The 140,218-nt window shown below is 47.3% G+C and overlaps 9 protein-coding genes, 1 long non-coding RNA gene and 1 other non-coding gene across 21 annotated transcripts in view; 3 read left to right on the top strand and 8 right to left on the bottom strand.

The window, feature by feature from the left end:
- The window catches only part of kcnq1.2 (potassium voltage-gated channel, KQT-like subfamily, member 1.2), a 104,504-nt gene extending 93,677 nt beyond the window's left edge, over nt 1-10,827 (bottom strand). Inside the window, exons 1-5 of the mRNA XM_062562997.1 lie at nt 10,325-10,827; nt 4,636-4,726; nt 586-712; nt 361-439; nt 173-269 (exon numbers count right to left, since the gene is read on the bottom strand). Coding sequence (XP_062418981.1) covers nt 173-269; nt 361-439; nt 586-712; nt 4,636-4,726; nt 10,325-10,827 — 897 coding nt within the window. The remainder of the gene's footprint in view (nt 1-172; nt 270-360; nt 440-585; nt 713-4,635; nt 4,727-10,324) is intronic.
- Nucleotides 10,828-13,063: 2,236 nt separating this feature from the next.
- Nucleotides 13,064-18,724, top strand: mrps35 (mitochondrial ribosomal protein S35). The gene is made up of 8 exons (XM_037452428.2): nt 13,064-13,220; nt 13,770-13,819; nt 13,960-14,127; nt 14,694-14,754; nt 14,886-15,025; nt 16,636-16,745; nt 16,841-16,910; nt 18,282-18,724. The coding sequence occupies exons 1-8, from the start codon at nt 13,088-13,090 to the stop codon at nt 18,537-18,539; spliced, it is 990 nt and encodes a 329-aa protein (XP_037308325.2). The 5' UTR covers nt 13,064-13,087; the 3' UTR covers nt 18,540-18,724.
- Nucleotides 18,725-19,297: 573 nt separating this feature from the next.
- LOC119195533 (MANSC domain-containing protein 4-like) lies at nt 19,298-22,659 on the bottom strand. 2 transcript variants are annotated; one of them, XM_037450514.2, is made up of 3 exons: nt 21,324-22,659; nt 21,123-21,251; nt 19,298-20,807 (listed from the first exon to the last, which is right to left on the bottom strand). In XM_037450514.2, exons 1-3 carry the CDS (start codon nt 21,541-21,543, stop codon nt 19,984-19,986), a joined length of 1,173 nt encoding a protein of 390 aa, XP_037306411.2. In that variant the 5' UTR covers nt 21,544-22,659; the 3' UTR covers nt 19,298-19,983. The 2 variants fall into 2 exon arrangements, with proteins under 2 accessions (XP_037306411.2, XP_037306409.2); XM_037450512.2 differs by having other exon boundaries at nt 21,123-22,659.
- Nucleotides 22,660-25,188: 2,529 nt separating this feature from the next.
- LOC119196623 (transcriptional enhancer factor TEF-3-like) lies at nt 25,189-54,493 on the bottom strand. 4 transcript variants are annotated; one of them, XM_062563035.1, is made up of 13 exons: nt 54,205-54,493; nt 48,344-48,360; nt 47,901-48,257; nt 38,729-38,793; nt 36,883-36,945; nt 35,404-35,538; nt 35,129-35,172; nt 34,782-34,843; nt 34,449-34,579; nt 33,655-33,828; nt 29,705-29,845; nt 28,241-28,393; nt 25,189-26,658 (listed from the first exon to the last, which is right to left on the bottom strand). In XM_062563035.1, exons 2-13 carry the CDS (start codon nt 48,354-48,356, stop codon nt 26,545-26,547), a joined length of 1,452 nt encoding a protein of 483 aa, XP_062419019.1. In that variant the 5' UTR covers nt 48,357-48,360; nt 54,205-54,493; the 3' UTR covers nt 25,189-26,544. The 4 variants fall into 4 exon arrangements, with proteins under 4 accessions (XP_062419019.1, XP_062419017.1, XP_062419018.1 ...); XM_062563033.1 differs by having other exon boundaries at nt 36,874-36,945; nt 54,205-54,492; XM_062563034.1 differs by lacking the exon at nt 54,205-54,493 and adding an exon at nt 53,139-53,191 and having other exon boundaries at nt 36,874-36,945.
- Nucleotides 54,494-56,102: 1,609 nt separating this feature from the next.
- Nucleotides 56,103-80,071, bottom strand: si:dkey-82f1.1 (DENN domain-containing protein 2A). The gene is given in 22 exon segments (XM_062563029.1): nt 56,103-56,812; nt 56,920-57,006; nt 57,318-57,617; nt 57,723-57,828; nt 57,929-57,970; nt 58,083-58,260; nt 59,978-60,126; nt 60,201-60,341; nt 61,273-61,350; nt 61,459-61,528; nt 62,118-62,227; nt 62,423-62,610; nt 62,807-62,857; nt 63,347-63,440; nt 63,709-63,906; nt 64,001-64,095; nt 65,221-65,348; nt 66,921-67,174; nt 67,176-67,571; nt 67,573-67,955; nt 69,411-69,496; nt 79,930-80,071. Coding segments are annotated over 21 exon segments (3,165 nt in total). The 5' UTR covers nt 69,496; nt 79,930-80,071; the 3' UTR covers nt 56,103-56,780.
- A 471-nt stretch (nt 80,072-80,542) lies between these two features.
- On the bottom strand, nt 80,543-82,303 carry LOC134131249 (uncharacterized). Its single transcript, XR_009956645.1, has 3 exons — nt 81,870-82,303; nt 80,921-80,940; nt 80,543-80,602 (listed from the first exon to the last, which is right to left on the bottom strand). It is a non-coding gene; the product is annotated as an uncharacterized LOC134131249 (long non-coding RNA).
- Nucleotides 82,304-82,740: 437 nt separating this feature from the next.
- Nucleotides 82,741-86,912, top strand: adck2 (aarF domain containing kinase 2). Of its 2 annotated transcripts, XM_037451241.2 has the most exons (9): nt 82,741-82,896; nt 82,981-83,956; nt 84,053-84,199; nt 84,353-84,481; nt 84,572-84,667; nt 84,750-85,010; nt 85,222-85,350; nt 85,547-85,600; nt 85,843-86,912. In XM_037451241.2, the coding sequence occupies exons 2-9, from the start codon at nt 83,102-83,104 to the stop codon at nt 85,981-85,983; spliced, it is 1,812 nt and encodes a 603-aa protein (XP_037307138.2). In that variant the 5' UTR covers nt 82,741-82,896; nt 82,981-83,101; the 3' UTR covers nt 85,984-86,912. The 2 variants fall into 2 exon arrangements, 1 of the variants encoding a protein (XP_037307138.2); XR_005114252.2 differs by lacking the exon at nt 85,843-86,912 and having other exon boundaries at nt 82,741-83,956; nt 85,208-85,350.
- A 117-nt stretch (nt 86,913-87,029) lies between these two features.
- Nucleotides 87,030-129,467, bottom strand: srpk2 (SRSF protein kinase 2). 5 transcript variants are annotated; one of them, XM_062563032.1, is made up of 16 exons: nt 129,334-129,467; nt 129,026-129,092; nt 101,699-101,853; nt 100,414-100,522; nt 98,711-98,798; nt 98,360-98,447; nt 98,152-98,258; nt 97,291-97,456; nt 96,307-96,332; nt 95,110-95,500; nt 93,336-94,328; nt 92,892-92,992; nt 92,547-92,654; nt 92,338-92,407; nt 90,760-90,852; nt 87,030-89,197 (listed from the first exon to the last, which is right to left on the bottom strand). In XM_062563032.1, exons 1-16 carry the CDS (start codon nt 129,347-129,349, stop codon nt 89,013-89,015), a joined length of 2,763 nt encoding a protein of 920 aa, XP_062419016.1. In that variant the 5' UTR covers nt 129,350-129,467; the 3' UTR covers nt 87,030-89,012. The 5 variants fall into 5 exon arrangements, with proteins under 5 accessions (XP_062419016.1, XP_037306808.1, XP_037306809.1 ...); XM_037450911.2 differs by lacking the exon at nt 90,760-90,852 and adding an exon at nt 91,186-91,278 and having other exon boundaries at nt 96,292-96,332; nt 129,334-129,466; XM_037450912.2 differs by having other exon boundaries at nt 96,292-96,332; nt 129,334-129,466.
- A 1,080-nt stretch (nt 129,468-130,547) lies between these two features.
- trnat-agu (transfer RNA threonine (anticodon AGU)) lies at nt 130,548-130,621 on the bottom strand. Its single transcript has one exon. It is a non-coding gene; the product is annotated as a tRNA-Thr (tRNA).
- A 434-nt stretch (nt 130,622-131,055) lies between these two features.
- On the top strand, nt 131,056-137,728 carry pus7 (pseudouridine synthase 7). 2 transcript variants are annotated; one of them, XM_037452209.2, is made up of 18 exons: nt 131,056-131,248; nt 131,431-131,544; nt 132,087-132,383; nt 132,481-132,565; nt 133,069-133,185; nt 133,258-133,402; nt 133,859-133,876; nt 134,156-134,267; nt 134,398-134,475; nt 134,604-134,732; nt 134,907-135,032; nt 135,123-135,184; nt 135,279-135,439; nt 135,601-135,727; nt 136,010-136,111; nt 136,252-136,381; nt 136,527-136,618; nt 136,903-137,728. In XM_037452209.2, the coding sequence occupies exons 3-18, from the start codon at nt 132,097-132,099 to the stop codon at nt 137,037-137,039; spliced, it is 1,908 nt and encodes a 635-aa protein (XP_037308106.2). In that variant the 5' UTR covers nt 131,056-131,248; nt 131,431-131,544; nt 132,087-132,096; the 3' UTR covers nt 137,040-137,728. The 2 variants fall into 2 exon arrangements, with proteins under 2 accessions (XP_037308106.2, XP_037308108.2); XM_037452211.2 differs by lacking the exon at nt 133,859-133,876 and having other exon boundaries at nt 131,059-131,248.
- A 621-nt stretch (nt 137,729-138,349) lies between these two features.
- LOC119196255 (endonuclease domain-containing 1 protein-like) lies at nt 138,350-139,933 on the bottom strand. Its single transcript, XM_037451792.2, has 2 exons — nt 139,601-139,933; nt 138,350-139,047 (listed from the first exon to the last, which is right to left on the bottom strand). Exons 1-2 carry the CDS (start codon nt 139,895-139,897, stop codon nt 138,442-138,444), a joined length of 903 nt encoding a protein of 300 aa, XP_037307689.1. The 5' UTR covers nt 139,898-139,933; the 3' UTR covers nt 138,350-138,441.
- Nucleotides 139,934-140,218: the final 285 nt, after the last annotated feature.

Genomic DNA, 140,218 nt, shown 5'->3' with positions numbered 1-140,218 from the left:
AAGAGAAACGAGTGGTCGGTTTGCATGTAATTCTGACAGCATATTAACCATGATCAGAAGGTGGAGGTCGAAGAAACTAAGGCGATGCGACAGGAGAAATGAGCTACGTTGGTCCTCTCTTGGTCCTCTTCTGAACAGAGTTTTAGCATTAGCCTGAATACATTCAACCTACCTGTCGATGAATGAAGACAACAGATCCCAGGAGCCTCCATGTTCCTCCCTGTCGATCCACATGCAGCATGCGCAGGATTTGGAGGAAGCGGATGCCCCTGCAACACATCGTCTCGTCATCTCCTCATCCATCTTACGGGCTACGCGTGGAAACATTAGGTGAAATACAGAGCTAAAGAGTCCCTCTACCTGATGGCGGACGTGGCAAACACTTGGCCATTGGAGCCTACGCCAAGCACAATGATCGAGGCAATGACCACAATCAGATCTGTGAGGAAAAAATACAAAGGCGGGAACAAAAAATAAATAAAAAATCAGTTCCAGGGACACGTTGCACAAGTTGTTGATCTACATGAAAATGACATGACATCCGTTGTGTTAAATGGGAGCAAAGGGAGATTTTTCCAGGTGCACCTATGATGGATATGGGCTTCCTGATAAAGCACAGGCGTCCCCTGATGCCGGCGTATTTGCTGCGACAGCCTGCCGACCACAGCCGGACCACGTACTCCGTGCCAAAGAACAGCACCAGCACAATCTCCTGTGGAGCACAATGCAGAAAACACAGAGCAAAGGTTACATTGATCCATCCATCGGTGCAGCAGCAGCAACGATCATGCACTACGAGTGGATGGGGGAGCAGATGAGGGCATTGACGAAGCAGCGCGCTGTGCATTGTGTGCACTAATCTTAAAGCACGGCATCACAATCGACCAACCCGGGGTCTACGGTATGGTATCGAGAAGCGCACGCTGCCGGTGGTCTAGTAAATTCTGAGACCACCCGACCGTGTGGGAGGAAAAAGAAGAAGAAAAAAAGAAAAAATCGGAGGTGGATAAGACCGCTGATGACAGCTCACATTGAGAGAGGGTCAATAGAGGAGTGATTGAAGCCTGCTGCCTCACAGATAAGAAGGCAAAACAATTACGATGCATTGCTCGGGGCGATAAGATCTCGTTACAATTGGAAATATTTCTGCAACACTGCAGAGTAACACGGTTATTTGGATCCCTGCTAGGATTTAAAATTATATAATGATAGCCATCCGCAGATCAGTTGAGGTTGGTGCTTTCGAATGGCTGTCCGATATGTACCGTGGTGCATTTATTTTTCTATTATGGGCACCGTGTGACTTAATAACGCCCGTCCGACAGAGATCAGGCCACCGTGCGCGCACAATATTTAGTCACCATACTGTTAAAAACCAGAGGCCGCGTGGGTGGTCACTGGCTGCTCCCTGAACACACCACCCCGTGCATGAAACTTAATAACATGAGCCCTGCTGCAATAACACAGCACCACAGGGCCCACCCCCCCCCCCCTCCTCCCCCACTTCAACAATGACCTGTCAATCACGGCAGAAGCTATTTGGGCCGGCGAAAAGTCTCAGCAGAAAGAGAGCACACGCTGGCGGGCCGGTTTAGCTGCACTTTTGCAACAGTGCACTGAAAAACGACTTGTTTTTTAAATACCAATCAAAAGGCTCCATCAAGGTTACCGTGGCGATGGGGTAACCAGACGGACAGGCTCTTTCTGCTGCTCTGAGAATTTTCCAGTTTAATTATTTGGTCTGGCCCTGGGAATCCTATTCATTCATCCCCATAAATGGCTCATTTTCTGTCACTGTTACAGACAAAAGGAGGAGAATAAAGAGGCAGAAAGTGAAGGCAGATATGGTTCAGTTAATCTGTATAACGGAGCCTGAATATTAGACTGAATCACCATTTGGTTTCACTTTATTCAGGATGTGTGCAGAAATTCAAAGATCTGGGACCAAAATGACTAAAACATCGTGTTAAGTGAGCCATGTAGGAAAGTAACAGACTTCAAGTCTTCAGTAACACTGCATAATCAGCTCTGAGTGAAAGGTGTTCAGATCATGTTCTTATGTATGTATTCACTAAAACTACCTGACAGTGAGAGAAAAGCGCGAAATGGCCACACAATCCCGACTCGTCGAGCTCAGCAATGGTGACATATGGCCGAGTGATACGGGAAAGTCAAAAGAACGCAGGAATTTGGGGAATTTAGGGAATTTGATGGGATTAGTCATAATAATTCCATAAATTGGGTCATCCAGATGTTGGGGAAATTTTGTGTGTGTGTGTGTGTATCAGAAACTGATAGCGACTACGGACTTACTGGAAACAGCTGCCGATACGCACTGCGATAATCCCGTCAAACCAGACCAGGATGCAGCTCGTTCAGAGAGCTGCTCGGTAATCACAATACCAGATGAAAATGTGATTAGATCGAGTGTGTCCCACTTCAAGCGAGGTACACGCATCACTTACTACGTCTCGATTCACCTTTACAAAGCTTGTGCAAGTCACGGAGGATTCGTGAAAGCAGAGTAACACCCTTGGTGTCAATGCTGGATTCGCGATGATAATGTCAATCACATTCAAGAATTTACAAAGCATCACAGTGTTTGCTGCATTTAAATAGTGGTTTTGTTTATTTTAATTTGAAAAATGACAAAAGTTTAGCCTGTTCCTGTTTGCAGAACGTTATGTACATTAAACAGGCTAAAATCTACCAACAGATTTGTATAATTGTATTATTACTTGATCAATTTGCTCCGTCAGGCTGCCAGAGTTACCATGGAAACCGCACTGTCACTACTTGCCCTCGGTGCATGCATACAGGAGTATGCATCGCTGTGCATCCACACGCACACCAGGGGCTCAAAAAAAGGTTTAAATAATAAAAAATAATGAAGAAGAGCTGGTGCAGAAGAGACCCTATAGAAGAAATCAACGTGATGTGCTGGCGTGTACCGTATTAATGCTTCTGTGCTTCCAGTCCAGTCCGGTCAGCTTTAGTTTGGCAGCCGCCCTGAAGGCCGAATATTCTAAAAGCACTTCTGTCCCCTCTGCCATCCAAAACAAGCGGCTAACCCTGAACTTTCTAAGTATAGCCACTGCCACCAGTACACGCCACAATGACACCTTTCACAGGGCCCCGCCCCCGCACCCATAAAACAAAGAACCGTCTCATCTCCAAATGAATATTCTACCGATGGCATCACGAATAGACACGCATACATGCACAGCCTAGATAGGACAAGAGAGAAGTCCAACAGGAGCATTGTGTGAAGGAGTGTCGAATTTCTGGCTCCATCTTTGTGAGGGCGGATCACCGCTTCCCCTTCTGATTAATTAAACAACAGAAAGAAGAAAGAAAGTGGAGGGTGGGTGGAGGAGAGAGAGAGAGAGAGAGAGAGAGAGAGAGAGAAAGAGGCAGACATGAAGTTAGGGATAATGATAGAGAGCATTCTCCTTGGGTAAAAATAAACGAATAACAGTAGGTCTTCAAAAGGGCAAAAGTTTATAGAAACACAGTGTCCCCTCCTGTCTGCTGTCTGCCCCACGGGACCCAGGAGGAGGTGTGCGAGTGTGTGTGTGTGTGTGTGTGTGTGTGTGTGTGTGTTTGCACAGCTTTTGGGTGAACTGTGTGCGAGTACACAGTAGCTACCCGTGTATTTATATCCAGTGTTCTGGCGAGAGACAGATGATGCGAGCTCTTTGTAGAGGATCCAGCAGAAGCCATAATTGTCTCTACCTGGATTTATTGCATCACTTAGCAGTCTTGAAAAGCCCAATGAGCCACAGAGTCAAATGCGTGGTACCATGTGCACACGACTCACTGTCTGGATGAACGCATTACAAGCCGGCAGGTGTTGTGTGACGGAATGTGCAATAGCCCGAAAGAGTCTTTTCAGGCCCGGTAATGTCTTTGGTGCTGAGGAGTAAGATGGCGGGCGGAATGGCTCTCTCCGCGGCGATCTTCTGTCTCCACCTTGTGGACGCGGAAGGGTACTGCAGTGCAGTTGCAACAGCACCAGCCAACTGATCTGGAGCAGCTTTTTGAAAAACGTTCAATAATTGTAAAGAAAATAAATAAACTTACGCAAGAAAATCTGAGGGTGTCAAGGAAGCAGAACTAAATCCCTTCTGTCTATATATATATATATATATATATACACATACTGCTATAGTCTTTGAAGGTTTTATAACTGATCTGGGTATATATATACCCAGATCAGTTATAAAACCTTCAAAAATGGATCAATGTATTATTTTAATAATAACAGCTTTTGGAGGCTGTAAAGTTAGAATTGGTATATATTTTTTAAGAAAAAGAGATTCCCAGGGCCCAGGTGAAATTATAAAAAAAGCTTGTTTTATCCCAATAATGGTTCAAAAACCAACAGAATATAAAAATGTACAGGGGAAAATAAATAGAAACGGGTAGCAAATCCAGGTGATTGTTTGGCAAATTAAACGAATGTTATAAGACGGTAACTGACATATCTATTACAATCATTTCTGTAGAACTATGGTTAATAAGAAGAAACCCGTATAACTGATGCTACTTTTAAGGTACACACCATGTTAAAGGAATTAAGAGGAGGATTCTATATGCGGAGAATGTAGGAGTTTTAGGTTTGGTAAGACTCACCATCCAGAAGAGGGTTCCTGTGGCAAATTCTGCATATTGCTCTATAGTGGACAGGACACTGAAGATTAGACACACCAGGACCATGACGAATCTGCAAGGAAGAGAAAACATCTCTTTAGCAAGTGAAAGTATTATCAAATCATCATTTTACATAATTTACACATTTGTGTAAAATTGTCATGATTAGCATACCATTTATATGCCTCCATTGGCTTTGTAGTCAGATTTGGTAAAAAAAAAAAAACTATATATATATAATTAAACATAATCACTGCATTTGTACAAAAAACAACCAATACTGGCTAAAAACTCTAGAAAGGGGACCAGATATATATGATCTTCTTTTTCTCATAACTTTGCTTGTAATGGCTCCTATTGACAGGTCGGGTCCGCGTCTCCTAGCAACAGCCAAACATTCCGACGAGACGGTCCATCTGTTGGTGCATTGGGCCTATACATAGTCTGCAAATATAGCCCTGTGAGTTGAACATCTACCACGAGTATACAGCTAAAGGAAGGCGGAGGAAGGAGAGCTGGAAAGACGGGATCCAGTGGAGCGTTAAAGGCAGAGAGAAGAAGAGAGGAAGGAAGGTGGTGCTTCTATTAGCAACTCACCTGCTATTTCTGGATTCATTGATTTGTCTTTAATAAAATGTACTCTGCTATCACAAATGTGATATCCACATTACAACAACAAAAAAACCCATCTAATCAATTAATCAACAATAGTTTTTCAGTTCTAGGGGCAATATACAGTATATAAAGAATATATATAGCAATATATATATAGAAGAAGATAGATTACTGGATTTTTTATAGTATATAGTAATAGTAAAAATGCTTAATAACTAAAGAATGTTAATAATTTAACTGCTAAATCAGTGTGAGAAAAACTAGGATTTTCTATCTGGATTTCTTCTAAAACGATACATTAAATGCATTTAATTCAAACATTGGATTTCTTAAGATTCGTTTACGTTGTTAGTGAGACAGTATAACTATTCTCAAAGCACAGCACTGTTCATTTACTTGTTAACTCTAAAAAATGCAGAGAGGCTCATGAAGGGCTTTGCGTGGTGTCTCCTGACCCCCCCCGCGGGATTAAGAGCAGAGTCCGTTGTGCGCAGCATCTCATCCATAATCCTCAGAACACTTCTTTTAAGTGCTTTTTACGGGGACACGCTACACAATGCAAGTGTTTGCGCCACACCATTATTGAGCTCACTTTGAAAACGCACAGCTGCGTCGCGAAGCCGCGATAAAGACGACGTGCCCAATGCTGGACGGGGTTTATGCAAGTGGACGTTCATGAAATGCGACATTTTTAATGGGACCTACAAATATACGGCCGACATTTAATCCCTACCTGCAAATGTTGGCTTCACAGCGGCCACCATCCAGGCAGATGAGATTCTTTTCATTAAAACATAAATGTGTTTCACACCTGTGTATCAGATACCTGTATTCAAACAAAGAGGTATTGAAAGAAAAGGGTGCTTCGCTTCAAAGGACCGGCAGGTGTAGTAGAGCGTAAGGGGTTGATGTGGGGTGGGGGTGGTGTAAGACCCCTGAAGGAGGATTCCCTCTACGCACACAGACTGGTACATTGGCCAGATGGAAGAGTTGGGATTACTGCTTACGACTAAACACACACACACACGCACACTCCTCTTCCCCCCTCAGTTGGATTCACAAACAAGCGGAATGCATTAGGAAATAATATTCACGAGCCGAGATGACCTCATCTGTCCTCTGGTTTTAGCGCCGTGTGGAGAGGAGGCCAATTTGGTCCACATGCATCTACTTTGGCGCAGAGATCAATCCCGCGCTGGCGAAGCTTGGTGCCTCGTCATCGACAAACGGCACCGGAAGATCAGAGGTGTGCACGAGAACCAAAAGCAAAGGCAGCAGTATTATTAGCTAAAAAAAGAAGAAGAAGAAACTCATAAGCTTCTTCCTGTGAGATCATCTTATTGGGGTGAGGCATTTCCCTGATGTCACAGCCCGCACCTCTCTGCGTCGACACCCATAGCCAACTTTATTTAGCCGGGCCAAAACCCCTGGGATCTGATTAAAACAAAAACAGCTGGCGCTTCCAGCGAGTATTATTGACTGCAGATCCGTCCAGCTTGACTAAAATAAAGTAAGGCGGAGAGCCAATGCCAAACCCTCTGCTCAATCAGCTGGGACACCGAGGCTACGCGGGCTTAGGGAACATGGACTGCAGTAGAGTACAGTGGAGGACAATGGCCTTTCAGATTGTTATACAAGTGGGCGCACACACACACACACACACACACACACACACCAATAAACAGCAGCACGCCGATGGTGGACGGAGACGTTCAGCTTTGAGAGCTCTAGAGGGATCGCGGTGAACAATGCAGATGGTGCTATTCGGAGTGAAGGGGGGGGGGGGGGGGGGGCCTGTGCACAAATCCAATCCGAGTGTATCAGGGTGCGTCTCAACCTTAATCTCGTTCAACGAGTGAGCAACATGTTGGGCCGTCATAAGTGGAACCGTCTGATGATAGGTATCGCTACACCCTAAACAAAAAAAAATCAATAGCAGCTTTAGTATTCTACAACTACATGGCTTTGCATAATTCACTTATTTAGTATATTACTATATAGAAAAAGGATGAGGCCGTAATAACCGCGATTAAAAAAAACGGGTCGTCATTTTGACCGTGACGGAAACAAACGTCTCCTGCTTAATTTTCCCTTTATGTCTCACAGTCGAATAAACAAAATAATTTGGTTTTAATGCTTTTAAGCTGGTAGCCGCCAATAAAATCATCGGGAGTCAAAGTATAAACTTCGTACTTGTGCTCCTCTCGTGAAAAACATCATTCTGACCCAACGCCGGTTGGCCTACTTCATTCCCAGAATTCCCAGATAGATGTATACTCAGTGTGCACATTCATTCGGGTCCATCACTGCTAGTGAGCACCGTCAGAGTCAGAGCTGCCCCCCCCCCTCCCATCCCTCCCTGTCCCATCCATGGAGGAGCTTAGGATGGATTACACCACATCCGCCACCAGTCACACACATGGATATTCCAACCTGGCTCAGCTATCAACTGGTCCACCAAATAAATCAGTAGATCTCCTTAGTTCGCAGAAGAGGAAAAGATAATCAGTTGGGAGCAACTTTGGCTAATGTCCCATACAGTTGAAGTCACACATCATTGTATTAATTGATTAGTTACATCTGTATTAAGAGAAAACAGCACTGAGGCTGATGTTCAACGATGTTCAAATATATTTCCCAGGATACAAAATGTACTTCTGAGAAATGGAGGTGACCATTACAGTCCACGTCATTCAGGCAGTAATCTCTTGTAAGCAGATATCCAGCAGGAGGTTTCCTTTCTGCTCTTTCCACGTGGATGGAGGGGATTCACTATATCGCCATTTCAATAATCGGTTCGGATATAAAAACCCACGGCATCACCAAGTATCCCAGACAACATCTGGCCAGCTGCAGGCAGTAGAAATTGCAGACAGTAGAAATGACCTTTATGACATAATGGCAATGAAAATACTGTTGTATGTAGTATAGCTAGACAGATAATACCCCTTGGGTCTTCTTTTCTTTTGACGCGGCCCAAACGTGAAGCCTCCAGGTGGTTCTGACAAGACGTCATGTCGTTGCATAAGAGACTCTTTTTGGGCATCATCTCATCAGATTGCAGAGTCCAAGGGATTTCTACCCACCCTGAATAGCCCGGGTCATGTGCGTGTCTCTCTGTCGGGACGGGATGTGAAATTTCATTCATAACAACATTCATTTGTTAAAAATGTGTGTTGATGATTTATTGTTTTCCAACATTAGGAGGAGACCGAATTGCCCCGAAAATGAAGTTGTTAACTACTTTAACAAATTAAATCATTTTTTATTTTAATTAGTTCCATGCTCAGAATTCTCCAAAGGATAACAATGATTTATGTAAAGCACTGAACTAAATACGAAGTAAACAAAATAGAAGAAATAACCACATTTGTAAAATCTACATGAAATGTTTGTGGTTCCAAATTAGTTTTTCAAAAGGAGCACAACTAAATAAATAAAAGCCACTTTACACAAACTAGTGGGGGATCAATAACCAGCTTTCTGAATCAAAACATAATAGGTCAAATCCACGTTTGGCCACATTGGACGCACACGCGTGTGCGGAGCAGGCATTAATCCGCTCGTTCGACGACCCCGAAAACAGCCAGATGGAGGGCAGACGAGTGCTTTTTTTTTTTTTTTTTTGGTGGCAGATTTATAAGCGCGATGAAAAAAAAGGGGGCAGCTGTTGAACGGAGCGGCCACCTGCGTGCGCACGGTTCACCGGTGTGTTTGTGTGTGTGTCGTCCTAATGCAGAGCGGCCCTATTAGGCCTATCATGAGTGCTGCATATGGCCTTTGATGCCGCGCTCTCCCCCCTCCCTCCCCCCCGCGGCAAAGAGGCCGGCGGTATAGAAGCACACCAGTGACAAGTAAAAGTCATTTGAAGGGGGCGGGAGGGGTCTCAATGAGACACATGTGTGTGTATATATATATATATATACAGTATATATACATTCATATATATATACACACACATCATTTAAAGACTCATCGTTAATACGCAGGTGTAATGTCCACTGGAATGTCAACAGTACGTTATATTGTTCTTAGATGATTTCACTTCCAATGACAGTGTGAACTTGATTAAAAGTAATCTTAAGCGAGTGCGATGGAGTCATTTTCTTTAACCCCCCCCCTCCAACAAAAACATGCTTTGGATGTAATTGAAATCAACTGTGCGATTTATCTGAATGCGAAAGAGGTCCGCAGACAGAACTCCTGTTATTATCATTCATATTTCCATCTAATCTGTTCTAAATCCATTGGCTCGGAGCTTACTACCACATCTGGGACAGAATTGTGAAATACTTCATGGGGATGACATAAGATTCTTTAGTCACATGTTGGGAGGGTGTTTTTGGCCTTGGAAGACTTTTCCTAAAAAAGGTAACCAAAATGATAACATGATCATTATGTAATTTATCTTAAACACTAAACTGGGAAGGTTATTTGGGTAAAACAGTTGATTGAAAGACAGAGGCAGATTCAAAACTTTAGCTTTTCAATATATTACTTAGATATTCCGCACATGCTGTTCATGGAAAATATGTAAGTCGGATACAATTTCTACATTTTTTTGTATTTCCAGTAGTTATTTAAGTAATATATATATCTACATAACATCGAGGATTTATGAATGGGTTAAAACGGAATACGAGGGGTCATATTTAGATGATACCCATCTACAATATAGTTTGTATAATATGTGCAGGACATTAAAACATGTTCCACAACCCAAATTCGGCAGCACGTTCTTTTCCCGTCATCACACGATGCCAAAAAACCCTCCACCTTTCATCCTGGTGTCCGAAGGAACACCAGGCTCACCGGTGCCAAACGCGACGTCGACCAGATCGCCCTGACCTGCTTCTTTAAAACATCTTAAGTCCGTTGGACCTCCAACCACCAGAACCTGACGGTGGAAGGAGCGCCGCGGGACGTAATCAACAGAGGAAAAAGACACCCCAGAGACGAGCGTTTGAAGTGAGGCGTTCCCCCCCGCCCCCCACGAGGAATATGAGGCGTTTCTCTCGTGGCGTTGCGTGGCCAGAACCCGACAGGTACTACTCACACGAGGAAGTGGTAGAGGAAGCATTTCACTCCCGCGGGCCTCTCTAGGAAGTTGTAAACGTCCCCCTGCACGCTGGTCTTGACGTAAGGGCTCTGGAAATCCTTCTGGTGATGACGCAGCCAGCTGGAGCGAGGGAGCGCCACGGGGACCACGGTCACGGAGGGCGGCCCGGGCACGGGCCGGGGCTCGGGGGCCGCCGGCGGACAGCGGGGGAGGCCGGATCCGTTGGTCGACGCCGCGGGGTCGGGCTCCCGGGGGGCGAGGCGGTGGCAGCTCTTGTCGGGCGCCGGGGCCCGGAGGGTGGAGCTGCCAGTCGGGGCGGCGCCCGTGGAGGCCGCGGGGTCGGCGTCCGCCTCCGCCTCCCGGGCCGGGCCGGCGGCGGCCAGGCTGGTGGCGGCGTACCCGTTGGGCCTGCAGCTTATGAAGGAGCTCCCCATCCTGCTGCCGTAGTCGCGCTGCACGTGGCACGTCATGTGGAAGGACTGCGCGCGCCTTTCCCCCATGGTTCCCCCGCTTCTGAGACGCGCCAGGGACGTCCCCGAGGAGGTCACCGGGAGTCAGGTGGCGGATGGGAGGGGGGGTGGGGGGGGTGAGACACCTAGCTAGGCATGGCCGGCTACCCCGCTGCAGACGGGGGGTCCCTCTGCTGCACCGCGCGCGGGTCCATACCTGCAGCGGGGACAGGTGACACACGGGTCACTGAGGCAGCGTGGACATTAGACGCCATTGCCATGTTACACAAACGACAGGGTCAGACTGCAAAATCTTGATGAGGTGATTAATGGCAGCAGTGCATTTCCACAGTATTCACAAGTGTGTGTTCTTAAACACTTTGAAGCTAGGGTTTAGAATAAAAATGCTCTTGGTCAATATTATCGACAGAATAGCATCTGATAAAAACTGAAGGCAGTTTCCAGTGGGATGATACTTCTGAACTGTGGCCCCTCGTGGCTCAGAGACAACCTGTTGTGGCTTTACTCCAAAGACGCCGATTAAAGCTTTTCACTGTGTAACGGGATTTCCGTCTATGAGTAAGAAAACACAGATTGTTATACAAGTGGGCGATTAAACTCAGTCACATCACACATGTCACATCGCGGAGACCTGAACAACCTGCGGGTTGCAGTAAATCAGCCTTTGGACATTTTAATCAAGCAAATAAAATTTTGCGTGGTCATCATTAGCCGAAACTCAACTTAAACCAGTTATAAGGGGAGATACAAAAAAAGTATGAGGAGGGATATGCAGAGGGAGCTGCCTATCAGCATCACATCCTAATGATTGGGTGTAATGTCTATTCCGGCTGTTGCCTAAAAGGTTCAGGGGGAAAAAAGCATCATGAGACAAGTGAGGAGGGCCGATTGGAGGCGGTGTGTCCTCTGGTATCGATGAGCCGATGACAGGAGCCCCACGTGCGTCCGTCTCCTTGGAGATAGAGTTTCTGACACTCAAGATGCATGGACACAATGAGGGGGACGCTACGGTTACAAACTATTGTTTGACTTTTCGTTTCAAACTGAACCCATCATGTCAGGGGGGGGGGGGGGGGACTTTAGAAACAAATGGCACCACGTGAAATAAATGAATAACGATGCCTCAAAACGGTACTTCCCCCCCTTTGCACCTGCTTAGCTGTCCTCCTGGGAGCAGTGACATAAGGAGCAGGCTGCGGGTCTGTTAAATGATGCTGCAAAATCAAGAACATGTTATGTCAATATTTGATTTTCGTCGCCGAACCCTTTAAGAATTAGACTTTAGCAAGTTAGAAAAATACGTCAAACCAGCGTGTCACATCTTACCTTTGGCTCCAGAAACGCACCTCAAGTTGTAACGTTAATCGGCGTGAAATAATGATTTTAAAAAAATGTCTCATTAGCGAGGAAACAAGTTCGCCTTTTTTGTTTTTTTTTCTGGAGGAAAAAGGTGGCGTAAGATCCAGAAAATTAAACAAGTTAAAACGTGTCTTCGAGTGCTGTAAAATTATAAGCTGAAAAAAAGAATAGACTGAAAGGACAATGCTGCCTGCAGGACGCGTCGTCACTTTGAAGTGCATCTCAGCCTGTGGCTGCACGACCGCTGCGTTCAGGAACAATGGGAAATGTCGCAATCACACCATGAGCGACAAACCACAAGAAAAAAACTGTAGGTTAAAAGTAGGACTAAGTAGAGGGGAAACTACCCGAAAGGTAGAAAACAGCACACGAACTTCTTTGCAAATTTACCCCACGTGCGTGTATGTTTGAGCCAGTTAATCTCGTAATTTACTTTTACTGCTATAAATATTTAAGCACCTTGTACAACATCCCGGGTTCTTCCTGAAATTTAAGTCATGCTAATCCAATCGAAATTTACATAAACCGTTTTAACCAGAAACGTTTCTCCGATGGCATGGCCGTGTTTCACATCATGAATCATTTGAATCATTTCCAGCACTCGGAAACGCAATTTAACAGGAGCACGTGAACGCACCGCATGTGCTGAAAAAGCCGCCACACGCACTTAAGAGATGTTGCACTACCGTCAATGATAATGGAGAAAAACTGTTGTATTTAAATCAGAACAAAATGATGTCCCATGTTTCGATGTTTTTAAAGTATTAAAACCCGCACTAAGTACCTTCATACATCACTCGCTACGCATCCACGCATGCGTTCACCTGTAGGAGGCGCTGAACACCCACGCTGCGCCCTGTTAAACGTTTCGCGACACCTCACAGTTTGTCCCTTGTCAGCTTCCGTAGTCCTCGGAGAAAAAAAAAAAAACATGGCTTCGCACACAAGCAGGTCGCTGCTGTCTCTAGGTCGAATAAGTGCTTCTGGTCTTGGGCTACAGGGGCCGTTGAGCAGAGTCGCCTACGCGACGAATGTGTCTACACGTTATTCTGCGGGAAAAACCGGTAAGATTCTGCTGAAGTAGTTTGAGCTCTTTGTCGCAGTTAGCAAGGCCGAGTCCAGGCGCGTGCGGGATGCGCTTCTCCTGTCACCGTCCGAACTGGGCCGAGGGACGTTCTTAGAGGTCCACCTGGGGGACCCTCCCCTTAATTAAAGTGTTGCTGTTTTTAAATCAATCCGTCGGTTGGTGTAAAAGAAAATGTCAGAATATATTTTTTATAAATACTCATCATCCTAAGATGTTGACATTTGATTCTTGAGACAAATTATCTCAATTAAAAACTTATCTAAAGAGTTGCATGTTATTTGTCTTTACATTAACACATTCATTTATTTTCTGAGTGCAGATTATAATACAGAGTCAAATCAAAAAGTACGGTAGTAAATAGAACATTCAAAATGAGTGTTGGAGTGAACACAGCGTTTATTGTCTTATGAGTAATCACAGTGGGCAAACTAAAATCAAAACACCTTTTGTCATTTGGTCGTGTTCAGAATAATCAATGTTTGTGTGTGTGGTGTGGTTGTTAAACTTGCAACACTACGTATTTCAGGTTTTCCCGATAGAGCCGGTGGTAAATTTGCCAGGAGGCCCAGGAGAGCAGTAAGTGTGCAGCTTTTATCTCCGTTCTCAGGGTTGATTTTTTAAACAACCTGCACACATTTCAAATGGGACAAAATGCTCCACGTGAAATGTGACGACGGTGCAGCCGGCTTCACTTGTCTCCCGTCTCGTCCTTGCAGCCAGGGGAGCCCAGGACAGAAAAGATGCCTGTGGACCAGGACTGGACTGCCGTGTATCCAGCAGCGGCCCCCTTCAGACCGGGCTCCGTCCCCCTGCCCGTGAGGATGGGCTACCCCGTGAAGAGAGGCGTCCCTCCGGAGAAGAAGGGCAACCTGGAGCTGATCAAGGCGAGTCGACGTGGGACCAAACTGCAGACGCTGTTACCGCATGGGGGGGGGGGGGTGTTCGTAGTTTGGTGAATTGAGGCGTAGGGCTGTCTCCACGTGGTCTTATAGCAGGATCATTTCGTCCTTGCTTTGTATCCCGCACGCGTCCCACCTCCATATTACAGCATTTACCTCGGAGTGTCCATCATGAGCAGTTGAGTTAATCGTTGCCAGACGGAGCGTTTTTTATTTATTTATTTACTCTGACTCTGTACCTGGATTAGTGAGCCCCTGTGTCCAGACACCAGCTGCTGCATCTGGACTTGAGCCACCTGCAGATCCCCTACACAGCTGGAACTCTGCCGTGCGTGCTAATGATATTGATTTTATTATTCAGCTCAGCCAGGGGGAAACAAATCTGCTGTTTCATTCTTATGTTTTGTGACTTTAAAAAAAAAACGTTTGCCACACGTACAAGTGGGAGTAGTTATTCCTGTGCCATTCTAGAATATACTAATATCCTTTTTTGTATTCAATGGCTGTAACACCTGTACTGAAACATTTACATATTTCTCAATCTCTTTTAGATACCAAATTTTCTGCATTTGACACCGGCGGCCATCAAGAAGCACTGTGAAGCTCTGAAAGGTTTTTTTTTCCATTTATTTATTTATTTATTTTCAAAACATTGAAGTTCTGAAACTTTCTTGGGGCGGCTTTTGTCATCAGGCTATTTTCTAATTTCCTGTTTGTACACGTGTGTGTCTCCCTCCTGTCAGCGTTCTGCACAGAGTGGCCCTCCGCCTTGGACACGGACGCCAGGTGCGACGAGCACTTCCCCATCAAAGCGGAGAGCACGGACTACGTGTCCGCCGGCCCGTCGGTCCGGAACCCAGCGGCCCGCGCCGTTCACCTCAAAGTGAGCGACCCCCCCGTCCCCCCACCCCCGGCTAAAGGTTTCAAAGTTTTTAACCTGGTGACCTGCTACCCCCACCGGGTTTCATCAACGTATAGAGAGACGTGTGCAGGGAAACGGGATCGGAAATGAGATTAGAGATTTACAGAGATGCGTGATCGCCGGCTGACGTCATGTGACCTCAAACGTAAGAATTTATGCCGCCAAGTCTCCAGTCACCACAGCCCTTTTATTGGATTCATTTTATACTTAAACATGTGCTGAGGCTCTGCGGTTGCTCTTTATTAGTTTAAGAGCCTTGGAAATGTGTGTGTTGCCAATCTATTAATTGAAAAATAGTAACAAAACATTGCATCATTGACATATTTGTTGTGCCGGTTTGATATTCCTCATAATCCCCCCCCCCCCAAAAAAACAACAAGCCGTGAAAAAGAGCACTCGTATGGTGGCAAATCACTGTTAAAATTAGAGAGCGCAAATCCGCTGCTTTCTGCGCGCTCGCTGTTGTCCTTTTTGACAGGGAGGGGGGCGGGGCCAGTCACCATGGTATCACTACATCTAATTGGTTACAACCCCCCCGTCTTTGGATTGGTTGGAGTTACTGCATTCACAGAACTATAGAAGCCCATGAAAGAAAGGGAATAGAAAGTCGAAACAGTGATTTTCCGCCATACACTCGCGCGTAAGGTTTATCAAATACAGAATAAAAGACCTTTTTGTACGAAGCGCTTAAAATTTCAACATTTGGTTTCATTCCGTGTGAATTGTTGGCCTATAGAACTGAGCGACACATTCAAAGAGTGCTGTTCCACTTCATGCTTAACTGCCCCAGTTTGTTTCCATGTGTTGACAATAATAGAAAAAACTTTTTGTTGGACTCATCCACCGGACAACAAAATTTAAACAAATCTGTAATCGTCCCGGGTGAAAATGTCTTTTTTTTTAAAAAATATTTTTATTTTTTACAATTAATCAGCAGCTGTCTGCTTCAGTGACACTTTGCGTTGGATTACATTGGCACGTGGGATTTATTCAGACATTAATCCAGCTGGATTAGGCAGGGGAAAAAAAATAGATTGGAGGGCAAATCTCTCAGTTTCAGTTCATCAAAAACGCAATCCATCTTTTCAATGACGAACGTGTGTCGTGGGTTGCCTTCAGTCATTTTGGCGTTAATTTAGACGTGCTGATAGCCGCGGGGTAGCAAAGTTGTCCGCAGGTCGCGACCGTACGAGCTGAGGTTCACATTCTATTGCTCATGACTGTTGCATTTGTACAAATTATATAAATCAAAAACCAAAGCAGTAATCTGTTTGTTTTTCTCTAAACTATCCGTTGGGCTCAGCGGCTTAGTTTATCTGAGTGATGGCAAGTATACAATTGTATTTTCCACAAAAAGGGGTAGTTTAATCTGTATACAGGTTTTAAAAAAGACACATTGTTTCTAATGTGGATTGCGGTTTTATTGTATCTGAGGACAGAGGGGTTTTGAATCTGCTCCCATGTTTGAGTCTTTTTTTTGCTTCTCTTGACGCTGCAAAGCTTCATGTGGGGGAAAAACAAGGACCTGAACCATGCCGTGCTGTAATCTAATGACGCCATTGCCGTCGCAGGTGAAGTTGTCCAGTTTGAATCTGGATGACCACGCATTGAAGAAAATGCTCAAACTCGTGGGGGAGAGATACTGCAAAGACACCGACACGCTCACCATCACGACTGACAGGTAAACACTGCCCCCCCCGAGGCCTCAGTACCCCGAATGATGAAGTGAGGAAACGAGACGGACGCACTGAATCGCTTCATCTTCGTCTCCACCAGGTGCCCATTGAGACAGCAGAATCAGGACCACGCCATGTACCTGCTCACGGTCCTTTACCACGAGTCCTGGGTGAGTTCAAAGTATTTGTCTTCTCTCTGAACCCCCGCGTTTGTGTCCACGACGGAGTCACAGTGACCCGACACGCACTTCCATCAGAGTTTCACATGCAAGATACCACGACTGTATTGGAGCATGGGTGTGTAGAATTACTAATAAAATAAAGTTCTATGAATTAAGTGGCATAGTGAGATGGGAGACTACGTTTACGTCTCAAAACGTTATTATTGTTGTGCTTTTATTAATATTAATGACCGATTGGCTGTTTCTTTTAAGCTTACAGCCTTGCTTTTAGTCTGGTAATGAAGGTTTTTTTTTCCTGGTGACATTTCCATCCAGCGACACGGCACTGCAGCCTCTACCAGGGGAGTCCATGTCCATCTCGCTGTGCGATCTGAGGCACTAGGCCCATTAGGGAGGTATCAGACTTGAATGGGCAGGAGGACGGCAAACGGCAGCTTTGTCCAGTTGACATTTCTCCACAGATTGGGGGGGGGTGTGTGTGTAACGAGCGACCCTATCGGGTGTTGACCCCGATGCTGTTTATTCGCAGTAAGCCAGCCATGCCGCATCAGAGGAGTCTGCCACCGGGTCATTAGCCCAGCTTCCGTTCACCGGAATTCGCAGCCCCAAAAAAAAAAAAAAAAAAAAAGCAAATGAGTTCCCTTGTGCAACCTTTGCCATTAGGAGCTTTAAAAAAAAAAAAAAAAAAATCTCTCATCTCTCTGTTTGGAGAAGGTGTCCGGGCCAGCGCGCAGAACACTGTCCGCTGCCCTTTTGGTGGCACAATGGGAGGCACAGTGCTCGTCCTGCAGGCCTGTGGAGGCGGCGAGAGTGGCGTGGGCCACGGGGGGGCTGTAACGCTAGCCCACAAAGGGGCCCGTTGTCAGCAGCCACCGAGGAGATTCTATCTTAATTCCAGTCGGTGGCAGCCCAGAATGCTCCGAGCCGCCCCCGACCCACAGAGGGAAGTTCGGCACTAAAAAAAGCTGCTTCCATCCCAGCTCCTGTCCGATCAATAAACTAAAAAAAACGTGATGCGTCACGGAGTGACTAAACTCTCCGGGCCAGTGATCCGCGTGCGGGTGTCTAGCACGCCTCCTCCCGGACCCGCTCTGGGACGTGGCGTAAGATCGGAGAGGCGCTTGGCGGGGTAACGGCGCTCATTAACCTCAAACACCCGCAGGGCAGCCGGGCTGAGGGCCGCCGCACAATGGGGCGCGTTGTTTTCGGGGGGGGAATAAAGAGAAATACTATCTCTGTGAGAGGAGCATCAGAGGTTTACATCTGGTGCCATAATGGGTTCACAGTTCAGAGGGAATGCCACAGACAACCCTGATTGCAGTGCCCACGTGAAGTTGACAACTTGTGCTCCGTCCTCAGAAAACGGAGCCGTGGGAGGCGGAGAAGAGCGCGGCGGACATGGAGGAGTACAGCTGGGAGGGCAGCCCGTCCCAGAGGAACCTCCTGGACACGCTGCTACGCGTCGAGGGAGGAGGCGAGGAGGCGCGGGAGCAGCTGCTGGGCAGGAGGGAGGTGCGGGAGTACAAGGACAGCGTCACGAGGTTGAAGAACGAAGGGGAGAGCGAGGGCGCCGTGATGCGGTACAAGGAGGCCGTGAAGAAAGTGCTCCACCTGTGACACGAATGTGTTTACACAAAGATGGGGGGGGGGAGAGCAGGAGGGTTCACAAAAACGTGAAACACTCTACACCCCGGTGTCAGATCACTTGCATTATTGTTCAATTAGCTCAACGGTTGTGTGGTACTGTCTTGAATACAAAAACCAATAAAAGCCTAATGGATGCTGCTGTTGTTGAAGCTTAACAGCTGCGTGAACCTCGTGTGCCTGACGCTGAAAGCTTTTTGGGTGATGAAAGGCGCCCCAGTGGAGCCCCGGTGAAAGGAGGCTTTCAGCGGCGAGTCGTTCTTCAGGAGAAACCCGATGCGCTGAGACTGATGCGCTGAGACTGAAGGAGGGTTAAACGCCGCCATCCCAGAGTGTAGCCGTCTCTTTTCTTACAGCCCATCAAGTCCCACTTAAGGCCGGCGTAGGAAACGGACTGAATCGACATCGCCTTAAAGTCTCGGAGGTAAATGTGTGCCCGCCCCGAACGGACGTCATATCGTCTTTCTTGAGGCAAATTTGCTGGGGTCAAATGAATCGACTTTGTTTGGCTCTTATGTCACAAGTCATTGCGTCGTTATAGAAAGCTATATCCTAGCTAGTAGTAATTGGGTAATCCCTCAAAGGACACACAGCTGGTTCAGTGGGGACACCACAGGTGAAGAGGGTAAAACGTTCAACAGATATCCCAAAACTTCCCCAGTTAACAAATTAGATTGGAATTGGGAATTAAATTCATCAAATGTGTCCATAGCCAGTTTGAAAGTGATTGAAAGTGATTTCATTTAGTGACATGTTTAAGGTTTTTACCGATGGGATTTCGGATATTCATTTACCATGTTGTTAGTAAAACAATGTTCCCTAAATCAGGCCATGGATGACGTGAACAAACATTTAGTAAAGACCTTTATAGATACCACTGGAAGGTGAAGCATGGATTAGGTATGAATGTGAGAGTATGAGACAAGTTATGTAGACAAAATAATTATGGAAGTTTAAAAGTTTAGAACCCTTTTTTTCTGGGGGTAAAAATAATTTGAAATATGTAAAATGTGTAATTTTGCAATCTTACACTAAGACTTCGTTTTGGTACTAACATTTTTTTGGAATGATATATATATATATATATATATATATATATATATACACACACCTTTTGGTGAGTTAAGGCTAAACAGAGAAGCATAGGAAGCTATTGTGTCTGTTTTCTCTCCTCTAGTCTGGGGGTCTCACCCTAAATATACAGAGCTGTAACCTCAATGCATCAGCTTCAAACAAAGCAAATCCATCCATGTCAGTTCCATTAAATAATCTAAAACTCTTTTACAAAAATATAAATTAATATTCATGTCAATGAAGTGTCTCTTCAGCCTGGATTCCCTCCTTTTAAAACCTTCCTGTAAACAAACGAGAAGCATCAGTCCCATCATCTCTTCTTCCCTCGGGCCCTCCAGGCCCTTCAGGTGTTCTCTCTGACCAGGACGTATTTGATCAGGCGCGTGGAGCCCCTTCTCCCTCGCCACGACGCCCGGTAGCATCCCATCCTCTTCCTCTGACCCCTCCAGCTCACCACCAGCAGGACGGAGCAGCAGCAGCAGCAGCCCACCGCCACTGCGACGCAGACGGCCACCGCCACCAGCAGCGTGTGGGCGGCGGCCGCGGCGTGCCAGCCGGCTCCCGCCTCGCCGACGTCCCCCCCGCCGCTGCCCGCGGTGTGGTTCCCCAACGGACCGGCCCCGGTGTTGTTGGGGCTCTGCTCGCCGCTCTCTGCGCTGGCCACGGGGGCCGGGGAAGTCGGGAGGGGGCCGGAGCTGGTGGCGGGAGCGGAAGGCTGCGAGGCTGCGGCAGAGGAGGCCGCGGAGGTGTGTGCCGTGCTGGGGGGAGGAGGCGCGGCCAGAGAAGTGGTGGAGACGGCCGGGTTTGTGGTGGTGGTGGTGGTTGTTGTTTGTGCATGGTTCCCGGAAGCCAGCGGGGCCTCTGGAGTGGAAGGTACGGGAACTGTAGTCGCGTGGAGGGTCGACGGCCGAGTGGCGCTGTGCTGCGTCGCGGTGGGGCTTGTGGGGGTCGTGGAGGTCGTGGAGGTCGTGGGAGTCGCGGGGCTCGTGGGGGTTTGCACGGTGGCCGCTGAGGTCAGAGGCGGCGCGGGGGGCGGAGGAGGGTGGATGAAGTGGCGTTTGTCAGAGGGCAGCGGCTCCGAGGCGTTTCCCCGGCCGTAGTGGTGGGGTAAGACGCGCACGTTGGAGGTGAAGTGTTTCCCGAACACCAACAGGTCGGGATCCACGCCTAAGAAACAAAGACTCTTGTTGCTGACATACGGAGACGTACTGCATTTAAAAGGTATATGTTCAACATTTTTAATCAGTGAAAATATAAATATAATAATTCCATAAAATGTAAAAATTGGTATAGTATGTATTTGTATTGTAGTAGTAGGAGCAGAGCTATTCACACAAATTAAATAAGAAAACTATATATTGTAAGATTGTTACTAATTATTTAGTTTGAGGTAATTCTGATTGGGTTGGGTTTTACAGAGATGGAGCATTTATGATGACCACGTGTTTCTGCATGCCCAATTAGAATTAAAACAGCTCTTACCCTTTGTGATATTATACAGAACTACGTTTCTTCTGTGGCTGAGAATGCAGCTCTCCAGGGTGGGACAGTGCAGGTGGAAGCAGTTCTCTTGGGTGGTATCGTAGTGAAATACGGCAAGATTACAGGAAACTATGAGAGGAAAGAAAAGAAAATCAGGGAGGAACAAAAAAACAAAACAAAAGCCACACGCGTGGGACTTACAGTTCCTCGTGAGGCAACAGGCGCGGCTGCATTTCAGCGCAGTCTCCTCCTGGTAGAACTTCATGAGCTGCGCTCCTCTCCGCTGGGACTCCTCGATGTCGATGAAAAACCCGGGAAATCGTCGAATCCAGCAGTTCTTATAATACGACGTCGGAGAGCACCGCGACTCGGTGTGGCTCAGCAGGCTCAGAACCGTCAGCAAGCCCCGCGTGACGTTCATTGCGCGTAATGCAGGTCGGACAGCGTCAGATCACCATGTGGACCGGGCACCGACATGGCTGTGGAGCCAATGGGTTGGAGTTTGACGCGCGTGGAGTAGTCTGTTTTTCTCCAGGTGTGTCGCAGCCTCGGACCATGGAGGAGGAGACCCGGCAGTGCGTAAAGTGTGCGTAAAGTGTGCAGCTGTGTCCCCGAATTTGGAATGAAGAATCAAATGGGGAAAGAAAGATGACTAGAAATGTGTACTAATTCAAGTCAGTCATATTCATACAATAATATAGAATATATCAGTTTATAGGGGTGGAACAAAATAAAAAAATTAAAGAGACACATTATTTCACTGCAAGTAATGTAACCTTTAAGTTAATCTCATTTTATGGAAAGCCAATACTCAGTCTTTGTATTTGACTCATCTATGGGGGGATTTCGAAAGTCTCTTATGTGGGTTTTATGTTCACAACTGCGTAACATGGGAGCATTAGATTATTTTCTATTTTAGTCAAGACTTTTGACCTTCTGTGTAACTCAACCGATTTAATTGCATCTCTACATTGCGAGTATTAATGAACCACAAAGAACTCACTATAAGGCTAATCTTGCTCTATTTTTTGCACAATTAAACTAAAGGTATACTCTACTAAAGGTTATTTCTCATATACTCATATAAAGAGGTCAGACATCAGATAATAGATTGCCATAACTGCAGAAATCTGCCTGCCTTCTTTGTTTTGGGATTATCCCAGCGATCCTTTTCCTCCTGGTTTTGTATTTAGTCCACCTGTTTGGTGGTGAGCTTTTCTCTCCTTCACTGTGTGCCATGTGCTCAATTTACACCTGGGAGTTTAAATTACCTTTTGCATAAAGAGCTTATGGGGATCAGGTGGTAAACTGCAATTTAGGGGAAACTTCTATTGAAGAAAACAGACAAAATCCTTTGTTGCTTTAAATCATTGTCATTAAAAGATGGTATGTTAACCTCTTTGAAACGGATTATCCGTCAGTTTATTACCATATAAGTCTTTATAAGCCATTATGTGAAGCTTTAAATTAAAGTGAACAGGAAAAGAGTAAAATCTTGCAACCACCAGGTGGCAGCACCCACTTCCATTTAACAATAGCTAGGTCCACATTTTGCAATATGTCCTAGACATATATATTTTATATATATATATATATATATATATATATATATGTTGACGTTACATATATTTTTTTATAATGTTTTACCTATTATTTAAAAAAAAATCTTTTCTTTTTTGACCCTACATATTTTGACTTTTTTCACAATATTTTTTTTCCCATGACATGACTGGAATGATCTTAGATGGAGCAACCTACACGTCCCTGTCACTAATGCCAAATGCCCCAAATTTCTGTACTTTAAACCTTATCTGGGTTCAACCCTCAAGGGACATGGTGGCTCTTCCTAAATCCTTTTTTAGTTTTGGGTAACTCAACCATGCTATTCATCCTTCCTGCATTGGTAAAGGCACAAGTGAGTTGAATTTGAATGTAACAGAGAATTGGAGGGTGGATGCACTAAAAAGGGTAAATAAATCTACACCCTGTGCCAGACTGTCAGTTTAAGGTTGTCCACAGGATGCCCTGAAGTAGACAAACATGTGATTGTCTTGAAAAGGGCCCTCAGAGGCTGTAATAAGTTTCATGTCAGTGTGACCACTGAATGAGACTCATCTTTACTGACTCATCTGGCCTTCTCTCCCGTCAAAAAGGTGGAACCCTATAGGCTACGTAGCATGGCTAATAAGTGCTAAAAGCAAAGCAATTAACATCAAATTTAGTTACTTCATCATTCAAAAGATTCTTCATCATTCTTGACAATGCCATCATAACCAAGTGAACGCGCCTTGTGTTTCTGCATAACCCCCAGGGTACACTTCTCTGAAACAACCAGTGGGGACAATGCCCCCACAACTACCTTTGTTTGTTGTATTTAACCTTGAGATTGCTACTCAAACCTGAAGTAAAGCCAAAGGCTCAAACCCAAGACTGGGCTTGAACCCACAACTTACAGGGTAAGGACAGTAGCTCCTCTGCTCTTGTGATGCACTACCTCACCATGCACAAATTAAATTTTTGTTTCTCGTATTTAACCTTGAGACTGCTACTCAAACCTCACAACTCTTTCAAAGCAGAAGTGATGTCTGCATGAAGGGGGCATGAACCCACAACCTCAGACAGCAGGTTGGAGCCTGCAGCCCCTCAGTTGTTCCCTTGTGCTATTCAAGCACATGTCTCATTGTGTCCGTTTCTCTTATTAGACCTTGGGATTGTTTACTAAACCTCAAAACTGTTTCAAAGTTTACAGTTTGAAGCCCTGACTGCAACCAAACCCTCCTTCTGAGAGAGCAGGTTTGAACTGAGGATCCTCCACACTTCAGTCTTCCTGCTATCTCCCTGCACTGTTCCACCACACACCTGTTGATGCTTTTGAATCCAACCTCAATTCTCATAGATTCTCAGGCTTGAATCCACAACCGTTCCATACCGTTATAATAGAATTGCAGGTCAAGTAAAGTCATATAATGGCATTTCTAATAAAGCCCTAGTTGATTTCACTACTTTTATGCTGTGATCCTTATTTCACTTTTTTCGACATGTGTGCTGATGCACGCGTGTGAATTGAGAGGATCCATACCGACTCCCCTATGGAGCTAAACCAGTCTGAGGGTCCTCCTCAGCTGAGTGGAGAATAAATCCCGGAAGAAATAAACACGTTTGACACATGGCACCTTGAGGAGAGAGAATCAAATCCCAAAGGTGGATCAGGAAGGTCAGCTTTGATTCCACTAGAGACACCAGAACTCACGATGATTCACAGTGTAACTGTAATTTAAAATTAGGGCCGGGACTTTAGCGCGTTAATTACGATTAATTACTATGTGAATTAAGATTAATTAATTACACAAATAATAACACATTAAACATTTTTTACGCATTTTTACACTTATTTTTTGCACCGCGGAACGTTTCTCACTGGATGAGTTTCGGAGGACCGATTATACTGGAGCACCAACTAGCGTTCATGACTTCAGACAACAACAAACCACAGTGAACATGAACGAAGAAGCTAACGAGACCGTGTCGGTTGGCCCCGTGAATGGGAAATCTTATTATAATAAACACACGGATGGAAGCGTCGATAAGAGCATGGTTGTGTGCAAGCTGTGCAACAAGGAATTCGCATCGAGCCTCAAGTATCACCTCAACGCAAAACAATTAGCAGCTAGCGTGGACGTTAGCCCGACCAGAGTACAAGGACCCACACCCAACCCACACTGCACCAGATGACTGGTTTAAGGACCAAGGTAACTAAGTCCACGTCTGAAAAAATATCCAATGTTCTGAATGTACTTGAAAGTATTGGTCTACTTAAAAAAATATAGTTTACAGAAGGTCTACTTACCTATAGGCTACCTGAATTTCTGAAAGTACTATATTTCTAAATATGCTATTTCTACACTTGTCTGCTGGAATTGGTTGAACAAAAATAAAAATCCATGTGAAAAAAATTACTTCTCACAATTCTCAGGTCAAATATTTATGCAATTAAAATGCGATTAATTTCGATTAATTAATTACAAAGCCTCTAATTAATTAGATTCATATTTTTAATCGAGTCCCGGCCCTATATAATATGTTTTCATTTACTATACAAATTAGATAGTGTACCTACATTAAAAAATAATAATAGGGTGACTTTGGAACAACTGCCAATTTAAATACTCAACGGATGAATTAGTACTGGAAATGATTGTTGAAGCTATTTAGCCTTTTGAATTCTGATGTCTTCTATAACTTGTCTCCCCAACATCTGTTATTAATGTTTTTCAGCTGCAAGCAGCGCCTCCATTACATTTGTGCGTTGCATTGTGGGACTTTAGGTGGGATTAACAGAACATTCGAAAATGAAGTGGATTGCATGTGTGGCGAGAAATCTCTGCATAAAGTTACATTCATGATCCCTGCAGCCCAACTATAGTATACTTCACTATAGAAACAGGGCAGACGTAAAAATAAAAAAAACACATTATGGGTTGTTATGAGTATGTCACATATTGCAGAATATTGAATGCAGAAAGAAATACGGCAACAGATGGGTTACGTATGTAAGAAACACCTGTATTTTCATCCGTCACTTCAGGGCAACGTGCAGTTACAGTAAACCTCTGTAATCAGCTCACAGACCTCAGTCTGCTTCAAGTTAGCAGTGTTACTATGTGCCTTTTGTGGTAGTCAGATCATTTTAATCAAAAACAGTAAGACAATACAAGACACATTTAACATTAAACGTCAAACAAAGTAAACGCAGTAGCACTTTTAAATCATTTTAGCCTCTTATCTTCAGAACTGTGGTGAGAGGAGATGGATGTGGCACTGTACGCCTCTTCTAAAATAACACAAACTATTGGCACAAAAACAGTGATATTTCATGGATGTGCAAAGGAGGGATTTTCAGTGTACTCCTACTATTTCGCCCCATTGTTATTTATATTTAAGTCACTAGGTGGCACCCTGAGGCAGCCAAACTCATCCGCGGCAGACGTCCCCCCCTGCACATGCACGTCTTTAAAATAATTTAAATCCCAAAAAACAAGCACTAGTAAAACGAGATGAAAAACACCAACAATGACAACTTTCTCATCCAGGTCTTGTTCGGGGCTCCTTTGGTTTAGAGAACACGGCGCATCGTGGTCCTCTTCTCTCTCTCTTTATTTTTATTTTTTTTCACCTGCCACTTTTCCACACAAATGCCTTTTCTCAGCTTCCACGATCCCAAATCCACCTGTTCTACCCCCCCCCCCCCCGGCGGTCCTCGCGCTCCTGCCGACAGAGCCCGTGTTTCTCTGGGCTTCTGATGGAGTTGCAGGCTCTCAGCTCATAGGCTTACGGAGGGGAGTAGTCCATTGTTTAGTGTTGCTGCTCACTGAGGTGCTACGAGTGGTCTGGAGCAGGTCAAGTCCCAGCTGTGAGGCCCGGCTCAGTCTTTGACGAGCCTGTAGATGTGATGCTGGGCGCCGTGCTCACTGGTGGACACCTCAAAGACGTAGGCTATGCACAGGAGGGTTTCCAGTGTGTCCCTGTTGGTCACCACCTGTGGACAAAGAAGACACACAAGGTACTGCTCGGTCAATCATTGGGGGCTGGGGTTAAAACTCTTGTAACCTTGGTTACTTGTATTTGAATGTGTTCTTCTTCTAGTTAGCAGAGAAGCATGTAATTCGTTGTGCGTTTGAGAAACATCTCAATGATAATTTATTTTGTTTTATATATTTTGTATACTTATATATAAAAAAAAACGTACAAAATGAAAAACATAAATTGGTCAAATATTTCAAATGCTGCTTTTCGATAGCTTTTTGTCAAGGACTCACCCTAATGGAGAGTTAAATGATTTAATTTAACTTAAATTATTTAATTTAATATCTATGATAGCATTAATATTAAATAATAGTGAATTATAAATGATGCATGATGTCTGTTTGAAAAGTCCTGCCGTTCTATGTGCTAATGTGCGTCCACACACACATCAGGAGGGAGTGGGCCGATGCATCTGCATCCGCTCGGTGCACGTTGCACTGAACACAGGGCGGAGTCTGCGAATGCACCGGTGCGTCGTCTCTCCCGCGTGTCTGAGGCCAGTGGGCCCATGTGTTTGTGTGCCGTAAATCGGCCCATTCAGAGACATGCTGCCGTCAGCGTGGGCTCAATATGCTCCTTGTCTCCCCCCCCCCCCCCCCGTCCTGAAGGAATGCAGCCCTCCGACGGAAGGAACACCCATTTCTTTGAACCCTGGTGCTCGGGGGACCACTTTGTTACTATGGCGATAGGCTCTGGTCTATTCGCTTCCCTCTGTCCTCTGTTCGCTTTACTAAGGACTACTCATTCAGAAAAAGAAAAAAAAAACTCCAAACTTACAGTAGAATGGATGAAATATTTAAACTCTGCAAGAAACTCCATCTGAAATATCACGGCGTCACTATATTCCTTCTGAGAGCAGGATTAAAGGCACTTTCCCTGTTTCCCTCTTTACAAATGTCCCTGTGGCCCTATGTGCCTCATCTCCTTAGTCATATTAGAATAGAACTATATGAACGATGTTTTCAAGGCACGAATGAGCTGCAGACAATGACTCACATCCTAAAAACATTTTAAGTCAGCGGGTTTATGCCTCTTTACGCCTCAGGAGCAGAGCAAATACATTCTACGAACAGAAGACGTGATTACTCGTTGACGTTCCTCAATCACTACGCTGGTATCGTATTCAAGTTTCTAAAAGCAATTGCTGATAATTGATTCCACTCTCGTGTCCCTAGTCCCAGATTTAAGCTTAGCTTAGCATAAATACAAACAAATACAGAATTGTGTGGGCAGGAAATGGGGGGGGGGGGGGGGGGGGAACGAGAAATCTCGGAATGTTGGATGTTACCGGCAACTTTAATCTTCTACAGTATCATCGCTGTCAGAAATGACGTCTGATACCTCAGACGTGACATTTATCGTCATGTCTCTATTGGTGACAATATCAACACATTGCTCCTATAAAACCAGTTTTAGTTAAGTTTAGTATTTAACAGCATAACTGAAAATGTTTTTATAAGACCAGAAGAGCAGTCCTCAGCACCAATACACACTTTTAAGGTACAGTATGTCCCTGGTGGCTGTTGTCAGGATACCTGTAGGATAGTGAAGTTCTCCAGTACGCTGTTCATCATGTACTTCTCCGGCAGGTGTTTAAGCTTGTGGATAAAGTTGATCATGTATTCACACAAAGGGGAGCGATGGATCCGAAACACGTAGCGTCCGTTCTCAAAGTGCGCATACTCCGTCTAGAAAAAACAAAACAAAGACACGATAAAAGCATGCCGCCCAATTCATGAGGACATATACCATGCGCTAAGAGAATTTAAAACACTTCTGTAAAAGAAGAAGGAACACATATTCCACCGAAACGCAATTTGATTCATTGGATGCGAACATGGATGCGATAAACTGTGATCTAATATAATGAATGCAGCATATGGCATGCCGGTTATGGCAATAAACATTTCTTTGTGACAACAGTGATCAAATCACGGAGCCATTAAATATCATCAGATGGCTCTACCTAGCCACGTGTGTGTGTGTTTATATTGTGCAATCCATCAGACGCAGCTGCAGTGGGGGAGGCGGGAGAGGGGGGGGGGGGGGGGGGCACTTTTTCGTCCAGTTAACGTAACGAGCGTAGCGGTTAGTCATGCCGGGGAGATGTGTTAGTCCCGTCTGCTTCCTGACTACAGATCAGTGGGTAATTGAGTGGAATCCATCCGCAGTAGGAGCAGCCATTCACCCCTCTGAGTGATAATGGTTGTAGCGACAATTTACCATCTTGTCACTAGTAGAGGTGTTTTGTAGGGCTATCTGACGCGTGGTTCCAAATGAATCCAGTTCCAGTCCAATACTGCATTTTATCTTCTTTATTTTTTGCTCAGTTCTGATGCTCAAACATGTTACAATCCATAGTTCTGATGCACCATGACTCTTGATCCTCACCCTTGATCCTCACGGTCAAAAACTGTTTGCTTCCCCAACACCCCCATTCCCTTGCTCTCTGATTATCTATATACACCGTAAAACCCAACACCTGGCTTCCCTTGCTCCCTGATTATCTACATACACCTTAAACCCATACTCCACCCAGTGTTCTCCAGGGGAACTACAACAGTCAAAAAGAGAGCATAATGGCTCTTACAATGGTGTTTGGACTTGGTCGTGACCTCTTGGTGCTGAAATATCCCAAAGTGATTGAGCAATCAGCAATGCAAACCGTCTTTGACGTGTAGGGCTTCCGGTCTTTCTGAACGTTCAGGTTCACCAATAAACAAGAAACAAATATTTAAAAGATGAATTAGACTTCATGACATTGAAGCTGCAACTCAGGACTCAGAAATAATAACTCTCTTTGTAAGAGTCTCTTTGTACGACTCTTTCCAGTATAAAACAATCAATAGATAAGCACGACTTCCTCCCATCTGGATTATGATGGTGAAGTAATTTGGGTAATTTTAGCTTTATAATGTTTCATGATAAACACAGAGTCATTTGCTGACATAGAGGCACACACCCGACTAGTTTAAATGAGAACCCCCCCATTGTCTTACCTCCACTTTCTCCACCACTTGCTTGCCGAAAGAGCAGACTTTGGTGGATGAGGTGATGATCATGTTCTCAGAGCTCTCATACTGACTGGAAACCCCGTAGAAGAAGCTGCTGTCATCCTGCAGGTTGATACTGAGGTCCGCCTGGAGGGACGAAAAACAAACCCCGCGTCAGGATCAACTAATACCAACACGCGCCCATCGGTCCGACCCGACAAAGGAGCCACTGTCGCAGCCTGCTGGTGCACGGGGGCATGCATGAGGATCCACGGCCCCGATTTACCCGCCTACTTCACAAGATGCTGTGCATTTCTTTTCGCGAATAATCAAGAAAATCAAGAAAATTTACCGTTTTAAACACAACAAAATCTACAGTCACACTTTGCACCTATTTATCAATATATGCAACGAAAAAAAGTTAGCTATAGCATCAATCAATTTCCACCAACAGTACCAGGACATCCATCCATAAGTCGATCTGCTAGTGAGGTGTGTGAGGAGCATCCGGAGGTGTAACCTCATGACCCATGAAGTCATAAACATCAAGAAACATCCACATGAGAAGCAGAGCACACGGATGCAAACTTTTATAAATGAAAGTAAAAGTTTATATTGTATATATGTGTGTGTGTGTTATATATTATTATACGTTTCTTAGCTGTTGAAAGCGGGTCTTCATATTTAATTCAGCTAGGTTGTATCTTCAAAAAAAGAAACAAGGCCTGTTTTGTTGCATGATGCTTAGCAACGACTGAAACTGATCCAATGACACTTCCTACTTCAAACACATGACCTCACTAGTTGAATTTGCGCGGAGTCAAGTATCTTCATCCTCACGTGGGTCGAGATTCACCCGCCGCTGATCCTTACACCGGGTTGAGTTTGAATCAAGGCAAGTAGCATATAATCTGATTTTGGATCATACTGAGGCGTCCGTGTCCTCCGTCAGACAGCTGGGCTGTCTTACCTTTCCCCCCCCCCCCCCCCCCCCCCCCTGTCGGGCTCTTGTCTCCTAATGGGCCATTGAGACACCGCTCAGCCTCCTCTCAATGCCCTCACGACGCCGTTCATCTTCATCCCCGGCCTGTGTAATTCCTCTATTTGTCTTCATCCCTCGGGCCTGGTGACCCTCCCCAAACCGCCATTCCCTGCTTCCCTAACAGCCCTGCGAGGGAATTCATCCAATTACAATCAAGCAGCGTGCAATTGGCTGATTAGATCACGGCGGGCAGGCTGTGCTGTGTAACAATTTAGCAGGGCCCGGCTCAAATCGGATTCCCCCCCGCACTTCAAAGGCGCGAGACGATCCGTTAGGACAGGCCCACGGGGCGCTGCGAGGGGGGGGGGGGGGTGGGAGGCGGGGGAGGCGGGGGCGCGGGGCGGGCCGACAGCCCGGGGGGGTCTGGCTGGAAATTCAATCTGCGAGGCCATAGCTTTGGAGGCGGGCCGGGGCCCGCCTGTCACCGTCACCATGGCGACCTGCGCCTCAGCGACGCCCCCCAGGCCACTCAACCTACCATGTGGTTGTCCCGCCGCGGCCGCGTCAAAAGCAGGCGCCATTTAAATGGCGTAATGCGGTTATCGCATTTACAGATGTGTTGAGGATTTCATTTGGTTTATTTCATACGGCCGTGTTTTTTTTTGTGCTTTTTTTTTCCCAGTATTGAAATGCCCGGCGGTTTTGTAGCATTTTTTTCTGTGTTTTGTCACGGATGCCTTGAGAATTGGAGCAGTGGAAATGAACAAACAGAGAGGGGACAGTGTGTCAGAAAGGCCTTTGGCATCACCGAGTATTTTCATCGACGGATGACCTGTTGCTGTCCCTCCCCCTCCCGCCACATATCTGCGACCCCCCCTACGTCCCTCGTTGTGTCCCTTGCCCTCTCGCTCCCTTTTTTTTTTCTTGGTGATATATGGCCACTCATCCCCTCTAGCGGCTCACCCCTGGATCAAATGCCACGGCTTGACCAGCTGCTTTTTCAAAGGACGGGAGAAGACTTCTTTCACGGTGGTGTCACTCACCAATGGCTTTTTTATCTCCATACAATAAATAATGTGGCGGTCAAAACATGTGAGAGGAAAGGGGGGGAAGGGGGGGGGGGGGGGGGGGCGTGTACATGCCTACAAAGCAGCCACCTGGTGGTGTGAGACTGCGGGGCAACGAGTTGAACTTGACATTCAGCGTCTTTGGCACTCGGAACCGCAGCCGTAAACGCCGCGTGAGACCATCCACCGGATCTGATGGCCCTCGAACGCAACCCGTTCAGAGGACGAAGCAGCAGTGAAGGTGATGCCATGGCATTCTTTCCCCTCCACCCTCAACATCTCAGAACAGCATTATCCAAAAGGATCCACAACCCCTTCAGAAGGCTGCTGAGATCTACAAGGACCTCCTCTACGGAGCGCTATTTAAAGATAGACCTGCAGAATACTGCTGTACCATCACGTGGCCTCAACATGGTGTCAGATCTGTGCTCTGGTGAGGCTGGAGCACGTTGACGTGATCGATGGACACCATGGTAGGACTAACATCGTTCATGGTGGTGTTCTCTGGGGTGGCCGTCTGGGTCAGTGCTTTAGGTGCTACTGAAACGGGGGCCTGCCAGTAAGCCAGTATTTTCCCAGGGGGGGGAGGTCACAGCAGGCAGAGAGCACGCTAGGCACGACGCCTATAGCCTCGGACAACCTCTCAAGGCTCAGTCAGAGCACGCAGACCCCCCCCCCCGCGTCCCCCATAGTAAAGATGAAAATACATGCAGAGTGCATGGTACTGCTAGGCCCCATTGACATTGACATTGATTGTGCTCGGTAGCTTGTTCAATGGAAGGAGGATATTTATGCAGCAGTGAGATCTGTTTGGGTTTTTATTTGCTTTCATATACGTGGGTCAATGAAATAATACATTGCTGAACTAAATGAGTTTCCAACCACAAGTAAAGGTCGTCCACAGGTTATAAAGGGTCATTAATCCAATGCACCTGCTAATTAAAATAGTCTGACAACCAAGATGATGTTTGTCATCTTGTACTTTCAATTGATTATGATTTGATTTCTTCTTTCGTTGATCCAATCTTTGTTTGAAGTAATCGACGCTAATCACGCACTTTTAGCTCTAAATCTACAGTTTCTTGATACTTCAGTCAGTGATAAACAGAAATGGGACTGATTTCACCTTCACTCTCCTCCTGTGTCCGTCTCTCGCTCTCCTCTTCAACGCCCCATTTACAGTTTGAATATTTATTCTATATTCAGGAATATATGTCTTCAGTTCTTAGTCTGTATGTGTATGTATGTGTGGTTTTATTTGGGGGGGGGGGGGGGCATATCTATAAATAAGTTAAGGAGGGGGGGGGTGGTCTAATAGCGCTGAGACAGGTGCTTGGTTTCACGTTTCCTCTGGTGAAAGATCAGACTTGCCACTCTCCCCAAGGCTGCTGTCACACACACGCTCACACACACACACACACACACACACACACACACACACACACACACACACACACCCACACACACCTGACAGTCACACACAAATACACCCACGTCGGAGCTGCATTGCCCTCTTTGCCGGCAAATGAACCAAGCGATCAGGTCATGGGAGCGTTTGGCTTTCTGTTGAATCTGGCTTTAAATCACACTTGAGTTCCTTTAGCTCCAAGGCTTAAACTATCCCAACAAAGTTGACACCGCCGGTGCCATTATCAGCCGACAGGTGCTACAAAACATTAACAAGAGCATTCGCTGTTGACTCACTTCAGCGCCGTGACTCTGGGAGGATTATGTGCTCTTATGATACAGGACTGAGCTTTGCACAAATGAAACGGCTTTTCATTTGACATTGAAACAATTTATCCAACGTAATAATTTTAAAAAAAAGGAAATCAAGGGAGCTAACAGAATGGGATTGGGCTGATCAGGACTGGATTTCTCTCAAAAATAAAGATGATTTATTTTACCCAGAACTTGACGAGAAAAAACGCGTTGTGTGGCCCTTTGTCGAACAGGTCCTTCAGGCCTCCTTTCTTCTCGGGGAACTTGTCGTAGATCTGCCGGATGTCCACAGACTCCAGATAGGCATCGCTGTAGCTCGGGTTGGACTGGCCAATGTGCACAAACAGGTGCTTGTTGAACTGGGGAGACCAAAGTGCACGGCAGGAGATGAACAAATGTCCGCTTTGCTAAACGCACTTTGGGACATCTGTTACTTTGGGCCCTGCTGTTCCATTGAAACACGTTTAATGTAACATCCCATCACCTGTCTCCACTTGCTTGGCCCATGAACAGTTGATTTTATTTGTGTGTTAATAGCTACTATCTTGAAATCTTTTAGTTTTAAGCAACAATATTCAGTCTTTTCATAGACATCCGTGACGTCTTTTTGTTAATAATTTCAATCTATCAAACTAGTCAATCTATCGGTTTCATTTCAAACGGCTCTGTGCTGAGGTCTGAGTATTTGTGTTACTATTGTTGCTATTCTAATACATTTTCTTACATGGCAACACACACAATATAATATACAAAATATGAAAATGTCATTTATTATATTATATAAGCCATGTGTATGAAAATAGTTTCTTGCAGATTATTTTTAGCAAAATCACAATTAATAAAGAAAATAGAGTAAATAGTTTTTGCTGTCAGACACCTGATGGGCAAGAACCATCGTGACAGTAAATACAAAGAATAAATGAATAAAGTCCTGTGTCAAGAGAAATAAAGTAACGTCCCCTCCTCCTCGTCCACTCACATTCTCCAGGTCCTGCGGCTGCTCCAGGAAGGCCGAGAACTCCAGCATTCGCAGCTTGGAGCCGGCAATACTTCTGCCCAGCCAGGGGGGGGCACCAGGGGACATTGACAGCCCTGCTGTGCTCTCATAACCTGCAGACAGGGGGGGGGGGGGGTGCTTAAATGTGCGGCTTGAGTGTGACAATGTTACAAAAAAAAAACTTAAAAATGAGACGCTGCGATACTTGCAGCTATTCCACCCCCCCCCCCCCGGAGCTCCGTGCGAGCTCTTTACCGCCCCGCCGGGCTGTCAGCCGTCCGTCAACACTGCCGGGTGGGGAGAAAGAGCACCCACCTGTTATTGGGGTCGGGCCGGACGCTTGCATGGCGTAACTCTGCTGGGAGAAGGGCTTAATGCTGGGGAGACGGGGACAGACAAGAGAGGGAGAGGCGCGTTATGCAGCGGCTCGGCCTCACGACCCCCCCCCCCTCCTTCCCGTCTCGTGTACTAATTGGACCGCGTGGCCTCTAAAGACGCGGGCCGGGGGGGGGGGCTGAATGTCAGACAGCTGAAGACTCTCCTGTATAATTGTACTGATGTGGTTCATTCTGAAATTCATCTGATGGTTAATGAGCTGATCTGCGTGAGAGACGGCCGATGGACACTATGGCGCTTCATGGCGGACAGATTTGGCTACTCACTCTTCGTGGCCCCCCGGCTGTCCTGGAAGGGCCCCGTGCCAAAACTGGGATGAAAAAAAAAATAAAAACATTTATATTACACAGTTCCACCTACTAGCAGTTTTCATAATAAGTAATAAATGAAATACTGTAAACACTGAATGTGTCTCCAGTTCATTGAAGGTTCATGAATCTAAAATGTGTGAAATTTCAAGATCATCCAACGAAAATGGATGGACATATCGCAAGTGATGGGGTTTGAGGTTGAAATGAGATGTTTGGTGCGGGGGACTCACCCCCCCCGCAGCGGGATAAGCCGGCCTCGACAGGCCCTGCAGGGCCATCTTGTTCTGGAAAGCCGTGGGCGAGATGATCTGGGCCGAGGACATGGTGGCCATGCTCTGCAGGGCCTTGTCTTTGGCGACCTGGTCCTAACGGGGTAGGGGTAGGGGGGGGGGGGGGGGCAGAGAGCGAAAGACAGACGGACGGGACGTTAACAGACACACGCGCTGCGGGGAGCGCGCTCACCCGACCGCCATTCGTGCAGCGCGAGCAGAGCCCTAAAAAGGGAGAAAGGAGGCATCGAGGCCAGCTTGCATCATCGGCGAGTCGGTGCCAGGCGGCGAAACCGAAGAGAAGGTGATATTACCGTCAAGGGCCTTTGGTTCAAGAGTTAAGTTTATTGCTTTTGGCAGGCGCAACGCGGCGATGACAACCGGCTTCTGTTGGAGGTCACAGCGGCATACGGGACGGGGAAATATGGCTAATATGCTTATATGCTAATGATTGCATCGAAACCGCTCCACGGGCACTGGGTTTAAAAAAAAAAAAAAAAGGAGACAGCTCCAAAACGATCCTTCCCGTGTAACCCTGTAAAGTGACACTGTACACCTCTTGGTTTTTTTGGATCCGAACCAGCGACGACTACAAGCACCCGCCGCCCAGCCCCAACGGGCGAGGCCACCTGGTGCATTCTTCTTCCCAGAACTTGCGAACACAAGGGCATTGCTGAAATATGGGGTGGGGGGGGGGGGGGGGGGGGTGTATGCATGCGGTCGAGATCTCAGTTACACCAAAGACTTATTTTAAAAAAAGGCCCGTCACGGAGTCCAACCCTGTGACCAGAGGAGGGCTCTGCCAGCTGAACCCTGGCCGCGAGGGAGAGTCCGGAGGCCCGCTGCCCGCTGCCATGCGGACGAGTAATGTAAACTGAGAAAGTACTTGGGGGGGGGCGCAGGGGATGTGTGAGAGCCCTCAGGGTACCAACACTTTTATTGAGGTACTTGCAATGCGGGGATTCATTTGCGCTTCTTTGCGCAATTGCCTTTGGTTTGTCTGGTCCGTGAGTCCCAGGCCTCCTGAAATGTGTTCACACATCAGCATGCCGTTAAAAAGCCGTATCAATTAGAGGGTCCAATTAAATCGCCCAACCTTGCTTTAATGGGATGTGAATACATGGCAGCGCGCAGGGGCCACACCGTGGACAAAACATTAAATTGTATTATAAGAGGGAATAATACCGAGTAATAACATTATCATCCTCATTCTGCTTGCTGCGGCTCAAAGTGAATTAAATATAATTTAAAAAAAGTAAAACATTACACACTAATCGCAGCCATGAGCTTTATTGTGTGCTCTGCCTGTGAGCATCGGCCAATCTGAACTGTCCAGGCACAGGTTTAAATAAGGGATTTAATCCAATTGAACGGACCAATGTTTAATCTTCCAGTTAGTTGATATAAAATGGCAAAAAGAAGTTGACTCACGTAGCGTACCTTCAGCTTCACCTGGATCTCTCTGGCCTTCCGCCGGGCCAAAACCTGGATGTGACTCGAAACCTGAAGGGCCGACAAGGAAAGCAGGGCGGATGAGCGTCGCGTACGTCCATGTGACGTGTTTCAAGCCCAAAAAAAATGAGTTACGTGGTTCAAGCGCATCACAGCGTGTGCCTGAGCTTCAGCCCAGAATCCAAAACCTTCTGAATACACAAAGATTTAGATCTAACAATTGTGCTGACTTTCTGACTATTTCAAACATCTAAAATAATTTAAAATTGATACAAAAAAAAATAACTCAATATTACTGTTTGTATTTCTGCAGTTACGTTGTGTTATTTTTAGGGGTGTCAAATGATTAAAAATTTTAATCAAATTAATCAGAATTTTCAGTGGATTAATCATGATTAATCACACCTGAATCCTAACCATTTTTTCTTTCTGAAATGCATACTAAAGATAAATAACAGGACACAGATACATAATTATCATTATTATTATCATAATTATTATTTTTTACATAAATATATGTTATTGATATTTGATTTTTTAATTCATTCCAGAAAATAATCAAATCAATGTTATTTGATAAGTTACAGACTGATTTCCCTGCATGGCTCTAGAAGGGTCTCGAGCCTCTGCAGTTTATCCCACTCTGCTGTGAGTTTGTGCTCCTGCGATGACCAGACATGACCAGACATGTCAACCCTCCCGATGTTTCAAAGCCCCCCCCCGAAAATCTCCCGGACCGACCTTTCTCCCGATTTCCACCCGAACAACAATATTGCTGCACCACCCGTCACTGGGCGCGCCGTTTCAGACCGAACAATAATAAAGGTTACACCTTGAAGTCGAGCGCGGCGATTAGAACGACTGGCGCTGCAAAGAAATCCGCTACCACCCCCATTTCAGTGTGAAATATTCCCATACCTGGGAGGATTTAGATCGCATTGGCTTCTCTTCCTCCGCATGATTCAGAACAGCGCTGCTCTTGCTCTGCTGGGCGGAGCTTTTCTTCTTCTCTGTTCTGCTGCGCGAGAACGGGGGGGGGGGGGGGGGGGGGGGGAGCGGGTCTCTGGCGCAAACAACTTGCTGAACCTGACGGCCTGACATATGCCTGCAGGTGGCAGTAATGTGTTGTATAGGATGAAGTGCATTCCCTAGAAGAAGAGGTTCTTTCCGGACCTGAATAATTTGTCACACTGCGCATGCGTGAAATGCGTCAAAAAAATTGACGTAATTAACAACAAACAGCTAATTAACGCCGTTAACGCGCTATTTTTGACAGCCCTAGTTATTTTATATTACAGGCTTCATTCATCATATTTTACACAAAATAATTCTGTTGCTGCATTGCAACCTTTGCTGCTTTATATTTTTTGAACTTTTTAAAGTTGCTGTTGGACCAGCAGGTGTCTCTCTATCCCCCGCCCTCCCAACCTGTCGCACCTTCCATCTATAATCCTTCCCTTAGCCGGAAACCCCCCCCCCCCCCCCCCCTGCACACTCCCCACATCCATCACTGCCCATAGATCAGTCCGTCCATATCGGATGCCGCAGGGAGGGTAAAGTTCCAAATCCCTCGTCCAGCCCCGTCTCGGCCTCCCGTCGCGATCCCCGTGCCCCCCCCCCATCCCGGCTTCTTTACCCTTCTAACAAGCACCAGATCCAGGAGGTGGTGAAGAACCAACACTGACACATGATCAGCATCTACGTGTGTGTATAAGAAGGGAGGGAGGTGGGGGTGGGGGGGTACCCAGGGTGTCGAGGCATCACTCAGCAGCGGATTCCTTTTTTTTTTTTCCTTGAGGAGTTCAAAAATAGGGGGGTTGTTACCTTAACTTACCTGCTTTCTGGTCCGTGTCTTCCCCGTGCGGAGTTTGATGTACCGCGCGATCAACTCATTTCGTCCTGCAAGGGGCAGGAAGAACAACAGCCTTTTAGTACACAGTAGTAAGATCCAGTCCTCAAACAAATACAAGTCGTATCTCCTCTGGTTACACCAAAAAAATAAATAAGGAAATGACAAAACAAATGGCGTGTTGTACTTAAACTGAAACCGAAGAAATGAAGCTGTGTTTGATGAAGCTAAACATCAACTCATCCTCAGTGAGTCTGCCTGAGGGAGTAATGAGGACGTGCATATGGGGCCGCCATTTTTCTGTAAAACATAGTTATTAGCAGTCATTGAAGTCACCGCATAATTAGGTAAATTCGCTGCCTAAACACGTTCCTAATCCGTGTCCGCGCCGAGCACATATTTGCAAGGGTTTGCATACGTGCACGCCCACATGACATGCACACACACACACACACGCACACACACGGCGGCCACGCTGCAGAGGACGTGCATCTATCTGCCTGTGCAGCGAGCCGCTCTGACGGCTGACGGACAGGTCACATTGGCACAGCAGGTGGAGGCCGGACGCGGGACGGACAAGCCTGCAGGCCGCGGCCGGCCAGGCAGCTGGTGTGTGTGTCAATGTTTATGGAATATTATGCCTTTACGCCTGCAGTAAATCTTGAGCTTGTTCCCCACGTACCCCCCCATTTCAACCTCTAAAACTAAACCACACAAAAAGACGGTTCATAATTATACAAGGGTTTGGGGGTGTAATTCACGCGTAAGAATAAGGGCCATTTTAGATGTATATAAAAAAACCACATACCTCTTTAAAAAGGTTATTTAGGTGAATTTATTGGGAATAATGGAATATGCGACACACACACACACACACAGACAGACACACACACACACCATGATTTACGGAGGTCATCACACATGCTCTCACACCCGGGTCCACACACACCTCTTAAACACCGTCACTTTTCCCGTGGCGCCACGTCTCCGTGTGAATTAACGCGGGGATCAGTCGCGACACACAACCGGGCTCAAACCCATCAGATTTTCCCTCACATAGTGACGCTGGGGTCAGACCTCAGAGCGCTCGTTTAACCTCCCCCATCAGCCCCAGACCCCCCGCGGGGTAAAAAGAGGAAACTTGAAACTTGGATGAACCCCCCCCCCCCCCCGTAAGACATTTTGTCAGCCAGTAAAAGTGATCAGATTTTATGTCGGAGCGCTTGTCGGTGCTCATGTGAGTTTCCCCGTATTGCTCCTTTTTTTTGGAAGGTATTTTACTTTTACCGTTGCTAAGTCATAACTTTACATTGGTTTAGCCGCCCGGAGGTGATCTATCAAGCAAAAGTCTTTTTAAAGCCAATAAAGGATTTTGATGATGTTACATGTTAGCTTTTCTCATATTTTGTTGATACAGTAAGTCATATTTTTTTTTTAATTATCAATTTTTAAAGGATAATTTTGTGTTCATAGTTGGAATCATTTTCCTTGTACTTTACTGAGGTCTGAAAACAAAGGGCGGCGCACACGGGCAAAAAGCACAAGCAGAGTGGAAACAAGTCAAATGTCAAGTGAGAGGGTCTATAAAAATACTACTCTCGTAGTTATAGACCATGACCAAGTTCTCCCAGTTAGCGCGGATGTAAGTTATTTAGTTAACTTAAACACGTGTTGTCCCCTCATCCCAACAGAGGCCCCCCAACAAGACCACCAGCAAAGTGCTCTCATCCCAAATGCTTTAGAAATCTCTATAGAGAGAAAAGCCTGCAAGTATAACGGCATTGCTAATGCACAATTACAACGTGGACTCTCTTATCTCTCAGTTATCTAGTTACATCAGCAATGAATCAGCACCAAACAAATGCATCACACAACGGCACAGTGAGACTTTGACTGTGGCTCCGGAGAGCACAAGAGGACAAGAGTGGTGGATCTGAGTCCTTGTAAAGGCCCGAGACACTTTTGGACACACTGTTGCACACTAGACAAAGACTCACTAACACGCGCCAGGCCGAGTCTCGGCATTCACTCCGTCTCTCGTATCTCGTTCTCCTCTCAGAGCGGCAGCTCCTCGACCGTTCGGTGTTTATCGGGACGTGCCCTCGCTGGACGGTTTTTTTTTTGAGGCCCCTAAATGCACATTTCTTGTTCCACATATCCTCGCAATAAAAGGTTGTCAAAGTCTCCCCAGTACTCGAGCTAAGATGAACATTAGGTTGCAGTTCCCAGCCATTTATATCCTGGGAACTTCACTCAGGGCACACAGTGAGATGAACATTGTGTGTCCAATGAGGGTTTTCAAGAAGCGGGTGCATATCTACGCACCTTTTTGAATTTCCTGTGTTGGCTATCCTCTTATTGTTCTCTAAACGACCACGACCACGGTTTTTCTTTTGGAGAACATGTTTTGTGGCGTGTAAACGACGGCGGTCAGAGAGGCTTCGCGTCGTGCTCTCATATCAGATGACCTGAAAGGGCGCCCCCCCCATCAAAAATACCCCTCCGACACGTCCGCGAGATCAGAGAGGAGACTCGCTCACACAGCGATGAGATCATGATCTCCGAAGGGAGCGGCGCAGACAGGAAACTTGCGGCAGCCAAGGCTGCAGGAAAGTCGGTAGGAACATTATACCATCGTCTGTCACTGGGCCGCATTCTGGTGTTGTTTGAGTCACAGACTTGCCGGAGGGGGGGGGGGGATCTGATTCTGGAAACATGACTTAAGGGGCGTTAAAAGTGTCTGACAGCAAGCGGCAGCAGAATCAGAGCGCTCCAAAGTCCATGACTTCAGTCCCGCCCGAACAGACCTGCTCTTCAGTTGAAATCAATGAAATGTAATGATGATCCTCTCTCCGCCTCGTCTTCGGGGGGGGGGGGGGGGGCGGTTGGTGGAGGTCAGGGAGAGGTCGCCGGGGGTCATTCCAGTCGGCCTTCGGGGGGGGCCCCCCGGTTGAGCTGATCTCTCGGCTCTCTCTGTCTTCATCTCAGCCCGGAGCATTTTTTCACATTCTTGTGTGCTGAGCGCTCCGACTTCACCGCAGGGCCCGCGTTTGTGTGCGTACGACAACAACCTCCCCATGTACACAAAGCAACCCCATCACAGGGAAAGGTCAGCGCTAGGCCCGTTTGCTCTCTCTCTCTCTCTCTCTCTCTCTCTTTAATGTATAGGCTCGTGATGCTCAAAAAACACCTGAAAAAAAGGGTCTTTTCGGACATCGTGATCTGGTTAACCGAAGATAATCCACAGACCAGGCTTTCAGCCACAGCTCTCGCACTGAACAAAAAAGGTCGCCTGTGCGTCTGACGTCATCCTCGCGGAAGACACTGAAGACATCTGCCAGCCATACGCTCCCTTCAACGGCGCACATGTCCCGGCGTGTCTGCCGGGGGAAAACAAAGGTCACATTTAGGCCCCAGGAATGTCTTGGCCGGGTGTTATTTCCCTTCCGACGGAGCCTGCGGCGCTCTGAAAGGACCTCGATGCCAGTGGTTCAATTACAAACCTTTTTATTTTGGACATTTTCTTTTTGTCATCTAGTTATTTTTATCCAAATATGAACCCATTTGATTGTGAGACAAGTATTGGACAACTCGCCTTTATTTCAGGGGATGTATTTTTTTTCACATTAGACAAATAGAATTTTGCTAAAGGTTTCCTGGAAACGAACATCTAATTTGGTCAGAACTATTTAAAAATATATTGGAACCAGTGTTGTTAAATGGATTCATTTAAATTGTTGCTTGGCCAGCATTACCTGAATTATAACCTCTTTCAGGGCAGCTGAACAAACAAAAATGTACAAACCATCCAGCATCGATGCACTGAATCGATCAATGCAATCATTTAAATATTCTAACAGTATATCGGAGCGGTTCCTTTCACTCTTAATTTGTTCCATATCTTGTTTCAGAATATTTTCTTGAAATGATTAGGAAACTTCAAGCAAATACAGAGTGACTCTCCCTCCTCTAGTTCTCCTACTTGGTCTCCGAGTCGTGAGGGATAAAAATGTGTTTTTGATATCTGAGTATAGTACTTCTAGAAGAGGAGCACATTTAACAGATGCCATGTTACATTAACACAACGCGCCGCAAGTGTGGAGATTTATGGCAGAGGCAGTAATTCAATGTCACGGACGGATCAGCAGACGTCGGAGCCGTTCGGACCCTTCGACCTTTCACCTCGCCGACCTGAGACGTCTGCATTGAGGCGACAGTGACAGCTCTGTCACACACGCTGCCGCCGCCCTATCGGTGACGCTGAGGGATGGAGATGGAGGGAAGGAGGGAATTATTAAATCCTAAAGATTTACTGATGTCGATCGACCTTTCCCATTTCAGAGGCTTTTGCAAAAGGTGAACAGGACAAGGTCACTGGTGAATTTCACACACACTACCGAGAAAGTTTGTCCCCGTGTGGGGGGGGGGGGGGACGCGCTGTTGCTTTTCACTGACCTTTACACCACATTCTTAATGAGAACGACTTGAGGTCAAAACACATTTGCATCGCCTGACAAAAAAAAAAAAAGGGTTGACGGTGTTACACAAGCGAAGCTCAGTGGGAGCACGATTCTTTGTGTGGGAATTCTTTGTCCGGCACTGACAAAACGGCGGAGGGAAGCATTGTTGACTTTATCCTCTTCAAACACTCTTCTTTTTCCAGAGGAAGCAGGGAGCCATTAAAATGTGACAAAAAAGTGCACCTCACACGGATGTTAAGAAACTCAAGTGGGATGAAACAACAAAACAGCTGCGTGATGTGATGTAATATTGAAAAAATGAGTCCAAAGGACGTCACTGAAATGGAACAGTTGCGAAAGCACATAACTTAATATGGTCGCAGTGAATAAAGAGGGAGACGATTTCATTCCCATTCGCCACATTCTTCTCGTAACAGCTGTCAGCGCATCGGTTTTTCACGGCACTGCAACTCCGGGGCGTGTTTTTCGCATTATTTGCGGGACACGAGGCCCCCCGCTCGGACCACGGGGGGAAAAAGGCAGGAAGTGGTTTCCTTGGCAGATGCGTGTGACGCCGTCCCTAATTAAGCCAACTAATGGGACCCGCTGAGTAACGGGCGCGAGGCTCCAGGAGCTATGCACAGCTTTATGGGAATAAAATGCGACGAATGCGCCCCGGGAAAAACACGGGCTACAGGCATTCCATTCAATTTGGGAATTCAAGAAGCGATAGAAGCGCACATTCCCTCTGTTTTGCTGCTGGGAGGCTGAATATCATATTGTTTTCGTAAAGAATGGCATTCATTCCTCAGGGTGGAATCCGACCTCAGACTCATGCCCGCTCCGGGGCCATTCGGTGATTCTGCCTCCAAGTTTATTTTGGCTATGTTTCCACGTTTAGCCAATGCAATGAGATTAAAGAACATTTCTAAACCCATCGCGGGGCGGTTGCTTTATGTACGCCTTTAAAGATATTCTCAGCTGATATTTGATTTGGCTCGCAGGATTTGAGACCACCCATCAGCGCTTTAACAACGTTAACAACACTAAAGACCTTCAAAGTGGCTTTGCATTGATTGTGGCTGCGTGAATGACTTGAGTTGTTGGCCACTTGCGGGGGGGGGGCTCTGAGGTTCAGGGCTGCAAGGGATCACTCTTGCATCATTTCTTAAGTCATGAATCTGGATTTGGGCAGGCTGAGCTCAGAGAGCAGCCGCAGGACAAGCTGTCCCAAAGGACGAAGACAGACAGGGAATCTGAAAAAGTATTAGGGAAACATCACAGAAATAACAGGAAAAGGAGGGGGACGCACAACCTGTCCCATTTTCGCAGAAAAAGAAACACACACAGACACACACACAGACTGAGGACAGGTGTGAGAGTTCAAAAGCCCCCATAAAAGACACCACTGCCCACCTTGGTGTTTATTTGTCCACTCGTCCTCCTCCCCTCTAGGCGCTCAAAAGGGTAAACGTCCATTCTGGTTTAGGGTTACAGCCGAGCTGCCTTGAACCCCCCCCCCCTCCCGCCCGCCACCCCTTTTTCCCCCCGGACTCGGAACATGTGCACACTGAAACTCCAGAGTGCACATGCCATTCCTGGAGGGCCAACGCGCTCCCCCGGCTTCGCGCATCCCCTCCGTGCCCGGCTTGCCAAGAAGCCCAGCATCACCACCTTTACCCCCCCAGCCCCCCTCCCTCCTCCCCCCCCCACCGCCTGCAGCAAGGAGTATTATTACAGGATTTATAAGGGTTTATGTGTTGATCAGAAGATGGCCGTGACCTCGATAGGTGGGGGGGAGGGGGGTGGGGGGGGGCTGAGTTAGCGCTACAGTTAACGGCGCTGTCTGGCCCGGCGACAGAACGAGGCGACGACAGAGGAACCCGCCGATGGAAACGCCATCTGTCAGAACATCTTTCGGCGAGGCGGAGTAATGTTACTTCACCTTCCCCCGACACCTGTTTGGCCACGACGGCGGGCCAGAGATTCAATGAGAGACGACCTGCAGCGAAGCCGTTGCTGCTGCTCCCACACTATTTTAGGATTTGGATGGAAGGCAAAAAAAAAAAAAACGATCCCTTTGGGGAGGGCACCGACCAGGAATCAATTATCTGCGGCACAATCGCACGGACGGAGGGATCCCAAGCAGCAGTTAGCGCTGCAAATAGACGGCTTGAGACAACCTTACACAGAGCCGCCATCCAGGCCACGCAATCACAACCTGGGGAGGTGGAATTTTGTCCCCCGTGCCTCTGAGCCTGTTCAGCAAGTGATTTGGGGATCTTTTTCCTCACGTATAAATCACTGCGACTACACCACTTCCCAGTTGCATAAATGTTAACCATTTACTTTTCAACGGGGTCGACCATTTTTCTGGATCTGCACGGGATAGAAAAGCAGCTCTCGAAGGTCTGCATGAGAGGTGCGTTGTGTGTGCGCGTGTTGAAGAATGAGTGTGTGTGTGTGTGTGTGTGTGTGTGTGTGTGTGTGTGTGTGTGTGTGTGTGTGTGTGTGCAGGCCTGTGTCTGACACATCATGCCATCACAGCGTACACATCGGGGGCCGAGTGGAGCTGACAGCTGTGCCGGAGGCAGCAGTGATGTGAAACACGGGAGAAAAAGAAGAAAAAAAACGCAGTTGCGGTGTTGGATGAGCGCGTGGGCGAGAGTTTGTGGAACAAAACGACCACACGAAGAATACGCTTCATCGTGGGAAGCCAATAAAAGTCTGCTTGTGCCTCGCAACACTGAAGATATTTTGCACTGTGTTTATTTGCAGTAGTGTTTGAATGGGAAGAGGTTCCCGGGTTATCGATTCACATCCTGCCACTTGCATTCCATTTAAAGTCATCCGGAATACATTCATTCATTCATTCATTCATTAACAAATGAATCTACAGCCGCAGCATGTCAAAGGCAGCTGAAACCTCATCACATATTCAGCTCAACAGCCATTTGCCCACAGCTGTTGGAGTAGAAGAACGGCCCCTCATGTCTCCACGCTGAAGTAGCAGTTCCAGGAGAAATATTATTAACTTTTTGTAGCCATTAATGACTTTGATATTTACGAAATGTAATCGCAAGTCCAAGTAAGCCCATTAACGAAAATAAGGTCTGATTAGTATCTCCACCACGTGCAAAAGGTTCTTATTTTAAACCAGAGGACCTGCAGATTAAAGTCAAACCTAATATGGTGTGATCCAATAGAGTTATGCACACCTGGCCAGTTATTTATGGAATTTCTTTCCATCCAAACTATAATCATTGATATCAATGCAAAAAACTGCTGTTGTAAGCGTTGGTGTGTGTAGGCTTTACAGGTCATTAGAACTTATCTATAAAAAGATGCATTATTCCAACTTCTTCTTCAGATGTCTTATTCAAAGAATTTTATACAGCGTTGGAAGTTTTGTGAATCTGTTTTTGTATCGTAAATATAAATGCATTTTAGAATATTAAAAAAAAAAATCTATTGTGGCTATTGGTATTATCTTAGACATATGTCCCCTACAGGTTTCTGTGACAACAGCATTGTCTTAAGCACTAGATCTAAAACGGTCAGGGCGGTAAAACAGACAGTGTTGGGAAAGTTCACTTTCTACATGAACTAGTTCAAAGTTTATTTACTAGTTCAAACTTCAAAATTTTTGAACTAAGTTCCAAAAAATGAACTAGTTCAGTTCTTTTTTTCCATATGTTGCTGCAAGCTATTAATTTTCAAAATTATTGCCACAGCCCAGAACCACAGACAGCAATTATTCAATCAGTTTTAACACTGAAGCTATGCATCAGATTTAATCTTCATATCCAATTTTTGAATCCTTATCCAACCAGGGTTTGCATTCGCATTGAGGGGACAGCATTTTCCCTTTGTTGCTTTAATGTTGCTGTCCATTCACTCCACACTAGCAGCAGCTGCAGCGTTCACCCCTACAGTACATTCTCAAACACATGCTGCTTGAATGGTCTTTTTTAAATAAGGAATTATTTAAGAAAAACAGGACAGTAACCATTAAGGTGCAAATGTTTTTCAATTTTAATAATTTTCTAAATTATTAAAATGAACAAATTTAATTTAATTACACGCTAAAACAAAATATTAACAGAATATAAATTGGAATCCTGGAAAAATATACCAGGGAGGTTCAAAGGCTAGCCGGGTGCTTTAGTTCAATGTGCCGTGGATTTTCTTTTTGAAAGCCGGAGGGCAAAGTTTGCAAAGAAAGGTCAGATCCCTCCCATCCTCACCGACCTTGTCAGTAACTTCATAAAACTCTTTTAAATTATTAAACGCCGCCTCTTTGCTACACGCAGCTGTCGCCTCCATGCATTTATTTTTTTGATGACGCATGCGCGGTGCGACGCTGGTGGCTGGTGTTGCCAGATCGGGTGTTTTTTTCGCTACTTATTAAAGCGCGTTTACGGTGTGTTTTCTATAGAAATCTGGCAACATATTTGAACAACGTTAACCTGAAAGAACGCGCCGTTCATAGACACCAGAACGAACGAGTTCACAGTGACGTTCATCGGGCATTAATACAGTACGTTCAGTTCACCTTCGCCCCAAAATATGAACGAGTTCATGAACTACCGTTCATTGAACAGCGTTCAGGCACAACACTGAAAACAGAGGACCAGGCTTTCTGGCCTCATGCGCGTGATCCCACTGACGAGGTATTTTCAGAGAGGTGGGCGTACCGTACATCTTGCCCTCGTCAGAGAGGATGATCTTCCTGCGGCCACAGGGGGGGTAGATGGCCAGGGCCTCCTGGAAGCTCTGCTCGATGTCGGGGCTCCACACGCCCTCCGCATCGTTCTCCAGGGGTTTGTCGAGCGCGTCCCCCAGCTCCTCGCTCCCACCCCTGGGGGAGGGAGCCGGCACCCACTCTGCAGACGTGGTGGCACCACGGACAGGGGGCCACACAGCAGCCGGGGCGGGGAGCGGGGGGGCGGGGGGGGAGGGGTTAGAGCTGGGGGAGATGATGGGAGACAACGGGAGAGGCTGCAAGGAGCGTGGCGATCCCCGGGTGTGATGATGGTCTGGTTGTGGAAGTCCTGGTGGAAGCAGGGAAAGAAGGATGAGGAACTTGACACTGTGCTGCTTAAAGAGGAACCAGATTCATGGAATCTTAGATACTTACTAATATATGTCATTATGCTGTAATAATATAAACAAAAGAAAGTTAATATCATGACATATTGAGCGTGAACACAAACAGGGCAAAACATAAGCTTTCAAAATAAAAGCTGTGGCTAACACGAATTTGTATTAATCTCCTAACATTATTGATCAATAATTCATTGTTTGTTCTATAAAATGTCAGAAAAGATGCTGTCAGGTGTTATGAGACCAACAGTCAAAAACCGATAAACAAAAATATAAACAAAATGTGTTGACTAATCATTTAACCGATTCATCAGTGCAGCGCTATTCATGAATATTTGGGCGGTTTTATGTAAAAAAAACTCCCCCAAACCTCAGTATCAACTCATAATACTTCAGTTTCCTCAGTGCTGGTGGACAGAATAAGCTCAAGGAGTCCAAAATTACCGACCATGTAACCCTTCACATTGAATCAAACGGCCTCTCACTGGGGGAGGTTTTCCCTCTTCAAGCACTCTGAGAGGAGGGGGGGGACGACCTGGCTGCCACATGGAGGCCGTCATATCAAACAGCACACGATCACATCAGCCCCACAGGAAAGGGCTGGAAACGCAATTAGGTTAGCGAAAAACAAATCAAGTGGCACCTAGAGTTGAGGCAGGGGGGGGGGCAGGAGGAGCGAGGAGGGGTTCAGGCCCCGCGGGTCAACACACGAGGAGGAGAGCCATAAAGCAGGGATCAGCGTCCCCCTGACACGACACGCCACACGGAGGATCATGCCAGGAGGCTTTCATCAAATGGCGACTGCGTTATTAAACTGGGAGGGTCCGCGGACGGACGGCGTTCTGATCAATGACCAGCTGACGGGTTGAAAAGGATCAACTTGACATTCCGTCGGCGTCTTAGCGGTTGGATGAAAACAGCATCCCGAACATCGGCGACGTCTCACTCGGCGCTCACGTCAGGGCCCAGAGTTTGAGGCAGGGCCGAGGACTCCGCCTCTTCCCTCTCCTCGCCGGACGCAGGGGAGGAAAAAATAAAAAATAAAAAATGGAAACCGGGCGGCAGACGGCAGGCCGCTGTGAAGGGAAAAAAAAACCTCCACGTCACAGCTGTGTGTTTGTCATTTTCCTGCCACGCACAGACCTGCGTGTCCATTTAGGGCGACAGAAAGAAAAGACACAAACACGAGTGTGTGTGTGTGTGTGTTGTATGGAGTGAGTAAGACTCTCCAGTCAGTCTGCACCCCGCCTTCACTCTTCCTCTGAGCCCCCCCCGCCCCCCTCCCTTGATGTTACAAAAGGCTTCCTGCATAGTGTCCGGCCAGTCTGCCATTCTCTCTCTCTCTCTCACACACACACACACACACACACACACACACACACACACACACACACACACACACACACACACACACACACACACACACACACAAAGATGAAGTAAAAGCACACTGCGGTGAAATACAATTGTTCCCACACAAGTAACTGGACAGACTTTTAATGGGCAGAGTAAGGTAGCGTTAAAATAATTAATTGGTAAATACTAGTGTTGAATACTTTAGAAAACATTTTTTTAAGCAAAAGTCAGGTTCAATTTCCTAAAGAAAAACTTTTATAACTGTAAACTGAATGCCTTGTTTTTTTTAGACTGTTGGATCAATAAAAGAATGAATTTGACGACACTGAATGATTGATAAAAAAAAATCTCTCATTGTTGTGCCCCTTGAGTCAATTATCATAGTGGACAAATATTTAAAGCATGAATCAGATACTTAATCGATAAAATTGATCCAAAACTGAATGTCTGGGGGAAGAAATCCCCAAATTGGAGTCTCACGTGTTCTCAATCACTTTGTGAAGTATCATTAATCCATTCATCATAAAATGAAAGTAAGCCTTAGGTGAAGTATCCTCCTTTAACTGTTGCACAGTATGAAGCCTGGACTCACTCGGCCTGGACGAGTCGCTCTGAAGTGAGTGTGAGATTGTTGATTATCGACTGGTTAACAGGTCATCTCTTGTGAGGCTGTGAAGGTTTTAGTAAGTGATTGGTTGTTTTTTTTTTTAGGAGTGTGTGTCCCAAGAGAGGTGTGTGTTCAGCACAGCTAAAGCAAGACTGGACGTTGATGTGTGTAATGTTGGTTCAAACCAAGACGTCGGCCAACAACAGAATCAGTTAACATCAACAACCGGAAAATCATGAATGGACACAACGATTATCGTGCTGAGGAGAACTTGCAGACTGCAATTATTATTATTCTCAGCTTCAAGGCCGGCTTAACTCCAAATTCAACTTTTCTGAATTACACCAGTCACATAAAAATCATTGCGTTGCGCAACACAATAAACCTTAATCTTGATCACGAGCTGCTTCATTAAGCGTCAAGTAAAATGAACCATGTGATTTAAATTTGAAATTTCTATTGTTTTTGTGACAACTCCAAGCTCGGGGGGGGGGGGCATGAGCCATTAGTGTAACCCCCCCCCCAGCTCCCAGCCCACAACTACACACACACACACACACACACACACCAGAAGAGAACACCACATAAGCACTTTAATGAAAGCAAGTTCATATGCTGGACTAAAAAGACATCACACACACACACACACACATACAAAGCCTTTACGTGAATACATACACACACACACACACACACACACCAGAAGAGAACACCACATAAGCTGGAGTTATAGCTGAGGCCTTCACCTTTGCCCCGGACCATTGCCAGAGAGGTGGGAGTGTTGGCTGGGATGCAGCAGGGCACACAGAGTGCATTTCATATTTTGGGGTATTTTTAGCATAGCTCCATGTTTGCCGGTGATTTGGGTGACCACTTTGGTCTGGACTAAAAAAAAAACTCCACAACTTTAGGATGGATTTCCTTCTGATTTCATACAGACACCCAGGGGTCCAGACAGTGTGTCCTGCTGACTTTGGTGAAATGCTCATTACTATCGGAAAGATTTCCTTCAAATCTGGTTCACTCACTGAGGTCATACTCACATCTCCTCAGGACTACAGTAACTATTGTGGTCCCCCTGTCTAAATACCTGCCAATAACCTTCCCATCAGTGCTTTCAGTTCGATGCTCATCAGCCAATGAAAGCATGCCGACTACGTGTCAGTCCTCTCTGCTGGGCACGTTAGCATCGTATCGTTAGCATTTAGCTCAAAAGCACCCTCAGTGAGCTGCCAGCTATTAACGCTTTGTCTTGCTGGTATTTAATTAATCGTGTGTAACTGGCGACAATCTCCACTAATCAGGCCGGGAATGCAAAAGCAGGAAGCTCAAGGATCAGGCTACGCGATGGAAAGTTGCTTGTTTTGTTGAGTTTATGCTGAGGGCACATGCTCTCTCCGGCACCGAGTCTCCAACCTGTGCACATTATACACACTCACACACACACACACGTAGTGGTCACAGATCCATGTTCGGTCTGAACTAAAGAGAGAAAACTTCTCCTTAAAACAAGCACACAAAGACATGTCATACCAATGAATCTGCCATTTGCGCCCTCAAATGTTAAACACTGTTTAGCATTTGTCCATCAAACCTTCCTGAGCCAAAGGTAGCGTGTGCAGATTGCTAGTTTTGTTTAACCAACAGGTAAGAACCCAAAAGACATGAAACAAAGAATCACATAAGACAAGGAAACTTTGAATGGATTATTTTTTTGCCATCAGCTAAATTGTCATAGACCAAACAAATAACTTCCCCATAAATATAGATCAATAATGAAAATAATGTTTAATTAAAGGTCTGGTCCAGCTGGAAATTGTGGGGGGCAACTTCGCATTAACCAATGCTACATCGCACCTGCTGCATGTGTGAACAACAGAAAAGGGTTTGACATATTACCATCCTATGCAGCAATGGTGCATTTGCAGCTTCTTTTTTTGCCATACAATCGGTCGTAGCTCATTGGAACAGAGAGATGGGAATAAGAATCGCCACCTCCTCAAATCGGTTAGCTTGCACGTCGCACATTGAACACGTCCCAGAAGCTCCGACTCCTCCTTATCTAACGGACCAGGCGAGTGCTGACCCCGTGTCCTCTCTCCATGTCGTCGAGTCGGAGCCAAAGAGGACAGTGGGTCTGTCAGATCAGCCCCAGATAGTTGGAATCAATGGACACAGTAATACACACACACACACACACACACATTGCACTGGGCTGTGGGTGCAGTAGAAAACGAGGGGAGGGGTGTGTGCAGAAAGTCTTTGTTCTGCAAGGCTCATATCTGAGGCATTATTCGCTCCCCTCCCCGTGCGAGCGGGGGAGGAATGATCGCTATGTGGGATGAGCACGGCAAGGACTCCTCCGCTGTGGTGAGGGCCTGTCTCAGAGCAACTCTGCACACACACCCACGCACGCACACACACACACACACACAAACAAGGTTGACAACAACCACCGCTCAGACCTTTTTATTTTTGCCTTTGTTCACATCAAGAATATAACTCATATATAACTCATTGTTGTGAAAAAAACAGGCCAAGGCCCAGAAAAGACCTAAAACTCCTCTGGCTGTCAGACACGTCAGAGGAGTCTTAGACAAGTTGTTTTTTACCCCCCCCCCCCCCCCCCACACACACACACACCCTTCATCTCTCTGTCACTGTGCTGAAATCCACCTGTTGCCCCTATGGGACACCGACGCAGACACAAGCCCTGCGTTAGTCATCTCAATCCCAGACCGAAAATATTCATACTCACACACTGCCTTCTCAGCTATGCGGCTTAATGGAGTAGGACACAAAGTCTGTCAGTCACACACACACACACACACACACACACACACACACGCATGCATGCAGTATTTACAGGAGAAGTTTGGGAGAATCACTTTTGGTCAAGTTTGCATCATGTCGAGACCCTCACAAGAGCTAAAAGATTCTGAAAATGAAACATAGGTGGAGTTTGGACTGCAGCGTTATGCCGTTCAAGGCTTTTTAAATATGTCACCTTTACATTTCATATAACGGTCGCCCCATGATTTAAGAAAAGTATCAGCAAATGAAACAGTAGTGTAAATAATTCCTAGTAACCCTCCTATAAATAGCTTTCCATCTTTATTATTATATTTTACCATACAGGATTGTCAGGGTATGTTATATACAGTTGTGAAATACAGTTCCTTCTGAAATATTACTCATTTTAAAGCTTTAGTATTTCATGCTTCCTATATCCTATACTGCTTCTGTGTACTTTTACACGACTACGTTAAACAAAGTTTACTTGGCGTGCTCTCTATGTTAGAAAGAATAGAATAGAAAGAATCAGTTCCACTTTTGGTATTAATTAATCCATAATAATTACATTCGAGCGTGTTACAATATGACGTTATTTTCTCCCTTTCAATGAATTGTAATATAACTCGACTAGTACGGATTTGACTTGTACTGACGTATTTTCACACCGTTTTACTGTTATTTCTACACAGAATAACGGATCTGAATACTTTTTACTCTTTAGAAAAACCCGAGGGGGAAATAAGCCGTGCCGGTGGTTAATAATAAATACACAGTTTGCATTCTCGGTGTAAAACTTTACCCTGAGCGACGCTAATGTTTGACTGCGTGACTGTAATCTCATTTCTGCTGAAAAGAAAAATGAAAAGAAAATGAAAAAGTTCCGGCTGCGAGCAAAAGGAAGTTTTAAAAAAAAAACCACGCGCACGCGCCGCGGCGCTGCGAACGCGCGCAACAGAAAAACGCAAGAAATCCCGAGCGAAGAAATGCGAGATATTCGAGGAATGTCGTCTCCCGCGGCGAGTGAGAAGCATTCAGGGAGGAAAGCGGCGTAAAGAACCGACTCCAACTTTTTAAACTCAAGTCAAAAAAAAAAAACCCTGAGAGCAACACTTGAGAAACGCGAGACAAACACTTACCTGGTGGGAAGAGTGACGGCCAGGTGGGATTATTACGCTTTGAATCAAGAGTAAATCGGTCAGCTTTGGTGTTTTATTCGGTCTGTTGTTGTTGTTGTTGTTGTTTTTTTCTTCAGTTTTCTGCTGCCTCGTCTGCTTCCCGGCAGCAGTTTGTTTGAAGCGGAGAGGAGGGCAGGAATTTGAGGAATTGGCCGTGGTATGACATGAAGCCCGGAGAAAGCCGGAGAAAAGAGGGGGAGGAGGAGGAGGAGGGCTGACCGGTCAGCGCGTAATGACGGAGGGTGGGGAGGAGGAGGAGGAGGAGGAGGAGGAGGAGGAGGAGGAGGAGGAGGAGGAGGAGGGCTGCAAAAGGGAAAAAAGGAAAGCAAATATCATCAGTAAGAAATGAAATAGTGTAAAAACTACCGCACGACAACATAACGACTTATGATGGGAGTCAGTTACACAATAAGAGGGTGACTCTGTCAGATGGAAACTAAATTAGGGACTGAGAGTTGAGAGATGTAAACATTTGCTGTTTAGTATGTTGTTCTTTCTGTTCTGCAGGCTTCTTGTAATAATATGCATGTCTTTATCCTCTTCCCCTCATCACGCTGAATGTGGTAGAAGGAAACTGCTTTTTTTGTTGTTTTTCATGTCTTATAAGGACGATGTGAAATGCATTTATTTTTGGAAGCCACATGCAAACTCTCTCTGTCCCACGTTTCGCATTTATTTTGCTGGTGTTGTTGTGCAAAACGGGGCAAAAGCAAAACTATTGTTGGACCTGGGCATGTTGTGCAATTCATTCAAGGGTCCGGAGGCCAAATTGTCTTGAGATGTGGTTCTAAACTTTGGACTCTTCTGTGGCTCCGCATGTGGGATCCCGTGTGCACGGACTGGGCAACGGAGTCCTCCAGTGGATGCTGTGGCCATGACATGCAGCTCTCAGGTTGCAAGATGTACTCCTTCAAAGAGGGAGCGTGAAGCCGGTGTGCACCACGGCGCACTCACCGCCGCTGGGATTTGCGCGAGATGCTAATCGGTCCAGTGCAGATTCATTGCTTGCACTCTTTGCATTTTGCACAAGGAGCGATTTAACTCCAGAGGATGCTCAGTGACGTCGAAATGTTAATCCGCAACTTGCTTGCTTCCTATGTCCTCGGAGTGTAGGTTATGATCAACGATGCTGACTCAACAAAAGCTGGAGCTTGCAGGTGCAGGAGTACCTTTCTCCAAAAGACATTTTGTTCAAAGCATACATATAGCTTGTCCTCGGAGGATGTGTCCCCTCTATTTGCGTGTCCAGAGGGACAGTGAGCCGGTATGCAGCACAAGGATCCTGAAATCAAAGCAGCCGAATGGATACCTGCCATCTTCCTTTTTATTATTCACACCGTTGTTATTCCTGCAAAAACAATTAAAATTCCCCAAGTCAATGCAAGGCACCATTTACTGCGACATCAAGGATTAAGGTGGGTTGTATCAAGGGGAGTTAAAACTTTTGACATTTGTTTATCCTCATACATGATCCCTATTTTCTCTGTAAGGTGGACGTCAGGAGGGGCACAGCGTGCAGCAACAGCACCCCCTAGAGGAGGGGAGGGACTTCTTCCTAAATCAACATCAAGTTAACTCACTATAGTCATGAGGAGTACTGCTGGGATCTTCTGTGTTTCACTCATTTGAACTTCCTTAAGTCACCTTGTCTTTTGCTCGCAGACTGGACTTCTTTTTTTTGGGGGGGGGGGGGGGGGGGACTAGCGAAAGATCCCATGGAGGTACAGCTGAGGGTTATTACAGAGAAGTGGGCTCACTTTGCATCACTGCTACGAGCTGTCAAAACATACCTACAGAGTTGTGTGAAAAGAGTCATTTGTCTATTTTAAAAGTTAAAATCTCTTTATTTCAAAAGTTTCATTGCATTCTCAATCAAGTTTAAAAGTTGGCCCAAGATACAGAGTCCATCCAAACTGTAAACTCAAAACCCAGGTGAGAGATATATTCACATTGATATTTTTATTTTCTTCCTTTTGGTGCTCATTCCTTTCCCTTAAAACAGTGGTACATTTACCCTACAACCCAGCGTGGTGTACAAACAGTCTGGACCAGACTCTGTTAAATAAAGCCTATTACAAAGCACAGAAGCTTTCTTCACACTCATTTGAAGAAAAAAAAAAAAAAGAGATTAGGTTCATCTAAAAAGAATATAAATTAACTTAAAAGCCTCCTGTTGATGAAGAAGTTGTACAGTAGTAGAAGCTTCTATAGAAAATACTTGGAATGTATAGGAATGTATTGTACAAAATGGGACCTTCGGCGTCGCTCCCTCTAACAGGTAAAATATATATTTATATATATACGTGAGGTCAGTGACTGAAAAAGGGAGAACACTTTTCCTAAAGACATTTACACTGTGCAATGCTAGGCAGTAATTCACTGCAATCTGAGAGACACTGAGACACTTCTAACGCCTTCCTTTGCTGCGACCCAAAGACACGTCGTCCTCTCTACCTTCTCCTGGCCCCCGGGGGGGCGGGGGGCGTGTCCTCTTCTTCTTTTTCTACTTTCACGCATTACATCCTTGACTCCAAAGGTCACTTTTTGGAAAGGAACTTCATCTTGTTTCCTGAAGAAAAGCAAAAGATGTGGATCAAAGAAGAAATGAATGTGAGGAGTAAAGCTAAAAATCTCAAATCGGTATTTCTTTAAAAACTGATTGATGGTAATTCTCACCTAGACCCTTGAGGAACTTGTTGACCCCTCGTTGCTCGCTCCCCGGCAGCGAGTCCAGATACTCCAGCGCTCTCACCTCGAATAAACCTGGAGAATAAAAAAAATAAAAGCCTTACAACCACTGGTTAAATACATTACAAACTGTATAAACACGAGTAACATCAAACTCGTGTAACCTCTATTGAGAACAACTATAATTGCATGAATAGTAAGCAACATTCAAAGCCAAAACAAGTAAATAAGTGGAGAATGAGTGGAGGTGGTCTTGTCAACTGCGTCTAAATCATTTCAATAATGTTGCACACACAGGAGATCATTTTGTTCAGCCGGTAATTCATAAAAAAACTGCAATTAGCTGTATTTTAACAGCGCTGCAGTGTCTCGGGGGCCCCCGGTACCTCTGAGGCTCTGCCTGCGCAGCTCCCTCTCCTGGATGAAGCTGGTGAACATCTGGGTCTCCATGAACACCTCCAGGAACCTCTTCAAGCTCTTGGACGTGACGGCCTTGCGGAAGGCCTCTCGCTGAAAGGACGCCGGGGGGGAGGAAGAGGAGCCGGGCAAGAAGGCGGCGGCGGGGGGGGAGGAGGTGGAGTCGTCGTCCCGGTCTGCTGCGCCCATGAAGAGGGAGTAGTGGCCCACCATCTCCACGAAGAAACGCACGAAGGCCTCCGACACCACCGCGCTGAGGGAGCCGCAGTCTGGGGAATGAACAGGACACCAAACGGGAAAGATGAGACGTTTGTAGTTGGTCATTTTTAAATTAAATAATGCATACGTCAGGTGAAACGAATATGCCGAGTCACCATTTTGCAGCTCTCCTTTCTCACAGGCCAGCTCCTTCCTCTTGTCCAGCACGTGATCGAGAGCTGCCTGCAGCTTGCGGGGGAGAATGGAGTCCTCGTCGTCGAGCTGCGGGACGGGACGGGGGGGGAAGAGAAAGACGCCACCAGGTAAGAAGCGCACGCGCCGCAGCGGACTGACGCGCTCGCGCTCCCCCACGACTCCTTACCTGTCTGAGGAAGCGGCTGTTGCCGAGGTCTACCACCAGGACCTGAGGGAGGGGCGGAAAGGGAGAGCGAGGTCATTTCCTGGAAGCGATTGTTCAAGCGGAGGAAAGGCCCAGAGTGGAGGGGGGGCGGGAGGGGCAAACAAACTCGACGCACCTCCTCTATGGGCAGCTCTTTGAGCCGAGGCAGCGAGCTGGAGAGGAGGCCCACTATGAAGGGGGTCGGCGTGCAGACGATATCCAGCATGGAGGGCGGCAGCACGGGGATGTAGGTGTGCTGCCAGGTGAAGGGGTACAGGAGAGCCACCACGGCATGGCAGCACTGAGACAACGTGCTGCAGGAAGACAGACCGAGGCGGGTTCATTCTCATAAAATACAAGTAGTTGTTTCACAGAAAAGAAAAAAAAAAAAACTTTATCTGATGAGGAAGATTGTGTTGTGTAGAAAATCTTCAGCCTTTGAATGGACCGTCCGGTGAGACGGTGTTTAAGGTCAAGGCTATTTATTTATCAGAATGTGTTTATCTGTTTGGTATTATGCCCCCTTATTGGTACATACGACTTCTGTCTACCAACACAATACATGCAACACAATACAGCTCTTGACTGTAGTTGTGCCCAACTTGCTCTACCAAGTTGTGACCATTGACTGAGAAACAAAAGAGAAAACAAAGATGAACTTCTTGACATGTACTTAAGTTGCTCTTGGATTCAGAGGTACTAGAAAATAAAAGAAGTAGCTTCATATTTATAATGTTATTCACAGAAATAGTAAATCCGTTTCTCACCGTTTGCCCCTGGCGAGTTTTCAGTCTGAAATACAAGTGTCTTCCACTAGATGGTGCTAACCGTCTCCTTAAGAACATCTGACCCTCTTCATTTGCAACACAATGTTAAAGAGTTAAAAATCCTGTCGCTGGTCCAACAAACGCTGCTGTTTCCCCCGAGAGGAACGCTAGCGACGCATCTCTTAGGGGGCAGAGTGATGGAACACTTATAAAAACTGTACAGCACCACGCTGTTCACTTAATCCCTCCCAGGTGGGCATCTGCTCACAGTTAATTCGTTTAAAAAAAAAAAAAGAAGAGAAAAAAAAGTGATTGACGAAGCCAACTTTCCACTCCGTGGTAGAGAATGTGCAACGACTCGTGATCTGCTCATGAGCCCTGGTGGGAAATCTGATCAACATCACGTGAACAAGAAGGGGAGACGCACAGACATTTCCGGGGGGGGGGGGGGGCGGGGGGAACCCGAAATCCGGACAAAACCAAGGGAAACGAGCATCGATTCTGCTTCGGCCTCATGTCGGCCCCCCAGGTGGAGACAGTTAGCGGGTTTAAAGAGGGCCGCGGCCGTGTGATGACGAGCGCGTGCACACGTGTTTTGCTCCTGCGATCACCGTCATCATGGCATCCATGGCAGTTTTCCCCCGAAAAAATAGAAGGGATTGTTCCCCAGGCGACTGTGTAACACGAGAGCATTCCTCCCCCCCCCCTGCACCCCCCCTCCATCAGGATCTGCTTTGCGTGCTACTCCGTCACACCCCTCAAACTTCTAACTCTTTGCCTTTTATAGAAATCTTTTTTGGTTTTTTTGATTTTACAACATGTTCAGATAAAAAAGGAACATGGCTACCTCCACAGGGTGAGGATTAAAAGGGTTATACATTCAGTTGTGCAATCAATTGGAGGTACGTGACAAACTGCCACTGGATACAGAAATAGCAAATGGAACAAACAAACACACAAACACACAAACCCTCTGAGGAGATATGGGTTGAAAGGCTGAAGATCCCCAAAACAGCCACAGTACAGTACACACACACACACATCCAAAGAACAAAAAAAGGGGGGGGGGGGGGACAAAGATAAAAACTTTGACCCCAGAGCTTTTTTGGGCATGATCAAAACATGTGGGTATGGCTGACGGGTGACAGGTGACAACTCTTTGCCTTTTACAGCATCAAAACACCTCCTGCTGCAGGTCTACTGCACGGGCCGGACCCGGGGACGTGAAAAGGTCGCAGAGGTCAGACGTCGTGCGAAAGCCCACCTGAGTTTGTCGGCGGTGAATATGACCCTGCGCTCCAGGAGCAGCGAGGCGAACACTCGCAGAAGGAGGCGTAGACTCAAGGAGCAGAAGAGGCATTCAAAGTCCACGTGTTCCAGACGAGAGTCCGACGGCCGACACAGCTCGATCACCTGCGGGGGGCGGGGGGGGTGTCAGTTCATCTTCAAAAGCCAACCCGGGTCTCACTGGTGCAGCTTCCTCTCACCTCGGTCCCGGAGCCGGGCAGGAAGTTTTTGACGATGATGGTCCTCCCCGGAGCAGGGAAGGGAGCCTCCATGATGCCTCTCATAAAAGGCTGCACCAGAGCAGGAGAGATGGCCCTCCGCTTCTCCACTTCATCCAGGATCTGCAAAACACGGGGACGGGGGCTCTGTCATTTAAACTGCCAGGGTGAAAATACATCTATAGGTATACTGTCAACAATTCTGTTTTAAGGGATATGATGATGTATGCTGGATATGGGTAAACTTTAGCAAATATGTTTGACGGCTTCTTTTTTTTCATTATTATAGCGTGGATACTCAAATCAACAAAAAAAAACAGAAATTTCTATTTTGTAGAAAACAAATGATTCTGTGCAAAAATAACAAGATCATGAAATCAATATCACTGAATAAAATAGTGTCGTGTCCACCCCTGTGTAATGTTTATTCGTTTAATCATAAATGTTCTTTCTCTAAAAAGGGACAAATAAAGTGAGATTGTTTTGCGGTGCCATCATCATTTAAGAGGGAACTCAATGGGACTGAAAATCCTTTGGGATACTTAGAATTTGGCGACAACACTGGCCTGTAATACAACTGTGTTCGTTCTTGCCACGATTCAACGGATGCATTGCGTCTAAAAGCAGATGCGATGCGGCGGTTCCATTGTGTACAGTTTGCAAAAGCCTTGCGAGGAAAATAAGTGATTTGTGATTTTTTGGGCAGCAAAGCATATATTGAAATATAATTGAATAGTTTCCCCTTCTTTGTATCCCAAAAAACGTTTCTGGCAATGACAACATGTGCAGATTTATTTACTCAGGCCGACACTGATTTAAATCTAAGAGCCAATGGGGGGGAAACTTTTCCACTGCGGTTACGGCATCAGCCGCAGTTCATGTGCGGCGTCTATTCTGCAGCCAGGACCGCAAGGCTCTGTGGGGAAGCGGAGCGGAGGGTGGGCGGGGGGCCCCCGTGGGCACCCGGGGGGTGGTGGGGGTGGTGGTGTAATGCCGCTCTAGTGTAGTGTAACGCATGCAGTCAGTGTTCATGCGCGGTTCCCCATATATGCACCTTGGAGAAGAGGTCGAAGCAGCCCAGGCGGCTCACGATGCAGTAAACCTCGGGGAGGCGCCGGCCTTTACCGCTGGGCTGGGAACAGGGGGGCGAGCGACAAGGAGACTTAATTTTTACATACCAATGTGTGAATTTGCAGATTAATACGACAAAGAAAGGGGGGGGGGGGGGTATTGAGCGTACCAGTAATCGCCGACAGTAACCGAACCGCCTGCTTCCATCCTCACCGGTCAGGACGAATGAGAACGTCTCGCTGGAGAGAACAGGGAGAAGAATTAAGCAATTTGACACACACATTCTAAATCAGTGCTACGGAAACAGAAGAACTTTTGGACTTTTAGTTTGGGCAAACGGGACAGGCTCACTCACTAAATATCCACACAACCCCCCCCCCCCCTCCCCCCCCCTGAGCTCCAGCCTCAGAAAGGTGCTCATTTTGCCCGTCAGCGAGTTCAAAGCAGGCGTGTGCTCCGGGGTAATAATTAGCCTCCATCGTGAGAAGAACCCACATCATCACTTCTTCTTCTCAGAACAACGCAGACGCTGAGAGGTTAAGCCCGGGGATGGAATTCTGGCGATGGAGCCAAACCCCCCCCGCCATCGCACAGAGAGAGGCGACTGCGTGGAGGCAAACCAGGTGCGAGGCCCTAAATCCACCTCTTCTGCCTGTGATCGTTTAGCTTAGTCATCGTCACGTGTTTGTCTGGGGCTCTTCGGCCTCGTCGCTAACAAGACGCTACTAGCGGAGCTATTAACACTCTGCCAGGAAATTCCCTCCCTCCCTCCCTCCCTTCCTCCCCCCCCTCGCCATTTAATAGGACGGCAGTGGGGCTGGGACTGACCTGGGGAAGGTGTCGACGGGGGCCCAGTCTTTGGCGTCGGGGAAACAGAACTGAGGGATGACCTTCAGCTGGTCCTCGGCCTCCCGCATGAACTTAAAGCTTCTTTCGAGCTGCAGGGCGGGAGGGGGGGGGGGGGGGGGGAGAGAGAAAATCCCATCAAAGTCATAGCCAGGTTGCTACACACTAAACATGCAACAGGGGTAAATCAGTGACAGAAAATACATCTGCACACAACACTAAAAAAAGCAAACACTTAAACCTTTTTTCCCTCTATAGACATGAACATAACTCAGAACCCAGTTTACCTTGAGGGGGAACTGCTGCGTGACCTCTGGCAGGTACGGGACTCCAGCCTTGGTTTTGTGGAGCGCAACAACTATGAAATACTCAAAGAGTTTCCTCTCGGGCAACTCCATCAGATCCCTCTCCAAAGCGCGGTACCGCCCCGTCTGCCTCAGCATGGACTGGACCGACACCAGCCGCTGGCTGTGGGCTGAGGAAACGCGCTTCATGTAAACAGTGTCATGTCGGCGCCGCGTGAGGGCGAATCTGCGGTTACATTTTAAGGAGAGAAACAACGCTGCCACCTTTAAACGGGCACCTGTTGTGCTTATTTGTGACTGATGTAATTACATGGATACAAATCTGTACTCGCCCTTGTGTAAATGTATTCATTCATCTGTTCCCACCTTTCAATTTCTCCTCCGTGTCACTTTCAGACTCGCTGTTCTCATCCGTCACTGAATTAGAGGGAAGAAACACGTGTGTGAGCAGAATGCAAAATGCAGTCACGGGAAACTCAAAGCACATGGAATCTGCGTCCGTTCCTTTTCGATCTCGTCGCCGCGGCAACAAACAGTCTCCTGAAAAACGTGTGAACCTAATGAGACGTGTTGAAGGAGCATAATCATTTAAGTCAGAATGCCCTTCACACACTACTGTTACTTTTTTTATGAACATTTTAAGCTGACGTTTTATAATAGCATTTGTGTATTTTTGACATTCCTTGATAGAAACCAGGATCTGCACCTGGATTTATTTTCCCGACAGCAACCTATAACTTGTTTCTTGGCAAACCTCTAACGGTCCGGACAGTGTTTGAGACATCTTGCAAAACTTAAAAGAAATGGTGCACAAAACACAAGCATTTTAAGAAATAATTGCAGTGATTGTTTTACTGAATCCACAGTTAAAAAGCCCAAACAACTCATTTTTGCGGCCTTCCTCACCTCTCCCTGAGCTGGACTCCGTGGACTGTGACACCCTCTTCATCCGTTTCTTCCCTCTTCGCGCCTCGAAGATGCCATTTATTTTTAGCACCATCTGCAGGGGGGGATGCGGGGGGGGGGGGGGGGGGAGAAAAGGGAAAGAAATGTCCATCTCCAACAAAATATGAGCTCCCTGCTCCCTTACAAGTTCATTTCAATGAGGCATTTCTCTGGGCCGCACAATAAATATGCATCAGGAAAGGTTTTCCCTGCCAGCAGCATGAGTGCCCCCCCTGCCCCCCCTGCCTGCCCCCCCTGCCCCCCCCCCACGAGCAGTACACTGGACCCCAAAAGTCACGGCCGGAGCCGCGTGAGCTCCGTACCTTGGGGACTTTCCTCCTCCTGCGATTGTGCGGGTCTCCAGAGAGGCAGGGGGTGTCGTCGGGGCTGCTGGGCGTGGAGGGGGGGCTGATTCTGGAGGGTGGGGGGGCGCCGATGTCCCTGCCGGTCTTGCGTAGCTCCAGGAGCTTGAAGCTGCGCCGTTCAGAGTTTTGTCTGAAGAAGCCGGGCTTGTTGGCGAGCTGCGGGGAGGTGGGTGGGGGGGGGGGGGGGGGGGGGTGAACTCGTTTTTATATCAACATCGTTTTGAACTGCGAGGAGTTGGCGATCGGGTACCTTAGATGGCGTGTCCGGGACAGGAGATGGCTTGCTTTCCGAAATACTTTGCTCCAGCTCTATATCTTCGTAGGGGTTCTCCTTGGAGGGAGGGTCTTCAGAAAAAAGAAAATCAGTGACACCTTGAATTCACAAAAAAAAAAAACTGCGAGGAGGACATCAAATACGTTTTGTTTCGCCAGACAATTCCTTCTCCAGATGTGCAGACGTGCTCACTCGGCTCCTATTTAAGATGTTTGCTCTGCTAATGCTAAATGGAACTGTAGCCACCAGCGCCCCCCCCCCCCCTGCAGATAAGGAGAGAGAAAGCTTCATTTTCCAAAAACCTCCTTCCTCCCTTTTTTCTCCCTGAATCTCCCCTCTGCTCCGTCAATGGCATCCACCAGATGTGACGCGTGGTCCGGGGGGGGGGGGGGGGGGGGATGAAGCGGCTCACCCTCCTTCTGAGGACACCAAACATTTCTGCCTAAAGAGAACGTCTCCCCACTGGTAAACCACCCCCCCCCCCCCCCCCCCCTCGGTGTGTCCGTGCGTGTGCTGTCGGCTGCACACGCGCCCGGGTTCGCATCCACCGTCGCTATGGGCGACGCGGAGTATTATAACTCCAACACACTGACTGAGTGTTAGATGAGCAACGTCGGGGCGCATTAAAGAAGGCGGTGAAGACGTATAAAAGGAAGCCGAAAACGAGCTGCGGCAGCACTCGAGTATGACGTAAGTTCTCATAAGGCACTCATTACGTTGGGAGAAAGCCAAAAAGGCATTGAAAACAGTTGCCGGTGATGTGGCCCTGGCTCTGAGCCACTATGACCCCCCCCCCCCGCTGCACTGACAATCACAGTAGCCGACCTCACACAACGCCGCTGTTGTGCTTGTTTTGAATTAAACAGCCTCTAGGTGGGGTTGGCATAACCCTGCAGACAATGACGGAGGTCTGTTTTTTTTTTTTTTTTTTTTAATAAAAGAGAAGCAGCGCGGCTCTAAATTAAAACCGAAGCAGAGTAAAGGCGGCTTGGCCTCTCCTCGACTACGATGCGCAGTAATATGAAGGAATGAAAGTGAAGGGTCACGCGGGGTATCAAGGGGGGATAGCAGACAACACGCCGACGAAACAGGACTTTAATACGCTTTTCAAGTTAAAACCATCTCTGGAGCATGAATTGGTGGATGGAAAAAAGAAGGAAAAAAACCGTGATACAACATTTGACATGTTTGCTCACCTATGATGTCCTCGTAGACATTCTCTTCCGATAAAGTGCGCGTGAGGCCGAGTCTTGACTGAGCGTACCAGTCCACCCTGCAGCTCTCTGTCGACGACTGGAGCAGATCCTCAAATTCATAGGACTTCCTGGAAGGACAGAGGACGAATAGAGAGACAAAGAAGGAAGGAAGGATTCTTGAGCGTTTCTGCTGACACTTTTAAGAATGTTTGATTTGGCGAGCAGGAAAACTGCTGGTACCATTTAGTAGTTGCCACATCTGAATGAACACATCTGTGTTTTCATCACTGCAGGGAGATTAAAGCGCGGCTCACTAGTGCACACGAGCCTCCGTCAATGCATGCACATGCTGCCTGTGCAATTATAGCAGCTTACCACTTTATTGGGTAGAACTGATTACATCCACTACTCCCCCCCCCCGGGAAAAAGACTCTCCCACACAGGACTCTTCACTGGTTACCAGTGGCTGCCTGCATTCCAGTTCAAATGCAGATGGTGGAACGAGCTCCCTGATGACATCAGGACCGCAGAGAGCCTTTACATCTTCAAACTGAAGACACACATCTTCAGACTCTACCTCGACTAAAAACACTAACAAACCGTAGCACTAACACATCGTGGCACTTAAATTGTACTTATAATTTGACGAAATTGTACTTTCTTGTTACTTGTTCTTCTGAGTTTGTATCTTTATGGTTGAAATGCACTTATTGTCTTTGGAAAAAAGCGTCAGCTAAACGACACTTAATGGAATGGCCTTTTTATTTGTTTTTATCTATAACATCCACCTTCCTTGGAAATGCATCTGAAAACTAGATTTCGGGGTCAATCCGTGCTTCATAATGACACAAAGTCGTTGTGCATCGTCCATAACATTAATTAATCAAGGTTAAGGGAAGTAAATTAAAGTTAAATGAACACGTTTCCGTTTTAAATGCTTAACGGCAAAGCTGTTGCACGGCATCGAGGGAAGCCCGACTTCAAACTGGCGACTCGGCGTCGTTGTTCCCGTGCGCACAAAAAAAAACGCACACTAAGAGAAAGACAGCCTGAGCAAACAAAGGGACTCGAGCAGAGCCATGCCTCCACATATGGTCTGGAATGTAACCGCTCCAAGCCCAAGCTCCGGACCAGAATTCAGACCACCGAGGCGAAGGGAACAATAGATGTAGCTTGTTTGGCTGAAACCATCTGCTTTCAAGAACTACTTCAGAAGAAACCGTCCATTGCTCCTGGTGGAATAAGCGATCGAGGTCGAGAGCTTCACTCATTTTCACGGGGCTTCGCGTTGCCTCGTGTCGTACGGTGAATGCTCAGATCCTCGAGAAAAAAAAAGAAGAAAAAAAAGAAGAAAAAGAAAGAAGGCGTCTGGCCCCCTGGACATCACTCACACACACACACACACACACACACCGCTCTCTGGAAAGAGGAATGAGTTCACTCGGTGTGTACATTCCTCAGATCCAACCCATGAGCTCATTCTTCTGGGATATTTAGAAACAGGATGTCGTCACCGGTTGTTTTGATTCGTGGCAGATGGGGGGTGATGTTCCCCTCAGGGAAAGGGTGGGGGGGGATCAGATACACAGAGCGATCTTTTTTTTTGGGGGGGGGGGGGGGGGGGGCTTTGAGGTGAAAAACTTCAGATGTGTCTGCTGAACGCTGCCCACGTTCTCTATTCTACCCCCTCACTCTCTTACCTGTTGCCACTGTCCCGGGGTTTGTCGGCCCAGGGTCTCCTACAAACGCCAGGCGGGGGGCACGTGGGTAAAGGTGGAGGAGGAATAGAGGGCAGAGGGGGCAGGTTCCTCCTCCCCTTGCCCGAGGCCGGGTTCGTCGGCGGCGTGTGGTGCTGGAAGGTCCTCTGAGGTTTGGGTAGGGGGTTTATGGACGGAGCACCTGGCTCACTGTACACGTTCTCTGGATCTCCCTCCGCCCCCCCCCCTCCTCCTACTCCTCCTCCGGGACCCACTCGGCCCAACGACATCAAGAGTCCCAAAATTGGGCTCGTTGGCTCTCTTCTCCGTGTCCTCCAGCTCCTCCTTGGAAGGAGGGCAGAAGTAATTTCCTGGAAACGCGAGTGAAGGTCCGGCGGGAACCTCCTTCGTTGCCCTCTCCAGTTTCTTAACATGAGTCAAAACGCTCTTCTTGTCTTGGGGCTGTTCCGCCGCCTTGGAAGCCCGGGGACCCTCTGGCGACTTGGGCCTCGGACCCCCCGGCTTCCCGGCGCTCTCGTTCCCCGGGTCCTGTCTGTCCCAGCTGACCAACCGCTTGCTCTCCGTCCTCTGGACCTCGGCGGCTTTGAAGTCCCTTTTCCTCGCCGCCTCGGCCTCCTTCGGCGTGGCGCCGGGGTGGACACGTCGCCGCGGAAGTCGCCGCCGGCGGGGGGGGCGTCGTCGTCGTCGTTTCCTTTTTGCCCTCCCACTGGGAGATCTTTTCGCGGATGCTGGCGGTCTTCGCCGCCGCCGCCGGGCCCCTGTCGGTCAGCTTGCCGCACAGCCCGTTCTCCACGCCGGGAGCGCGCGGCGGCGGGTCGCCCCCGGCGGCTCTCCTGTGAGCCAGCATGGCGTCAGGTCGACCGGGGCTACGGCTTCGGCCGAGCGGAGGGGAGAGGGGGCGCTTGGCGCACACAGCGGGGCCCCTCCCGTCTCTGTCCCCGGGCGACCCGCACACCTCTCGGGGCACTGCAGGCGACGGAGCCTCCGGAGCGACCTTCAGGCCACAGCACTGGAGCCTGCAAGAGAAAAACAATATGTATATTCATGTAAAACACATCAACTGATGCACACTTCGTTCAAACCGGATAAACAGATGGAGAAATGCATATTGCCTCGCTGTCAACTCAAATAATGTATGGTGCAAATGTCGCTTGCAGTGTGCGTAGCTGATCCCGTAGCTCTCAACATGCAACCTGAGCACTGACAATTACGTCCAAATAGGTCTTTATTTTATGAGATAAACAGGAATTCTTGTTCAAAGAGCTTAGACGTCTCTATGGTGCCTCCGTTTTAGCAGTGAGGCACTCTCAGGAGATAACTGGTCGTGACTGTTTGAACTCGGGGGATCTGGGGGTCAAAGTTTACAAGCCACGCAGTCACACACACACACACACACACACATACAGCTATTTCTGGAAGGAAGATAAACGTATACAAAGAAAAGGGGGGAGTCTCTTCTTTTCTGCTCCTAACCAACTCAAATCTTTGCCTTGGCCTGGAGACCTTTCGTCAAATGAATGAATTTCCAACAAAGGGAGGAAGCGTGGCCCAGCCGAATGACTCCTGGTGACATTGCTGGATGTTGAAAACCCACAGTCATGCAATCCTGAGGAAGTCCCCAGGGGAAAATCACTGCATCAAGTTTCCTCTAAGGCCGTTGAAGAAAAGAAAGAAAAAAAAAAACTATGAACAATGAGGAAACCAGATAATTATCCTTTAAATTGCTCTGGGTTTTTATTAGTTTGGCCCCTCCCCCCCTTTTCTTTCTTCCTTTGTGTTCCCTCGGTCAAAACGCCAGCTTTCATGAAGCATGAAGCAACAGAGGGGGAAAAACTAGGTCAGATAGAAGGCCAAAGTAAAGGAGAACACAAAGAGCCAGGGGAGTGGTGTGTGTGTGTGTGTGGGGGGGGGGGGGGGGGGGGGTCAAGAGGGAAATGGATAGCATGGCTATCCAAAAAAGTGTGATTTTGTTTGTGGAAACGGGGATGATTGGGGCACGAAGATGAGGGTCACCGGATGGAGGAAACGGCGGTCTCCAAAGACAAAGAAGAACAAAACAAACAACTTTAAACAAAGCGAAATTAGCTTTTGAGCGAGGGTAGCTGCAGCAACATGGCATTCCCCCCTCCCCCCCCCCCCAAAAAAAAAATAACAGACGTCTGAACCTTCCACTAGACAACCTCTGTTATTGGCTGTTATTATACCGTCATTACAATCTAAATGGCACCAACGAACACTGCAAGGGAGGACAGAAGGGTGGTCAGAGAGGCATAGGAGGTGGCAGCAAGAGGGGCAGCAACAGTATCTAGAGGCCAGATGTTAGTGTTATACTGCTGACCCTGATGGAACGGGTGGGGGGGGGGGGGGGGGGGGGTGACATAGCTTTTGTAACGTCCTGCACCACGTGGATGATTTCAGAAGGCTCTTCAGATCTAGTGGTATACACGCCATGGTCTTTTCTAGGGTACCTACCGTTGACTGATTGGTAGATACAGTTGTCAGAGTTTGTGCAGAGCAGCAGGGCCCTCCCACCGGTCATGGTGCTAGCAGCTGGCATCCTGCACGGGGGGGGGGCACACAAAGACAGACAGACAGTCAGTTAGCACGACAACGCTGGTACCGAACAGGCCGAGTGCGTTGCGTGGAAGGTAAAGGTCTGTCGATCAGCCAATCGGAGGACACGGCTGTAAAACTTCAACAGAGAAGCACACGTAAGGGTACAGCACCCATGTGGCATTAGGGAGAATGTACTGAATATATAATCAAATGCCACGCTGCAATATAATTAAGCTCCAATAGGGAAAAACATAACTGAAAGCTGGACACCAGAGAAAGGAACTTGGTTTTCAACTCATCACTCAGAGGAGAGATTTCTGGGGTATTTTCAAGAGGGAAAAAAAAGACAGCGCGTACATTTTTTTTTTGTTTTTGCACGTCAAGTCCTTTCCACAAACTCTCCTTAAATTCCAGAAAATAGCTTTCGTAATGCGGCGTGTGTCGGCCAGCACATCACATTTTCCCTCTGCTCGTTATTAGGGGGAAGCAGCGCCAAGGCGACTGTGAGCTGGGGGGGGGGGGGGGGGGGGGATTATTATTTAGTACATTTCTCACATTTTAAAAACTCGGAGCGAGACCCATTCGTAAGTCACGTTGAGTCAGAGCCGCCGGGGGCACAGCACTCAGGTGGCCCCCCCCAAACCCCCCCTCCACGCCTCCCGTCCCGTCCGATCTTCACCCGGTAAAACCTGCATTATTTAACCCAGACACTTCTCTCCATTAACCCCGGACTGGGTCCAGCATGTGACCCTCGTTCAGCCGAATTCCACAAATCGTTGCTCCGACTGGCAGTTAGAAAAAGGAGCCACAATTTTGGTGGGTTACGTAAAAAAAGAAAGAAAAAAAAAATTGCGGCCAAATAGCTGAAGTCTTCCCGAGTTAACTACATAATTGTCCCTCTGGGTTCAGTGTTTTGGAATTACTTCAGGATTTTACTCTTTTTTTTTCTCTTTAAGAATGAAAGAACACAACGCTAAAGTTGCGGCCTCGCCTGGTGAGAAGTCATTTTTTTCCCTTTTGCTCATAGCTGTGCTCCCAGCTTAGCTTACAGCCCTTCATTGCATTGTCCTTTAGAACCCCCCCCCCCCCCCCCCCCCCCCCAAAGAGAGAGGAGGAGGAGAGTTTGCGTCAGCCATCCACCGGCCTGAAGGCCCAAATTATTTTCAGCTGTGAGCCGAGCAGAGGTCACATGGTTTGAGGGGAAACATCAACTCCCCCGATCCCCCCCCCCCATTCCTCCCCCTCCTCCTAATTCTTTTACTGAAAGTCCAACCCAGAAATGAAGAACAGAAATGCTGCATGAGAAAGGAGGGTGGGCAAAGGGGGGGCCCGTAAAGAATGTAAAGAGCCTCCGAGTTACATTTTTTCTCTAGGTTGGGGGAGGGCGGGAGGTGGGTTGGATATCACAGGGGGAGAGGGCCCGATGGGAGAGAGAAGGGGGGGGGGGGGGGGGCAGGGGGGCAGACCGGCGGTCGTTCAAACTAAAGAGGTAAGTGGATATTGCAAAGAATAATAGCAGCATACAGTTGCCCTTAGAAAAACAGCGTGGGGCTTTGGGGGGGGGGGGGGGGGCATAAATACAAAGTGCTGTTCAGGGGACACTCGAGTGCCTTAGAAGCTCATTTCGGTATCTTCACCATCGGCGCCATCGGTTACTGAGGAAACTGCTTCTTTTCGGGGCTTTTTGTCTTCTGCTGTCGGCTTCTGTTGTTCAACGCTAAGCCCCTCAGAGCAAAGATGACCACCATAACAATGCCGAGGCCATCTGCTGAGGCCAATAAAAACATCCGCGCAAACGCATCCCGCATCCCCCCCCCCCCCCCCCCCCACCCCCCCCCCCCCGCCGCGCGCGCTCGCGCGCGACGGTGTGACAGGCCGTGGCAGAAGGGAGGGGTGGTAAGAGATGGCATCTGGACAATATTAAAAGAGTCAGTGAGCGGCACCCAATCTCCATTGGCTTGAAGCCTTGAAGCCTTTGCCAGAGAGAGATAGCAGCGGTCGGGGTCATGACGCAGGGCGTCAGAGGCAAGCATCAGTTGCATAACAAACCGTGTGGGAGACCGCCGTCCCTGGATGGACCGCTGGGGTATCGGATCATTGCAAACACACACACACACACGTGCTGTTTCGTTGTTTAGGCCCAACGGCTGAATGGTGGTGTTGCTGACGTAGCAAATACATTCTGTCAGAAACAAGCTCCGCCTAATCTAAAGCACGCGGTTGGGTTAAGTGGGAGGAAAGTAATCAACGAGGGGGGTTATGTGCGTAAGCATGAGTACACTAACAACTTGGAATTTTGACCACAAATGGGGGCAACATTGCAATGTTTGACATGGGGTGGGGGGGGGGGGGGGTATCGTTGGAGGTGCGGCGCATCCAAAAGGGCTGATGCTCTGCCCCACAGGGGGCCGTTCTACGTCAGCTTTGTATCTTTGTAATTTAACAGCTTTGTTAGCCAGCACTCAAGATCACTGAGCAGCACACACACATCGCAGGCCTTTCATAAGGTGACACTCGACTGGTCCGACTGGTTTGTGTTGAACTGAACTGACACAATGTCGGATTCATAGAAAAGGAGGCCTCGACTCATTCAATGACCCACGCAAACATACAATTTCCACAATGTGTTCCCTCAGGCTGCGTCTGTTAAAAGTTGGCTCGGGACCCCTCTCTCATCTAATCTCATCATCAGTGCTAAACTATTAAAAAAAAAAAAAAGATCTCTTGCATACTCTTAAAGTGATTTTCTCCCCTTGCCGTGAGCAGGTGGTGCCGTCAGTGTTTGGCAGCTAGCTTTATCGGACCCTTCACTGGTTGTCAGCGAGCTGCAGTGGTGCTCTGGAGGCCCTGCCTCTTCCCAACAGCTGCTTCTCATCACCGTTTCATCCTCCCCTCCATCCCTCCGTGCAGCCCTGCAGAAAAAAAAAAACAGCTCACGCCGTGACATCACCGCCCCGCGCTTGTTCTTCCCTAAAAAGCTGCACTCTTTTTTTCTCGCTGTCATTTTGAGACATACCTAAAAAAAAAAGGGCACAGTCGCTTGCAGCCCACCGCTGGATTTCACGCTCATCGGGACGTAAAAGTGAAAAACGGCAGCAAAAAAAATGCATTCTACTTTTTCCTTCCTGCACCCACATTGAGTGGAGGACCTTGTCCCTATAGAAAGCATTGCCTGCGATCAATTTAACGCACACTCGGACGGCTCTTTCTGGAAAACTGCAAATGGCAAACTTGGCCGTTTTTTTTTTTTTTTTTCCTTCCCCCTCTTTTCACTTCTCTCTTTCATTCCCACTGAGTCTTTTGAGTTGCGGGTACAAAAGTATGATGGAGGAGGACTGTTTTAAAAAAAAATCCTTATAGCCTCCCTTTCACCTTCGTGCTGAAATGCGCTGCCAAGCGGCCCAATCTCAAACTGAAGGGCTTGGTTGGACTCAATTGGGGGGGGAAGGGGGGGGGGGGGGAAGGGGGGGGGGGGGACCTTGACTCTGGAGAACAGGAAGGGGTTGATGGTGAAGGAAGGGATGTATGGAGAAGAGGATAGAAGGACAGGGTCGGGGCAAACAAACAATGGAATTTTATCTGGGCTCTTCAGTCTCCCTCTCACTCCTCCCCCCCCCCCCAGCCCCCCCGACTCTGTCTTTGTGTCCTGTTCTGGGCCCCTGTTGCTTTGGACATGAGCCGGACGGGCCGATTCGATGACCCACGTGTGTCGTGGACGGCCAGAAATTGTTAGGAGAGGATGGAAGTGAGACAGCGTTGGAACTGGGTCAGGCCACAGAACCAGACAGGAACCAATGGGGGGTTGGGGGGGGAACCGCAAACAATCAATTTCTCCCTGCATGTATTTTTGCTTACCAGTCCACTCTAAATACGACACAACAGGGTCCATTGTTTTTGTTTTCTTTATCCAACAGCACACACACATATAGCATTTCTTGTTGCGGTTGCCGTGTATTACGGAGACGGTTCGGGTGTCTAGAGACGATCCCACTGGGAGGCGGAAGCATGGGACTAAATATTACCTCAGAAAGCGTAGCCCGAATCATAATCGGGGCCGCAGAGGAAGCCACGGTGGCTGTAATTATTCAAATGAACGCTTACTTGTTCTTGATGGGATTTGCAGGAAGCGGAAGTGAGACGGAGCTCTTGTGTCCTGGGGCTTTTTGCACTGGGAGTACATTTTTTTTGGGGGGGGGGCTTCAGAATTGACCGCGTACAGCAAGAACTTTAGTTTGCCGTTGATAAATGAGACAGCTCCTACTACCACGAGGTCAAAATGGCAGCAAACGGAAGGAAAACTCCAGACCAACTCAGCAAAAATCCTCCTAAAAGTCCTTCTCACTCTCTCCGCCTGTCAAGAGTTTACAAACGATCATCCCATTTAACCGCAGGGCTTTAATGGGGAAGGTCTCCCTTTCCCTTTGGAGTTTGTGGCTCCCATTCCACATTCCACTGAGCGCAAATGGTGCGGCTCGCGGGCTAATAGCGCACTAAAGTCTTGGAAGTGATAAGCCCTTCTAGAAACACAAGGAGGCCGAACCTCTGACCCCGGACAAAAGGTGACAACCAAGTTGATCGTTTGAAAAGATTTGCAGAGGCCTTTTAAGAGCAGAGGAGTATTTTAAAGCTATAGACTGACCTGGAACAAATATGAGCAGCATCTCTACCAGAGAGACAAGATCATCACAAAGAGAAGAGAAAAGCGGAGGAGGACGGCTCCATCTTAGAGGCAGAGCAAACAAATCTCTCTCTATCTATCCCCCCCATCTGGGAGGGGGTGTCGTGTTACGTCTCCTCGCAGGGTCGGAGCATCTGTCCCTTTCGACTCCCTCCCACAAGGCGTGTCCAGCCCCCCCCTCCTTCCCGCTGACAGAGAGAGCTCCCATCAGCAGAGCTCCTGACTCATCCGCAGTCTGCTCCCAATTACCCCCGCTGGCCCATGCCAACACGTCCCGAGGGCTGCTCTTAGACGGCTCGGGAAAATTTTTAAAAAAAACACGAGGAGCCGAGCCGCCGTTAAAGGCTTCAGTGCGCTCATATACCTCGATAGCTATTGGATGGATAGCCATGAAAATGTCTCCAGACGTCTAACCTCAGGTGATAATATATTCACTGTTCTGGTCTTCGGGGGGGGGATCCTCTGACTTTTCCCTGAGTGCCGCTAGCAGGTCAAACCACCAGCGTTTGTACAGATGCTTATGGTTCCCAGATGATGTACCCTAATGACTGCGGTTGTCCCGGAGTTGCACTTTATGTGCCAACCGTTGGATGGATTGCCATGAAAATTTGCATTGACACGTTGTCACTTTAGTGCTAATTGTTAGCATACTTGCCGGTAAATTAGGACGGCAGACATAAATACGCCTGTTAATGCTCAAATCGGCGTGGTGAGCGTGACAGCATGCGGTTAGCATTTATCTTGAGGCGCCCAGAGAGTGGTTTAAAGTCAAATATGGGCAGAGAAGCTATTTGAACTCTGAAAAGTCTGCCGTCTCTTATGCATTCGGCTCCCTTTCCTTCCAGGGACAGATTAGTGCACAGACCTGGCAGTGGGACACTGAGGTGCACCTGCAGTTGAGGCCGTTGACAGGAAGCCTCGCCAAGCAGAGGAGGCCCAGAGGAGGTCCTCTTCCTGGCACAGGGTCCGTCTGGCAGAACGTGATGAGTCCCAACGGACGAGGTGATTGGTAAACAGCCACAGGTGATGCACGCACACACCCAGCGTGTATATATTTAAACACAGGATACAGGATTGCGTGTTAACAGCAATGTCTGGATTTTGACACGCGGGGGGGGGGGGGGCCTTTACAGCATCTGACATCACACTGTGCCGACACCGTTCCTCTCAGCTTCCCACAGATCCCGATCAACAATAACCCCGGGATTCTTCAGCACGCTGGCATTACTCTCTGGGCCCCGGATCACACGTCTCCTCCAAGAGCTCCAAAGCCCAAATCCTCTCTTCTCCTTCTCCATCCTGTCACCCCGCCCCCCTCCTAACCCCCTCCTTTTAGATTTTTACGGGATTCGCTTGAGAATTCCCACCAGAGCTTCCCCCGCCCCGCCCCATCCCTGCTCTCCTGCTCCGGTGCATGCCTGCACAGAGAACAGATTTTTAGAATTTGCCTGCCCCCCCCCGAGCAAAGGGAACCGCTTTCTGACCTCCACACGCCCCCCCCCCCCCCCCCGGAACGGACAACTGTGAGCCTGAGCCAAGACCTCCGTTAGACAAGGGAGAGGGTCAGCAGTGCAGGAGCGAGTGGAACCGAACTAAAAGGACGTCCGTTACCTTTGTAATTCAACTGTGTTCAATGGTGAATGAGAGCAAAACGCAGAGTTATATTACGAGGAGAAAAAGAAAAAAAATTGTAACGAAGCCTTTCTCGATCCCAATTAGAGCTCTACAAAGAATTTGGGCTGAAACCAGGCGGAGCCAATACAATGCGCCACTCCATGGCTGCAAAAGAGCGATGAGATTACCGGCACCATCATTACACTGGAGACACGCAAAGAGAAAACCGCCACTTTCCCAAAGCCAGAGCTTAACAGGAGCGAGTCTCGATATGATCAAAGCTCCTCTGTGTCTGCCGCATCTACTCATTAAGTCGTTACACTTGGATGGACCTGCAGACGTTGTTTTAATTACTCCTCATGGAGTGGATCCCTAAATTGACAGGTAAACAACATTTTTCACATTCGCAGCCGGTACTGTAGGAGAGAAGAGGAGAGGAGAGAGAAGAATATGAGAGCACAAGGAGGAGGAGGAGGATTTCAAGGTCGTGGCTCTTGACGTTTTTTTTTTTTTCTTCCCCCCCATCTTGAATATCGCGCACGTGGCCAAGCTCACGAAGCGGTGACCTTCCCCCCCCCCATTTCGCCGCGGAATGCTCGTTGCAACCGGAGCCCGAAGATTTAAGCTGCGCAGCCACATTGGAGTTACACTTTGAACCCAGATGGACGCATTCCTCTCCGCGCGGCGGCCTTTCGCCACGTGCAAGGCGTCCGTGCACGTTCACGTCTGCGTTCTGCCCGTTTTCCAGCGCGTGTGTGTGTGTGTGTGGTCTGGGGTTTATGCCACCCGCTGCCAGCGGGCAAGAGCCAAAACCAGGCTTGAAAACACTCGGCTTCAAGATGGTCTCCTTAAGTCCTTGTTTTGCTGGGCGGGAGGGGACATCTAAACGCGGCGACGCCGGACCGCGGCTGCCTCCGTCCTCGCCGAACCCTGCGGACTGAGCTCGGCGATCCACCTTCTGTCCTTTTGTGCCTTCAGCATCTGGCGCGATGCTACGGGTCTAATAATGGTACTGCTGGCTTAGCTGGGATGCATTATCCATCCATTTGTGTGAGGGAGGGAGGGGGGGGGGGGGTTGATCATGACTAAACCCATGGCCATCTACCAACATCACAGACAACACCCCCCCCCCCCCACCGAGCCCCCTTTTTGAAAAAAAGAGGAATTATTTCACAAATCACCACGGGATAGATTCTTTCTGAGCGCGTCACCGTGGCGACAACAGCAGCTTGGGGACGAGAGGAGATTGGCCCCGATGGGGGTCTTTGAGTCGCAGGCCGCCCCCGCAGAGTGCCTGTCAAAAGCCAGTTCCTGTGAGAGGAGGGGTGTACAGGCTGTAACCTCCTGAAGGCCTCCTGTCACTTTCCTGAGCAGAAAAGAATGGGAGGAGACAGATGTCCCGCACAAACACACACACACACACACACACAATGACACAAACCCAGGAGGAGAAGTTAACCAACTGGAGAAGGTTGGCTCCTTTCGCATGAGAGCTACTTGAATACGTGTCCCGAGTTCTGCTCGTGCAACGTGCATCTAATAAGTTAACTCTCGTACGTCGATGCAACAGCGTCAACGTGAAGCTAAACCGTGTTTTCCTGGATGAATTTGCACTCTAGTGACTCATAACATATCATCGTGATCCGATTTCTCCGCTGCGGCGGGCTTCCAAGAGAGAGAAATAACAAGTTGATTCAGTTGTGAGAGATGACAGCCTTCGTCACAGCGCTGCACATCTGGTGTTCGGCTTCTTGGACAAAGCATGCATAGTAATATTTCTAAGATCCCGCTAACCTCCAACTCCATAGATTTAAGGCCCCATGTGTTGCACGTGTTGATGGACGGTGTGAATGTGCCAGGAATCATGGAGTCACAAAGGGTGAAAAGACGTTTCCAGAAATCGGTGTGAAAGAAGGAAAAAGGGGAACAAAAGAAACAGAGTAAATTATGTAAATAGAGGAAAAAGCCCTGAAAACGAATGAGTGTGCGCCTGCCAGCGAAGTGAATCAGTCGAGGAGGAAGATTTAGGCGCTGTGAGCGTATCTTTGATGTGTATTGTGAGCGAAGAATACGAGGTCACAGACGTCCCCCCCCCCCCCCCGCCCGCCCCCCCCCCCTTTTTCCACCACAGTGCACATTGTCTTGCACAGCGGTCATGTAGACGGTTAGCCTCTGCCCTCAACTCTAAAAGTAAACAACTGACCCCATCTGACAGAACACTGTGTGTGTGTGTGTGTGTGTGTTTAGTAGCATTGGTGCAACACACACCAGAAACCAGGGCCCCTTTGCAAGATTGCAGCCCACTCGTTGCCCTGCCGACGAGCAGCCAGACCGTCCCTGCGTCTTTATCTACGACTCCATAAACCTTGTCTTCCCGGGCCAGCCCCAATTCAATAAACTCGCAACGTGAGCCAGTTTAAGTAAAAACAGCGGCAGGACGGACGGACGGACGCGGGAGAGCAGCGGGAATGTCTGTGTGTGATTCTGACCCGCTGAAGCTGTGCCAACACGAGAAAAAAAAGAAGAAAAAAAAGAATCACAATGAACCCAGCCGGCAGCGCGGGGAGAGCTGTGTCGACTCAAAGGAGGACTTCATCTGCTGTTACAGTGAAGAGTGGAAGATCTAACATCTCCACCGCTTCACGTCCCGTGGATCTTGTTCTTGGGTTTAATCATTGCCCAGGCGGGCCGCACTCACACGGGGGCCAGGAGGAAGCTGCTGAGATGGATTATGTTGGCTGGTGTGGATAACCATCTCTTTATGGGTCATCGCTCCTAGGACACGCATTCCTGTTGCATCGCGTTCTTGACCTCCACTGAAGCTATGAGGCCGCAACACAGATTATTCGTTGAGAAAAAAAGGTGTCCGGCGGCACTGAAGGGGGATACTTTGATGAAAATGAGTGATGTTTCACACATAAACAGCCATGTCAACTGAAGGAGAGGTTACGAAAATAAAATCAAGCCTCCTGCAGTTCCACATATTGTCAGTTGGGGGCGGTGAAGCAACATCACGACAAGTATAGGAGGTGCAAAGACGCTTTAAGGGGGAAATCTGGGTGGAATGATGAACTAATTTGTGTGTTTGTTTACAATGGAAACTCCACATGGCACAATTACCAGTCAGAATATCAACCGAACCAGTTTCCTTTAATCACTCGGCAATCAAACGTTGGGGGTCAATATTGAGATCTGTTTCATTCATTCATCTGTTGAAACCAATTTGTCCAAGGCCACAATGAGAAAGTTAAAACTTGCATTAATTAACTGGTCCTCCGTTGAAACTCGAGCACACGTCTCAGACATCCATCAAACGATTGAGACCAATTTTTTTTTTACATTTCCTAGTTGCTTCCTAGTTGCCTGATGAAAAAAAACGCCAGAGTCGCGAGAATGACGTCTAAACCCAGTTCCCCTTCACAGCTGATCACGACACCCACGGACAACTTGTTATCCCTGAAAGCAGACTTATCGGAGCCACCTGAACTGCTGCGCCTCCTCCCATGGGGACTCCTTCAGCCCTTGCTCGCCTGCCTCCTCGCAACAATACAGCCGTTGGGACTCTGCATGAAGAGGTGCCTTTGTTCACAGTGAAGAATGCACATCTCACTTATCCTCCCCTCCGCTCTCCCTCCCTCCCCCTTTTCGGAAACGTGTTGGGTCGGAGGGACTGTCCTCCGAAAAAAAACTATCTTTGTCGTTTAATATGCAGATGAGCGCCGCCGTCTAAGTGTGTGTGTGTGTGTGTGCTCAGATGCTTGAGCGGGGCGGAGGAGTCTCTAGTGGGCAACAGTAGTGGACTACAGTGCCGACAGTTTGAGACACGGCTACTTGAGGGACACTTTGACTGGAGGCCGAGCAGTCCGTAATGAAATATGGCTCAAATAAACACATCCTAACCTTCGCCCCCCCCCCCCCCCACACACACACACACACACACACACACACCAAGCACCCTGATCCGTTCAAGGTCACGCGCACGCATGCACATTAAGACTGCAGAAAATAGGAGCGATGCACATGCATGAAGACGAATCCTCGTGCAACAAGACACTAAGAAGACAATGCGCACAAAGTCAGTCACCGGGAGTTTGCTCCGACTCTCCTGATCACACAAGGGGGCTGGTGAACTCTTCACGTTACCTTTCTGGTGTGGGTGAGCCCTGGTGAAGTGCTCTTGGAGTAATTCCTCATTTTGCGTAACCTGACCCAGCCGAAGACAGCATCCACTTGCATGGTTCCTTTCCTTCCAAGTAGTTTGCCACCCCAACCCCCGCCCCCCCCGCCTTCCTCTTCCCTACCCCAGCCACCGACCCCTCTCGCTTTGCATAGCCCCTGCCTGTACCACGCACACACACACACACACACACACAGAGAGGACACGGAGTGCAGATCCGAGCAGTTTGAAAGGGGCACAAAGTCAGCGCGATGCCTCCTCTGGTTCAGCCTCCAAATGCTCGCGGCTCTGAACGCCGCACTCCCTCACTCATTCACTCACTCACTCACTCAGAGTCCTCTCTCTCTCAATGACGCCAGCCCCTCTCTTTCTCCCTGCCCTTCTCAAACTTTTCCCACCCCCTAATAACTCTCTCTCTCTCTCTCTCTCTCGCTCTTCCTTCCTCCCTCCTCCTTCTTCTTCTTGCTTCTCTCTCTCTCTCTTTCTCCTCCCTCTCCTTTTTCCATCACCCCCCCCCCCCCCTCTTCCAAACATCCCCTCCCTCCCACCCACCCAAACCCCCCACCGCTGAACTAATCTGCAGCTGGCCGGCCGATTGGAGCCCTGGTTGCCGGGGAAACAGGCTGCAGACTGTCCTGCCTAAAGAGAAACGGAGGAAAAGAGGCAAAGCTGGACACGACGCAATGCATGAATAACAGTCTCAGCAGATTAAGCGAAACCAAGGGCCACTTCCCCCTCTCTCCCCACGAGGGGACAACACATCTGTTTACATGTGACAGTCAACAGCAAGGACAACGACAACAAGGGGCCTGAGTGCAGGAGAAGCGTGTGTGCGCAGGGACTGACTGTTGTGTCACACTCTGCAGTGTTTGGGTTGATTAGCGCTGACCTCAGCTCAGTGACAGAATACAAACTGGGGAGGGGTGTGTGTGTGGGGGGGGGGGGGGTCCAGCTTACCATCGGGCTCAGGGCTGCTCCTGTGGAACAAGTGGAGGGGAAAAAAAGAGGGAGTTAGAGGGCACAAAGTAGAGGCTGGACACGCATACAGATGACCAGTGGGATGAATGGTTAACCTGGCAAACCCCATTATTACAAAGGTGTGTTCTAGGACAGTATTCTATTGATAATGTGGTTAATGGTTTCAGTCTTAAAGTTACATCTATAATATTGTGGGATTCAGTGAAGTTGGAGAGAAAAAGACATTACTTTATGGAGATTAGAAATGGAGTCATTAGTCTTCACCAATCCAAGAGTTGATGAAAAGAAAATGAATCAACAAATATTTCGATAATCGTTTTCTAGCAAAAATCTAAACATCCCCTGTAGCCTCACTTTAAACAATTATTATGTTATCTTGTATTAACTTACTCTCTGGATTTGCGACAGTTGGTCACTAAATCAATTAAATGTCACAATGCAGCTTTTGTGCTGTTCCCTATCCGGTTTGGTAGTTGGATATCTTACAATGCATCATCTTTTATAAGAGGATCATATTTCTACTCAATAAAATCCAAATCTAGTAACTAGTAATTATAACTGTCTAAACAAGGTGGAATAATACATCTAAACGAACTGAAGTGGAGGGCAGCATCAATCTTATATACATACACATGCATATAAACTGTAAAACGCAAATGTAACTCTTCGGATACAGATAAGGATCTTTATCCAAATGATTGACAGAGGCATTAGCCCTTCATAAGTCTCCCACAGCATCACCTCTGCGCAGCAACGATCCTGCTGACCTCTGAACCCAAACGCCGACCTCGCCTTTGAAATGCAAGCGAGATCTAAAAAAGGCCTCGCTTGTCCATCAATGGCTGTGAATGTGTATGTGTGTGTGTGTGTGTGTGGGGGGGGGGCTGTGAGGTGGGGGCTGGTAACATCTGTTTGGCGTTCATCCTACCTTATTGTGTTGCCGAGTCCTCTAACAGGCCTACAGATGGGATCCCGGGAGCGCGCCGAGCCCAGATGACTGGGAACGTTGTCAGTCCTCGAGTCCTCGCACAGTGGGCTGATTGCAAGACTTCTGGTTTAAGCAAAAAGGAAATGACAATGAAATCCAACCCAGGGTGTGTTTTGTTCCCCGTCTCCTTCCGTTCGTGACCCAGAAGCAATAATAACGCAGCCCCTAAGTAATCTGGCAGGAACTTGGCTTGGTAAAAGGACAGCAGATCCTATCAGGAAGTACTTTTTAATGCCACTTCCATTAAGTGCAGAAATCATGTTCCTTCCTTTCTTTCTTGTTCTTGCATTCATCTCTTCCACCATTAATCGATTAAGAAAATATTCTTTTAAAGTCCAATAATGATAAAAAAAAAATTAAAGAAAGGAAATGCACAAGTGGAACAGAACATGTTGTTGTAGCTGTTCCACCTGTGCTTAAAACATATGGTTTCAAATGAATTCTAAAAGCAAACAAATGTCTCAAGCATAGTGCATCCTCGTTTTACCCCTTCATTCCACCGCTTTATCAGGGAGGAGAAATGATACCAACGGATTAGTGATTTGTCTCCATCTGTAGGACACGTGGCATTCATGCGGTTATTCGAAGAAAAATGAACATTGTAACTTGCCCGTTTAACACACCGTGAATACCCGAGTCATTCGGCCTACTCTCCCAAAAAACGTGCTGCCATATTCACACACACACACACACACACACACACACACACACACAGCAAGGCCTCAAAAACAAAAACAAAAAAACGCTGCTCCGCCGCGAGGAGTTTGATTTCTGTGTGCCTGCGCGCCTTATCACGTGATCTCTCGCGCAGCGCGTCACACCCGGAAGTGAAGCGACCGCCCTGGTGAATTCGTTTGCATGGACGCTGTTTGGCCGGTGCAGTTAGCGGCATTTTAACCGTAACATGACGGGTTGGAAAATAAGCAGCCCGGGTCCCTCGCGTTTGCTGGGGAGTGCTTTTCGTGAGGTAACTTAAATAACCGCTAGATACGCGTGTACGTCTAGTTTAACGTAGCATTCATCCTCTCCTCCTCCGCGGACTCCCCTCCAGGAACACGTCAAACGTTGATGTGTGGACCGCAGGTGACTTCTGGATGCTCTGGACAGAGTCCCCCCCCCCCCTCTTCCTCCTCCTCCTCCTCCTGGACTGAGCCTGGCAGCTATTCTACACGATGATGACCTTCGGAGCGAGAGCGGTCCTCCTGAGCGTGAGGTGCGCCATCCAGAGATCGGGCTCCTTCACCAGAGCCGGGCTCGGCACGTGCTTCGTTAAAAGGGGGCGGAGTCTGACCCAGATACCCAAGGTCGCGTTGCTGTGTTGGGCCGCGGCCAACGCATCGTCCCGGGCGGCCACGTGCCAGGAAGCGACCCTCCCCCGCAGAACCGCGGATAGAAAGTCTGTGGCCAAAGTCCAAGTGCACAAGGTGGTGTTCCTCCTTCGCCTCGGCCTGCGCGCGCTGGTGCTGCTCCTCAAGTTTGCCCCCCTGCTCCTCTTGTCCCCCCTCGCCCTGGTGTCCGCCCGCTGGGCGTCCGTCTGGCTGGACGCTCTCCTGTGGGTGACCGAGACCTCCGGCCCCACTTTCATCAAGCTGGGACAGTGGGCCAGCACCAGGCGGGACATCTTCTCCCGGGGGTTCTGCGAGCGCTTCTCGACGCTCCACGTGAAGGTGCGCCCGCACTCCTGGGCCCACACCAAGCAGTGTCTGCGGAGGGCCTTCGGCGACGGCTGGAGGAGGGTTCTGCTGTTCGAAAGCAAAGAGCCAGTGGGTTCGGGGTGCGTGGCGCAGGTGTACAGGGGCTGGGCGAAGGCGGACCAGGTGGAGGACCCGGCCTTCCAGTCGCTGGTGGAGGAGATGGAGAGAGAAGACCTGCTGGAGGCCTGGGAGATCCCAGGTCTGGGAGGAGTGGCCCGTTCCCTGTGGCAGCTCTGGAGGGGCAGCAAGGACGAGGAGGACTTTGGGGAGAAGAGTCACTCCGAAGGGATGTGCAGTGTGGAGAAGGAGCATCTGATACCTGTGGCTATCAAGGTGGGTGTCACTAAACAGCGGCTGGTTGACGTACTGAATCGTGCGCTCGTGGAGCTCGTTCACGAATTGTCCCCCCCCCCCCCCGGGGTCCTGCAGGTGGTCCATCCAGGCATCAGGAGGCAGGTGGAAATCGACATAATGCTGATGAAAGCCGGTAGCTGGCTCCTGCAATGCCTGCCCGGACTCAAGTGGCTCAGTCTGTGTGAGGTGGTGGACGAGTTTGAGAAGCTCATGATCAAACAGGTGGGAATATTCAGACCCCTCCAGCATGTGGGATGGGATCTACTTTATGATTTTGTCATCAAAAAAAGGCACGTAGAGAGGCCAGAGTGTAGGAAAAGTAAATAAACATGAAAAGAAATGACCTAATAGAGCAGAATTGGACTTTTATTTCAGATTGATCTCCGTTTTGAGGCCGAGAACATCGAGCGTTTCCAGGAAAACTTCCGCAACGTGGACTACGTGAAGTTCCCAACCACTTTACGACCTTTTGTCACCAGGTCTGTTTTAGTGGAAACTTTTGAGGTGAGAAGAGAAGTTATTTTTCTTGATAGTGATAGATTGAGCTCGAAAAGTACAGTCATATTCAGTTTGTATGTAACCTTTTTCCTGCAGGAGAGTGTCCCCGTGTCCAACTACCTGAGCTCCGACATCCCCCCGGAGGTGAAGCAGAAAATAGCCCGAATGGGAATAGAGACCATGCTGAAGATGGTGAGATGTTGCTATTACCCTTTTTTTCCCTTCTCATAATGGGTTATACAAGATGACATTTTTCTGCATGTCTGCTCTCCAGGTTTTCATAGACAACTTTGTCCATGGAGACCTCCACCCGGGGAACATTCTGGTCCACTGTTCCACCGAGGACGCCGGTGTACCGGGGGACGCCCGTGGAAAGACCACCCTCACCGACCTGTGGGACACGGTGGTGGTCAGCTTCAGGCCCGACCGGCGTCCCCTCCAGTTGGTGCTGTTGGACGCCGGCATCGTAACCCAGCTGAGCAGCCACGACCTCGCCAACCTCAAGGCGGTCTTCACAGCGGTGGTGCTGCAGCAGGTGGGTGATCGGGACTACGGGGGGGGGGGGGGGGGGGCTTTGATTGATGAGACAGTTTTTTTTCTTCCTTTTTTCCGCAATTTGTAACTCAAGGGACACGTTTGTGGGGAAAACCTCGAGATATTACGTCACTTTAGAAATTTAGCAGAACATGTTGTTGGACATGTTTTGAAATTTCAATCTGATTTAAAGAAAAGCTTCCTTTGGTCAGGGCGAGCGAGTGGCGGAGTTGCTGCTGAATCACGCGCGGGCCAACGAATGCCGCGACGTGCCGCGGTTCAAGGAGGAGATGGCCCAGCTGGTGGACGACGCCCTCAGCAACACCCTCTCACTGGGAAAGGTTCAGGCCCCACTTGGTTTCAGTCTCTTATTACGTTATTTTGCGATCGTTCTGCAAATTAAACTCATTTGTTCCACATTAATGGTCGTAGCTATAGTATGCGTAGTTAATACTGTGGGTTGGTCAGGATTGTTGGTGACACATAACTGATCACTTGAAGCTTTGTTGAACTCTGTTTTCTCTTTTGCATTTATAGTTCCAAGTGGGTGAATTGCTCTCCAGAGTTTTTGGTCTACTCATCAAACACAAGGTAAATTGGGGGTTGCAGGTTAACACGTCCGATTCAAGTTTTTCCTGCAGTGCTTTTGGGTTGCAGCTAAAAGAAATGTGGTTTTTAATCACAAAAAAAAAAAAAAGACTAACTGAGTAGCCTCAGCAGACCTGAAAGGTGAACAACAACCTCATGGGAATTCATGGATGTATTTCAGAATGTTATTTAACTGAACAATCCTTGTCATTAGTGAATACGGGTTTTTTTTTTTTTTTTTCCAGGTGAAGCTGGAGAGTAATTTCGCCTCCATCGTGTTCGCCATCATGGTGCTGGAGGGTCTCGGCAGGTCGCTGGATCCCAACTTGGACATCCTGGATTTGGTCAAACCCCTGTTGCTAAAGAAGAGCGCTTCACTGCTTTGACACACACACACACACACGCATAAAACACGCAGAGACACACCTGGCTCGAGTGACGCCGAGATGGAAAGGTGGGCAGGTCGCAGGTTCATGCAGCGGCATGGACCCGCCTCCTCATCCACACGCAAATCAAATCTGCACAACACCGCTGGAAAGTAGCACAGCATCTTAAATAATGTGATGGATTTTTGCCACTTAAACTGATGAAAACATTAATAATACTACTACTGCATTTTCCAACATGGCTCGAGCCGTCGCTGTCAAAACAGTCATCAGTCGTAGAAGATACTCGCGTACGTGGGATTCTGTGGATGAGGAGGCGGCTACATGCCATTTGAAAAAAAAAAAACCCAGCCTGGCTCCTGTAGGTACACGGGTACTGATTGTATCGTGCTTACATAGTGAATTCTCTCCTTTCACTGCCGGGATGATGGATCGTCGTCACGGGTACGAGATGCCGTGGATCCGCCTCCGCTGTCGTTTAGCAGTGATTCACTGCTTCCTTCGTTGAGTGTTTGTGTTTTAGGGATTAACATTTTAACCTCATTAAGGTCTTCCAGGCGTTTGTAACTTAAGGAGCGAGGATACGTGCACGCTGCACGTGAGGCGTCGCTTGTTCAAGTGGGTGCTAATGGACAAATGATCACACACACAAGGTGGCATTTAGGGAATTGTGAGAAGATGAAAGAAAAAACTGAAAATCCCCAGTTGATGCTCCGACGCATTTGTTTTACTTTAAAATTAAATTTTAGTCTTTTATCCCCCCCCCCCCCTCTCGTGTTGTAGTGGGTCTTAAAGTCTAATAAGCTGTATATTTCTGCGCTGTAACATTGTGACCATGTGAAGTTTTTGGCTACTTGTACTCACAACTGACCTGTTTGCTTCAACCTTCCATTAAAATAGTGGAAACACACTACTTATTTCTTTTTAAAGAGAGTCTGTGTCAATTATTTGTTTCCTTTGATGCCTTCAGTGACCGGTGGTTAAATGCATCGCCTTTTTAGCGAGGTTGAATGCTGCAGATTCAAAGTAGAAAATTCACAACGAGATCCATTTATTTACAATTTTATTAAACCTGTCAATGAAAAACACAGACAAGATACGCGATTCTGTCAATGTCATCAGGAAGAACAGTCAGCATGGCTGAAAGAGTGAGATCAGGAGGCTCGGGTGCAAAAAAAAACTCATCACGTACCCTTTATTGCAAAACTGTAGATATATATATATTTTTTTTTATCGCCATCAAGAGCCCCAGACAGAGCAGCACTGTTCAAGTAAGGAGGGAGGGGAGAGGTGTCAACTGTGTAAAAAAAAAACCTTTTAATAATGACAACAAAAGAAATAAAAACATCTCTAAAAGTCAAACACAATCACCTCAGTATAAGACGAGATTCTGCCACGGTCACAACAACCAGAGAAAAGTTGTTTTCTTTTTTTTATTTTCCTCTTTTTTTTTAATGAATTAAATAGTTTTAAAAAATATCTCACCATTTACTTATAGTTATCTTTTTTCATTTATTGCGAAAAATAGGCAACTGGACTAATTGTGATGATGCACGTTTTTGTGTGTCAGAGAGTGTGTGTGTGTGTGTGTGTGTGTGTGTGTGTGTGTGTGTGTGTGTGTGAGAGAGAGAGAAACGGATTAAGTGGAGAGAAGTAGTGGAACGTGGAGCGTTGGCAGCAGTGTGTGCAGTACTCTCACTCGGCCACCGGGTGGCACAGTTCAGTCTGAACATCCCACCCCCCCACATCTGTATCACAGGAACATACGCCAACAACAACAACCTGTTTTTGTTTTTTTTCCTCTTTTTCTTTTTTTTGGAATGATGCTTGTATGTTGAACCTTTGTCTACGCTCGCTTTTCCCATTTGCAGGATCTCAGTGTTATGTACAAAGGTTTCAAATCCCTGAAGGGCATCTACAAAGACAAGTGCAGCCTCCATGTGACCCCCCCCCCCCCTCCCCCACCTTTCTGGAGTAGCTCAGGAGTCAAAGGGCTCATCTACCGGTGGTGGTGGGGGGGGGGGGTGAATAGTACCAATCAGACCAGGTAAACGTGCCACAAGTAACTCAACGGATTTGTTCTCCGGAATAAAAGTCTGGATTTAGGAATGTCAAAGGCGGTTTCAATGGCTTTCCTCGGGGGGGGGGGGGGGGGCGCACCAAAATATCTAGACGGTTCCTTCCAACAGAGTGTCCTATCGAGCTGATGAAATAATAGGATGCACAGATGAGATAACGCAACCGCCGTCCGTTCGCCATGCACTTTAAAAAACCTCTTCGCCTGTAGGACTGATTGTATTGGAGTTTTTTGTTGTTGTTGTTTGTTGTTGTTGTCTTTCTTTGTCAGCGTGGTGCTCCCTGGAGGACTGGCTGCCCTCCAGTTCACTGAGGTGGCCCTTTACAGGGTAAGAGGGGGGGGGGGGAGTTGTTTGTGGAAGAAATCAGGGTGTAAACTTTTAGACTGATGTGAGTGCGCTCTTCCCATAGCAGAGCGAGGGAAGCGAAGGAGAGGAGAAGGCTCCATGGAGGCAGATCTCGAGCGCTAGTTATCTCTCCCCTAGGAAAAAAAAAGAGAGAAGAGCAAAAATAAAAACCCCAATAGGGTTCTGTCGTTGAGGCCCTGGCTCTGTAGAGGTCACGGCAGATCCTTCCTCGTAGGGGTCTCCATCACGTCGTCCTGAAAGACCAGCAGCTCGTCTCTCTTTCTGACAGAGCTCTGCGTCCACCTTCAGGTGTTCCTTTTTTCCTTCTTTTTCTGGGGAGATGTTTGCGGGGGGGGGGGGGGGAGAGGGGGGAAGTTTTCCGTGTTCCGTGAGGGAGCTCGGGCCTTCTCAGGCGAGCACGTGGTGGACGCGAGGGGTCGGGCAGGAACCAAAACGTCTCAATCAACTTCCCCGACTGTCCGGCCTCTCCACCAGGGGCTGATGTTTGGGGCTAACTGTTGGTTGGAGAGGGGGGGAGGCGGTGGGGGAGGCGGTGGGTGGGGGGGGGGAGACACTGGGGAACGAGGGGGGCCTCTCTGATGGTGGCTACGAGTTGAGCCACGGGTGGTTGAGGCATTCGCCCGCCGAGGCCCTCTTCTCGGGCACCATCTCCAGCATGGGCAGCAGGAAGTGCGTGAAGTGGCCGGCGTCCTCGTGGGCCCAGCCGTACTTCTCCACCAGCACGTCGAACAGCGACCACGGCTTCAGCTTGGTGATGTGACGGAGCTCACCTGCAGGGTGGGGGGCGGGGGGGTTAAGGAACAGAGTCAATGATTGCAGTAGAATGCAGGGAGAGAAGACAGTGGCTTAGTTTAGAGGTTCATACAAATACACAATAAGACTGGTGATCTCTTTTTTTTTTCTTCTTCCAGCAAGTAGCCACATCCGGATTATGCTTATTCCCTTTTTTTTGCTTTGCAGCTCTGCCGTCAAACTGGCTGACGCGTCCCTTCACTATGATGATGGGCTGTCTGACATTGTAGATATTTAACCAATTAACACCTGATTCATTGGTTTGTGACATCATCAGTCGGAATGCGTTTAGAGACACACCAAGGACTTGATGGCTTTGTTTCTCTCGTGGACCCCGTAGGAAAAAAGAAAAATATTGATTAACACCAGTCTTATTTAACTCATCGCAGCCATGCAGACAGTTTTAACTTTGCTTTTGGCTTAAGAGATCCATCTCTAAAAGGTCTGCGTCCGCTCCGGTGCAACGTTGCTTACAAGGTTAAAATGTTATTTTATCATGTAAAAACATATGATTGATTCTTTTATTATTTTCGCCAATTCTAAAAACATTTAATGATTTTGGTCTCTGTACTTTTTAAAAAGGTACGACTTTGCTGTTGAATTTTTGATTGTAATATTTTTTTTATGCACACGGACAAAAACAATCTCACGTGGCTCTATTCCCAAAGAGGTGAGTGGACTTTGATTTGGTTTATTTGGGTGAATGGACTCTTTTTTTTTTTCCATCGGACGCCGTAGAGCTCCATGTGCCGCTGCTCAGTTCAGCCTCACGGAGGGAAAAGTTCTTGGCTGCGAACCATGAGAACAGAGGGGGGGGGCGGGGGGGGGGGGATCCGGTGAAGAAGTGGCGACGTCATGGAAACAAGACGAGCCAGAGGAAGCTGTTTGTCGCCAAAGAGCGCAGGGAAATGATTGGCCCCCGAAAAAAGATTAATGACGCGAGGCCCGTCCAGACCGAAGGTCCACTTTAAACCATGGCTGCCATGGCAACCGCTCTTCCCTGTACACTGATTTGTCTACTTTCTACACCGGAGTTTGAAAAACAGAGCGCCGTGGGACGAAAAGGGGCTCAGACCTCAGATAGAGACAAACATCACAAGGCAGAATATTCAGGTCTCAGGGTACATTATGAGGAATATATGAGCAGAAAGGGATGGAGAGAGAGAGAGAGAGAGAGAGAGAGAGAGAGAGAGAGAGAGCAGTACCAGCACCGATCCAAACACTTACCGGGCTCAAAGAGGAGCAGCAGCAGCAGCAGGAGGACCAGACCCGAGATGCAGGGAGCTACAGCCTTGCTGTATGTAGGACTCAACTATCATAAATATTTCTAATACCGCCTCATGAGATGTGAATGCAACAGTAGACTCTGCCTTTGATCATTAAGTGTGTTGTGATTAACGACTTTACGGTTGATCTGTAACATTCAACTGCCAATAAGAAATCAAAATGGTCATTTTTTTGGTAATAATTCCCGATGATACCATTCACTACACAAAGTTCTTCCGCCCACACTGCACCTCGCCAGCGGTGTTTTCTTTACCTTTCTTGGAGAAAAAGTCTCGGCTGTGCTTCCCGGCAGCAAACAGTTTGCGCGGGACCTTCCCGAGGAGCTCCGTGATCAGAGCGATGTGGTCTGCCCACCACCACATACGTCACAGAGGGAACAGGCACGGTTCATCATTACAGCATGCACACACACGCGCACATCAACACGACTGGCTGCATGGGACTGACACACACTGCTGCCTTGGAGCCCCACATTGGACACGCTGCTACTTCGGGTAGGATTGTTCCCCCCCCCCTCTTTGCAGTCGCAACCTCTATCGATGCGTCCAATTATTTTTCCGCAAATGAAATCCAAAAAAGCGACACGGAGTTCCAAAAGGTGACTGTCACCCTAGTGTCCGGGCCGGTCCATTTCGGACATCGGTGTGTCCCAGTCCCACCCAGCTGTGGCCAGCGCTACCTCTTCGGTTGAAGAACTCCCGGGAATATTTTCCGGAGAGGGCAAAGTGCCTCGGAATACAGCCCAGCAGCTCTATGATGTGGGCTATATGGTCTAGGGAGGAGAGAGGGGGGAGGGGAGGGAAGGGGGGGGGGGGGGGGGGGGGGGAGAGGAATGAGAGGGAAAAAAAAAAAGAAAGCGATGCGAAAGAGAGACCGGGTAAAGAAAAAGAAAGGCAAATTGAAATGAAAAGAGAGGGAGAGAGAGAGAGAGAGAGAGAGAGAGAGAGAGAGAGAGAGATTAAAGTCAAATGTAAAAGGACATTTTTTTGTGGGTAGGAAAATCAAAGCAGGAACAGGAAGTGACGGGGAGAAGAGATCACAGAAGGGGGTCGGGGAGGAATAAAGAGAGACAGTCACCGACAGTGGAGAAGAGAAACCTGTGTTAGTGAGCAGAGGCGACGGCATTCAGTGGGAAATAAAAGTCGCATGCGCACACAATTCAGAATTGACTCCACCCGGAAGCCGACGATGGATTTGAAATGTGGCCCCCGGTGGCGTAAATCAGCATCAGCGTCCTGACGAAAAAACACTGGCCCCACCTCATTGGCTGTGCGCCACTGTGCTACGTGAGGTGAACCGCGTGTCACATGCAATGAGGGAAGATAACGCGAGGAGCTGCTCGCAAGTGACGAGGTCTCCATAGAGGAACGCGTGAGCCTGTGTGCTTTTAAACTCACAGGGAAACGGAGCAGGTGGGCGATGACGCTTTAGCTCACCAACTGTCCAACGGATGCGTTACGCTGCAAATGTTCGAGTTGTGTGTGTGTGTGTGTGTGAGCCGAGTGGGGTGAAGATGAGAGGAGGCATAGCAGCAGAATGAGAGGACAGGGGTTCATAGCTGGCAGTGGATAGGGGTGGGTGGTGAGGGGGGGGGGGGGGGGGTTTGGGAGGAAGGACGGCTATGGTTTAAACTTCGCTCACTGTGGCCATCTCTCTGCGATCGATTTACAACACGACTGTCACTGATTTGGTTTGTTGTGCGTTGCTCAGATGCACCGCTGAAAAACAATCGCCCTCCTTTGATACCGATCACATGCCCGCTAAACATAGTTATAATTCCTCCCACTGTACAAATCAACATTTTCCACCACAGAGAGATCTAAATACTCACCCTCATCACGGGAGTAGTCCTCTCCAGAGTGGGGCTCAAACAAGTAATCTCCAGTAGCGAGCTCAAAAGTCTGCAAGGGGCCAAATACAGTACACTGCCCTCAGGTCCATAGGGTTCACATGTTTGTGTGAATGTGTGTGTGTGTGTGTGTGTGTGTGTGTGTGTGTGTGTGTGTGTGTGTGTGTGTATTGTGTGTATTGTGTCCTCACCATGCAGGCAGTACTCCAGATGTCTGCAGGGGTGCTGTAACCAGCTCCTATCAGGACTTCAATGGAACGGTACTGTCTCGTCTGGATGTCCTCTGTAAAGTGCTTGTGCTGTATCCATGTGAGGAGATGAGAGGAGGAGAGGAGGAGGAGAGGAGGAGGAGAGGAGGAGGGGAGGAGGGGAGGAGAGCATAAGAAAAGAACTTTGCATAGAATGAATGATTGCACCCTAGTGTCTCATTAACCTGTGGCGTCCACTTTATTACTTAAATGCATCAGAATTCACAACTCAAATGAAAGTCAAATCAAGTCGTGTCAAATGTCAAATCACCAAATTGTGTGTCTTACCACCCAGCAGGCATTCCCAAGGTCCGCGATCTTAACCCGAATAGACTCGGCGTTCCGCGGGTCGAGTGGGTTTATCAGCAGATCGGCTGCTCTGGCCCTGACTGGAAGGGGAGGAAGTGGGAAAGAACCGGGTCAACACATTCTGTAAGTAAAGAGCACTGTGCGGTGCTGATACACATTCATCATCACGAGTGATCCACTCCTGACGTGCTGTTTTTCACGTTTGGGTTTAAAACCCTCGTTAAGTTCCAAAGACCCGAGAGCTGGAAAGTGAGAGTAAATAGCTAATAATGAGTCAGAAGAGTGCTGCAGGTTCTGATGGTAAGATGCCTGAAATAAAGTACACTATTTGAACTTGTTGTCCAATGAGGGGGGGGGGGGGCGTTGTTTCCCGTGACCGCCATGCCTGACCCTTGACCTTGAAGGCGCATGCGCAGACCATACCTTTGGGCGTGTCTCCCGTGCTCGAGGAGGACACGGTGCGACTGCGGTCGACGGCGGGGCTGTTGGGGGACGGGCCCGCCCCGATGTCCGCCGTCCCGACCGCTACGGGGTTTCCCGGCAAAGGATCCAGGGGCAGCTCGGGAAAGAGCGGGAGGACGGCCCCGTGGCGCTCGCCTCCGCCGTTGGTCAGGCCCGGCTCGCCCAGGTCGCCGTTGTACATCTCGTAGCCGGAGCTGAGGGAGTGGTCCCGGTCCGTGTAGCTGAGCTCCGACTCCACCAGGGGGCAGAGGAGAGTCTCGGGGTTGGGCGAGGGAGGCGCCGGGTGGCCGGGGTGGCCGGGGTTCGCCTTCAGTCCCTCGGAGCGCGTGAAAATGTGCCCGTTGGTTTGGGCCGAGTTGCTCCTGGCGCTCGGGGGTTTGACCAGCGAGGTGGTGTCCGTGAGGAGTTCCGTGGTCGTGTCGTCGTCTTCATCGTCCTCCTCGTCCTCGTCCTCCCCTCCCTGCTCATTTGACTCCTCTTGCGCTACCGCTGCCTCCTCTGCCTCCTCTGTTTTGCTCTCACTCCTTGGCTCCTCTTTCTTACTGTCCTCTTTTTCAGTGTTTTTCTCTTTTTTGTCTTCCCCATCATCCTCCCCCTCCTCTTCTTCTTCCTCCTCCTTCTCTTCGTCCTCTACCTTCTCCCCTGCCTCTGCTTCATTCTCATCTTCTACACCTTTTAATTCCTCCTCCTCCTCCTCCTCCTCCTCCACCTCGTCCTCCTCCTTCTCCTCCCCTCCCCCTTCCCCCTTTTTGTCCTCTACCTCTGCTTGTGGTGGATCTACATGTCCTTCCTCTGTGGTGGGGGGACTGGGGCAATCTTTTTCAGCGGTAGGCTTGGGCATCTCCTCCTCTTCTTCCTCATTCTCTTCCTCCTCGTCCTCGTCCTCCTCTTCCTCATCGGGGTCGTCATCCGAGATATTGCGCGCCTTGTCTTGCTCCTGGGGAGGCGCCGCGCCTGACATGGAGCGAGAGGAGGAGAATCGGTTAAGAGATACGCGAGTGGGAAGATATACGAAGAGACACGAACGCTATCAAAAGGCTTGTGTAGGCAGCGAGTTAAAAAAAAAGCATGAAAAGAGATGGGAGGCAAACGAGAGAAAAGGAGAATGAAAGAAACAGATGGCGAAGAGACAGAAGGTGGAGGAGGGAGACGGAGAAAGACAGTTTTTCTTCTTCTTTTCTTTTTTTGTTGTTGTTGTGAATCAGCCTCACATCCTGTGGGGCCAGCGTGGGCCGAGCGTTAGGAGCCACTGCGCCGCCCCCCCTGTTCATTCACAGGCAGACTGCGCACACACACACTGCCCACTGAACTTATCACAAATGCTGCGAGGTATATACAAATTAAGAAGAAGAACAAACTATTGACATCTTAGATAAAGATCAAGCTTCTTTATAGCCAGTAGAGCCATCTCTCATCTGTCATTGCTCAGCATAGCGCTTTAATTCTGCTGAGACAATTGTTGTGTTGTGTTGACATGAAGGACTCCTCTGAACACTTTTGATTGGGTTCAAGGCGACACTTTGCGCATTAAGCTAAATGACACAGTGTAAAAACAACAAATAACAAGTCACCGTAAATGATAAAATCCGTTTGTTGATCGGTTATCGAATGCATCTTACTGCGTTCGTCACTATAAAGATGGACGGCATTGGCTCCTGGTGTCAGATGTTGATAAAGTCATCTCTCTCTTGTCAGAACAACAGTAACCAAGGTGGGAAAAGTCGACGGGACTCACACGTATGGTTAGTCAACCTGACGGGCCTCTCCCTCTCCCTCTCCCTTTCCCTCTCGCCCCCCCTCTCTCTCTCTCCTCCCTCCTCCTCGTCCTCCTCCCCATCCTCGTCGTCGTCCTCCTCCTCCTCTTCCTCCTCCTCCTCCTCGTCGCTCTCTCCCACAGCCATCCTGGGGCCCAGATGCGATGGCGGCGGAGGCGGCAGCGGCTGCCGGGGCGAGGACCGGTCGCTGTCGCCTTCCCCCTTCTCTCCCCCGTCTTTGGCTCTCTCCTCCTTCTTCTCCGCCTCCCTCTCCAGGGCTTCGATCTCCAGCATCCGCCTCTCCAGCAGCTCTGCCTGCCGCTTCTGTTTCTTCTTCAGCTTCTTCTTCTTGTTCTTGGAGATCTTCCCCACCTGGGACAAAGAAACACAGGAGAGAGAGGGAGGCAAGAGGCAAAGACATCAATCAAAACAAGGTATTCAAGGAGTTAAAAGTTTGGATATTTATTGGCAATCTGGGTTGGGATTTGTATGTAATGTTCGAAAATCCTCCTATTCGACATTAATAACACATGTTAGTGTATTTTAAATGGAGGATGTGATCACTGTCCAACAAATAATCTCCAAAAAATGTATTAATTTTATTAGCAAAACAAGGCAACCTTTTCTTCTCAATCATCTGAAAATCTACATAAACGCAACCTGTTTGTCTAAGTTTGGTTTTAGGTTTTAATTGTGTCGAACAATTGTGAGTTTTGATTAACTCGAAACAATAAAGACAACGAATGTCTTTTCTGAACTTTTTATTTGTTATTCTTTGTGTCCTGGATATTGAATTGCATTACAATATTGGTCATTTAAGATGAAATTATGTTTCTGAGATGCATGGTTTTCAAAAGAGAACAACAGCATATTTGTATTAATGTTCTTCTCATTTGGAAATGCATTGAAAAATCTAACTTTACAGCATACAGTACAGTGTTTTTGAAAGTCTCAAATAAAATTTGCTGGGATTCGATTTACTTTAAAAGAAACAAATGGCGAGCAGTTGGAGTTTTGAAACTACAAACTAGCCAAAAAAAATAATCAAAAAAGGCATTTTGCCTACAAATATTGTGAAGCACATCACCAAGTGTTGATAGCAAAAATGAATCACTTTAGATTTTGTGTGTGTGTGTGTGTGTGTACTCTCACTTCATACTCACATCTGTTGCACTCACCGGTTTGAGCTGGGGGGCTGTGCTAACTGACAAACATAAAGAAAACAGCACCAATCAGAGGCTTTAAAGTTTCACCGACGTCCATCGGTGACGCAACAAAGCGTCGTACCACCTTCGATGTTCTCTTTACGGAGCACATACATACAGAAATATTGTTCACGCTCCCAAAGGCTCGTTCCCTTCGTCCTCGATCCATGATATCATTGTTGTTTTATTCTCATGCTGGAGAACGTAGCTCCTATACAGAATGTTCTCTCCCCCTCAATCAGCTGACACCAATCCACATCTGGATGATGCGACTCAAAGGAGTTGCAGAATGGCGAAAATATATACTGTAAATATAACGGCTTTTAAAAGCCATTCCCAAAGTCATTTTCAAATCAATATTTCACATTTTACACATCTGAAATGTCAAATGACACTAGCAAATATGACACTTTGCTATAAAACATGTCTGCACTTATCAGATACATTTTCTTTGGGATTTGGTCTATTTGGCTTCTTCAATCACCCCCTTCCCCCCCACCCCCCCTTCTGTTTTGACATGGCCTCAGTGTGTTTGTGTAGGAATGTAAGCAGCGTAAGTGGTTACCCGACGGCCTGCTGATGCAAGCAATGGAAAAGCTCAAGTCGGGGTTCACCGGGAGGACAGGCTCCAGTCCGGTTTGCAGAGATTGTTTTGTTATAAACTGTATTTCTTTTTTTTTTTTTTTTTCAAGTGGAGGGAGATGAAAAGCAAGAGTCTGGGAAGCACAAAAGGCGTCGCCGGGAATCCTTTTTTTCTTTCACTTTCATGTTAAACATGGATGGGTTTTCATTTATGCATGTGTAGCATTTCTGTTTATTGATTTGCATTTACATCCAATTAAAAATGTTGAATAAACATTAGCTGTTGACCTCCTACATGGGCTCTAACTTTAAGGCCTCCTCCTTCAGGCAGCATTCTCTCCCCCCTGATGTTGTTGTGGTTTTTTTGCGTCTTACCTGCCGATCCGGAGGGCGGGGGGGCTCCGGCCTTCTGCCATTCGGTCGCCTCCATGGCCATGCGCCTAACGAAGGCGTCGTCGACGCACATCAGGATGTTCTCCGGCTTGATGTCCGTGTGGATGATTTTGCATTTAGTGTGGAGGTAGTCCAGTCCCTGCAGAACCTACAAACACATTCGGATCAACACGCATTGCTCCTCTAACATCTCCCTCCCTTTTGATCCATTCCCCTTTTTTTTCCCTGAGAGCCAAATTAGCCATTTTCCTCTCGTTCTCTCGGGGACGAAGAGGAGAGGCTCCGGATGTGTTTGTTCCAATGTTTCTCTCCTCTGCATCTGTCCAGAGGCTTTTGAGATTGAATTGGGGAACTGTCTCGTTTCATTTTTGCTCATCGTGGGCCCGGCTTCTTGGCAGCTTCCCCTTTGCTCGTCAGGCGGCTGAAAGAGGAAGTGCCTGACAGCACTGCGTCTTCGGACTGCGCGGTATTAATATGAGGCCTAAGAATTCTGCTGCCTGAGTCGGTCTTCTGCTCCGTATCTATTAGACTTCTTCATTCATTTTATGCCTTCCTTTCTTTGCTCTCCAGTCAAATCTTTTACAGTCCGTGGATGAGACGCGATCCTCTCCTGGTCTGAGGGATACCGGAGGTCTGAAGTGGCTCTGCTTCACAGAATTGGGAGAAAAGTGCGGGGTTCTGCTACGTGGGTGCTCTGCTAAAGGCTCATTACTAACAACATTCATCAATAAATCACACAACAACTGTGTATTACTGTACGTGCAAAGGTCCGAGTGCAGATTTGATAATATACGTTCTATAAATAGATCTGGTTTCTCTGTGTGTGTGTGTGTGTTCCCTTACCTGTTTGATAATACTCTTGACACATGCCAGAGGCAGACCTTGGTAGTTGGATTTGATAATCCACTTCAGCAGGTGGTGACCTAGCACTTCAAACACCATACACACATCTGGCAACGGAGAGAGTCAAGGACTCACGTTATCAAGTCTCTGTCAATCACACAACCCACACACACACACACACACACACACGGCCCTGTGATTGGGATACGTATGCCGTTGACTCCAGAGATCTTGAAGTCATCTATCAGCTGAACCACCATGTCCTTGTTGGGGTCGGCGGGGTCGCTCTCCCTCACCTGGAGCACAGGAGGACACAACGATGAAGCTGACATGACAGGAGGGAAAAGAAGCCCCCCCCCGCCCCCATGCAAGATAAATGACGAGTGTAGTTCAGGTGAGTGTCTCTTCTTGTCAACAGAGGGAGGCGAGGTGCAAGGTTTGAGGAGGGAGGAAAGAGTGCAGAACAGGAGGCCAATCAGCAGGATGAAAAGAGATGAAGAAAAGAAAGAAATTCAAATAATAAGATTCCCAAAACCCTTCAAACTAATCCAATCCTCACACATCGCAGCAGTTTTATCTCATCCAAGGCCGTCTCTGTGTAGTGCTGCGCGCTCTTCACCACCTTCATCGCCACAAAGTTCTTCACCCTGTAATGACAAGCGCGGATACATGCTCATTTTCCACCAACAAACGATGCTCATTAATGTGCACGTCAAAATCTGTGAGCGATTTAACAAAACATTTTCTCCCTTATTGTTCCCACCGAAATGTAAATGTAGCAATGAGGCATTTCATAAGGCAGAAATAACATTAATACACAAAGCCTTAGTCCCCAAATGGAGCTGCAGCGGCCAGTTCAACCAGGAAGATTATTCTTGTGCATGTAGTTTATTTATTTATACATTTTAATATATCCAGCCTCTCTCTCTCTCTCTCTTTCTCTCTCGCTCTCTCGTCTGTTTGAGGAGCTGTCAGTTGTGATATCACCTCTTGTTCTCGGCTGGTCTTGCCCATCCAACAGCACGGCGTCACACTTACTGGACATTGTTTGCATATCATCTTACTGCCAGTCCACCATCATGGTGTGCAGACACCATATGAGGGGATTTATCTCGCTGCACTACGAATCTCCTTTAAGAGTCAAAAGGTTTCCTTCAAGGATTCACTTTAGCATATCATCCGTTGCAATGGACCATTATCCTGTCCTTTTTCACTCGTAACTCCGGGTTGAAATGTTTTTGATTTACACGTTTCCTTACACACAAGCCCACCCATCAGTCATGTGACCTAGGAACACAGGTATACGCAACAATGATTCTGGGAAGGAACAAGGAACACATCACCTCTGAACCGCTTTTTAAAATTCATACCAGGAACATCTTATTTATTACCTATTCACACATCTGTCCGTCACTCAGCAGCATTTGGAGTTAGTATTCTCATTATTAATATTGACACCCACTCCTGTTGAAATATTTGGCTCTTTAGTAGCTAAACGCTGCACTGGGTTCTACGACAGCGTGTGTCGGCACGAGGCAGGTAGTGCACTGTCACAGCCGCCTGACGTGGCTCGAGAAGGATGCCATGAGGGGGGGTGAGGTTTAGCCTGAGCAGTAAACGTGTAAATGATGCATGGCAGGGGGGTTGGAGAGAAAACAACCCCAGTCTTAACATTGAAATTGGGAATATGACCTCTCTCAGGGATTGTAACTTTGAAGTGTGCGATAAGTAACCCGACCTCACTGGTTTATGGCCACCATCAGAGTAATTAAAACCAATGACATGAGTAAATTAGTGTGTGTGTGTGTGTGTGTGTGTGTGTGTGTGTGTGTGTGTGTGTGTGTGTGTGTGTGTGTGTGTGTGTGTGTGTGTGTGTGTGTGTGTGTCATGGAAAGCTGACACTGGGTTGGTGAAACCTTCATCCAGACACCCCGGTTGCCACGAGAACACATCAACAACATTGCAGTGCAAATGAACACCAGAGCAAATTGATGTCGGTTGCAACCGTTGTCACGGTAACGTGCCAGCTAAGGTCACCAGGTGTGTGTGTGACTTACAGGAAGGTGAACTGAAGGACAGCATGAAGAGCCTCTGTGTGTGTGTGTGTGTGTGTGTGTGTGTGTGTGTGTGTGTGTGTGACGGGGTGTGTTGAGGGCCTTATCTGGGTCATGATATGTTTGTGGTGTGTATACCCTGAGTGTCTACTCTCCTGTGTGTGTGTGTGTGTGTGTGTGTGTGTGTGTGTGTGTGTGTGTGACTCACTGTATGTCCCAGCACAGCCATACGGTGGAGAAGTGGCCCCACCCCAACTTCCTGATCACATGGTACCTCCCGTTGAACAAATCCCCGATCTTCACCGGATGGTACCCTCCTGGGAGGGATAAAGAGGGAGAGGATGAAGGTTACAGGCAACTGCTGGTAATAACCAGGCAATGACATGAAATCCTTAAGAGAGTCAGAAGTGGAGCAGCGGCAGCAGAGAGGAAGGGACGTCTAACAGCGCCGAAAATGAGACGGGGGGGGGGGGGGGGGGGGGGGAGAAGCGTTGTGGATTCATTGGAAGAAAAAGGGGAATCGGGTGAAAATGAAAAGCACAAACATGTCTGGGGATGAATCCTTAAACATCTTAAACCTCGGGGATGAGAACATTAAAAAAAAGGAAGAACAAAGATTAGTGAAAATAAATCAGTAATGTATGATTGTTTGTGAGTAGCCAATGTTATTTATTATTTAAGATGTATTGATGCCTTTGCTGGCTCCGGCCCCTAAAATTTGATGATCTGCTGAATGTTTCTTTTGGGTTTGACTGAGCAAAAGAATAAACTGTTGAAGATGGTGGGAAATGTTTGGAAATTATTATCTTTTCTTTTTTTAAGGTGTATAGGTACAAAGAAGTTAAAAAAAATAATAGCTAGTTGCAGACGTAACTTTTGCTTTATTTGAAATTGAGCAAATACGCATAGTCCTCAATAGACATAAATAATACGGCACTGCACATTTGTAGCAGGTCAGACCCTCCAGGAATTTAAGGCCCCACCCTCAGATAAGACGCCTTTTTCTGGTGTCACAGGCATGAACATACAATATTGATGAGGTGGCCTCGCAGTGTAGCTTTTCTTCATCTATTAAGCGTCTGTTAGTGTGGCAACAAATCAATAACTGTTTGAAACCACAAAACCTTGACTTGATATCCGTATGTGCATCACTAACATTTGGTCCAGTATAATTAAAATGAAATTATAATTGGGTAATTCCCACTTTATTATACAAACTACAAAATGCTTGTTGCTTGTGTACAAAGGACACATTTCATGATTCAACAACAACAACAACAACAACAACAAAATTCCAGTAATTGTTTGTAATGCTTCAACGTGGAGACATGAACGTCCTCTTTGTTGTTGCTGCAGAGCTGGCAGAGAGAGAAGTCCTGCTTGCCAGGGTTGTATTTGTTGTAGGTGTATTTTATTGAACACAAAACTTGGTCAATTGAGCAATTTCTGAGTAAAAAAAAGGCACAAACGGATATGTACAACTACGCTCTGACCTTTGCAGTAGTCGGCGGGGTCCTCCTGCTCCTCATCGTCGGAGCCCAGGATCTCCTCCTCCGGCTCCGGGGGCCCCGCCGGCTCGGGGGGAGGCGGAGGGGGCGGCGGGGGAGGAGGAGGGGCGCTCGCCGGGGCTTTCTGCTGGGTCTCAGGCCTGTGGACACAAACGGCGGGATGAAGGTTAGCCCACCGGCCTCGCTCTTTTACAGGCTGCGACCTGCCGCGACTCACAGCGGGCGCGACTGTACACTGAGCTCTGAGCGCCCATCACTCCTGTTCTAAACGAAACGTTGTTGCTCTACTGGCGTCCTCCGCTGGTGATTCATCCCGGAGAGGTCGTGAGCGCTTTTTACGTCGGCTTCTTTAAATCACGACGGGTGGTTGGTGAGGAGAAAGAAAAGGCCCAGGAAGTGACATTTGGAATAAACGTGTTTGGAGCAAATATACAAAAAAAAAAAAAGGGGAAAGAAAAAGGACTACATGAGCGTCAGTAGTCGAAAAGAATGGAGGGCGGCTGCTACAAAAAGTCAGATTCCGAGAAGACAAAGTACATCACTACCAGAAGCTGTTTTGCTTCATACAACCACTTCTTGGTCGGGTGAAACCCAAACAGGTCGGACACAGGCCCTACATTCACTGAAGCAAACGCTGACTGAAGGGTTGATCAGACATGGTGGATGTGCCGGGTCAGTCCTCTCCGTTACCAGCCTCGTTCCACTTCCCTTTCCTGGTCTGAAATGGAACTGAGCCCATGAGAGAGAAAACTAGAAATAGGCGGACTCTTTCTCTGTGGGCATTTATCCAGGTTGATGCACAGTGATTGATCAAGCAGGGGGGGGGGTGAGGGGGGTGGGGGGGCACGCACGGCTATTTGCAACCGAGTTTTTTTTTTTAAGGCACGCGCCCGTGACACTGCAAAGCACAACGCCGCGGTTTACGTAACCCGATTCCACGCTTGGCAATCCAGTTTTGCCCGATTCGCCCACCCTTCATTACCGTTTGTCCTTCAGAGCCTGAAGGACGGGACGCCCCAAAGGGTCACAAGCCCAATACGAGAGGTTGATTGACAGTTTCCTTATCATGACTCAATTAAATCTTCACCTCAAGAAAACGCCGTGTTCCAAAAGACTTTAATTAAGACAAACAAGCCGAAGAAAAAAAAAAAAACACTCCTCTTTCAGCGTCACCTCGGGGTACCGACAACGTGACCAAGCGCTAAATCAAGAAGTAAAAAATATAAACACACAAAGCTAGTGCTTGTGAGCCGTCACAGGCTCAGACACATGATGGAGCCTCTTGGTGCATTGCCATGGCAACTGCAGAGAGAGGAATGGAGGGAGGAAAAAAAAAAATCCAAGATTCAACTGTGGCAAGGCCAGGACACGCACACCGACTCACACACACACACACACACACACACACACACACACACACACACACACACACACATTGGTTCCTTCTTCCAATGCAGATAACTTGGCATTGAGATTTCATTGTTGTTTTTAAAACACACACACACACACACAGACACACACACAACACACATGCAGTAGAGGGCATGTGTCCTTGCAGCAGGATGTTGCTTCGTTACCAAAGCAGTCACGTAGAGTGTCGTACATCACGTCTACAAGGCTCATCTCGCCATCGGCTGTACGAACACTTAGCCTCCCATAACTTTCTGGAACGGAGCCGAGCAGCGAAAACATTAAGATAGCAAAGACGCCACAGCCTGAAAGACAGACAGACGGAGAGAGGATGGAAGGAAGGAAGGAAGGAAGGGAAGGAGGAAGGTGGCAGAAGAAAACAGGAAAGGAGAGGGTGAAGAGAGGGAAAGAAGAAGTAGAGATGAAGCAAATCCAGAAAGAGAAAGATAGAGGATCAGGTCAGGTCAGACAAAGGGAACAACCCAAGAGGCCGGCACATGATGAAATAGTAGAATGATACTGGTGAGAGACATAAAATATAAAGAGAAATACAGAGAGGGAGATATGAAACGCAGAGAGCAGTGAAAACAGGCAGCATACATGAGAGAGAGAGAGAGAGAGAGAGGGGGGAAAACAAATAACAGCATGGACGTAATCAGGAAGGAAAACATACAAAACAAAGCGAGCGGCGCCTGTTACGGGGGTGTGTGTAGACCTTAAATCAGTCGGGGGGGAAACAGGTTGAGGTCTTGTTGAGTCTTGGTTTCGCGCTGATCACCTTCTAAATAACAACAGTTAGTGCTACAGCGGGCTACACAATAGCATCTGTAACACATCTGTAAGTGTCCTTGTTTAGTATCCTCCACAGGAGCAGGTGATCCCTGCAGGCCAAACAAGCACAACCAGCGTTTCAAGAGTTTCAAAAGTATGCTTCAATGCTTTCTCTTCTGGCTAAAAGGAGCAAAAATGATTGGTCCAAATTTAAGTGGGTGCTTCTACGTGGCCTAAATGCACTGTAGCAACTGTGTGTGTGTGTGTGTGTGTGTGTACACCCCGCCATTCGTGTAACTTAAGACTTCATTTGAACCATTTCCAAAAAGTCAAAGATCATTAACGCCGGCTTACGGGAGAACGCCGTGCGAAAGGCAAAATCTGCCGGGAGGACGGGCGGAGACACCCCCGTGCGGTGTCAGTTCATGGTGTAGCCTGCCTCCGTCTCCTGGGCAACGTTTCACCACGATCAGTCACTCACAGAAACACCACCACCTCGAGAAAGAGAAAGAAATCCCCGCACCGCTGCCGCTGGTGAAGGAGCCACACCGACACCTTTTTGTTGGCACCCGAAAAAAAAGGCTCCCAAACAACTCTAAAGGCCCTTAAAGGCTGGGCTCGGCAAGTGTGCGTTTGTGCACGTTTGCGATCCCCTCGCCCTCCAGGCAGAGGGAGAGAAGCACGGACCGTCTTCTGACCTCATGGAGGCTTTGTGTCACGGTTTGGTTCTGCTTCCTGTTTTATTTTGTAGTCTCATGTCTCTTGTGTCTCTGGGTGAACTTCACTTCCTGCCTTGTCCTGTGATTGCCTGATTGTTTCCACCTGTGTCCAATCACCTGCACCTCCCTAGCGTATTTAAGCCCTGTGTGCCTGTTGTCCGCGGTGAACTCAGACGCAGGGTCTTCAGGTTTCCAAAAAGGTGCTCTTTATTCCAAAAAAACTGAAACGTGCACCAACGACATGCAGACTGACAGAGACAATGACGCGACAGGGGACAACAGGCACACAGGGCTTAAAAACACTAGGGAAGTGCAGGTGATTGTGTCCAATCCACCAGGTGGAAACAATCAGGCAATCACAGGCAGGGCAGGAAGTGAAGCTAACCCAGGGACACAAGAGACATAAGACTACAAAATAAAACAGGAAGCAGAACCAAACCGTGACACTTCGTTCACTCAAAACAGGACACTATGGTTCATTTCTGCACAATGTGCCTTCTGTCCTTCAACATCCTGTCCTGCGTGAGGACAGCATGCTTATGCACCTTCACCTCGAGTGGCAGCGCGACGACGGATGCGAACACTCGCACGCCCCGTAAAAAAAAAAAGCATCTGTGGCTAAACGGGCTGGAAAGGTGTGACGTGTTGCTAATTACAAGAGCAGAATGTCACGGCTCCAAATTTCACACCTGAAAACCAGTTGTGTCACCTGCAAAGGTTCATCATGGCTGCAGTGGAAATGCAAATTTGAGCTGAAGTTTGTGGACAGGATTGAAAAAACGAGAAAAAAAAGCAATTTCTGCTCAAAAAAATTCCTCACCTGTCAAGGTGCAACTTGTAGATCTACCCTCAAAATAAGGATTCATGTTGGTGTGAATACACGTCTGTGCCCACAGTTGGCAGAATCAAATGTCATCATGACAATGTTTAAAAGGACAAGGCTGGCGATATTTTTTATTCATGTTAATTAATAAAACTACACTGCTTTCACTCCCAAGACCGATTAGTAAAAATATTCATAAAACGGTCATCACTATAGCGTCCACACTTTAATTCATTTTTATCACTTGATAAAACGGCTACGAAAGTAGTAAATGGTGTTTTTCTTAGTTTCTTTCTTATAAAATACATTATTTTAAATAATAGAAAACATCTTAAAGACTTCTTGCTTCTCTACAATAATTTAATTGATCTAATCTTTTGTTTGTTCTTTTGTTATTTGAAACACAATTTATCCAAATTCTTCTTAATTTGAACAAAAAATGTCCTCCGCCTGCCTTTTACCACGATGCCATTGGCAAAAAAAAAAAACACGCAGCGTTGTGTGTTGCTGACACGTCTCCGGCCGCCAAGGAGCCCGACAGAACAGTTGACCCGCTCAGGAGTTCAAACTCGATGACTCATCCTCAAACATGCTCTCGTCATCACCACGGTAACAGTTACTCCATAGCAACAAGAGCGCCCGTCCTCCGCTCTCTCGGCGTCGCGGCGTGGGTTTCTAGACCGCGCGGGGTGTCCTTCGGCTGGGCTCCAGCGTTCCCGCGGACCCTTCCCCTGACTGACTCGGGGGTGGGGGGGGTGGGGGGGGTTTTCCTCTAGTGATGCAGCCTGGTCTTTGACTGCGCTGCCCCCACGTGACCTCTGTCTGCCCGCCATGCCACAGCAGGATCCTGTTTTCAAACCGTTAGCCGTCATTTTAATACATTTTTGCGATGTGGAATGTCACACAGTGTGAGTGGGGGGGGGGGGGCTCTTGGGAAACAGGCTCTTGCTTCAGTGAGTATTTGAACTTGAGGAGGACTTTCCTCAGCTTACACCGTGGATCATCAACGAGGCAAGAGAGGGACCAGGCGGCGTCGGCCGCAGTGCCTCGCGTTCTTGGACTGGCCGCAGAACCCGGATGTGCACCATCTTTTTTTTTTTATTCCATGCCTTCCACGGCAACATCACCAACACTACACACATGAAGAGATTTTACAGCCGTGTCATGTTACTAGCAGCTAATGTAGCTTCTAGCCGCTGGCCTAAAAGGGAGATTAGGAGCAGACCACAGAGATCTGATGAGCTTACCATATATCCCAATGTTTGTGAACATTTAGTCCCTCATTTAGTTGTGTGTATATATATATACTGTATATATATATATATATATATGAAAAACCGTCTGTACCAAACCTAAGGTTGACTTTTAAGTTCTCCAAAAGATAACCGCAGCATCCATAATATCCAGATGGCAGCAAACAAGGATTTGCTGTAGATAAAGAGGAGAATGGAGTCACTTTAATCCCATCTTCTCTGTGCTTCGTGGTCAAAGCTGGCCCAGCCACCGCGGGCTTTGGTGCACGTGAGCGCGCCACCGGGTCCAGCTAACAGCCGCTTCTCTGCACCGCGCGAGGCAATTCCAGCGGGTTTTGTTTTTAGAAGGTTTAAAACATTACCTGTAATCCCGACCTTTTTTTTTTTTATCGCATTGAATCACACCAAAACGAGCAGGAACGTTAGACTGAAATGTTGTGCAGTGGAAGTTTAGAATGTGGGGTGGCCTCCTCCGAGTGTCCTTTGGTGATTCCTAAATGACTGGACGAAATCAACGAGTGAAATGCAGATGAGTACAGAGGCCGATTAGAAAGATTAATTAAACATTGTGAAGCGATTAAATTGCAATTCTGGCAGATAGAGACTGATATTTTTCTCCATGATTGCGAAATCTACTAGTGCTACCATTAAGGAGAAGACAGTAGAGTTCCTCAGAGCGAAGATCAATAGAAAAGTATTACAATTATTAGATAAGCTAATAACACCGCTTATTTATGTTTCTATGTTTCTATTTCTATTTTTGTTTCTATTTGGTAGCTATTCTCATGTCGAGATCCGGATTGTCCGTTTGCATAATCTACCTCCGGCTCCCTGAGCTAATGTGACAATTGAATTTCCTCTCAGGGATCAATAACACGGATACATAACTAAGGCGCTCCAGCCAGGGAGACAACACTGCAAACTGTACACAATGCAATTGAATGCATTTTTACAACAGCCACGCATTCTGTGAAGGACCTGGTTCCTCACAAACACTTTCTATGTCTCTATGGAGACGCATCAGCTAATTGACTAAAATCATAACTGTGATCCAGGATTTAGCCACAGCGGTGGCTAAATCCTGGATCACAGTCCCCCCCACCCCCCTACGCCGCATCGACTGAACTCTACAGTTAGGTATATAATGCATCGCATACACATACAACATACCATGCACACTGAGGAAATATTCATGTTTTTCCTGTGTGTGTCTGTCGCACAGAGAGCCATCGCTCATCCGACGACGCCTCTTTGAACACTTGGAGCTGCCGGGTGTCTGCTGGATGCGTTTTTTTTTTACCCTTAAATCTGGGCCACGAAGCACGGGTGCAGAACCCATCACGCAGAGAAGAGAAGACACGTTCACGTTTTTCCTGTGTGTGCGCATTAGCACTTCACACACACAGGAGCATTGGCTTCTTGTGAATCTCGCCGGCCGTGACTTGAGTGTGGGCGGATGTGACCTCCGTAATGCCAGGCTCTGTGGCTGGCTGACGTCACTGGAATGCATAAATGCAGAATGCCGTGAATGGCTGCTCTGTGTTGAAGGGATGGCAGAGATTCCGTCAACAGAGAGGATCAGAGCACTGCATGACGGGATGGTTTGGATGCTTGAAGTGGGGTCGTACTTTTACAAATTCCTACAATAGATCTACTTAAGAAAAGGGTGAATTAAACTGTTAGGCTGTCCTGTTTTTTCTCTAAATCAATTGCGACTGTCAGAAAGAAGACGGACTAATGGCATTAACTCAGCAAACATGGAACTTATTTGAACTTATGGAAGAACGGTGCACTTGCTGGTTTAATTATTTGCACTGCTCAACACTCCCAAGAGGCCTCATCGCTAGCAAAAGGTGGCAATAATCCTTCTGGAAAGTAACATCACGTTATTAGCTTTCAGAGGCAGGCTCTAAATCATTAAATCACTGCCAATCAAAGACGAGGTCACCATTAATGAGACCTATATATATACTGTGTGTATGCAATGCTGCGCTTCAGCAGTACACTGAGATGCAATGTGGAACCGTCAGTCAGAGGAAACGTCTTCACTTCACTCTTTCTTTTTGGTTTCAGGCAGTAGTGACTGAAAGCTGGTGTGAAAGCTTCATTCGCTGCAAGAATGCAAATAGAAAACACAACTTGACTGCGATACTCAAAAGTAATGCAGCGATGCAAAAAGCTCGCACTGTATGCTTTGAAAAAGCATTAGCATTTGTGAAGAGTGGTTGAACTGTTTATGAACCCATTTTTCCACACATTTATTCAACTCTGTAAACAAACTCAATTCAGCCTCAAAATACAATTAACAAAAAGTTTGCCTTTTTTCTTCTCAAGTCAACGGATTAAGTCCGAGACATATCCTGCACAGGCTGAAATCTTGACTCATAACATTATAGGACTGCAGTTGATTAATCAATTTGTCTATTAAATGTCCAAAAATAGTGAGAAAAAACCCCCATTTCCTTCAAATGTTTGTTTTCGTCCAACCAACAGTACGAAACCCGATGACATTATTTGTATTGTAAAGAAAACACATCCATCCCTCCTGCTTAAAACAATAAGACACACCCCACCCTGGTCCTTGTCATTCCAGCACTCCTTTCACACGTTATCGCCCTCGTTCTTTTCCCCCCTTCTACCTGTAGCGGAGGGCCCTGTGGCGCAGGCGGAGCACGCACAAAGCCAGGCCCCATTTCTTCTTGGTGGCGCGACGTGGGCTTAACTCCATGGACAGGGAAGGACAGGGCGGACGGACAACAGGACAAGAGGACAAGAAGACAAGAGGACGGCGCGCAGAAGCTCCCGCTCTCGCGGCTGGTAGACGGAGGAGGGACGAGGCCAACGCCGCCTCGAATTCCAGCTGAGGTCACGTGGTGGGGCTCTCCCGACACCCACCCGCGAAAGGAGCCCTTCCTCAGGGCCCGGTTTGGAGCGCGCCGGTGTGAAAAGGCACAAAAACGCACACACGCACGCTGCACATCTGTGTCTAATCGATGTCGTGCACACACGTGCATCGCACCACCCAAAAGGGTCTGCACCCGCTTGAGCGTTACTTAAAATACTCTCGGAGCACTGGGAACAGACCCGTGTCAATTAAACGCTGTTCCCGGAAATATGTTGGGATGTGATCTGAATGCCGGCTCATTAAAATGCCACTCGGTCCGGAGTGTGAGCTTTGAGTATTGCGATTAAAAAAAAACGCAGTAGAAAAGGTTGCTCTCAGTTCCACGACAACCTGCAGAAGGGTCGGCGAAGCACGTGGTGGAAAGTGGCGCTGATTAAAAATAATGACCCGCGGGGGTCGTCCCAGTAGCAGCCAGTCTCACCACTGAAAACCATCGGCGTTCAGCCAACTAACGCGAACCTACAAGTGACCCGAGAAACTCTTCACTTGAATGTAAGGAAAAAGAGCCCCTTTTCACACTGGACTAAATACAACACTAACAGCCGCTTGGATGTGATATTCACCAGGAAAGGTTCGCTGTTGGCATTAATGGATTCATCAGCTCCAGCTGCGATTAGCAGGGACCCAACTCCTGCCCCCCTCCATCGCGGTGCCATGTGTTGAGTTGAATATATATTAAATGAAATCATGAGGGATTTAGACAATTATCATAATCCATCGACTCAACACAGTTAGAGCATGTGTTCTATTAAGTTACGTAATTAACTACTGATTAAAAGACAATAAGGGAAATATGTGAATTTATTTTTAGGCAGCGATGGCTGTGAAAACATTGCAAATCATTGTTTCCTGATCTGACAATCCACTAAAGTGACAAATCATTCCAGCCCTGGCATTGTAGTGGCAGTGACTTTGTTCCTATTTAAGACGTATAAGGAACATACGTTGTGGCCACAAACACAGTTCATTATCAGTTTCTCTCATACCTGCACGTCCCTCTCTTTCTCCAGATAACGGGTCGGAGTGCGCCGCACATCACGATCGCTACATGCACCCTCCTCTGCAGTGTGAGCCTGCGCCAACGGGGAGGCACACACACACACACACACACACACACACACACACACACACACGCTCACAGCTGCGGCGTATCGGACGCTTTACGGGTTTCAACACTAGATGTCTGGGTGAGTTGGCATGTTGACAATCTGGCTCAAGAACCCCCCCCCCCCACCAGCCCCAAACTTTGCCCCCCCCCCCCATGACCGAGCTGCAGGAAGAGACAACAGCAGACAGCCGAACATTGTTCTCAGTCACAACAGACCAATACTGTTCCCAGTTATGCAGCAGATGAGTGACTCAGTCATACGGACGGGGCAGGAGGCGTAGATGAGGGGTTATGTGCGCAAGCATGGGCACGTGCATGAGTGTGTGTGTGTGTGTGACTGTGGCAGGATGCAAAAGGGGACCAAACAAGTGGTAGCTTCAAAGATGCAGCGACAAACACATGGCTCACACACACACACACACACACGGGAAAACAGGCCATTATCATTCCACTGCTTCAGCGCTGCAGCATCGATGGAGATTAGTCCCCCGGTGACCTAGCATTACCCGACACCCTGCGCAAGTCTGCAGAGAGCCATCTGTCTTCTCCCTACATCTTCCCTCACTTTCCCTCCCCGCTCTCCGCCTCCTGCTTTTTAATCTTTGCGTCCGTCCGAGGCTCTGCAGCCGTCTGCAGCAGCTCTCTCTCTCCAGAGGCTTCCGCTGTCCTTTCCTGTTCTCTGCTCTGTGCGGCTCAATCTTGGTCTTTCAAGGCAGCGTTTCTTCCTCCTCGTAGATTCTTAATCTTGTTTTCTCAGCCACTGTGAGGGGGTTGACTCTCTTCTTTGGCTAGCCTCCGTGTGCCACGCAATGTTCTCCTGCACGTCTCCTTCCTTCCGTATTCCCTCTCCTACTTCTTTAAAAATTCTTCCACCATTTCCGTGCTTCAGTCAATTACAACTTACTCAGCGTCGTAGCACTAAAGACTATTATGCTGACGGCGGATAGCTGTAAAATAGAGGAGCATGCTGACTACAGCTCAGTGCAGCTAAAGGCATAACATAGTGATATCCGGAACCTAAAAGGAGGATGTTTTTTCCTTCAACAGGCCATCAGTTCAACAAGGTTGCATAATGGAAATAAAGTCTATTATTAGCATTGTTGAAATAGTTTCTCAAAAGCAATGATGGTGCACAGTTTAACAACACACCAGCAAGGAAAGGAAAAGGGAAGGAAAGAGAGATGGGTCGTGTAACCGAATAGTCAGAGATAGAAATTCTATAGCAACAGTTGATGAACAACAGAAAAGTACTGCATGACGGGTTCCAACAGAAGACACACCAGAGGTGTGGAAGTTCAAGACCAGAGGAGAGAAAGAATAAAGTCAGAAGGAGAGGCAGATCTCTCTGAGATAAAAGAAAAGTGTTAGCAGCACAGGAAAGAATGGAATGCTGTACGTGTAAACAAGTCTGAAACCTTAGAAAACCAAACCTGACAAAATGAAAAGCACTGGATGACATGTGGATCCGATTGCAAAATTAATATATTTTTACCCAAATAAAAGTTTGAGAGTTAATCTGCTCAATGTGGAATGCAGTGCTGGTAAAATTAAGGATCAACACCAAACTAATATCAAAGGTAATATCACAGGGAATGTTGTGCAAAAAATAAAATACAAAAGGCTCTTTAAATGCAAAAACAAATGTTCTGCTGGTGACTGTTTTGTGACATCATCATCATAAGGCATCTAGCCGGTTAGCATTTAGCTCAAAGCGCCGCCTTTACCAGCATCACCCTGCGTTGGAATGGTTTTCTTGACCTGACCTTTGACCCTACACAATACTCGCTGACTCCACAACCTTCCCCCCGAAACACTCTGGCGCTAGATGGTGATCCTGGGTTCGGATGACATGACCCGCTCCTCAGGGGTATCGCCGTGGCGATCGGGTTCGACACACCACTGGTGGGGGTGTCTTGTTCCTGGCGGCTGGAGGCTTGAGTCAGTGATTCTTATTACTGATTAAACACGTAGGATTTCGTTGAGCGGGGTGGAATTTCCCAGGCTTCCTCTGTGGGAACGTAGCGACACAACTTTGCGCTACGCAGTCAGGTCGGACCTGTTTAGGACCTGTTAAGCGTTTCCAAACACACGCACCCGTATGCACATTAAAAAAAAACCTGTGAGGCCTCAAAGTCACGCATCAAGACGTCTCCTTCTCCGCCTGCCCCGAATGGAAATGAGAATCCAAATACAAAGTAAGAGGTGCCCTCGGAGAAAGTCGAAGTCATCACGTGTGCTTCTCTCCAGATGTAAGAGGGGCGCGGTGGCATGGTGGGAAGGACGGAGGCAGCGAAGCCAGACAGGCTAGTTCGCTAGCTAGCTCCCTGCCACGCTTCATTAGCTGTTGTCGCGTCGCTGCATGGCTGGGGCTGCTCATGTCTGTGTGTGTGTGTGTGTGTGTGTGTGTGCGTGTGTGTCTAATAGCAATGGGCGTCGGACCAGAGAAGACGGTGGAGGCCATGCAGGCCAGTCGGAGCCACATGGACTCTGCAATGGCTGGCGTCCCACGACCCCCCCAGCGCTGGATGTGATGCTGTCTGCTGCATCGGCCTCGGCTTACTGACCGACTGGACGCATCCCAACACGTCAAACGGCCTCCTCTGCTGCGGCTCTGCCTTCCCATTTCCCCTCCCCTTCATCCTTTGGCTTGTGAATTATCTCTTTCAGCTTTGATTCCAACCCGCTTCCTTTGACTCCATCGATTAGCGGCGGATAATCGAATGGCAAAACTCCTGTTTGTAGCTTCTCACACTGGACGTAAGTGAACCAGTGCTGCAACTAACACTTATTTAAATGAGCTATTAGACTTTTTAATTTCAATTTCTCCATTAGTTCGAATATGAAAGAAAAACAGACTCATCACAGTCACCAGAGCGCAAAGCAACTTGTTGAAATTGTTCGTTTAATCTGCCCAACAGTCCAAAACCCCAAAAGATATTTTAAGAAAGGCAACAAATCTTGACATTTGACAAGATGAAACAAGACAATGTTTGGTATATTTGCTTGAAAGATTACTTTTGTGTTCTGGACGGTTCATCTGACAAAAGAAGCAAATTGAAGACATCACCTTAGGGCTCTTGAAACCCCAAATAATAGTCAGGTGAATTTATAATGAATATAATAGTTAGTTGTTGCCCTATTTAGTGTCTTGAGGAGGAATAAAAGAGAGGTTGGAAGGAGGATGGATGCAATGAAGCGTTTGGATGTATCCTGTAACTAGTGTTTCAGCCGGTGTCAAGTAGATGAAAGAAGAGATGAGATGGAAATGTTTAGGTAGAGTCAGAAAAGGAAGGAGGTTTGTGTGTGTGTGTGTGTGTGTGTGTGTGTGTGTGTGTGTGTGTGAGAGAGTGTGCATTTGCTCATTCTGACCTCCAAGTATCTAAAATCAGATCATGCAAAATCACAGTTAGTCCATCAATCCTGAATTTGTGAGACCATATTTTTATATTTATCTAGTTTTGCTGCCTCAAACCTTACATCTTACTTTCCCCCTTGCTCTTTGTCCTTCTCGTCTTCTTTTTCTGTGTTTTTGAAAGGTTTCAGGAATCACAGTAAAAAAAAAAAAAAAGATGCAATCTCATCCAATCACAGTCCAGAATAACCAGGCTTGAATCATGCACGTGGCCTAATATGTTCATTTCCGACGGTCATCCAGCCTGTCCCCCTTTTATCTGCTACACGCAAGGTTTGAAGTGGACGTGACACTTTGTGAGCGCAGGCGCTACGTGGAGCTCAACGCGCAGACCCCAGAATACACGCCGACAGAAGGTGAGGCGAGCAACATCAAAGACGTCGAGGTTTATCCGCCACTTCTAAAGCACTCCTTCCTCCCCTCGGCTGCGAGGCAGCTTTGCCACAAATCCGGTAAACTCGCGACCTTTGGGTGTTTATTTGTCAACTTTTGCTTAATCCTTAAACAAAGTCCCTTCAGATGGGATGTAAGCCCTCCTCCAAGACAGCGTTGCTTATGACCTCAACAGAATGAAGCTTTAAGACGCTCCCAATCAACAAGTATGTCAAAGTAAGTATATATCCTCACACACACACACACGCACACACACATATCATCGTCATCCTCCATCCATTCCCATCTCCGCCATGCCTCCAGTGCCAAGTTACACAACAGGGATCGTCTTCCTAATGCGAGGATATTGTCACAGTGCCGCCTCTTGCTCTTTTTTCAGGCTCAACCATCCGTCCATCACGTTTAAAACACAAAAGTTAGCGTTCTTGTAGGGTGAAGAATTGTTTTGTTATGTCCCAGAACCAAGCCAAAGGCAAAACCTAGATTTACATATAAACCACAATAAAGAATAGGTCCAACTGTGCAATGTGCAAAAATCTCATCTGCAATGAATGGATCGAATGACCCTAACATGTATTACGAGAGCAATGTATCACTATACACACTTAACCAAACTATTTACTACGCTTTATTTGTCATTGAGCAATAATAACAACTGTGAATTAATTTGTTTAACCATTGATTTTCTGCTGAATTCAGCGGCATTCACGCTGCCATACGTTTGCATTGGCGGTGAAAGACACAAATCTCTTCTTGCATCTTTAGAAGTTTGATCTTTACTACCATTTGCTTTGCCATGCCAAATCTCTTTTGTGAGCAGCCAACCAATGCAAATCAACCCCTTAATGATGCACGTATGCTCTTATTCAAGGCAAGACCTGCTGTGTCTCGTATCTGCAGCTATCCAGCCCAAAAAAGCATCCCTAGCTGTCCATGTATTACTCCCAAAGCACGCGGCTTCACGTCTGATCCTCTGACCGCGGTCCATTCCATTCCCAAACTTCTCCACGGATATCCTCATCACGATTGTAGAGAGAGAGAGAGAGAAGATGGAAATAAAAATCCTTGTGATCTGCCACGCTATTCTCAACTGCCCACGTGGTTAACGCCCGATTCTGTTAAGGCCCGTTTACCTCTGCCTGTCCCGCGCGATCCCACTGTGCTGGAACATGAGTGTGCCAGTCTGGGGCCCCCCCCCGACCCCCCCCCCCCCCCCCGCCCGGCGGGCGCTGACGTTGCGTGGAAGGCAGCGCCTCGGCCTGATCGCAGTTGGCACAGCATCAGCGACTACCTGAGTCATCCGGTCCGCCCGCTCCTCGCCCTCCAGCACCTGTCAAATCGAGCTCTTTCGCGCGCTTGCACACACCGAAGGAGGAATGTGGGCACGGCCCGATTAAATCTGAATGGATATGGTTTCGAGTGCTGGCAGATGAGAGGTCTGGACACACACACACACGTCACGACTTTGGCCGATTGACCGTTTGGATTCACGGATCAAAACAAAAAGTTGGAAACTAACTAAAGGCAACATTACTCTCCTAACTGGAATCATTCCTTAATTTACTGTCTGCGGTCAGAGCAGCAAATCATTTACAAGTGATCATATAAACAACTGTCAAAGATATAAAATAGTTTGATCTTGTCAGTCTGCATGTAGAAGTCTAATGTCAGATGTATTAAATGTGTGATTAAATGGTTTAAGGGGCTATTAATCTCTATGGTAACATAAGAAAAGCTGGCTTCTGGGCCGTGGATACATGTGCTTGGCATATTTGTGAAATGAACTGTCTAAACCATTTATAGTGATACTGATGTGTGTTTGTATGTTTGCACAGAAGCCTTGTGGCACCCAGAGGCGCCGCGGTTCAATGATGCCGCGCGCTGAGGTGCTTCATGTGGCGAGCCGCTGTCTTGCATCGCCGCTGAAAGGCTTTACGACTGATGCTGCTGCTGCTGACTGGGCTAATGTTGACGTTTCTTGACACAAATGAAGAGACAGTGTGTGAGTGTGTGTGTGTGTGTGTGTCTGTCTGTTCTTGTTATTGATGCCATAGATGTTGCAGCCGCACACGGGGGCCTGAAGCGTGCGTAATGCACATGTATGTAGAGGATGCAATGATCACAGCACCATTCAACAATGACCTACTGCGTTACCCCCCCCCCAGATTCCTGTGAACCAGACAATTGCAGTAAGCAGCTCAGGATACACAGACTGGGACAGAAACAGAAAGAGAGAGAACACAAAACATGGAGGCGCTGATGGGGTGGGGGCGAGATGGGGGGGGGGGGGGAGCGGAAGAATGCTAAATAACAGATAGAAAGAGAGAGCACGCAGACATACGGGGCTGAAATGATAGATGAGGACAGAGGGGAGGAGGAGGAGGAGGAGGTGTTACCTTTCGGGGGACGAGGATTTCTCCGAGTTCACGGACATGAGCGGTGCCTGTTAGCCGCTCGCTGGCCAAAGGACCACAGGAGACGGCGAAATGGAACAGAAAGCCGCTTTCTCTCCTCTCACCCTGTCTGTCTCTCTGCTGTGTGTCTGGGTATAGGAGAGGAGAGGGTAACTGCCTCCCCTCCTCCTCCTCCTCCTTCTCCTTCTCCTCCTCCTCCTCCTCCGTCTCCTCTCTTCTCCTCTGTTCAGAGGAAAAGAAAGGATGGAGGACAAGGCTGCGTGAAAGGGTAGAATGAGCAGCGACTGTGCACTGCACAATCTGGCTTAAAGATTGTGCAGTCTGTCTACATCTGTGTGTGTGTGTGTGTGTGCGCGCGTGTGTGTGAGCTGATAGCGGGAGCAGCAATGTCAGTCAGGCGCCCCTCCTCATGTCCCAGCCTCCTCTCTCTCTCTCTCTCTCCCTTTCCTCCCTTCCTTCCTTCCTTCTCCCCTTTTCACCTTGCCTGTCTTTCACTCCCCCCCCCCCCCCCCCCCACCTCCCCTTTTAGTCCTCCTCGTCCCTTTGTCTCCTTCCTCTCCGGGTGTCGCCGGTTGATCTCGGGCGATGAAAGGAATAACACCAGCTCTAGATCCACAGTGTCTGCCTCTGTATCCCTCCCTTCCTTCTCTCTCCGTCTAGCTGGCTCTATCGGGCCTTCTGCAGCTCTGCACAACAACAGAGTGGAGGGGCGAGCTGGAACGTTCCACTCTGGCTACAGGCAGAGGGGTGTTGGCTTGCCAGAGCAGCAGACTGATGTGTATCTTTCTCCTTGAAGCGTACGGACCTCCCCCCCCCCTCTTTCCCTCTGAATAAGTTCCTCTCTTCTCCTGTCTCTATCTTTCTCTCTCTCTTTTTCTATCTCCCCCCAATTGCCTTATTACGACATCCTGTATCTCAGGGCAACGCCGTACAGATCTGCCTTGATGCACCCCCCCCCCCCCTCTCCTCCGTCTTTCTCAAGCCCAGTTTCTATCTGCATCCTTCTCGGATGCTGGATAGTGTGTGTACATCACTTACTGTACATGAATGTGTGTGTGTGTGTGTGTGTGTTTTTTCCTTTCTGTTCGCAGATGGGTCTTCTTTTACATGAGTGAACAGCTCACCGAGAGGTCGCCGGAGGGTTTGCAACGACGGAGGGTCTGTCTCCCTCTACCAATCTGACCTCGATATTAGCGCGTGGGTGCGCGAATGTATGCGCGCATGTCTTCTGTATGCATGGGTGTGTGTTTGTGTGAAAATGCACATTGGGGTTTGAAAGGACATCCTGAGGTTAACCTGACTGACTAGTCATGCAGGGAGTGTCCAGGGGGGGAATACATTGTACAGTGTACAAAGTGGTTACTGTATTTTCTCTTAAATGCAAGATTATTCAAAAGATTTGCCATTAGTTGGTGAGACGTAAGACAAAAGAGGCGAGCGGGTGAATAGAATGAGTCAAAGCTGGGTTCAATACAGAAGTTATGCTGCTATGAAGCAGCTGTCCCTTTAACATCACTGTGTGTCGCAAATGAATGAGTGCTATACGGCAATATTAGATCTTCCGTCTTTTCCACCAGTGTGATGAAGAGGAGGAATCCCACGACCCCCGGGTTTATGACCCGACGCCTTCAAAAGTCCAAACATCCGTCAGCGTCAGTTGTATTTTGTGTTAATGCTTGAGGTAAGCGTGTCTCCATGCTGACATCAGCATTTTGATCACCGAGCAGCAGCAACAGCAGCAGTCCATCTTCATTGTGAAGGTGCTTCGTTGTCCAGGTAATGCATAGAGAACCATTAACTTGGTTACACATTCAGAAATGATGGAGTCGTCATGAAAGGCCTTCCTTTAAACCACACTGTGAAGGAAAAAATCATTTCTGTTGCATAAACATACTGCCAATCGATGACTGTGTGACACCGTGACCTTTCGTTTTTGGGACAGAGCAATTTCTGACAATTTCGTGGAAAGTCAGAGCTCAATGAAAAGATGAAATCGTGCCATCACGCTGCAAGTCAATTGAAAATCGTGATACAGTAAAGTTAAGTCATCACGGCTATTGATTTTGTACAAAGGCGTTTTTATGGTTATGGCAGAAATACAGATGCAGGAAACATGCCTGGGAGACAGAGACAGAAAAAAAGAAGCAACACGATCATCCCCTTTCTCTCCCATCGCCATACAGTTCCATTTTCCCCACATGAAAAGGACCACATTAGGCACACATGTCTCTGAGCCAAGCTATTGTCCTCATTCTCTGTGGATGTGGGCCAGTGGGGGGGGGGGGGGGGGGGGGGTAAAGTACACACTCGGTCTCAGGCAGCAGGAGCAACATTGAGCTAATATGAGAGGTCACACTGCACTTCTTTTAATCCTTTTACTTCCCGTAACCATTTTTGGGGGAGGTAACGGGAGATTTTAATTAGTATGGCTGAAGCTATTTATTCTGTTGCAGTTTTTACAGAAAATGCATCTTAGCGTATTTTAATGTCTATTTAATATTCAAAGAGCAGAAGTGAATGTCCCGATATTTTTCTGAGAAGCGCTACTCCCACTAGGCCCAGATATCACGGGTAACAAAGCTCATTGATGTTCTGCCCTGATTTTTAATGGGTGCCGTGTTACAATACAATACTCCCCCAAAATGGAAAAGCTCGTTCACGTGGTGTGAAACATGCACGTGCACGCACCCACCCCCACACAAACGCATACATCGACTCGCACAGGGTTTCAATTTGCAAATTCAAAGGCTGATTCTCGTTCTTTTTTTCAGAAGGAGTTGGAGCAGAAGAAGAATAAGAAAGATGGGGAGGGGGGGGAGGGACAGCGTTGATGACTCTCATGAGCAGATATATTTTGGGAGCCAGTATTGAGGCTGCCGGGAGCTATCTTTAAGCGGCCTAGTTCTCCTCACCGCCTGGTGGATGCTGAGGAGAGAGAAGGGGTTTATGTGTGCTAACACACACACACACACACACACACAGGTCCCATTGCAAATCGCTGCGGGACAAACAGTACACACACACACACACAAATGGGGCCGCAGAGCGAAAGTCGCAGCAAAGCACAATTCCAAGAAGACAAGAAGACGAATGCGCACGGCGTGGCCTGTGGGGGCGCTAACACAGACGGGCGAGAGGCCTCCACTTCTACGCCGTCGCCTTTGTTGCTGCCGTCTGCAGAGGAAACGCTGCCCTCAAGTGGTTCATCTTACACAGTGTGTGTGTGTGTGTGTGTCTGTGCGTTTAGAGCGGTCAGTGCGCAGATTGATTGACATGCTGGTAGCCTCGGGTTTGCCTCGGGTTTGCAGCTCATTCTCTCTGCTGCAGACTTCCATATGGGGCCCACTCGCCTCTTTTGGACTCTTCACTTCGAGGCCTGTGGACAGCGGATGTAAACCCGATCACACGCACCACAGAGGAGGAACGCGCATAAGAGGGTATAAATAGATGTACAGGTTCACGTTGTCGGCACGGGCACTACTATGGTACTTTTTACCTCACAATCTGCAGAGGTGGCCCTGGCCAGACTAATGGTAATGTAACTATCTTAAAAGGTTTCTCTCCATTGATTTTAGGACAAGTTCACTGAAAGAGTGAGTTCTGCTGAGTGTGTGAAAACAAATGAAAGATGTCTGGAGTGAATGCAGAGCGTTTATTACATGGAAAATCGAGTCTTGTGAGAAAGAAAGGACGTCGGATAGAGCATGACATTATATCTATTTCATTTGGGTTCCATGAGGCGTCGAGGTTTGATTCGTTTTCAGAGTTTTCTAGTAATGATTAGGACTTGGATGCTGACGCCTGCCAATGACATGATTCATTTAGTATTTTACTTTCAACTTCAGATTCTGACAGATTATCTACAGACTAAAGGTCAGGATATCTCTGCCTTTACTGCTTATGATGTGTCTATTGAACCTGATGTATTGGGCACATAACCGAATACATAATGTTAAACGTTAAACGTCAATTTTACTAATTAAGATTACCACTCAGTCTGTTGAAACACTTTTAAAATGTTTTCTTCTATACTCAAAACTGGTTTGGGTCCAACCTCCTACTAAATCCTCAGAGTGCTTTTTTGACAGTTCACACTGGTTTCCTTGGGCAATCGGCTCCCAAATCTGTAACACCTTCTTTTGTTATATTAGCACCAAAGTGGACAATTCAAACTGCACAAATGGAACTAACAGTTCATCAATGATCGCTGTATGATTTTAAACCTTCCCACACACACACACAAACACACACACACGGACACACACACACACACGGACACACACACAGAGTTACCGGTCAGTGTTGAGTGCTCGTAATTCATCCAGACGTGGATGCACAGGTAAGCAGCTTGCACTTTGTGAGCCTCATAACGCCGGGGAACGCACTGCACAGCAATGCCTTTCAATGCGTGCACTTTGCAAGTTGAAGTGTTGTTTGTGTTTTCTGTGTGCGTGCTTTAAGTGGGTGAGGAGAGAGAGAGAGAGAGGGGAGGAGGTGGGGGTGACATTGATTTTTATCCCAACCACACCCACAAAATGGCCGACCTGGCCTTTCACTCCACGGACGGAGGAGCGGGTCCAGCAGCCACACTTAACGGGGACGAAGGTGTTTGTGTGATCGGTTCATAAAGTAGTTACTGCTAACACGTACCCCCCCCCCTTATGCTGGGCGCAAAGAGACTTCCTGGAATGGGTTGTTTTGTGCAACGACAATTCGAGACAAAAAAGTATATTAATTTGCTACAATATGTGACATATGAGAATGATATCTGGCTGAAACAATTCATCGATGATATCTACTAAGACTAAAAGCATCTTTGATTGCTCCTTTCAGACCACAAATGACTTGCAAAAACAAAATTTAAGACTAATAATTTCATGTTTCTTGCAAGTATGGATGAATAAAACAGTGTGCTGTCTAAATCAGTAGTGAGCTTTTTGAAAATAAGCAGTGTTTCTTTAATTGCATTATTAAATTACAATAAATTTGAATGTTATTCATATGTCACACTGGTTGTGTTTGCAGGCATGACGATAATTGACTCAAGAGATCAATAAACTGTTTTAAAATAAATACAATTCTTATAGTTTGACCTTCCAAATTATGAAATCTAATTCATGGGTTCCCATTTGAAGAGTGCTAAGAAAACCAATTATATGAGGACTTGTGGAAGTGATTTGGTCCTTTACTGGCTCTTGGGCCAATCAATACAGTGACCCTTGACCTTCTTGTTAACCTTGAAACCAGTTTGAGCATCAAAGCACCAAAGCAGCTTGACAACATGAGCAGCATCTCGGTAACTGATCGTCAGAAATAGGTTCTCTACAATTAACTGAAGATGGACCTAAATTCCACGAGGCTTAAAGAGAAAAAAAAGATTTAAAAAAAAAGTTCAATGTAATGGTTTTGGTGTAAATAAGAGCTCTGAGAACAACTGTGCTTTAGGGGATTGTGGAATGCAACAGCTGACTCAGCATTTCAATGAAACTACATTTTATACAAAACGCCCAAAGGCAGCTTAAGATAATTTATGTGATTTATTATCAGAATAAAGGCAAATCATAGAGGATTTACTTGACAGTGTTTGCAAACAACAAATATCACTTCCTGCAAGATTCATTTTCACAACTGAGAAAGATAAGATTAGATAAAAGAATCATGCCAAAGGTAAGAACTGCATCAATGATCGGATCATGTGACAGAGGGCCTGACCAGCAGGGGGCAGAGGAGAGCCGCTGTGCTGTGAGCAGCTCCTTCCCTCACAGAAGTACTTCTTGCCCTCTTAGTGTCTCCTCTTTCTCCTTCCAAAACGACCCACTGGCCACTTCAGACGTGGTGCATGAGAGGGACAAATCTCGGTAGATTTGCTCGGCTCTTTTCTGGCCAGCCCTCTGGAAACTAACTCCCCGAGTCAGACCAACAACTCCTTTGACAAAGCGCAGCGAATTCCACAAGGAAAACCCATTTGGTCGGACCCTAAAAAAACACGTTGAGACGCTTTAGAGGAGCAGCACGCCTCACTGGCGGCGTGGAGAAGGAGAGCTTCAATCGGACATTCAACACAGTGGTCCAACTTCTACAGTGTAATCGATTATACTGTATAATAACAATAATAACATCCCATTCAGGCACCACAGAAGAAGCAGCTAATATCACATTACAATTCAGCCTGTAAGGAAGATGAATGATGACAAATACCGGCTCTATTCGGGTTATTCAGGATCGGTCACGTGGACTGTAGAGATATAACTGTTCAACATTTCCTCCGAAACGCATTGCTCAAGGGCTTTCCTTTTCGATCAAAGTTGCAGTAACGTATGGAGGAAATGACGATGTTTACGGTGAAAGGTGTCGCATGTGGGGAAAAAACTAACAGCAGCAGTTCCACTAAGCATTTTAGAATATATTCTACACAAATTGTTTTTGGTTTTACAGCCTGGTATACTGTACTTCACCCTTTTGGATCAGGCGGGGGCGGTTCTAGCCCATTGGCTGCCCTAGGCGATACTAGGCGACCCCCCCCCCCAACCTACCACCTAGGCCCACTTTGAACCATAACCTTTTAAAAGTTAGATGAGAATATTGATACCAACACTACTTGTGTGTGTTTGTGTGTGTGTCAATAGCACCGCTCTTCATTAAACTGTTGTACAATACCGTGCATGTATATATAAAAACCGTGCTGCATATATATATATATATATATATATTTGTATATATATATATATATATATATATATATTTGTATATATATATATATATATATATATATATTAGTGCTGTCAAACGAAAACAAACAAAAACAAATACTTAATCACGATTTATCACATTTATGGCATAGTTAACTCAAAATGAATCACATTTAATCGCACATTCTAAAATTGAAATTTTATTTCATTTATATCTCATCACTTCAGCCCCATTTCCAGCAACAGCGGGCAGCTGTTTTCAGTTTTTGATAAAGGGCTTTGATAAACCCACAGTAAGCCACAAACACAGGATCAAATTAATTCTGCTCAGCTGTCACCACCAAATCTATCGCTGCAGGCTCCCGTAAGATTAGTTACACCTCGCTGTCCTGAAGTGTGAGAGAGAGAGAGAGAGAGAGAGAGAGCGGCCATGACAACAAGAATACAAACGGGACCTTGTGTGTAAAAGGCTGCGACTCCAACATTAACAAAGCAACACAGACTTAAAAGCAGTCTGCTTTCTTCAATCAGCTGTGTGTGTGTGTGTGTGTGTGTGTGTCCACTAACTGCACGCTGCCCTCCTCTTGACTCCCTTTCTCACCTTTCTTTACTCCCCCCTCTCCACCCCTGGCTCTTGCCACTGGTCGACCAGACACCAGCTCACACCTGAGATCTCTCCTTTTCTCTCTCTATCTTTTTTTTTTCGCCACCTCTCTAGCTTTTTCGGGGCACGCCTCTCTCTCTCTCTCTCTCTCTCTCTCTCTCTCTCGCTCTCTCGTGACGCAGCTCTCAGGCTCCGCCCTCAGCACCGGCCATCGGCTCCACCCGGTCCGGGGTGCAGTATTGATGAACGGAGGCTTTATTAGCGGAGCAGTAAAGAATATGCCCCTCCAGAGATCACATTTTGCAGAGCTCACGTCTGTACGACACATGGCCGCGCTGGGCCACGGTGGCTTCCTCACTTAAACTGGGGGGGGTCTGGCCACGGGTGACCGTTCATAGCTACTGTACTTGGACTCACCAGTTCCCCTGGGGAGTCCATTCAATTCATTAAAGGGGGGGGGGGGGGGACCTTTTGCTTACTGCTTGCTAATCAATAAAGCGCAATGAATGGCTATCAGACTGATCTTACACGTGACCATGAATAATTCAATGGAACATTGTTTTTTGGGAAAGGCACTGTCCGACAAAGAGTAAGATGAGACGATTGATGTCAATCTCAGATCTGTCAGTCAAACATAAAGCTGTTTTAGCAGAGGAGAGCGATGCAGGAGGCGGATTTAGTCCTCTTCACAAACAGCTGGGCCAGCTGAGGAGACCACTGACACCCTAAATGTCATCTCTCTACGTCACGTGTCCCTCCTCCTCCAGTTCCGGGATTTCATTAAAACCTCGAACGTGTGATTTTCAAACCGCGACAGCCTCCAGCTCCAGCTCGCCGCCCGATGCCAGTGGACAAACTGAGTCTGGTCCGTGCTCCCCCAGCTCCGGGGCTACAGGCTGGGCATAACCCAGAAGGAAAATCAATGCGGTTTACCGCGCAGGTTGTGGAAACATTAGTCAGCTGGTTTGGAGCAGCTCGTTCGATGCAGGACGGCAGCAGAGGGGCCTCGACCGGCCCGGCTGGCGGACAGATATCCGGTAGGAATATTAGCATTTAGACAAGTTGAGCCAATGAAGGCTATTATACTGGTGTCGCTTTGTATATATTTCACCCTCTCTCTCGACCCCCCGAGGCGATTCGGGTATGCTGATCCACATCCATTGGATCTCCTGGTGGGCAGACACGTCTAACGCTTGGAATTTAACTGTGTGGATCAAACGTTTGATCTTTAATCAAAGTTACCAGAGGATGCCAATGCGATGAAGGGGGGGACTTGTGACGGGGCAAAGGTCAACGAAAGGCTTGCTGGTCAACATTCTTCAATCACTGTGTGTCTGTACCAGTAGAAGCCGGGATTGTGGTCATTGCCGCTCCGCCCGTAACACAAAACCACTGCATCGTTGTTGTGGTTGTTGTGAGCCGCACGGGCAGTGTTTCTATGGCAACATGAACAACAAAAGGGCAACAAAGGGCACGACAGCCTAAACGCAATAAAGGGAAGGACGATAAACTTCGACAAATGAGGTTGCAATAGCTATGAGCCCGTACTAAACAAACGCAGTTGGAAAAAAAGAGTTTTTTTTGGTTAAACTAAACAACAACTCCAACTCAAAACCAACAGCACAGTGAGAAGTGTACATCGCATCGCACTAAAGAAATAAATGTGCGTGTCTAAATACTAAAAAATATAGCAAAGTTTCAGATAAGCAAGACAAAAACAATCTGTCAGCTGAATAAAGAGATGAGATCAGGTTACGATGTGAATCCATAGCCTAAACTTCAAAAAGGTCTACTGGGGGGGGGGGGGGGGGGATGGATGATAGAAAGAGATTGTGTAACAGAGTGAACTCAGTGTGAACCGTTCTCCTGGGCCACAACCAAGTTCAAAGCATCTCCTACTACTCCACCTACAGACCCCGCACGCACACAGACACACACACGCACACACACGCACGCACATGCACGCACAGTCAATACTGTGTTATTTTTAGTTTATAAATTCAACAAAAATAACAACCGGTCTCTTTGAGTTTTGCCGGCATTGCACATCGAACAAAGGCGATGAAAGCTGGGGGAAAAAAAGGCTTTGAAGAACAGACTCACGAGGCCAACACGTCCAGCCCTCACTAAGAAACTTGCCCTGCAAAGCGAGCCATGCAGCTGCTGCGTTTGATCTAATGCCGAAGATCAAGCTTGATTGTCATTTAGCACGTGGCCCCTCACAAGTGAAGCAGCGGAAACCCTTTAGAAACAAACGAGTCATTCTGTTTTTTTATTCTGTGAATGACGGGCGTCTCGGCGCAGGAACGGGCGCTGACGGGCGTCTCGGGGCCGGAACGGGCGCAGGCGAGGCTCTGGGGGCCGGAACGGGCGCAGGCGAGGCTCTGCGGGCCGGAACGGGCGCAGGCGAGGCTCTGGGGGCCGGAACGGGCGCAGGCGAGGCTCTGGGGGCCGGAACGGGCAGAGACGGGCGTCGGGGGGCCCACTTGGGCTGGGACGGGCGTCGTGGGTCCGGGTCAGGAGCCGGGGCTGGAGGGGTTTGTGTCCTCCTCCTCCCCGAGCTCTTTTTCCTCGGGTTGAGGATGTCCCGCAGCTCGAGGCACGCCTTCTGATAACTTCTGGGCCCAAAAATGAAATCAGTTTTGCGAAGAAAAAACGGGCTCCTCACATCCAGGTAGTCCGGGCCCAAGTCACACCAGGAGTCTGCTGAGTCCTTACGTGGTCGCGTCATTCTGTCACGTAGGCGTGGAGGTGCAGGCGGAAGCAGGACTCAAACGCAGGGTCTTCCACGAGAGGTGCTCTTTATTCCAAAAACAAACCAAAAACCAAAAACCAAAACCGACGTGCTCCAACCACGGGAGACATTTGACAATGACGCGACAAGGGACAACAGGCACACGGGGCTTAAATACACGAGGGAGGTGCAGGTGATTGGACACAGGTGGAAACACTCAGGCAATCACGGGACAAGGCAGGAAGTGAAGTTAACCCAGGACCACAAGGAACATGAAACTTCAAACTAAAACAGGGAAAGAGACCAAACCGTGACAGTCGGAAGCATTCGTGCAAATCCACCAGGATCCTTTTGGCATGTGATGGTTCCAACATGGGCTGGAAAAACAATATGTGGAAATCTAAAAATCTGGGATCCAAACCTGATCAACAGAAAACCAGAAAGCCACACATTTTTGTTTTGTTTTTAGTTTTAGTTCAAACATGGGAAGTTGCATCAGCTGAACAGATCAAAGAAAGAAGGCAATGCATTGACTGCACGTGAGAACACATTGCTCTCAATGGGAAATTTTAAATTTGTGGTGGAAATGTGTGTGTGTGTGTGTGTGTGTTCAGTGGTTCCTGGACACAAAGCTTTCCCCAGCTTTGTGAAGCGCTTCCCGTAGAGGCTAAGAGGGTCTCTGGATCAAAGTAGATCCCAATCCCAAAAAACGAAAAGTGAGTGTGTGAGCAAAAGAAAGTGTGAGGGAGGGAGATCCCCAGCAGAGAGAGAGTGTGAGAGAGAGAGATGCCACTGTGACCCAGGGCCTGGATAAGCGTCTGCTGGATTATGAGCTTACCTCATTTGCTTCATTGTACAGCCTGGGACAAATAGTCTATTGACAGAAAACTAAGCAGCAATTATTTTGATAACCAATTAACTGTTAAAGTCATTCCAAAAAAACATCTTTAAGCTTCTGAAATGTGAGAATGTGAAGGCCTTTCTTTGCATATTTCATATTTAGAACCAACTGGTTAATTTATTGTTCAAGAATATGATGAGCATTTCATATTGAAAAGAATCACTGAGTGCAGACATATTTCATTGTGGCTATCGTTAAAAATATATCTTGAATCAAGAGTCACTTGTTTTCTCATTTTCTCAGTCTGCTTAATCCTTATCCACAGTTAAGCTCTATTGTATAAATCCCAGCATACACTGGGACAAAAGGCCACATCCACAAGGGGCCACCTGCTCTCAGAGCAACCGCTGGCTTTATAAATTGATTTTTTATTATTTTCATTTTTTATTCAACGTGCAGGTGCTTTGCAATTCCAGCATTTTCGAGCAGCAGACAACCCCCCCCCCCCCACCGCCTCCTAATTGATGCCTATCCTCTGCTGCCGGTGACGTCGCTCCAATAGCATCACGCCATGAAGTAAGCCCCCACTCTTCCCACTCCGATTCGCATGCACTTTACAGAGCCACTGCGCTGCACACACTCCAGTCCGCTGCATCCATTCACGCTGAAATACTCCTGCATCTCCCCTGCAAAACCACACACACACACACACACACACACACACACACACACACATCCGGCAGGAAACAATGTTCCAACGAATTCAAGAAAAGTTACATAATGAATGTGAATGTGAGAGATTCCCAAATATGTTGGGTGATAGAGAGGCTTTTATTTGTCTTTATTACATCTTACCAAAGGGCCATGGAAATGACATCTGTCAAAATCCTTTTTGCCATCCCCAGTCACAAAAAAAAAAGGGCCAATCCATCTGGAGGCTCTTAGTAGTGAATATAACAAGGGATGCATCTTGAGGGTGGGGGGCTTCGGTTAAAATGTTTATGGAGTCAAGCGTCGTCCTCGTCGCTCAGACCCGAGTCGTGTAACGTGAACGGCAAGTTGCCTCCACACTCCACAAAGCTCAGAAGGCTCTCTGATATGTTCTGAATACACGCCTCGAGCCGCATGTGCGCCAGCATCACGCGCACATGGACCCGCAGCCAACGGACCCGACGGCCAACCCCCCCCCCCCCCCTCCCTCCACCCCACGCGTCACCGACCCCCGCCCCTGCTTACCTGAGATGGTGAGCCGTTCGGTCTTTCTTTCCCTTCGGCCTCCTTTTCCGCGCCTGGATGGCCATCACTGTCCGGGTGAGGTGACGTTTTAACCGCGGGGGGAATGACCGGGGAAGGGTGTCGGATGGATGGACGGGGGAGACAGGAGGAGGAGGAGGAGGAGGAGGAGGGGGGGGGGCGGCATCATTAGGCGCGTTTAGCGTCGTTTAGCATGCGTTGATAGCGTTAGATACACACGTAACTTTCGCCATCTTTCAGAATAAATACAAGCAGGAGCGTGGTCAAGTTAGAGGCGGGAGGATACGCACCTTTCCTGGAGCTCATGTTTCCTCCTCTTCCCCTCAGAAGGAGCGGGCGGCTCAGCGGTAGCAGCGTGATTATTTCTCTCTCTCTCTGTCTGTCTCTCTCTCTCTCTCTCTGTCACTAACCCTCTACCTATAGAGGGCACGCGCTCCCTCTGGCGGAAGTCGCGCGCGTCCCCGCGTAGACCTGCACCACATTTCATATCCAACAGCAGGACATACAGTATGTATATTCAACTACATGTAGCCTAGTGTTAGCCCAGCCATGTAGCATTTTTATCTTGGTTACATAATAACTGGAACTTTTGTTCTTCATGATAAATGATATGCAATATAATATCCAATGTTCTCCTATTCAGTTTGAACTGAAAAACGGGTAATGTTTTATTAAAACATCCAGCATAAATTCAATGTCTGCTTTGATCCTTGTGTGTATTTTAAAAATACATTTTTTCTTTCAAGAATTTTATTTTCTAAGAATTATTTTGGTATGTATGTTTATTTCCTAATCATGGACATATCTTACAGCACCACACATTTTGGTTGTTTTGGGGTCCAGATGAACAATAAGGCCTATGTTCTGTAAGCCATCAAAAGAAGACCTTATAATAGATATGTTGCATGACAAAGGTACAGGAGTTTAACAGTGATCTGTTGAGGTGACGCCTCCACTTTTATATTTATTTATCAGAATGTATGTACTATTACTATAATAACTTGGTAGCACGCCCATGTTGCCTCTATACTATTTATAGCGTTAGCTGCGTTTTCTGCATTGCTTTCTGCAGCCCAATGCTATATGCAATTCTATCAAGATTTATTGTACTTTTAATGTAGATTTTACTGCTGTACATTTAACTTTCTGTTTTGATCACTTAAGCTTATTTTTAATTGATTGAGATTAGGTACAATATTGTGAAGTTATCAGTCAAAGATCACCTTCAGAAAAGTAAGATTTGGACTTAGTTGTATATTTATGGATAATAATTTCAACAATGTTGAGGCCAGTAATTACAATCTCGTAGAAAATGTTTTTCTTTTTTTTAAATCTGCAACAACTCATGTGTTAAAATGGTCATGTATTCATTGTTATAATAATGATGTATGTTGACATGAAGATTACGTAAAGAGAAAGGTGTGGTGACAAGAGAGACATATTCAGGGACAAATAGTCGACATACAAATACATTTTTACACAATTAATTAACAACAATGAGAAAAGGCACCGCTGAGATTCGAACTCAGGATCTCCTGTTTACTAGACAGGCGCTTTAACCAACTAAGCCACGGCACCGGTGATAATTAGGGTCGATACATAGACAACATAAAGAAATAAAGTTTTCCAAACAGCGAGGTTTATGTTGTTTTATGTTTAACTTGAGCAACCCATGTTGGCATTGATACATAAAAACATAACTTCTCATTTTAACTCACTTACTATGATGATCTTATGAATCTGTTTAACATGTATTGCTCAGTCTAATTGAAAACAAATAACGTAATGCTCTAGCTCATGAACACATCTCACAACACATCACCTTTTTAATGCTTTAACACCAGTACATCTGGTGACTATATTTATTGTTGTCTTTCATTAACATGTTTTATCATAATTTTGGCATCCAGGTATCCCGCAAATTGTTAAGTCATTGTTGTTGTTTTTTTTATTTATTTTATTATAACTATAAATCCATGTTCCTGCTTCCACATGCCGCTGCTTTCTCGCTTTGACCCCCATTCGGAGATTCTCACGGAGAAATCCGTGACTGACAGCTCGCTTAACCAAATGTTTGCACTGGGCGGGCTTTAGGCGATGACGTACTTCCGGAACCAAGCACGCACACAAACACACACACACACACGTGTGGGAAAAGCTGGCGTTCAACGCTGCTCGTACTCTTCTGTATATCGCCAAACACGGGTAGGTGAAATCTGACTTTATGCTTAGGAGAGGTTTATTGCTTTATTTACACATACCAGCCGCCATGCTAGCCACGCTAACTGTAGCCAGCGATGCTAGCTCGCAGGTGACAGTGCGAACGCGCTAGCGGATTTGCTAACTTTGTGGACGTCAGCATCGCGTTGTGTTTGTCTCTCCCCAAGTGTTCGTGTGAAACTCGGGCTCGTTAAAAATTGCCTGCAAGTGATTGGCAACACTGAGAGAGGAAGAGCTCCCCAGATATCCACCCGTTTCTCGCCTCCTCAGCTCAACAAACCGTAAGTCCGCAGCATCTTTTATTCTAGGCCGTTGACGTGAGTTTACATTTCAGACAAAGTCTTGACGTTACATTAATGAAGTTCAGTTTTAATGTGCGAGTTACTAGCGATGGTGTATAAAACAAAATGCATCATATCATTTTGTATTTCCTGGATAATGTTAACTTGATTGATTTAAAGGACACTCGAGGTAAACGTAGGCTACAATACACTGACCCTGAAATGCCTCGGCTTCTGGAATAATTCTGGATCCTACATATCCCACAATGCAACGTCATAGCGTCTGTGACGCTTTGACTTCCCCTCAAAGTTATAAACCCAGGGGAAACACTGATGTCCATCTTGAGACCGTGGTTCTCTGTGGAAATCGTAAAAGTTTTAATCATCCACAAAATCCTCGATGACATTACAATGGTGGTTTTCTCCGTAATCCCACACGACAATTCATCTTTATTACACGTAAACAATCTGTGAAGTAACCCATGGTCGTCTGTATTTGAATAAACACCCAGTTCTGGTCTGGTCCGTCTCCGTTTTCACAGCTCGGCTCCGATGGCCGAGCCTGAGCCCGAGCCGGTCCTCGTTGGAGAAAAGAGGGGCTGTCCAGATTGTGAAGAGGAAGAAACGCCGACAAAGAAACCAAGAGTTGAGAAGGATCAGGAGAATGGAGGCCCTCCCCATCACGGGGAGGAGGACGAGACCACTGGCGACGCAAGCGATGGAGAGGAGGAAGTTGAGACCTTTGCGGACATGATGAAGCATGGCCTCACTGAGTTGGATGTGGGCATCCTAAAGTATGTCAGTAACCACGAGGGCTTCTCTGGAATCCTGAAGGAAAGGTTCGTCCTCCCGGGTCATTAAGAAGTTTATGTCGTTTCTCTCCGTTTGTGCTTGTTCAACAAATGATATTTTTGGTTTTTTTTGGCTTGTTCTCAGATACTCTGATTTCGTTGTGAATGAAATCAGCAAACAAGGCAAGATTGTGCATTTAGACGACCTCTCCGTCCCTCCAGAGGCTGAGGTAAGATATTTGCGTTTCACTTCTCTATGATGATGGGACGAAATAGGATTTTATTGTGGATTGCAATGAATTAAAAACTCAATTAAATTAATTGATTATGGTGAAATTTTCTCTAAATGCCTGAACCCGCTCAAGCCTTTTTTTGGGACACTATGATTACCTTATTTAAGACTGATTATCAGTGATGCAAAACAAATTAGTTTCTTAATCAAATAAATGTCATGTCAAATAATCTTGAGAATGTTGAAGTCCCATTTTAAGAGTTTCAACCATAATAGTAATAATAATAGTAATACTTCTTAGCTTCATGGACGAGTCAACCTTTAGAATTATTTGTTTCTGAATGTTGGAGATGAAATGCTCAAAATCATTAGATATTTAGACTTTGATATAAATAGCAGTATCTGATAAGGCTTTTAGGAAAACAAATTATACATGAAACCTTTTATAGAAGGCAAATATCACATTGAGTTTCCCATGTTTTTGTTTTTCATCTAATTAAGGAAGTCCCAGAGGTTGAACCGCAGCCAGAGGATGCTGACGTGCTGACTGAAGAGCAGAAGAAGCAGCTCGGGGAGCTTCAGCTCTACAAGAATAAAGAGGACAATGTCTCCATTGAAGTGAGTTTAGACTTCCTGGATCCATTTCATTACATCCCTTAAAGGGGTTTAACATTAATCCTCTTTCTGGAGGTGGTTGATGACACTAAAGAGAAGCGCACGGTCGTCCACAAAGCCATCAAGACTCAGTATCCTGGTCTGGAGACAATGACAGAAGAGAGAGACGGGCGCAAGTTCATAGTGGCCTACCACGCTGCTGGGAAGAAAGCTTTAGCAGGTATGTGGAGAGGAGCCGGAACCCGATGCGAGCCTTTTAACTCCCTGTTCTTCACCAGTAAACCAGTTAAATGACCAGAGAACGGGCTCATTGCATGTGTACCTTAGGCTCACGTGTTGCATGCAGCTGTGCATGGTCGAGATCAACACACCTGCATGATACTGCTCCAATATTTCTCACTAACGCTTTCTTATGACTGACTTTAGTTGTTGAGCGGATTTCAGATTTTTGCTCAGAATTAACACTTTAAAAGACTGTACGGAACGGGGAGATTCAGTATTGTGGTGCCTTGACCAACCCTGCACCCATATTGCATAAACCATTTAAATGCCATTATTCCCGTCTCAGGCCCATGCATGAGGTTTCACTCCTCACAACTCACCGCGCAATAAAAACTAAATATCTCTTTCTTAGTAACAATATTTTATTTTCCTATTGCTCCTCTCTGGTGGACAGAGGTCAAAGCAACTGCAGGTAAGAACCTGTTCTCCACACAGGAAAAGGTTCAAATCCAGAAGGAGTTGTACATCTTTTGCTAAAATACTTTTCGGTAAATAAAATGTTACTGAAGTTTATTTAAAAAAATGTATTCAATTATTGCATTCACAAAGTAGTTTTCTTTACAGGCAACCATGTGGTAGTGCACAATATGCACATCTTTATATATTTTATTTTTTAAACTCTTGTTTTTTTTTGGCTCAACAATTTATAATCTTTATTTCAGTGCAACCTTTTCTTCTGTGCCCTCGAAAGCTCCAAGGAAACACTTCTGGCCCAAAAACCGCGGCAATTTCTGCCACTTTGTCCTGTACAAGGAGAACAAGGACACCATGGACGCCATCAATGTTCTCTCAAAGTTCCTCAGGTCTGAATGTAGCACTTGAAAAATGCGATCATCACTTGATGATAAAAGACGGATTGACCGTTTTCATTTCTCCATCAAACATGATTGTGGCCGAAAACCATTGTTTAAACAATAATCTGTGTTCTTCCAGGCTCAGACCCAACATGTTTTCCTACATGGGAACCAAGGACAAGAGAGCCATCACTGTGCAGGAGATCGCTGTGCTCAAGTGAGTGTGTGCATCCATCTCTCTCAGTGCTGGAGGTGTTCCTGCTGTTTCCAGGGAGATGATCTCTGGTGCATCAGCTTGTTGTGCAGGATCTGTAACTCAAGAAAACACTGTCCCCGTCTTCTCAGGATCACCGCGGAGAGGTTGTCTCACCTCAACAAGTGCCTCATCAACCTCAAGCTGGGAAACTTTTGCTACAAAAACCACCCTCTGAAGCTGGGCGAGCTGCAGGGAAACCACTTCACTGTGATCATCAGGTCAGCGGGGGCTACTTCTGTGGAGGTTTCTCTTCAGTACAAAAGAGCCCTTTCCTGGGCTTTAGTGGGAATGCTGGTTCGCTCACACCAACTACTTTGCTGTGTATCCCGCAGGAATTTAGGTCATGCATATTTTAACAACTTCTTCTGACCACTGTTTCATTTGTCTTCCAGAAACATCTCGGGCACAGATGAGCAGGTCCAACAGGCCCTGACATCCCTCAAGGAGACGGGCTTCGTCAACTACTATGGCATGCAGCGCTTTGGCACCACAGCCGTGCCCACGCACCACGTCGGCAGGTAAGGCCATGACGCGAGGAGACACTCGCACACCTTCAGATAATGACGTGACTGAAGGGGTCGTTTTCCTCCTCTTCGGGCGGGGTTTAGGGCTATCTTGAAAGACAACTGGAAAGAGGTGGTGGATTTGATCCTGAAGCCGCGTCCTGGAGGTGATGACCCCTCTTTTTAGCTTGGTCCTGCTCACGTTCTTTTGCGGTTCAAGCAGTGTGTCAAACGTTCCTCCATGTTTTCTGCTCTCTCCAGCCGAGAAAGAGTTCCTGGTCCGCTGCAGGGAGGAGTGGGCGAAGACTCAGGACCCAGAGGCAGCCCTGAAAAAGCTGCCCAACAAGCGCTGCGTTGAGGGGCAGCTGCTGCGGGGCCTGTCCATGTACGGAAAGAAGAACATCGTCACTGCTTTTGGAATGGTTGGTTCGTTTGTTATTCTACTAAAGACGTGGAAAATGTAAGCGAGACGTATGGAGCAGAAGTAGTGAAGCCAAAGCGATCATCCAATCAAACCTCGTTACACACACACAATATTTCCTGTATTTACTTAGTTTTTTCTTTTCTTTTTTTCTTCCTTCAGATCCCTCGTAACAACCGGCTGATGTACATCCACAGCTACCAGAGCGCCGTGTGGAACACCATGGTGAGCCGGAGAATCGAGGCCTTCGGCTTGAAGGCTGTGGAGGGGGACCTCGTGCTCAAAGGAAGTAAGTAGTTCACATTTAAAGGAGCAGTTCTACCAAAAGAAAACACCCTTTTAAAAGTTTTGGATAGATTAGACTAATGATGTACTACATGTTCATAACTGAGCTTTAGGAGTTGCTGCTAGGGATTTCCTCTGTTTCCACTTTGTACGTTGAACAAAATAAATACTGGCTGTATTTTCGTGCATAAAACTAGTATTGTACTTATTATCTCTGTTTTAATGATTTAATAATGACCCCTTAAAGTGCAAATGCTGCCTACTGACATTGTCTGTGCTCTTGAAGCCACAGCACACGTGCTGTCTGCAGCGGAGGCAGAGGGCTGCTCCATCCATGACATCGTGATGCCACTTCCTGGGTTTGACGTCATCTACCCCTCTCATCCCGGTAAGAAGCTGCTCCGTGGCATCTCATTTGTTTGCCCATTGCATCGGAGGGATAGCTGTGTGGTCCTGGCACTGACATTCAAAAAATAAAGTCGAGTCCTGATCTCGTAGCTGACTGCCGTGATTGTGTTCGTCTGTCAGTGGGTAAAGGTTACAGAGAGCTGCTCTCCGCAGACGGGTTGGACATCGACAACATGAGACACAACGTGAAGGACTACTCTCTGGCTGGGGCCTACAGGCGCATCATCATCAGACCCAGTGATGTCACCTGGTTAGCACCTCATTGATTACTAGTATATTATTTTTTTCAACGTGAAATAAGGAGGCTATAATATCCTACTGCAGTTATCTGAAGCACACGGTAGTACTGCAATGCCTCTGACCTGGTGTTTTGGGGCATTTGTTTCTCTATGCAGGGAGATAGTTCAGTACGACGACCCCAAAATCTCCCTGGTGCACAGTGATTTTGAGAAACTGGAGAACAAACCGGCTCCCGTCTTCAACAAAGGTACAGTTTTGTTTAAATAGCGAGCAACTTTTTGTGATAAGAAAAAGGTGATTCAGATAGATACTGGATTATATCACCATTGCAGCATCTGTTGTCTTTTTTTACTTAAAACATTACCAAACACAGCAGATCATGGTGCACAGAGATTTTTTTTTACATGCATCCTGATTGATTTTCCTCGACTGTCCCACCTTCACGACAAGGCCATGAGCTTTAGGTGTATATCAGATGCATAATGTGTTTTTGCACGCTCTGATCCAGTTTGTCTCTTCTTCCTCCCGCAGAGGGGAAGTACCGGGCTCTGCGTATGGAGTTCTCTCTGCCTCCCTCAACCTACGCTACCATGGCCATCCGAGAGGTCCTCAAGTTGGACACGAGCATCAAGAAACAGACGCAGCTCAATACCACCTGGTTCAACTAAGTCCGACGCACCCGCTGGCACCAACTGGACCGCTGTGGCAGAATGTAAAGCTCCCCTAAACTGTGGCTTCTTACTGTTGTTGGTGGTTTTTAGTGTGTCTGTGCGCGTGAGAGAGAAAAAATGGGTCCTGTGTGAAGCCAAAGGGGTATTTCTTTGAAGTATAAAGAGCAACAATATATCATCTTTTTTATGTTTTTTTTTAGTGTTTTTGTGCAGAGATGACTGTCTGATGAGTAATGAAATACGATATTGAATTAACAAGACTGTGACTCGTACGTCAATCCCTGCTGCTCAGGGGGCCCCAACCCTATTTGTACAGTATCTTTTTTCTTTTTTTCCCTTTGAGGTGAATGTGTGAATTGAAGAGAGACATTAAATGCTGAGTTCATGATGGGAAGTCTGTCTTTGTCTGTTATTACAATTGCTTTAATTGTATCATGAGATTCTTTTTAATTTAATCCACTGAAGAAGCCCTCTTTCCACCTCGGAACAATACTATTCACGAAAGTGTTTAGCTTCATACATATTGTCTCCCTCTACTGGCCCTCAGAATTAACTGCTGACAGTTGTTCAGGATGTGAATTTTATTTTAGACTCTTCAGTATCCTGATGTTCTGGTTAAATGTTCATCTGCCTAATTGTATCATCATTTAGATCTTACAATAAAAATACTTATAAGTGGAAAACTATATGTTTCATCGGAAAGGATTTTTTTTTAGCTTTAATTGCGAACACTCTTGTGAGGATAAAAATACCAAAAGGAGAAATCTTGAAATCGCCAGAGTTCTTCAGAGAATTAATTTGTCTTGCTCTCTGTTGCAGAGGTTCTCTGTGGCGCCACAGACAAGTGGCTGTATGTGAAAATGTAAAACAGTTGGTGTAATCTGTCTGCTGCACAAAAGGCTCACAGAGGCAGGTGTAATTCCCACTAATGATTAAGAGGCGAACGTGAGATAAAAGTGAATGAAGAGTACAACCATGTAGGGTTTTGATAGCCAGTTTATGCATCATCGGAGTCAACAATTAATTTATCGGATAATTTGCAAGTTTAGAAACGTAGCTTGGTTACAATTGAGTTTTCTTTGATATTGGCTGACCGGTTTTAACATCAGAATCAGTCTAAAAAAGATGTATATGTTAGTCAAATTGTATAAAAACCAGTGTAATAGTGATGTAGCTAACAAATATTATATGCAAAACCTTTAACTGGATGATTGGAATCTAATTGAGACGTGTGGGCGACAAGTTTAGGTTTATTTAAGAAAACTAAGTGTTAGATTACTTAAAACTTTTAATTTATTATTTATTATGAGATGATTCACTCCTACTCAGCTGCTAAATGTTAAAATTTTATTGACAGAGTGTCAATCCACTAAATAAGAAGGACCCCGTGCACATTCCCTCAAGGCAGATGCACGGCACTATTGCCACCGTTGTGAGGCACGCAGTTGTCATAGAAGACCTGGAAAGAGCCGCTGACGTAGGTGACCTTCTTCAGGAACTCCTCCAGCTGTTGCACCGTCATCTCCTGGACCTTTCCGCCCTCCCGCTCGTTCATCCCGTGCGCCGCGAACGCGGGGAACTTTGACCGCTCCGAGTACGGCGCGTTGCGGTCAAAATCAATGCAGCAGTAGGCCGACCAGAAGTAGGTGGGGATGCCCAGGCGGTTGATGTTGCGCCGGCGGATGGTGTGGCCCGAGGTGGTGACCCCGGTCACCACGTAGGCGGCGCCGCGGCAGTAGTTGTTGAGCCGCCTGCGGATGGTGTGCTCGTGCTTCTTCCAGGGCCCGATGTTGAACTCCCTGACCTGGGGCACCACGTTGGTCAGGGTGTAGGTGGACGCCTTGTCGCCCGGCGCCGCCTGGTGCTCGTCCGGGTTCAGCTGGCCGCGCTCGAAGGTCACCGAGTCGGAGTAGTCGTCCAGCACGGCCTGCGCGTCCTCGAAGTTCCGGGGGACGTTTTCCGAGGGGAACTGCTGCATCTCGCGGGAGTCGGAGGCTGCGGAGAGCTGTCGAAAACAGTAAAGGATGACACTCCTCCACCAAAGGATCCCTTTTTTTATTTTATTTGTGGTGGAAGATTTTGCACAGACAATCGTAAAGTAAGAAACAAAAGGCTCTGAGTCAAATATGCCTTTCTCCGTTTATTTCCTTGCAAGGGAAGAAAGGTCACAACAGCTACGTGCTCTGCAGACTGTCATGAACCTTCTTGCCCCCCCCCCCAACAGAACGAGACAGTTCTTATACCTAAGTTCAGTTATCGGTGGCGTCAACAGAAACCTTGACCACCTTGTTGAGTATCTACAGCCAGGATACTGGGGACATCAAATCCATGTAAGACACGTCAGTTCTTTGCCCATGGCCTCGCCCTCCCAACAGTTGAAATCAAATCTGGTTACACACATATGACCCAGTTTGTTTAGTCTCTACAGCATGGATGCTGAGGACATTTATCAGTGTGGAACACTTCAGCTCTTAGACCATGGCCTTTCCATCTCAGCACTTGCAATTGATAAACTGGTTCTACAAATGAAGCACCCAGGGGGGGGGGGGCCCTCTTACCTGTGGCTCATACATCCAAGGCACGTCCACCTTCTTGGAGCCGTCCGAGCGCTTGAAGGTGTACGCAGAGTACACGGGGATGTGGTTGCCGGTGTCGTACAGGGTGACGAACCGCGGGCGGCCCTCGTAGAACTGGCAGATCTTCTTGAACGGCTGCTCCTCGAGCCCCCGAGGCAGGGTGCCCATGTACAGGAACTGCTTGCACTCGGGCGAGAGCTTCTCCTGCACCTCCGCCGCCGCCACCGCAACGGCGAGGAGGCCCAGCAGCGTCCGCCGCGCTCCGTTGCAGACGACCATGGCGACTCGTGCAGTTACCGCAGCGCGTTCAAACCCCCCCTTTGGAAAACGGTGTCCGGGCTGTGTGTGGACTTTACCTCTGTGCTTTGTAGCGTCCCAGGCGTATTATGCAAATTCTTATCTTTTTTGCACTTTACAAGTCGTAATGAAAATGAAAGTTCCTGCACAAGCCACAGGAGCTGCGAGTAATTCTGTCTGACACCACTGAAATAACACAGCTGAACATTGTGGGGAATATTAATCAAGAAGAGGCAGAATGTTGTTTTAATACTGAAGACGTTTTGCTACCAATATCAATAATGAATGTTCCGTTTACAACAT

The sequence above is a fragment of the Pungitius pungitius genome, chromosome 6 (genome assembly GCF_949316345.1).
Source record: "Pungitius pungitius chromosome 6, fPunPun2.1, whole genome shotgun sequence".
Taxonomy (NCBI): domain Eukaryota; kingdom Metazoa; phylum Chordata; class Actinopteri; order Perciformes; family Gasterosteidae; genus Pungitius; species Pungitius pungitius.
Note: the sequence above shows the minus strand (reverse complement) of the source record. Positions and strands in the feature narration are given on the sequence as shown.

Bases quoted from the DNA above. Each gene is read 5' to 3' on its own strand.
- pus7 (XM_037452209.2), top strand. From the start codon at position 132,097: ATGGCCGAGCCTGAGCCCGAGCCGGTCCTCGTTGGAGAAAAGAGGGGC. The intron at 133,186-133,257 runs GTGAGTTTAGAC...CTCTTTCTGGAG, and splicing joins AGGACAATGTCTCCATTGAA to GTGGTTGATGACACTAAAGA. The intron at 136,382-136,526 runs GTTAGCACCTCA...TTCTCTATGCAG, and splicing joins AGACCCAGTGATGTCACCTG to GGAGATAGTTCAGTACGACG.
- adck2 (XM_037451241.2), top strand. From the start codon at position 83,102: ATGATGACCTTCGGAGCGAGAGCGGTCCTCCTGAGCGTGAGGTGCGCC. The intron at 84,200-84,352 runs GTGGGAATATTC...CTTTTATTTCAG, and splicing joins AGAAGCTCATGATCAAACAG to ATTGATCTCCGTTTTGAGGC. The intron at 85,601-85,842 runs GTAAATTGGGGG...TTTTTTTTCCAG, and splicing joins GTCTACTCATCAAACACAAG to GTGAAGCTGGAGAGTAATTT.
- mrps35 (XM_037452428.2), top strand. From the start codon at position 13,088: ATGGCTTCGCACACAAGCAGGTCGCTGCTGTCTCTAGGTCGAATAAGT. The intron at 14,128-14,693 runs GCGAGTCGACGT...AATCTCTTTTAG, and splicing joins GCAACCTGGAGCTGATCAAG to ATACCAAATTTTCTGCATTT. The intron at 15,026-16,635 runs GTGAGCGACCCC...TTGCCGTCGCAG, and splicing joins CCCGCGCCGTTCACCTCAAA to GTGAAGTTGTCCAGTTTGAA.
- srpk2 (XM_037450911.2), bottom strand. The intron at 95,501-96,291 runs GTGAGTATGAAG...TCTTTGTCCCAG, and splicing joins AACCGGTGAGTGCAACAGAT to GTGGGGAAGATCTCCAAGAA. The intron at 92,655-92,891 runs GTAAGACACACA...ACATGGATACAG, and splicing joins TTGGGAATGCCTGCTGGGTG to CACAAGCACTTTACAGAGGA.
- LOC119196623 (XM_062563033.1), bottom strand. The intron at 29,846-33,654 runs GTAAAATAAATC...TCGTCCCTCCAG, and splicing joins TTTTTCTCGTCAAGTTCTGG to GCGGACCTCAGTATCAACCT. The intron at 28,394-29,704 runs GTAAGACAATGG...TGTTTTTTCTAG, and splicing joins AAGTGGTGGAGAAAGTGGAG to ACGGAGTATGCGCACTTTGA.
- LOC119195533 (XM_037450512.2), bottom strand. From the start codon at position 21,543: ATGAACGTCACGCGGGGCTTGCTGACGGTTCTGAGCCTGCTGAGCCAC. The intron at 20,808-21,122 runs GTAAGAGCTGTT...TTTGTTTCTTAG, and splicing joins TCTGTATAATATCACAAAGG to GCGTGGATCCCGACCTGTTG.
- LOC119196255 (XM_037451792.2), bottom strand. From the start codon at position 139,897: ATGGTCGTCTGCAACGGAGCGCGGCGGACGCTGCTGGGCCTCCTCGCC. The intron at 139,048-139,600 runs GTAAGAGGGCCC...TGTTTTCGACAG, and splicing joins CTTGGATGTATGAGCCACAG to CTCTCCGCAGCCTCCGACTC.